At 45.3% G+C, this 144,179-nt stretch overlaps 1 long non-coding RNA gene across 1 annotated transcript; it reads left to right on the top strand.

Annotated features, from left to right (window-relative positions):
• Positions 1 to 32,064: 32,064 nt before the first annotated feature.
• On the top strand, positions 32,065 to 137,135 carry LOC134898743 (uncharacterized). Its single transcript, XR_010172484.1, has 3 exons — positions 32,065 to 32,128; positions 68,453 to 68,552; positions 136,924 to 137,135. It is a non-coding gene; the product is annotated as an uncharacterized LOC134898743 (long non-coding RNA).
• Positions 137,136 to 144,179: the final 7,044 nt, after the last annotated feature.

Here is a 144,179-nt window from a genome sequence, read left to right as displayed (position 1 = left end):
AGCATATAGAGGGTTGAATTCCACCTCGTTACCACTTCTTGCTTCAGATGATGGCAGGGCAGGTCAGCAGTTTTTGGTGGTGCTCCAGTCTTCTGTACGTGGTGCCTGTACGCCGAAAGTGTCCCGCAATTTTTCTGGCCACCGACAGCATCTCTTGCACGCCCCTGTCGTTTTTTAAAAAATTCTGCACCACCAAATTCAAGGTATGTGCAAAACATGGGACGTGCTGGAATTTGCCCATATTTAATGCACACACAATATTGCTGGCGTTGTCCGATGCCACAAATCCACAGGAGAGTCCAATTGGGGTAAGCCATTCCGCGATGATCTTCCTCAGTTGCCGTAAGAGGTTTTCAGCTGTGTGCGTATTCTGGAAAGCGGTGATACAAAGCGTAGCCTGCCTAGGAAAGAGTTGGCGTTTGCGAGATGCTGCTACTGGTGCCGCCGCTGCTGTTCTTGCGGCGGGAGTCCATACATCTACCCAGTGGGCTGTCACAGTCATATAGTCCTGACCCTGCCCTGCTCCACTTGTCCACATGTCCGTGGTTAAGTGGACATTGGGTACAACTGCATTTTTTAGGACACTGGTGAGTCTTTTTCTGACGTCCGTGTACATTCTCGGTATCGCCTGCCTAGAGAAGTGGAACCTAGATGGTATTTGGTAACGGGGGCACACTGCCTCAATAAATTGTCTAGTTCCCTGTGAACTAACGGCGGATACCGGACGCACGTCTAACACCAACATAGTTGTCAAGGACTCAGTTATCCGCTTTGCAGTAGGATGACTGCTGTGATATTTCATCTTCCTCGCAAAGGACTGTTGAACAGTCAATTGCTTACTGGAAGTAGTACAAGTGGGCTTACGACTTCCCCTCTGGGATGACCATCGACTCCCAGCGGCAACAACAGCAGCGCCAGCAGCAGTAGGCGTTACACGCAAGGATGCATCGGAGGAATCCCAGGCAGGAGAGGACTCGTCAGAATTGCCAGTGACATGGCCTGCAGGACTATTGGCATTCCTGGGGAAGGAGGAAATTGACACTGAGGGAGTTGGTGGGGTGGTTTGCGTGAGCTTGGTTACAAGAGGAAGGGATTTACTGGTCAGTGGACTGCTTCCGCTGTCACCCAAAGTTTTTGAACTTGTCACTGACTTATTATGAATGCGCTGCAGGTGACGTATAAGGGAGGATGTTCCGAGGTGGTTAACGTCCTTACCCCTACTTATTACAGCTTGACAAAGGGAACACACGGCTTGACACCTGTTGTCCGCATTTCTGGTGAAATACCTCCACACCGAAGAGCTGATTTTTTTGGTATTTTCACCTGGCATGTCAACGGCCATATTCCTCCCACGGACAACAGGTGTCTCCCCGGGTGCCTGACTTAAACAAACCACCTCACCATCAGAATCCTCCTGGTCAATTTCCTCCCCAGCGCCAGCAACACCCATATCCTCCTCATCCTGGTGTACTTCAACACTGACATCTTCAATCTGACTATCAGGAACTGGACTGCGGGTGCTCCTTCCAGCACTTGCAGGGGGCGTGCAAATGGTGGAAGGCGCATGCTCTTCACGTCCAGTGTTGGGAAGGTCAGGCATCGCAACCGACACAATTGGACTCTCCTTGTGGATTTGGGATTTGGAAGAATGCACAGTTCTTTGCTGTGCTGCTTTTGCCAGCTTGAGTCTTTTCATTTTTCTAGCGAGAGGCTGAGTGCTTCCATCCTCATGTGAAGCTGAACCACTAGCCATGAACATAGGCCAGGGCCTCAGCCGTTCCTTGCCACTCCGTGTGGTAAATGGCATATTGGCAAGTTTACGCTTCTCCTCCGACAATTTTATTTTAGGTTTTGGAGTCCTTTTTTTACTGATATTTGGTGTTTTGGATTTGACATGCTCTGTACTATGACATTGGGCATCGGCCTTGGCAGACGACGTTGCTGGCATTTCATCGTCTCGGCCATGACTAGTGGCAGCAGCTTCAGCACGAGGTGGAAGTGGATCTTGATCTTTCCCTAATTTTGGAACCTCAACATTTTTGTTCTCCATATTTTAATAGGCACAACTAAAAGGCACCTCAGGTAAACAATGGAGATGGATGGATTGGATACTAGTATACAATTATGGACGGGCTGCCGAGTGCCGACACAGAGGTAGCCACAGCCGTGAACTACCGCACTGTACTGTGTCTGCTGCTAATATATAGACTGGTTGATAAAGAGATAGTATACTCGTAACTAGTATGTATGTATAAAGAAAGAAAAAAAAACCACGGTTAGGTGGTATATACAATTATGGACGGGCTGCCGAGTGCCGACACAGAGGTAGCCACAGCCGTGAACTACCGCACTGTACTGTGTCTGCTGCTAATATATAGACTGGTTGATAAAGAGATAGTATACTCGTAACTAGTATGTATGTATAAAGAAAGAAAAAAAAACCACGGTTAGGTGGTATATACAATTATGGACGGGCTGCCGAGTGCCGACACAGAGGTAGCCACAGCCGTGAACTACCGCACTGTACTGTGTCTGCTGCTAATATATAGACTGGTTGATAAAGAGATAGTATACTCGTAACTAGTATGTATGTATAAAGAAAGAAAAAAAAACCACGGTTAGGTGGTATATACAATTATGGACGGGCTGCCGAGTGCCGACACAGAGGTAGCCACAGCCGTGAACTACCGCACTGTACTGTGTCTGCTGCTAATATATAGACTGGTTGATAAAGAGATAGTATACTCGTAACTAGTATGTATGTATAAAGAAAGAAAAAAAAACCACGGTTAGGTGGTATATACAATTATGGACGGGCTGCCGAGTGCCGACACAGAGGTAGCCACAGCCGTGAACTACCGCACTGTACTGTGTCTGCTGCTAATATATAGACTGGTTGATAAAGAGATAGTATACTCGTAACTAGTATGTATGTATAAAGAAAGAAAAAAAAACCACGGTTAGGTGGTATATACAATTATGGACGGGCTGCCGAGTGCCGACACAGAGGTAGCCACAGCCGTGAACTACCGCACTGTACTTTGTCTGCTGCTAATATATAGACTGGTTGATAAAGAGATAGTATACTCGTAACTAGTATGTATGTATAAAGAAAGAAAAAAAAACCACGGTTAGGTGGTATATACAATTATGGACGGGCTGCCGAGTGCCGACACAGAGGTAGCCACAGCCGTGAACTACCGCACTGTACTGTGTCTGCTGCTAATATAGACTGGTTGATAAAGAGATAGTATACTCGTAACTAGTATGTATGTATAAAGAAAGAAAAAAAAACCACGGTTAGGTGGTATATACAATTATGGACGGGCTGCCGAGTGCCGACACAGAGGTAGCCACAGCCGTGAACTACCGCACTGTACTGTGTCTGCTGCTAATATAGACTGGTTGATAAAGAGATAGTATACTCGTAACTAGTATGTATGTATAAAGAAAGAAAAAAAAACCACGGTTAGGTGGTATATACAATTATGGACGGGCTGCCGAGTGCCGACACAGAGGTAGCCGCAGCCGTGAACTACCGCACTGTACTGTGTCTGCTGCTAATATATAGACTGGTTGATAAAGAGATAGTATACTCGTAACTAGTATGTATGTATAAAGAAAGAAAAAAAAACCACGGTTAGGTGTTATATACAATTATGGACGGGCTGCCGAGTGCCGACACAGAGGTAGCCACAGCCGTGAACTACCGCACTGTACTGTGTCTGCTGCTAATATAGACTGGTTGATAAAGAGATAGTATACTCGTAACTAGTATGTATGTATAAAGAAAGAAAAAAAAACCACGGTTAGGTGGTATATACAATTATGGACGGGCTGCCGAGTGCCGACACAGAGGTAGCCACAGCCGTGAACTACCGCACTGTACTGTGTCTGCTGCTAATATATAGACTGGTTGATAAAGAGATAGTATACTACTAATATTATATATACTGGTGGTCAGGTCACTGGTCACTAGTCACACTGGCAGTGGCACTCCTGCAGCAAAAGTGTGCACTGTTTAATTTTAATATAATATTATGTACTCCTGGCTCCTGCTATAACCTATAACTGGCACTGCAGTAGTGCTCCCCAGTCTCCCCCACAATTATAAGCTGTGTGAGCTGAGCAGTCAGACAGATATATAATATATATAGATGATGCAGCACACTGGCCTGAGCCTGAGCAGTGCACACAGATATGGTATGTGACTGACTGAGTCACTGTGTGTATCGCTTTTTTCAGGCAGAGAACGGATATATTAAATAAACTGCACTGTGTGTCTGGTGGTCACTCACTATATAATATATTATGTACTCCTGGCTCCTGCTATAACCTATAACTGGCACTGCAGTAGTGCTCCCCAGTCTCCCCCACAATTATAAGCTGTGTGAGCTGAGCAGTCAGACAGATATATATAATATTATATATAGATAATAGATGATGCAGCACACTGGCCTGAGCCTGAGCAGTGCACACAGATATGGTATGTGACTGAGTCACTGTGTGCTGTGTATCGCTTTTTTCAGGCAGAGAACGGATTATAAATAAAACTGGTGGTCACTGGTCACTATCAGCAAAACTCTGCACTGTACTGAGTACTCCTAATGCTCCCCAAAATTAGTAAATCAAGTGTCTCTCTAATCTATTCTAAACGGAGAGGACGCCAGCCACGTCCTCTCCCTATCAATCTCAATGCACGTGTGAAAATGGCGGCGACGCGCGGCTCCTTATATAGAATCCGAGTCTCGCGATAGAATCCGAGCCTCGCGAGAATCCGACAGCGTCATGATGACGTTCGGGCGCGCTCGGGTTAACCGAGCAAGGCGGGAAGATCCGAGTCGCTCGGACCCGTGAAAAAAAACATGAAGTTCTGGCGGGTTCGGATTCAGAGAAACCGAACCCGCTCATCTCTATTACTCACCTGTTCTCCCAGCAAGGCAGCTGCACGACATTTATCAATTAGGCTCTGTACTGCCATTGGAGGGTTCCCTGTTATATGCCTCCTCAGTGTCTCACACAAACGCCGGTGATAGCTTCCTGTATGCTGTTCCTGCCTTGTAGAAGTTTGTTCCTGGTCAGCTGCATCTGGTCGATCCTGCTCCCTGCCCTCTTGTATTCTGGAGTTCTGAAGCCGGTCCTGGGAATCCTTCTGGTCCTTGTGAACCTGTTACTGTCATCTGGGGTTCTCGCCCGGTTTCGTGAGTAGCGGCTTCTGCCGCGTGTTGCAGCCTAGGCCGCTTGGTATTTGCGTTTCTTTGAGTTGGTGCTTTTGCGGAGGTTTCCGCTTTCACTGTCCTCCCCGGAACTCGGCGGTGCCGTGTGGGGGAGTGGACAGTGGTATCCTTTGTAGTTCTTTTCCTTTGGCGGCGTGCCGCACATACGTTTAGTTTTCAGGTAGTTAGTAGCCCCTAACTTGGTTGTTTCAGTTAGAGGTCCCCTTGTTATTACCCTGTCTCAGTTCACGCTTTGTCTCTCTTTAAGACCTGGGGGCATCGGAGTTGGGCAGACCTAATCCGCCCTTCAAACGCGGCTGCTGTGGGCCCAAGAAACCATAGTCGTTCAGGCGTGAATTGACAACACGGGTAAGACAACGGAGGTAGGGTGCTAGGGGCTATTTCCATTCCATTTCCCTATCCCAGCATCACGTCCTGGTGCTCTGGACTCACTGCATAAGATCTCCCCTGTCCTGAGCATCAGGATCGTAACATTATCACTAGCCCACAAAAAGGGCTATAATTCTTTTTCCTTTGTATTGTTGGGCCTAGAAATTCGGCCTCATGAATCCGGCAGTGTTAGGGCCAAATCCCAGTCAGCTTTTGGTCAACCAGATTCAGGAATTAACTCAGATGGTTCAGGACCTTACTCTTCGGGTGAGATCGCAGGAAGATCTTTTGCGAGCCTCCCCGAGTATGGTTCCAGAACCAAAATGCATTTACCTGACCGTTTTTCGGGTAACCGAAAAGATTTCTTTAATTTTAAGGAAGCTTGTAAGCTTTATTTTCGTTTAAGGCCCCGTTCCTCTGGTACTGAGTCTCAACGGGTCGGGATTGTGATGTCTTTACTCCAAGGTGATCCACAGACCTGGGCTTTTGGGCTAAGAGCGGATGATGCTGCCTTGTTTTCAGTAGACGCCTTTTTTAAGTCCTTAGGCCTTTTATATGATGACCCAGATAGAGATGCATCTGCTGAGAGTCACCTGCGTGCCCTTAAGCAAGGTAAAAATCCTGCAGAGGCGTATTGTACCGAGTGTCGCCGTTGGTCGAACGACTGTGGCTGGAATGACCCGGCCCTGCGCAGTCAGTTTCTCCTCGGTTTGTCTGAAGTTATTAAAGACAGTCTCCTTCAGTACCCCGCTCCTGAGACTCTAGACAAACTCATGGAGCTCGCTATTAAAATTGATCGTCGTCTCCGAGAGCGGAGGGTTGAAAGAGGAACAACTTTTAGGCCTAGTCCATGTGTGTATACTTTCCCTGAGGACGTCGAGGAGCCCATGCAAATGGGTCTCTCCCGGCTGTCCCCAGAGGAAAGAACCAGAAGGTTAAATTCTGGTCTTTGTTTGTATTGTGGTGGCAAGGGACATATCGCACGTAGTTGCCCGAATAAGCCGGGAAACGCTCTGACCAAGTGAATTGTGAGGGGGTTCACTTGGGTCTGCAGTTAATCTCCTCTAATGATTCTTTATTAGTTCCTGTAAAGATTTCCTTTGGTAGCCTCAGTTCGTTGGTGTCGGCCTTCGTCGACAGTGGAGCTGCAGGAAATTTCATGGATTTAGGTTGGGCTAAGGCTTTAGGCGTTCCGCAGATACCTTTGGATAAACGTATCACCATGCACGGCTTGGATGGTGGTCCGCTTTCCAAAGGGGTAATTACTCACCGCACACCTCCAGTACAACTGACAGTGGGGGCCCTACATTCAGAAAAAATAGAATTTTACCTTACACATTGTCCGGCAGTTCCAGTAGTTTTGGGTCATCCTTGCCTTTCATAATCCCACCATAGATTGGCGGTCTGGGGAGATTTCCCAATGGGGTCCCTTTTGTGTAAAGGAGTGTATTTCCCATCCAGTCCGGGTTGCGGCAGTTACCCCAGAACTTATTCCTTTGGAATATCAGGATTTTGCCGATGTTTTCTCCAAGGGTAATGCGGACATTCTGCCTCCCCATCGGTCCTATGATTGTGCTATTGATTTAATCCCAGGTGCCACTTTACCTAAGGGGAGATTATATGCCCTGTCTGGGCCGTAAACCACGGCTATGGATAATTATATTCAGGAGAGCCTGAAAAAAGGCTTCATTAGGCCCTCGAAATCTCCTTTGAGTGCAGGGTTCTTTTTTGTTGAGAAAAAAGATGGGTCGCTCAGACCGTGTATTGATTTTCGGGCTCTGAATAAAATTTCTGTTAAAAACACCTACCCCTTGCCATTGATTTCAGTACTGTTTGATCAGTTACGCTCTGCCGTTATCTTCTCTAAGATCGATCTTAGAGGAGCTTACAATCTCATCCGAATAAGATCTGGGGATGAGTGGAAGACGGCTTTCAGCACACAGTCGGGTCATTATGAATACTTGGTGATGCCGTTTGGGCTGTCAAATGCTCCTGCGGTATTTCAAGACCTCATTAATGATGTTCTTCGTGACTTTCTAGGGAAGTTCGTAGTCGTTTACTTAGACGACATTTTGATTTACTCTGAGTCTATGGAACAACATATTACCCATGTGCAACTGGTCCTTCAAAAACTACGGGAGAATCATTTATACGCTAAACTGGAGAAATGTGATTTCCACGTCACAGAAGTGTCCTTCTTGGGGTATATTATTTCTCCCCAGGGGTTTTTCATGGAACCGAAAAAACTCCAGGCTATCCTTAATTGGGCGCAACCCACGAATTTAAAAGCAATTCAGCGCTTTTTAGGGTTTGCAAATTATTATAGGCGGTTCATTCATACCTTTTCTGATTTGGTCGCTCCTATAGTAGCATTGACTAAAAAAGGAGCGGACCCTTCCAATTGGTCGCCTGAAGCTGAGTCTGCCTTTCTGGCCTTGAAGCAGGCCTTTGTCTCGGCTCCTGTTCTCAGGCACCCTAACCCGGAGCTCCCCTTTATAGTTGAGGAAGATGCCTCAGAGGTTGGAGTGGGGGCTATCCTTTCTCAGGAAGATCCGGAGTCTCAGGAATTACACCCTTGTGCCTTCATGTCCAGGAAATTCTCCTCCGCAGAATCCAACTATGATGTTGGTAATCGAGAATTGCTGGCAGTTAAATGGGCTTTCGAGGAGTGGAGGCATTGGCTGGAGGGAGCTTGGCATACCATTACAGTGTTTACTGACCATAAGAACCTGCAGTATATTGAGTCAGCTAAACGGCTTAATGCTCGGCAGGCACGTTGGGCATTGTTTTTTACTCGTTTCAGGTTTATTATCACCTTCAGGCCCGGTTCCAAGAATACGAAAGCTGATGCCCTGTCACGTTGTTTTCTTCTGGTTCACAATAACCATCCTGCTACTACCCCCATAGTTCCATCATCTGTCATCCGGGCAGGCCTCACACAGGATTTATTTACTCAGTTAGTCCAGCTTCAACGGCAGGCTCCCAAACTTACTCCTGCTGATCGTCTCTTCGTCCCTGAATTTCTGAGAGGCACTGTTTTAGCTGAGTTTCATGACAACAAAATCTCTGGTCATCCAGGTTTCACTAAGACCTTGGAGTTAGTCTCTCGCTCGGTGTGGTGGCCTAATCTTTCTAAAGATGTAAGGGAATTTGTCCATTCCTGTCAGGTTTGTGCACAGCATAAGGTTTCTCGTTCGTTGCCGATCGGGCAACTCATACCTTTAGCCGTTCCTCTCAGGCCATGGTCACATATATCCATGGATTTCGTGGTGGACCTTCCTCTTTCAGCCGGATTTCGAGTCATTTGGGTGGTAGTAGATCGTTTTAGTAAGATGGCTCACTTCATTGCTCTTCCCCGATTACCCTCTGCTCAAGGGTTGGCAGTCTTGTTTCTCCGCCATGTGTTCAGGCTCCATGGGTTGCCCAGGGATATTGTCTCTGATCGTGGTCCGCAATTCATCGCCCGTTTCTGGAAACGTTTTTGTGCCTCATTAAATATGAAACTCTCTTTAACATCTGGGTACCATCCACAATCTAACGGACAAACCGAACGAGTTAATCAGTCGTTAAAACAGTATTTACGGTTGTATTCGGCCAAACTTCAGAATGATTGGTCTGAATTTCTTCCTTTAGCTGAATTTGCCTATAATAACTCTTGTCATTCTTCCACCAAGGAGTCCCCATTCTTTTCGGTCTTTGGCTTTCATCCTAGAGCCAACTCTTTTTTCCCTCATTCTCCAGTCTCCTCGTTGACCTTAACCTCCCATCTCAGAACGATTTGGAGAAAGGTGCACCTTGCCCTGAAGAAAGCTGCCTTCCGAGAAAAGAAATTTTCTGATAGGCTCCGACGTCCTTGCACTTTTAAGGTGGGAGATAAGGTGTGGTTGTCAACTCGCAACATCAAGCTCCGACAACCCTCGGCTAGATTGGAACCCAAATTTATTGGACCATTCCTTATCATTAAGAAAGTCAACCCAGTTGCTTTGTGGCTACGTTTGCCGAGATCACTCAAAATTGGCAATACTTTTCATTGTTACCTTTTGAAACAGTATTTTTCTTCCAGGAGATTTCCTTGTAGGACTTCCCAGGGTAGATCTCCAGTGGATGTTCAGGGGCAACAAGAGTTCTTGGTGGAGAAGGTTTTAGATTCTAAGCTTTCTCGTGGCCGGCTTTATTTTTTAGTCCACTGGAAAGGTTATGGCCCTGAAGAAAGGTCTTGGGTGTTGGATAAGGATTTACATGCTCCTAAACTTAAGAAGATATTCTTTCAGAAGTTTCCTCAGAAACCCGGCTCTAGGGGTTCTTTAACCCCTCCTCAAGGCGTTAGGCGTGGCGGTGTTCGGCCGTGCCCTGACAGAGCAGCGGTCACGGCCGCCGCGCCTCTCTCTCTCCCTGCTTCCGCACGGCACCTAGCAACGCCGGGACGCCGTGCGCGCGATAGCCGCCGGGTCCCTGGCAACGCTAGGACACCGTGCGTGCAGGGCCGCCGGGTCCATGGCAACGGGCACGCCACAGGTGGACCGCGTTCCCCGTTGCCATAAGGTTACTCACCTGTTCTCCCCTGGTCGTGCAGCAAGGCAGCTGCACGACATTTATCAATTAGGCTCTGTACTGCCATTGGAGGGTTCCCTGTTATATGCCTCCTCAGTGTCTCACACAAACGCCGGTGATAGCTTCCTGTATGCTGTTCCTGCCTTGTAGAAGTTTGTTCCTGGTCAGCTGCATCTGGTCGATCCTGCTCCCTGCCCTCTTATATTCTGGAGTTCTGAAGCCGGTCCTGGGAATCCTTCTGGTCCTTCTGAACCTGTTACTGTCATCTGGGGTTCTCGCCCGGTTTCGTGAGTAGCGGCTTCTGCCGCGTGTTGCGGCCTAGGCCGCTTAGTATTTGCGTTTCTTTGAGTTGGTGCTTTTGCGGAGGTTTCCGCTTTCACTGTCCTCCCCGGACCTCGGCGGTGCCGTGTGGGGGAGTGGACAGTGGTATCCTTTGTAGTTCTTTTCCTTTGGCGGCGTGCCGCACATACGTTTAGTTTTCAGGTAGTTAGTAGCCCCTAACTTGGTTGTTTCAGTTAGAGGTCCCCTTGTTATTACCCTGTCTCAGTTCACGCTTTGTCTCTCTTTAAGACCTGGGGGCATCGGAGTTGGGCAGACCTAATCCGCCCTTCAAACGCGGCTGCCGTGGGCCCAAGAAACCATAGTCGTTCAGGCGTGAATTGACAACACGGTAAGACAACGGAGGTAGGGTGCTAGGGGCTATTTCCATTCCATTTCCCTATCCCAGCATCACGTCCTGGTGCTCTGGACTCACTGCATAAGATCTCCCCTGTCCTGAGCATCAGGATCGTAACACGTTTGTGAGCTCTGATTGGCTCACGAACCGGCACTTCACTTAACAGACCCGCCACCGGAGACGCAGGAGGGACACAGGAGAGGCGTACGCTGTGCCCTCTGTGTCCCTCCTTCACAAGACAGCGGGGGAGCGGGGAGGGTAAGTTGTACCTGGCACTGGGGGAGCATATTTGGCACTTGGGGGGGGGCATATCTGGCAGTATGAGGGCATATCTGGCACTGTGGGGGAATATCTGGCAGTATGAGGGCATATTTGGCACTCTGGGGGCATATCTGGCAGTGTGAGGGCATATCTGGCACTGTGGGGGAATATCTGGCAGTATGAGGGCATATCCGGCACTGTGGGGGCACATCTGGCACTATGAGGGCATATCTGGCACTGTGGGGGCATATCTGGCAGAATGAGGGCTGTGTACGGCTAGAGCTGCATTTCCCACCCTAAGCTTATACACGAGTCAATACGTTTTCCCAGGTTTTTGTGGTAAAATTAGATACCTCGGCTTATATTCGGGTCGACTTATACTCGAGTATATATACGGTAGTTATATGTACTGAACTGTGGGATAGTATATTTCTTAGTTTCACACAATAATCATTAGTCCTTTGTTGGGAAGCCTTTTGCTGCAGTTACATGCCTACCAACATTGGTTGCCAGTGGGTCAGGACCCTTAGTGTGCCGAAGGCGAGTTCTCATCAGAAAAGCGATGGAGCATAGAGAGAAGGGGTCGGAGCCTCATGGCATCCTCATTTCCATCACTGTGAGGGCGTGCTCAGCACTCTCCAAGATGTTGGACTGCCCCTAGGCTCTCTTTGTACTGTGAAAAGACGCTACCTGCATGTGTATATCGTCTATTCACCGCCTGCTTACTCATTGCTCTGCACATTTTGTGCTCCCCCCAACTGCCCCCACCCCTAACTGTGGGGCACTGATGTATTTGCTGCTATTTAAAGTGCCATTGATCACACAAATTTGTCCCACACCTTTTGCCGTACTACATCCCAACAGCATAACACTAACTGGATGCTTCACAGTAGTTATTAAATCAGGTAGCAAATCTTCTCCAATTCTTCTACGGACATATTTCATTCCATCACTACCAAATATGGATATTCTGATTTGTCACTGCAGATGACGCTTCCACTGTTCTTCTGACTAATTAATATGTTTTGTAGCCCATTATAATATTTTTTGTCTTAGTTTGAGAGATAAAAGTGACATTTTCCTTGGAATTCTGGCGTTTAATCCAAAATATTGAAGTCTGCGTAAAACAGTAATGGCACTGATGTTTATACCACATTCACGTAAATCATTTTGAATTGCCTGGAACAAATTTATTCTGTCACGGTTCTTATATTCTTCTATCCAGTGCCGTAACTAGACATTTTAGCGCTGTGTGCAAGAAACAGCCTTGGCGCCCCCTCCCCCCCTCTATGCAAAACAGGGGCAGTGCGCGCCACAGGCGCGCAAAAAATATTTAGGGGCGCGGCTTCATGGGGAAGGGGTGTGGCCACAAAATAATACCAATTCATATTACTGTGCACAGTAGTTTCTATTATTCAAATTACGCCACACAGTAGCACCACTACACCAGGTAGAGCCCCTTTTACATATTATGGCAGACAGATTCACCTTTTAACACATTACGGCAGACAGCGTCCCCTTTAAACACATTACGGCAGACAGCGTCCCCCTTTTTACACATTACGGCAGACCAGGATAGAGTATATAACCAAAAGTGCGCAATAAATGTCACAATAGGCAGCCGTTACACAATAGTGAGGGAACACCACATCCCAAAAATACTGAACAAGAAAGATTTAATGCGTACATAGGCGCCTTATGTGACAAAGATGACAAATGGCATAAGTGTTTATAGATAAAAACACAATTTATTTTAGAAATAACATAGAAACATGAATAATATAAAAACATGAGATATATTGCACTGATCCCAAAAAATAGTTCTCACCCTCTCTTAGATTTGCGGTGGGCAGATAGCTTTTATGGCAAAAAAGCAATCAAGTCCCGGTGGAATTTAGATGGCACCACCGCAAAATGGCTTTTTTCTTTAAGAGGCAGAGTAGGGAGTCCAGCGATACACTCACAAGAAGGTATCCATATCGCCCAAACGACGCGTTTCGGAGTACAATCTCCTTTTTCAAACTTGGATGACATGGATCTCATAAACCAGATATATATACCCTTACCAATTGATACAATTAGTTCAATTAGAGCCATTTCCGTTTCCGGATTCATCAACCGGAAGTGACGTGTGCGTTTCATTCAAAAACTTCCGGTTGCTCCATTTACTATCTCCTCCTAGGGTGCGTAATGCATGTTATCCCTTGCATTAGTTACTCAGATTGCAAAGGTCCATCTGTACTGGTGAACATTTTAAAACTCCTGAATCGTGAAAGAGCGCTTTACTTCCGTTTTCGCTGACCGGAAGTGACGTTTGCGTTCCATATCGCGGTTATTTTGAAAGGATCTTTTGGTTCGTTCAGGAAGTACAGCATGCGTTCCACTGTAAACATTCAAGTAATGGTAATCTTATTGAAAAAAAAATAACTTCCACTTCTTTAAGTTCGACTCTTGCCTTCATATATGGGTTTTGTTCAATATGGATAATTCTGATGCCATATCTCCTCAACCTTCCTTTGCCGTACTTTGTATTCCGGGCCAGTCCGTCCCTAAAACCGGGAGATAGGCATCTTTGCATCTCCATATTTATCCTCGTACCCATATTTGGCTCAAAGAAAGAGAGAGGGAAAGAAATAAACAATTAGAGAGAGTTCCACAAAAAGCTTATAGATGCTAAAACATAAAATTAAAAAGATGAAATACAGGGAAGAGAAAAAAAAAACAATCAATTACTCTAAAAACCATCTTAACTCAAAATCCGAGTTATGTCCTTCAGGTTGTAAAGTATTCAAATCAAAAATCCACCTCATTTCACTCTGTGCGAGTTTCTTTTCTACATTTTTATATTTCCAATTGCCCATAATCAATTGGATACCTAGGAATCTCTTGATTCCTTTTTCGCATTTATTATGAACCAGAGAAAAATGCTCTGATAGCGGGGTGGGTGTTAAGACCCTTTTTAATATTATACACATGTTCCGCAGTTCTCATTTTTAGGCTTCTCGTGGTCTTACCTACGGCAGACAGCGTCCACCTTTTTACACATTACGGCAGACAGCATCCCCTTATTACACATTACGGCAGACAGCATCCCCTTATTACACATTATGGCAGATTGCGTCCCCATATTACACATTACGGCAGACAGCGTCCCCTTATTACACATTACGGCAGATAGCGTCCACCTTTTTACACATTAAGGCAGACAGCGTCCACCTTTTTACACATTACGGCAGACAGCGTCCCCTTATTACACATTACGGCAGATTGCGTCCCCATATTACACATTACGGCAGATTGCGTCCCCTTATTACACATTACGGCAGACAGCGTCCCCTTATTACACATTACGGCAGACAGCGTCCGCTTATTACACATTACGGCAGACAGCGTACCCTTATTACACATTACAGCAGACTGCGTCCCCAAATTACACATTACGGCAGACTGCGTCCCCTTATTACACATTACGGCAGAGAGCGTCCCCCTTATTGCACATTACGGCAGACAGCGTCCCCTTATTACACATTACAGCAGACAGCGTCCCCTTATTACACATTATGGCAGACAGCGTCCCCATAACACACATTACAGCAGACAGCATCCCCTTATTACACATTATGGCAGATTGTGTCCCCATATTACACATTACAGCAGATTGCGTCCCCTTATTACACATTACGGCAGAGAGCGTCCCCCTTATTGCACATTACGGCAGACAGCGTCCACTTATTACACATTACGGCAGACAGCGTACCCTTATTACACATTACAGCAGACAGCATCCCCTTATTACACATTACGGCAGATTGCATCCCCATATTACACATTACGGCAGACTGCGTCCCCTTATTACACATTACGGCAGACAGCGTCCCCTTATTACACATTACGGCAGACAGCGTCCGCTTATTACACATTACGGCAGACAGCGTACCCTTATTACACATTACAGCAGACTGCGTCCCCATATTACACATTACGGCAGACTGCGTCCTCTTTTTACACATTACGGCAGACAGCGTCCCCATATTACACATTACGGCAGACTGCGTCCTCATTTTACACATTACGGCAGATAGCGTCCACCTTTTTCACATTACGGCAGACAGCGTACCCTTATTACACATTACAGCAGACAGCATCCCCTTATTACACATTACGGCAGATTGCGTCCCCATATTACACATTACGGCAGACAGCGTCCGCTTATTACACATTACGGCAGACAGCGTACCCTTATTACACATTACAGCAGACTGCATCCCCATATTACACATTACGGCAGACTGCGTCCTCTTTTTACACATTACACGCAGACAGCGTCCCCATATTACACATTACGGCAGACTGCGTCCTCTTTTTACACATTACGGCAGATAGCGTCCACCTTTTTACACATTACGGCAGACAGCATCCCCTTATTACACATTACGGCAGATTGCGTCCCCATATTACACATTACGGCATATTGCGTTCCCTTATTACACATTACGGCAGACAGCGTCCCCTTATTACACATTACGGCAGACAGCGTACCTTTATTACACATTATAGCAGACTGCGTCCCCAAATTACACATTACGGCAGACTGCGTCCCCTTATTACACATTACGGCAGAGAGCGTCCCCCTTATTGCACATTACGGCAGACAGCGTCCCCTTATTACACATTACGGCAGACAGCGTCCTCTTATTACACATTACGGCAGACAGCGTCCCCATAACACACATTACAGCAGACAGCATCCCCTTATTACACATTATGGCAGATTGTGTCCCCATATTACACATTACAGCAGATTGCGTCCCCTTATTACACATTACGGCAGAGAGCGTCCCCCTTATTGCACATTACGGCAGATAGCGTCCGCTTATTACACATTACGGCAGACAGCGTACCCTTATTACACATTACAGCAGACAGCATCCCCTTATTACACATTACGGCAGATTGGGTCCCCATATTACACATTACGGCAGACTGCATCCCCTTATTACACATTACGGCAGATAGCGTCCCCTTATTACACATTACGGCAGATAGCGTCCCCTTATTACACATTACGGCAGACAGCGTCCGCTTATTACACATTACGGCAGACAGCGTACCCTTATTACACATTACAGCAGACTGCGTCCCCATATTACACATTACGGCAGACTGCGTCCTCTTTTTACACATTACGGCAGACAGCGTACCCATATTACACATTACGGCAGACTGCGTCCTCTTTTTACACATTACGGCAGACAGCGTCCCCTTATTACACATTACGGCAGACAGCGTCCCCTGTTTTACACATTACGGCAGACAGCTTCCCCATATTACACATTATGGCAGACAGTCCCTACACACACACACACACACACACACACACACACACAGCCTGTCACCTACAGTCACACCACACACACACACACACACACACACACATCCCCCCTCCCCTCCCCTCTTGCCAACTTTACCTCAAGGAGAGCTGTAGCGGAGACGGATGCAGACAGACCAAACAGCAAAGTCGGGGGGCTTGGCCTAATCGCGGTCCCGTGGCCACGCCCCCTTTCAGCACAGACAGGCGGCCTGGGAGACAAGGAGGCACAGGACCGGACATACGACAATCACATCTAGTGTCCTGCTCCGCCGCTGCAGCTACAGTGCTTCTGCAGACTAGCACTGAGCAGCGGGAACCCACAGGTGTTGCCGGCTGCAGAGCCGGCCCTAACCAATATGATGCCCTAGGCAAGATTTTGGCTGGTGCCCCCTAGCACCACCGCTAGTTCTGCAGGAAATGCCTTGCATGAGTCAGCTGGCAGCTCTGCTAACGTTGGGCGCCATTTGTTTATGAAAATGCATCTTATTTGCATTACTATGTGGCTAGGATGCACAAGCAGCTTCTGCTGATTAAATAATATGCTGCATGCCTATATTCTGTGCGTAACTGTGTCTGTATCTGCATACGGAATGCTACATTACAGTGATTTCCAGGAATACACGCAACGTAGCATTTTGTATGCAGATACAGTCGCAGTCACACACAGAATATAGGCCATATATCATTTTAATCAGCAGAAGCTGCTGGTGCCCCTAAGCATACCAAATGCCCTAGGCATTTGCCTAGTTTGCCTATGCCTAATGCCGGCTCTGGCCGGCGGTCCTGCGCCTTCAGTGCACATGCGCTGTGTGCCAGGCACCGCCGGCACATACCTAGTTACGGCACTGCTTCTATCACAGCATGGTTTATGGATCTTTTGCTACCTTTACCAGTTTGGTTTTGAATGGATTAAGTCTGTTGATACATACAGTAGTCAACAGTTTCAAAATTAATCCTTTGGTTATGTTGCCTCCTATTTTTCTTATAATTTTGTTGCGTTACTTTCTTTACGTAAATTAATTATTTTGTATCTCTTTCTAGGTGACCAGACAACTCTTTCTACTTTGCTTGTTATACTAAATAAGTTACATAGCTTACTTCAGGAAATTAAAGTAAAAAAAAAAAAAGTATAAAAAACTGTGACCAATTTAGGGATAATCAAACAACTATATATCAATTCTAGTCGCAACAAATGTGAGCTTACTCATGCTAACACCTTATTGGATCCATATTCTGGCATCACAACACCTGATTGGCTCTCAGAACAATCACTCCTATTGGTCAGTTTTGAGTTGAAGAAATCCCCTATCCCCTCTCTTTACTTAACAATGTCTCCATATCGTTATTTAGTTATACATTATTATGTAATAAAGCTAATTCATTGCAGTGAACTGCATTATATCATGTATAAAATTATCTTTCCAGTGATATGTAGCTTTATAGGATTTTCTTTAAAAATAATGCAGTTATACACAATTAAACTCTAAAAACACACGTTTTCCAAAAGGTTTCCACAATTTTGGCAACTAGTTATATATACATATATATATATATATATATATATATCAGATAAACAGTCGCGGCACTCCCACTCCAAAAGCTAATGTGCTGCGGTGCCCTCCTTGAAAAACTATGCAAGTCCTCTATATAGTAGGTTAGAACAGGCGGCACTCAAGCAGACTCGTGTGAGATGAAAAAGAGCGGTCCGTTTATTGATCCGACATGTTTCGGGGGAATACCCCGTCCTCAGGGCCTAACCAGCCAAACTGAACCACTGAATGAGCTTTTATACACACAATACAAAAATGAGACATGATAACATAACCATACTCACCTGTTCCACGGCGCCAAACGCCCGCTCATGGGTCCGGTCCCGCTCCCGCATCGCCCGCGTGTGACGTCACCATGGGCCAAAGCGCCGGATCGTCACCATGGTAACAGGACGCTCCTTTGCTCGGCTCCACTATCCGCCCGCCCCGAAAGCGCGCGTCTGCGTCACCAGCCCATGCAGCACGTCGGTCCGTGTCCCAGGAAGGTTGCCGTGGCAACCTAAGAAAAACAAAACAAGACAAAATCAAGTATTAAACATTACAATTGACAAATATTACAATAACACAATACAATTAAAATGCTGTAGCCTTAGTCTAGTACCAATAAAGTATACCTGATGAGCTAACGATCCCCCCCGGGAGAGAACCCTATTACCTCCTATTAATGTAATTACATATTAAGCACCTTAATAAAGAACAAATCTATTGTAATAGTGTAGATATTTAAAGGAAACACTGTAACCCTAGGTTGTCGTTGAGACCCGCTGGTGACAGCGTTCCCAACTTGTAAATCCATCGCGATTCTTTCTGCAACAAAATCCTATTTCTATCCCCACCCCTAAGTGTACTTGGCACCTGATCAATTAATATGGCCCTTATGCTGGCCACCCCATGTTTAGCCGTCAGGCAATGACGGGTGAACGGTTGTTCGCTCGTTCCTTTTTCGTATACTTTTTTAATTGCACTTCTATGGAGTGCCATTCGTTCGCGAAACTGTCTTATGGTCTTGCCAACATAGGCAAGACCACAAGGACAAGTTAATAAGTAAACCACATGCGTAGACGTGCATGTTAGGCGGTGTTTTATAATAAGTTTATTGCCAGTCATTGGATGATTAAAAGAAGTACCTGTAATTAAAGTGTTGCAGGTAGCGAAGCCTAGACATCTATAGCATCCTTTCTTAGACCTTAGAAAATGCATTTCTTGATTTTTTTGTGAGATTTGACACATCAAATTTCATGACATAATCCCCGATATTCCTGCCACAAGTGTGGCTAGGTAATAACGAGGTGTGCGCTAAAGATGTCAAGGCAGGGTCGGTTTGGACCAATGGCCACAATCGTTTGGCTCTTTTAACCCTATCATCAGACCCAGTAGTGTATTTATTAACCCAAGGTAATCTAGGGCCTAATTGGGCCTGTGTCTTAATCCTAGGGCGCAACGCCTGTTTTCTAGGAATCTCCAATGCCCTGTTTCTTGCCTGTTCCAATACTTTCAAAGAGTATCCTCTTTCAGCAAACTTAAATAGCATGTTGTCCATGGCGTCCACTGTCTCAACAGGATCAGAGGTGATCCGGCAGACACGCATGAACTGAGAAAAGGGCAGGCCTCTACGTAACGCGGGTGGATGAAAACTCTGGAAACTCAATAATGTATTTCGATCCGTGCTTTTGACATAAAGTGATGTAGACAACTGTCTGTCTTTAATGGTTATAGTGACATCTAAGTAGTTAATCACTTTGTCATCAGTCACATAAGTAAATTGTACAGCATGTTGCGTACCATTGTGGTCCTCCCGGAACGAGCACAATTGGTCCTTGGACCCCCGCCATAGTACTAGCAAGTCGTCAATGTAACGCCTATACAAGACGACAGCCGGTACTACCGCGGCATCCAAAAAGATTTTTTTTTCTCCACCTGATACATTAACGCGTTCGCGTACGATGGGGCCACCGCCGACCCCATCGCACACCCCGCAATCTGCAACCAAAATTTACAATTAAAGATAAAGTAATTCCTCCTAAGGATACGATCTAACAATGACAGGAAGAAAGAAACATCAGGACCCGAATAAACCTCATTATCTTGGATCAAAAGTCTAACCGCCTCCACACCTGAATCATGTGGGATGCAGGTGTAGAGGCTGGTGACATCCGCGCTACAGAGCAATGTCCCCTCAGGCAAAGTGCCCAATTTCTGTAATTGCAATAATAAATCCGTTGTATCCTTTAAATACGAGGGCAATGCCTGTACGGGATGCAGTCAGGATGCCGCCGGACGGAATCCCGGCGGTCGAAATACCGACGCCGGAATCCCGACCGCCACAATCCCGACATATTCTCCCTCCGTGGGTGTCCACGACACCCATAGAGGGAGAATATAATAGTGTGCCCGCAGCGTTGCGAGCGAAGCGAGCCCGCAAGGGGCTTCGTTCCGCTCACCACCCCTGTCGGGATTGTGTGGTCGGGATTCCGGCGTCGGTATTTCGACCGCCGGGATTCCGACCGGCGGCATTTAGTACTGATCCCGCCTGTACACACGGGTTTAAATAGGAGTCCAAATAGACCGATATGGGATGGTATAAAGAACCCCTGGCCGACACTATAGGTCGACCAGGGGGGTCCAACAGCCTCTTGTGGACCTTAGGCACTGTGTAGTAGAAGGGAACCTTGGGAAAATCTACTTGTAAACTTTTACACATCTGAGAAGTAATCAAACCCTGACCAACTGCCGACTCCAAAAGTGTATCAAGTTCATTCTTATAGCCTCGGGTAGGGTCCATAGTGAGGTTCTCATAGGTATTAATGTCACCGAGCTGTCTCTCGCATTCCTTAACATAGTCTGCCAGGTCCTGTACCACTATGGACCCCCCCCTTGTCGGCCTTACGGATTACTATGTCCGATCTTTGGGACAACCCTTTAAGTGCATCCAATTCGGGCCTGGACAAGTTCGAATATATGTCCCTCGTTTGTCCATTATGGACCTCGGTTTCCAACATTCTTGCAAATGTCCGGATGGATGGATTCAGGCTAGGGGGGTCGAAATGTGAACGTGGGGCTATCTTCTGAAGTTGTGTGGGGATCATATGACTTGAAGTACTGGCAGATTCTTCCCCTCTGTTATTGAAGTATTCAGTGTTCTACCCAGCCGTTGTACTTCTACCTTCCATTCCAAAGCATCAGGAGGGACAGTAGGAACAAAAGACAGTCCCTTGGATAAAGTCCGATATTCAATGTCCGTCAGTGGTGTTAAAGATAGATTAAATACAAATTCCTTTAGTTTTGCGGAGGCTTGGGAGCGAATGTATCTTTGGTTCTGCCCCGCCCTCCGCGTCCTCGTCCGCGTCCTCTGCCGGGTGTACGGTTTGAGCGAGTTTGCACTCCCTGTGGATGTTGGCCTAAAGGGAACTGCACAGATATTTGCAGCACACTGAGCACAGATATGGAGCGTTTTTTAGGCAGAGAACGTATAATACTGGTGGTCACTGGTCACTGGTCAGCAAAACTCTGCACTGTACTCCTCCTATATAATATACTGGTGGTCCCCAGTCCCCACAATAAAGCAGTGTGAGCACAGATATATGCAGCACACTGAGCACAGATATAAAGCGTTTTTCAGGCAGAGAACGTATAATACTGGTGGTCACTGGTCAGCAAAACTCTGCACTGTACTCCTCCTATATAATACAGGTGGTCCCCAGTCCCCACAATAATGCAGTGTGAGCACAGATATATGCAGCACACTGAGCACAGATATGGAGCGTTTTTCAGGCAGAGAACGTATAATACTGGTGGTCACTGGTCAGCAAAACTCTGCACTGTACTCCTCCTATATAATATACTGGTGGTTTCCAGTCCCCACAATAAAGCAGTGTGAGCACAGATATATGCAGCACACTGAGCACAGATATGGAGCGTTTTTCAGGCAGAGAACGTATAATACTGGTGGTCACTGGTCAGCAAAACTCTGCACTGTACTCCTCCTATATAATATACTGGTGGTCCCCAGTCCCCACAATAAAGCAGTGTGAGCACAGATATATGCAGCACACTGAGCACAGATATGGAGCGTTTTTCAGGCAGAGAACGTATAATACTGGTGGTCACTGGTCAGCAAAACTCTGCACTGTACTCCTCCTATATAATACTGGTGGTCCTCAGTCCCCACAATAAAGCAGTGTGAGCACAGATATATGCAGCACACTGAGCACAGATATGGAGCGTTTTTCAGACAGAGAACGTATAATACTGGTGGTCACTGGTCAGCAAAACTCTGCACTGTACTCCTCCTATAATACTGCTGGTCCCCAGAATAAAGATATTTGCAGCCCCCTGAAACAAAGTGAGAGGACGCCAGCCACGTCCTCTCACTATCATTTCCAATGCACGAGTGAAAAATGGCGGCGACGCGCAGCTCCTTATATAGAATCCGAATCTCGTGAGAATCCGACAGCGGGATGATGACGTTCGGGCGCGCACGGGTTAACCGAGCAAGGCGGGAGGATCCGAGTTGCTCGGACCCGTGAAAAAAAAGATGAAGTTCGGGCGGGTTCGGATCCCGAAGATCCGAACCCGCTCATCACTAATATATATATATATATATATATATATATATATATATATGTGTGCGTGTGTGTGTGTATGTATATATGTATGTATGTATGTATATATATATATGTGCGTGTATATACTTATATATATATGTGTAGATGTAAAATAGCTAATTTATCCAAACTTCCCGATACTCCCCTAGTTCAAACGATACATTGTGTATTATATATATATATATATATATATATATATATATATATAATTTTAGACCTTAGGGCCCCCCCGTCTTAAGAACCCCGGGCCCCCCAATGCCTTAATCCAGCTCTGAGCAGGAGGCTACATCAAAGTCCATTTACACATAATCTGGTACTTTACTCAGACCGGCGATAGCGTCGGCTTGGGTTGGTAGCGCTATAGCAGAGTGGACGGATACCTTAATGACAGAATTGGATACCCTGGATAGGGATACCACTTTGTTAACCCTGGGTCATATTAAAGATGCTGTCTTATATATGAGGGATGCTCATGGCCTACTGGGTTCTAAAGTCAACGCTATGTCCATTTCTGCTAGACGAGTCCTATGGACCCGGCAATGGACAGGTGATGCCGACTCAAAAAGGGCATATGGAGGTTTTACCTTATAAGGGTGTGGAATAGTTTGGGAACGGTTCTCTATGACCTGCTCTCCACAGCTACGGCAGGTAAATAAAAATTTTTGCCTTATATTCCCTCACAGCCTAAGAAAGCGCTACATTATCAAATGCAGTCCTTTCGCTCAAATAAAAACAAGAGAGCACGAGGATCGTCCTTTCTTGCCAGAGGTAAGGGCAGAGGGAAAAAGCTGCCAACCACAGCTAGTTCCCAGGAGCAGAAGTCCTCCCCGGCCTCTACAAAATCCACTGCATGACGCTGGGGCTCCGTTCAGGGAGTCCGCCCCAGTGGAGGCACGTCTTCGACTTTTCAGCCACATCTGGTTCACTCACAGGTGGATCCCGGGACAATAGAAATTGTCTTCCAGGGTTACAAGCTGGAATTCGAAGAGGTGCCCCCTCGCCGGTTTTTCAAATCGGCCCTACCAGCTTCTCCCCCAGAGAGGGAGATGGTTTTTAATGCAATTCAAAAATTGTGTCTTCAACAGGTGGTGGTAAAAGTTCCCCTGCTACAACAAGGGAGGGGGTATTACTCAAGTCCCGAAACCGGACGGTTCGGTCAGATCCATTTTAAAATGTAAAATCCTTGAAAAGGTTCAAGTTCAAGATGGAATCGCTCAGAGCGGTCATCGCCAGCCTAGAAGGGGGGATTTTATGGTATCCCTGGACATAAAGGATGCATACCTTCATGTTCCCATATATCCACCTCATCAGGCGTACCTGAGATTTGCGGTACAGGATTGTCATTACCAATTTCAGACGTTGCCGTTTTGGTTTTCCACGGCCCCGAGGATTTTCACCAAGGTAATGGCGGAAATGATGGTGCTCCTGCGCAAGCAGGATGTCACAATTATCCCATACTTGGACAATCTCCTTATAAAGGCGAGATCATGAGAGCAGTTGTTGAGCAGAAAGTCACTTCCACTGAAGGTGCTACAGCAACACGGCTGGATTCTCAATATCCCGAAGTCACAGTTAGTGCCTACGACTCGTTTGACCTTCTTAGGCATGATTCTGGATATGGACCAGAAAAGGGTTTATCTTCCGATAGAAAAGGCCCAGGAACTCATGACTCTGGTCAGGGAGAGGGTTTTCCAATGGGACCTACTGGACAAGTGTTCCGGGTCACATCTACAGACTCATCGGTTGATCACCCTGTCCCCCAGGGCCAGGGTATCTCTCCTGTGGTGGCTGCAGAGTGCTCACCGTCTGGAGGGTCACAGAGTCGGCATTCAGGACTGGGTTCTGGTAACCACGGACGCGAGCCTCCGAGGTGGGGAAGCAGTCACACAAGGAAGAAGCTTCCAAGGTCTTTGGTCAAGTCAAGAAACTTGTCTTCACATCAACGTCCTGAAACTGAGGGCCATATACAACGCCTTTCGTCAAGCGGAGACTTTGCTTCGCTACCTACCGGTTCTGATCCAGTCAGACAACATCACCGCAGTAGCTCATGTAAACCGCCAAGGCGGCACAAGGAGCAGAATGGCAATGGCGGAAGCCACCAGGTTTCTTCGCTGGGTGGAAATTCATGTAGGCGCACTGTCAGCAGTGTTCATTCCAGGAGCGGACAACTGGGAAGCAGACTTCCTCAGCAAACACGATCTACATCCAGGAGAGTGGGGACTTCATCAGGAAGTCTTTGCACAGATTGCAAGTCAGTGGGGTCTGCCCCAGATAGTCATGAGGGCATCCCGCCTAAACAAAAAACTACAGATGTGTTACGCCAGGTCAAGAGCCCTCAGGCAGTGGCAGTGGACGCCCTAGTGACACCGTGGGTGTTCCAGTCGGTCTATGTGTTTCCTCCTCTTCCTCTCATCCCCAAGGTGTTGAGAATAATAAGGAAAAGAGGAGTACAGACAATTCTCATTGTTCCAGATTGGCCGCGAAGGGCCTGGTATCCGGATCTGCAGGAAATGCGCATAGAAGATCCGTGACCTCCTCCTCTAAGACAGGACATGTTACAACAGGGGCCCTGTCTGTTCCAAGACTTACCGCGGCTGCTTTTGACGGCATGGCGGTTGTACGCCGGACCCTAGCGGAAAAGGGCATTCCGGATGAGGTCATTCCTACTCTGATAAGGGCTATGAAGGACGTGACAGCTGAACATTATCACCGTGTATGGCGGAAGTATGTTTTCTTGGTGTGAGGCCAGGAATGCTCCTCCGGAAGAATTCCATCTGGGCCGTTTCCTTCACTTCCTACAGACTGGAGTGAATTTGGGCCTAAAATTAGGCTACATTGAGGTTCAGATTTCGGCCATATCCATTTTCTTTCAGAAGAAATTAGCTTCTCTTCCAAAAGTACAGACTTTTGTGAAAGGAGGGCTGCATATTCAGCCTCCTTTGTACCTTCGGTGGCGCCTTGGGACCTTGAGTGGTGTTGAATTTCCTTAAGTCGCATTGGTTTGAACCACTTGAAACAGTGGAATTAAAATATCTCACTTGGAAAGTGATCATGTTGTTAGCCTTGGCCTCGACTAGGCGAGTATCGGAATTGGCGGCTTTGTCTCATAAAAGCTTATATCTGGTTTTCCATTTGGATAGAGCAGAATTGCGGACCCGTCCTCAATTCTTGCTTAAGATGATTTCATCTTTTCATATGAACCAACCTATTGTGGTGCCTGTGGTCAGGGTGGTCAGGGTTTTGAAGATTTACGTAGCCAGAACGGCTAGAGTTAGAAAAACAGAAGCACTGTTTGTCTTGTATGCAGCCAACAAGGTTGGCGCTCCTGCTTCAAAGCAGACTATTGCTCGCTGAATCTGTGACGCGATTCAGCAGGCTCATTCAGCGGCTGGATTGCCGTTACCAAAATCAGTTAAGGCCCATTCCATTAGGAAGGTGGGCTCTTCTTGGGCGGCTGCCCGAGGGGTCTCGGCATTACAATTGTGCCGAGCTGCTACTTGGTCGGGTTCAAACACCTTTGCAAAGTTCTACAAGTTTGATACCCTGGCTGAGGAGGACCTCATGTTTGCTCAGTCGGTGCTGCAGAGTCATCCGCACTCTCCCGCCCGGTTGGCAGCTTTGGTATAATCCCCATGGTCCTTACGGAGTCCCCAGCATCCTCTAGGACGTAAGAGAAAATAAGATTTTAAACCTACCAGTAAATCTTTTTCTCCTAGTCCGTAGAGGATGCTGGGCGCCCGTCCCAAGTGCGGACTACATCTGCAAGACTTGTATATAGTTTTGCTTACATAAGGGTTATGTTACAGTTTTCATCAGTCTCGGACTGATGCTGTGTTGTTTCATACTGTTAACTGGTTCGTATATCCCAGGTTATACGGTCTGAATGGTGTGGGCTGGTATGAATCTTGCCCTTGGATTAACAAAAATCCTTTCCTCGCACTGTCCGTCTCCTCTGGGCACAGTTTCTCTAACTGAGGTCTGGAGGAGAGGCATAGAGGGAGGAGCCAGTGCACACCCATTCCTAAAGTCTTTCTTAAAGTGCCCATGTCTCCTGCGGAGCCCGTCTATCCCCATGGTCTTTACGGAGTCCCCAGCATCCTCTACGGACTAGGAGAAAAAGATTTACTGGTAGGTTTAAAATCTTATTTTTTGTGTTTTTCATCTGAGCATTTAACATTTTAATAGATGCTTTTGGTGTCTGCTGCTTCCAAGTGGTCAGATGGTGACATTGTGCCTGGAGGTTTTTGTATGGGAAGTTTCCTCCTTTTGTCACTGTGCTTGCCTAGCACAGTAATATGTGGCTGTATCATCCACACTCAGTCTGTCTATCTGTAGAAAGGCCGTAGTAATGGCATTATCTCTGGAGATTGTGAATCTTCCTTTGAATGACGATGAATATTCTGTGCCTCCATTGCTAGGGTAAATGTACCCAACCCATGTCAGTCCTTTTCCTGGAACTTGTTGAACCCAGTGCATATAGTAGTTGGTGAATGTGTATCCAGATGTTTTACAGGGTATCTTCACACTGTCACCCGGCTTTTTTATTTCAGAGGGTGGCTGAGTAAGCTGTATCTGTGACATGACCCCTGTAATTGAGAAATCATATATTAGAAACAAAATAAATCAGACAGACCCCCCTGATCTATTGTATCTTCATTGGTTTCTGACTTACCAAGCAGTGGGGAGAGATACAGGACACAGGAAAATAAAAACATGTTATATGATTTGCCCCAGACCTATGGTGAGAACACAACTCCAAGTCACTGTAATATCACAGCATGTCATGTGCTGCTTTTCTAGCTGCCAAATCTGAGGCAGAATTTGCATGAGGTTCTGAATACTATAAGAGGCTCCCAGTCCAGCTGTAGCCAGAGTAAGCATCAATGACTGTGTCATGGCCCTCATTCCGAGTTGATCGGTCGCAAGGCGAATTTAGCAGAGTTACACACGCTAAGCCTACGCCTACTGGGAGTGTATCTTAGCATCCTAAAATTGCGACCGATGTATTCGCATTATTGCGATCACAAACTACTTAGCAGTTTTAGAGTAGCTCCACACTTACTCTGCCTGTGCGATCAGTTCAGTGCTTGTCGTTCCTGGATTGACGTCAGAAACACACCCAGCGTTCGCTCAGACACTCCCCCGTTTCTCCGGCCACTCCTGCGTTTTTTCCGGAAACGGTAGCGTTTTCATCCACACGCCCCTAAAACGCCGTGCTTCCGCCCAGTAACACCCATTTCCTGTCAATCACACTACGATCGCCGGAGCGAAGAAAATGCCGTGAGTAAAAATCCTATCTTCATAGCAAAGTTACTTGGCGCAGTCGCAGTGCGACTATTGCGCATGCGCACTAAGCGAAATTTCACTGCGATGCGATGAAAAATAACGAGCGATCAACTCGGAATGAGGGCCCATGTCTGATGTTCTCTTAGGGTTTGCAAATAAACACAAATCTCCATATACAGAAAGAAACATTTTACTCATTTTGTAATCAGTCTGTTTACACTTTTTTTTAAAAGTAACCCTAAAATGACCCAAATATATACTTATACCTATTTTTATGTAACCCAAGTTTAATTTGCATATAATGCATAAAACTGCCATTTGACCTAATTGAAATACCAGAAATACTGTACTTTCATTATAACCAATAATAAACTTTTATACTGTTATCCAATTGTGCCTTGAGAAAGATCCAGCAGGATCAAAACAAGGGCCTAATTCAGATCTGATCACTGGACTGCGTTTTTTACTCTCCTGCAATCAGATAGTCGCCACCTACAGGGAGAGGGGAAAACGCTGTGTAAGTGTGCGTATGCTTTGGGAGCAGAGCTGCACAAAAATCTGTTTGTGCATTCTTTGCGCAGCCCAGGAATCCTGTTGATCGGGGCCAGAGCTGACACCCTCCAAGAAAACGCCTGGTCCCTCCTGCGTTTCTTCCGGACACTCCTGTAAAACGGTCAGTTGCCACCCACAAACGGCCTCTTCCTGTCAATCACCTTGCAAACGCCCGTGCATTCGGATTTTTCACCCCATCCCGTCGCTAGGCGTCGAAGCCTGTCATTGTTGTGCGACATGCCGGTGCATTTTGGCTCACACGCATGTGTAGTTCAGATCTGATCTCACGCTGTGCAAAAACACACAGCAGCGTTCAGGTCTGAATTACCCCCCATGTTGGTTACAGAGAGGAGCCTAAAACTTACAGCACAGAAAGGAGAACTTTTTTTGGGGTCAGAGGAGTATTCCAGAGGAGAAAGGAGTCCAGACCTTTTCACCAGGTTTTTTTCCCCATCTTCCTCCCTGTCCCCTATCTTTCGATGCTGTTATACTGTATATGAAGTGCTAACTATTTTTAAATGATTTTTATGTGATTTGATGTGATTTGTGACTGTTGTACCCCTGTTTTGGGTTTTTTATTCATTAAATCAATAACCTTTTTTTATCAAATTGTGGACCCCAAGTCACCTCACTTACATCTGAATTGAAGAAAATATACATTTATACTAGAGATGAGCGGTCCGGATTACCTTCAATCCGGACTGCTCCTAGCAGGGTGATCTGAGCAGTGCCAGATTAAGGTCCTGATGGGCCTGGAGCGGAAATTTATAAAAGGCCTATTGTGCATAGGCGGTGTGGCTACTTATACGGGGGTGTGGTGTGTGCCGTGGGGTGTGACTAGCACCATGTTTGGCATAGCTACCCACCTTCCTTCACCCATCTCAATCTCCCTATCCTTGCTTATATGAAACATACACCACCTGTCTAAAAAAAAAAAAAAACCCAACACAAAAAAACCTATGGTTTGCTCTAGGAACAAAAAAAGTCCCAAATTCAGTGGGTTCTTTCTGTCAATTTTTGAAAAAATACAAAACCACAACCAGTCACAGCATTTTCACAAAACCATAACCGGATGATGAATTAGAACCAAAACCAGTAAAAATGGTCCGACACACACCTCCAGGCTTGGACTGGCCCACAGGCAGGGCCGGATTAACACCGGTGGGCCCCACTGTCTGGGGCCCCTCCTCCTCCTCTAAGGATCAGGTTCCAGACTGTGCACTTGAATTATACATTATACATGTTACCTTATACCGGACTATGGTGTATTGTCTACAGTGCATTACTGTTATTATTTCAGTTACATTATCATGCATGCAGTAGCTGAATTGACTGTATATATTTATGAATCGGCCCAGACCTTGCACTCTCTAATGGTTAGTCAAACCAATGTGGTGGCAGGCCACACCCCCTGTGCAGACTGGCCACACCCCTAAACATGCATTCCTCCGGTGGGCCCTACATGTCCCAGTCCGACACTGCACACCTCTAATCCATGTATATATATATACACATATAGATAGATAGATAGATAGATAGATAGATAGATAGATAGATAGATAGATAGATAGATATTCATTGAATGGATTATTAAGCATTTTAAACTGGAGTGCCGTGCAGCTTGCTTTTCCTAAGCAGCAGGAACGGTGTGTGAATACAGCAAGGGCACCCATGCAAGTTGAATAGTATTACAGAGTGCCGGATTAACAGATACATGCATGTGTAAATATATATATATATATATATATACATACACACACGTATCTTTGAATTACAGTGCCGCAGTCTGCCCTGCTGCACAGCATACCTCATTACTGTATTACTTAGGTTCTAGAGCAGCAGCAGTCAGGCAACCAGCAGATGACAGGTCTAACACCTTAGAAACATAGAATTTGATGGCGGGTAAGAACCACTTGGCCCATCTAGTCTGCCCATGTACACGCTCACACACTCTAGGGTTAATGTTTGTGTTGTGAGCCAATTAACCTATCAGTATATTTTTGGATTGTGGCAGAAAGCATGGGGAGAATATACAAACTCCACACAGTTACGGTCATGGTGGGAATCAACCCATGACCTCAGTGCTGTGAGACAACCATTACACCATCCACACACCTGTTAGTGCGCAGAGCTAAGGCTGAGGGGCTGCCATGAACGCGGAAGATACCGTGTCTCAAAAAAAAACTCTGCCCATCAAGGAAATGCAGCAGTGATGAGGGAGCTCCTCCTGGGATGTGGCTCAGAACTCAGCATGAAAAGCCTCTGTGCAGAAATCCCCAGAATAGCACAGGGCGGCTCTGTGAGCAGAAAGCTGCGCTGGGCTGAGCGGTTGTTGTAGGCTCCATTTCCTACCAGATGTCAGACTGAATGCACCCTCTGCCTCCTCTCATTGGAGGAACGGTCCAGGCTGCTCGCTCACACGCAGAGTGACTCCAACCTACAATGGGATACACCAGTCGCAGCTGCAGTGGATGTGACAAGGGGGCGGGGTTGGCGGCTATTACTAACTGCGGCAGCAAGCTACAGAGGAAGACGGCCCAGTGTAGAGCGACTTACATTGCACTGTCCTTCTCAGAGGGGAGGGGAGACTTGGGCCCTGGTTGAGCTGAAGACATGGTTGGTTCTATATCGGTGGGGCTGAAGGGACCTTGTGACGTATTGAGGGGAGGAGCTACATCACCAGGGGGAGGAGCTACGGGCGAACAGGGTACCCGAAAAGTACGCTCGCCACGCTTCGGGCACGGTGGCTCGCTCCGCTCCGCTTCGCTCACCACCTAATTACTAAAGGTAATAGTTGGTGGCGTGGATAGTAGAGGAACTATCCCGCTGGCCTAGCTCCTCCCCCTTGCGTCGTAACTCCTCCCCCTTACGGAAAAGGTCCCTTAGCCCACTTGATTCTAGCATCTACCCTGAAGACATTCTTCATTTTTCCACCAGGCAGCCACAGCGGGCTGCCCCCTCAGATCCCAGGGCCCATAGGCAGCTACCTAAAGCTCCCTAATGGAAGTGCCAGCTCTGCATTCATAGGGGGAGATTCAAATGTTTGAAAAGTCAGTTGGGAGTCTGTTTTTTCCTATTAGATAGGAAAAAAACAGACTCCCAACTGACTTTTCAAACATTTGAATTTCCCCCAAAATGTTGACACAAATAAAAAATAACCCATTTTAGCACTGTTGTGGTAGCAGAATACAGCATGTCTATGGCAACGGTGTGGGTGCACACTCCTCCTACCTGGTCACTGAAGGCCTGTCAGACTGCCTGCGCTGCACTTACTGTGGAGGATGGAAGTACAGAGCCACAGTTACTTTGCAGTGGTGCTGGATGGATTTTCTGTCCTGCCATCAGAGACCAGGCTCTTGCAGGGAAGCCTGGTGATGAGCTCCTTCTCCCTAATCACCAACAGGGTACCTGCCACTGCACTCCCCTCCCGACAGGCTAACGACTCCAGAGAATAATGCTGCAAGGGGCGTGGCCTAATGCCGCGAGTGGGCGGGGCTACGATCACCTCATATTACAAAAACCATTGGTCCATCTGTTCCCGGACCCCTGCGTGAGCTGCTGCCCTAGGTGGGGGGGGGGGGACACAGGGAGTGTTGTTGATGCCGGAGGGAACTGAGCCTAGCACAATGCAAGCAGAAGTAGCAGGAAGAAAAGAAAAATCCTGTTTACAGGTACACAGACATCTAAAGATACAGTGGGCCTATTGTGGAGGGTGGGCTTGGAGCTGCAGCTCCATCAGCCCCATTGTTAATCCGGCCCTGGATCTGAGCTATGTCCGAGCCTGGCTCGAGGACTTCCCGCCAGGCTCAGAATGTCCGAGCGAGGCCGAACATCATCATCCCGCATCGGATTCTCACAGGACTTGGAGTTATGTCCGGGACTCAGGGCCATTTCAGTACATGCTACCGTGCTGCGCTATGCTCTGTGGAGTTAGGCTGTCAGTCAAAGAGTCCATCTAAGGGCCCGGGGCTTTCAGTCAGAGTGTCCATTAAAGGGGCTGTCACTTGTGTACATCTAAGGGACTGTCAGTCAGTGTGTAGTGTACATCAAAGGGGCTGTCAGTCAGTGTGTAGTGTAGTGTACATCTAAGGGACTGTCTGTCAGTGTGTAGTATACATCTAAGGGGCTGTCTGAGTGTCCCTCTAAGGCATAGGTCTTCAACCTGTGGCCCTCCAGCTGCTGTGGAACTAGATATCCCAGCGTGCCTTGCCACAGTTTTGCTATTAAGGCATGCTAAAACTGAGGCAGGGCATGCTTGGATGTGTAGTTCCACAGCAGCTGGAGGGCCACAGGTTTGAAGACCCATGATCTAAGGGTTCTGTCAGTCAGTCAGTGTGTAGTGTACATCTAAGGTGCTGTCAGTCAGTGTGTCTATTTAAGGGGCTGTTAGTCAGTGTGTAGTGTACAACTAAGGGGCAGTTAGAGTGTCCATCTAAGGGGCTGTCAGTCAGTAAGTGTGTAGTGTACATCTAAGGTGCTGTCAGTCAGTGTGTCTATCTAAGGGGCTGTTAGTCAGTGTGTAGTGTACATCTAAGGGGCAGTTAGAGTGTCCATCTAAGGGGCTGTCTGTCAGTCAGCGTGTAGTGTACATCTAAGGTGCTGTCAGTCATTGTGTCTATCTAAGGGGCTGTCCATCATTGTGTCCAGCTAGGGGCTTGTGGTGCTGTCACTGTCCATCTAAGGGGCTGTGGTACTGTCACTGTGTCCAGTCCACCAAGTGTATCACAGTGGTACTGCACTACACAGGCCCCACCCTCTGCGTTCACATTGTAACTTCATATTATTGTAAAATAAAAAATAGTTTGGAATTATTTGTTTATACTGCACAGTGCACCCCGTTACATCGTAGTACCCCAGTGCATGTGTGTAAAAGCGGTCTGACCCCACACAGTGTGGGACAAGCTGCTAGTTTAAAAAAATAAAAATTGTTGTATTTAAATTGTTTGTACTGCATACTGCACCCCAGTACATCGTAGTATCCCAGTGCGTGTATGTAACAGTGGTTTGACTCCATGCAGTGTGGGCCAAGCTGCTAGTTTAAAAAAATAAAAAGTGTTGTACTTAAATTGTTTGTACTGCGAACTGCACCCCAGTACATTGTAGTACCCCAGTGAGTGTGTGTAAAAGTGGTATGACTCCATTCAGTGATCTGTGAATTGAAAAATTGATAACAATCAGTTTAGAGAACCAAATACTAGAAGGAGGCGATTAAACAAAGCGAATCTTGTAGATCAAGTCCTTGATTCACTTTGCCAGGATCCAAGGGTTGCCTATATCTTGAAATCAGATCACTAAATTTTGGCAACCGTACTTGATCCTAGGTCTAAGTCATATGATCTTAAGAGATGCAAAGAGATTCTGGTGAGCAAGTTGGCAGCTCAAGTGAGGTACATTAAGGTGGGAATTACCTCACCGGTAGGTCATCCTTTGACTTGAGGTGCACCATTAGGAGGGAGTTGCTCGATTTGATTGAGAGGTGGCCTTTTTGTATGGTATTTTGGTCGGACATCATCCAAAGGAGAGTTTGGAGGGGTGCCGGTAGGCTGGGTGCCATTGAGTCTTCTAGGCGTCGAGTAAATTTAGCAATTGGTAAAGCCGTGTTGGCTCATGGTGGTAGAGTCATTGGTCATGAGGCTATTTCTTTTAGGTATAGTACCTTGTTGCGTGAGGATGGAGTTCATCTGCCTGATGCGGGTGTTGAGATCTTTTTGGGAGATTTGTTGGTGCTTTGAGGGTGGTTTGAGTTTTTGTTGTGTATGGTGGCTGTGGCAGTCATAATGAACCTCTGGTTTGACTGGTCTCAGAACGGCCGGTGTGTTTGTGCGGTTCATTTATTGTTATTGCCCTGGGGGTCCATTTCATCTACTGTGCGGGACTTAGGCGTGGCTTTCAGTTTCAAGCTAGGGCCACAAACATACCAGGTGGGGCCCTGTTCCTTAGCTGTGGATGGACGGTTGCCTCAAGTTGATGGTGATGTGGGCACGTGTCCTCATCGCTTTGTTTGGTTGCCCCGTAAGGGTTGGGTAGTAGGTCCTTTCGTTACGAGTCGTTTGGCAATGATGATGGCAGATGGCCTTGTCCTTGCTGAGGTGGGCCGTTGGCCCAGTCTGTTTCTTTAATAGTTGAGGCATTTGCTCACTGCTAGGCCTGCCATTCTTCCTCCTGCCACCATACTTGAATTTATCTGAAATTAAAACTAAAATTAAAATCTTCCTAATTAAAAAGCGGACACAGTTTACCGCCAATACAGTCGTCCGTCTCTGTATTTTAATGTTAAGAGCATATGAATGAGTGCGAATTTATCGTCCGATAGAGTTTAAGATACCTTTATATGCACGTTATTGCTGAATAATCAGTGAGTACGATGATTTCTAGATGTATATTCATGAATTATATGTCACGAACCGATCACTCACCTCTGCAGGTTCTGGGGTCCGTCTGTTGCTGGTGCGGTTGCTTGCGGTGCTGTGCGGTCATGTGGGGATGCAGCGTGGTCAGTGGCAGAGGTGATGCAGGCTCTGGGAGCCGGGACTGCGGGGACCAAATGGCCAAAGGCACCGCTGTGTGTCTGCAGTATAGGAGACGGCCATGTTGGAGACCAAATGAGCACCTGAGAGCTCTTGTGAAACACCTGTGGGTAAGTGTTAGCTAATCCCATGCTTGTGCTGCCTTTAAGTAGGCTGGGATTATGTTACTCTGGGCCAGTGCTTTGTTGTAGTTACTCGGTACCCTAGCGCTGTGCTCTCTCTGTGGTTTTCTTTGTGATTCCAGTGGTCAAGATATCGCCTCCGCTCCTAGAGGTCTGCTTGCAGCCTACACTGCAAAAATCCACCAGCTCCCTGCTGTGCTGTCAGTCAATCGCTCTCCTAGTGGCAACAGGTGAATTTTAGTGATAAGCGGGTTCGGTTTCTCGGAAACCGAACCCCCCCGAACTTCACCCTTTTTACACGGGTCCGAGGCATACTCGGATTCTCCCGTATGGCTCGGTTAACCCGAGCGCACCCGAACATCATCATCCCGCTGTCGGATTCTCGCGAGATTCGGATTCTATATAAGCAGCCGCGCGTCGCCACCATTTTCACTTGTGCATTGGAAATGTTAGGGAGAGGACGTGGCTGGCGTCCTCTCCGTGTATTGTTGATGCAAATATTTGTGCTTGCTTTACTAATTGCTTAATTGTGGGGACTGGGGAGCAGCTGTATATTAATACAGGAGGAGTACAGTGCAGAGTTTTGCTGATCAGTGACCACCAGTTTTATCCGTTCTCTGCATGAAAAAAACGCTCCTTATCTGTGCTCAGTGAGCTGCATATATCTGTGCTCACACTGCTTAATTGTGGGGACTGGGGAGCAGCTGTATTATATAGCAGGAGTACAGTGCAGAGTTTTGCTGACAGTAACCACCAGTATACGTTGTCTGCCTGAAAAACACTCCATATCTGTGCTCAGTGTGCTGCTTTATAGTGGGGACTGGGGACCACCAGTATAATATTATATAGGAGGAGTACAGTGCAGAGTTTTGCTGACCAGTGACCACCAGTATACGTTGTCTGCCTGAAAAACACTCCAAATCTGTGCTGCATTGTAGACAGTATATAGTAGGAGTACAGTGCATAATTTTGCTGACCACCAGTATATAATATATAGGAGTACGGTACAGAAGGCCACTGCTGTACCTACCTCTGTGTCGTCAAGTATACTATCCATCCATACCTGTGGTGCATTTCAGTTTTGCACAGTTTGCTGTCACCAGTATATAATATATAGCATGACGGTACAGTAGGCCACTGCTGTACCTACCTCTTGTCGTCAAGTATACTATCCATCCATACCTGTGGTGCATTTCAGTTTTGCACAGTTTGCTGACAACCAGTATATAATATATAGCATTATGGTACAGTAGGCCACTACTGTACCTACCTCTGTGTTGTCAAGTATACTATCCATCTACATTCTATACCTGTGGTGCATTTTAGTTTTGCAGTTTGCTGACACAGTGACCACCAGTATATATAGCAGTACGGTACGGAAGGCCACTGCTGTACCTACCTCTGTGTCGTCAAGTATACTATCCATCTAGATTCTATACCTGTGGTGCATTTCAGTTGTGCAGTTTGCTGACACAGTGACCACCAGTATATATAGCAGTACGGTACGGAAGGCCACTGCTGTACCTACCTCTGTGTCGTCAAGTATACTATCCATCTACATTCTATACCTGTGGTGCATTTTAGTTTTGCAGTTTGCTGACAGTGACCACCAGTATATATAGCAGTACAGTACGGAAGGCCACTGCTGTACCTACCTCTGTGTCATCAAGTATACTATCCATCTACATTCTATACCTGTGGTGCATTTTAGTTTTGCAGTTTGCTGACACAGTGACCACCAGTATATATAGCAGTACGGTACAGAAGGCCACTGCTGTACCTACCTCTGTGTCGTCAAGTATACTATCCATCTACATTCTATACCTGTGGTGCATTTTAGTTTTGCAGTTTGCTGACAGTGACCACCAGTATATATAGCAGTACGGTACGGAAGGCCACTGCTGTACCTACCTCTGTGTCGTCAAGTATACTATCCATCTTCATTCTATACCTGTGGTGCATTTTAGTTTTGCAGTTTGCTGACAGTGACCACCAGTATATATAGCAGTACAGTACGGAAGGCCACTGCTGTACCTACCTCTGTGTCGTCAAGTATACTATCCATCTACATTCTATACCTGTGGTGCATTTTAGTTTTGCAGTTTGCTGACACAGTGACCACCAGTATATATAGCAGTACGGTACGGAAGGCCACTGCTGTACCTACCTCTGTGTCGTCAAGTATACTATCCATCTACATTCTATACCTGTGGTGCATTTTAGTTTTGCAGTTTGCTGACAGTGACCACCAGTATATATAGCAGTACGGTACGGTAGGCCACTGCTGTACCTACCTCTGTGTCGTCAAGTATACTATCCATCTACATTCTATACCTGTGGTGCATTTAAGTTTTGCAGTTTGCTGACACTGTGACCACCAGTATATATACTAGTACGGTACGGTAGACCACTGCTGTACCTACCTCTGTGTCGTCAAGTATACTATCCATCTACATTCTATACCTGTGGTGAATTTTAGTTTTGCAGTTTGCTGACAGTGACCACCAGTATATATAGCAGTACGGTATGGAAGGCCACTGCTGTACCTACCTCTGTATCATCAAGTATACTATCCATCTACATTCTATACCTGTGGTGCATTTCAATTGTGCAGTTTGCTGACACAGTGACCACCAGTATATATAGCAGTACGGTACGGAAGGCCACTGCTGTACCTACCTCTGTGTCGTCAAGTATACTATCCATCTACATTCTATACCTGTGGTGCATTTTAGTTTTGCAGTTTGCAGACAGTGACCACCAGTATATATAGCAGTACGGTACGGAAGACCACTGCTGTACCTACCTCTGTGTCGTCAAGTATACTATCCATCCATACCTGTGGTGCATTTCAGTTTTGCACAGTTTGCTGACCACCAGTATATAATATATAGCATAACGGTACAGTAGGCCACTGCTGTACCTACCTCTGTGTCGTCAAGTATACTATCCATCCATACCTGTGGTGCATTTCAGTTTTGCACAGTTTGCTGACCACCAGTATATAATATATAGCATTATGGTACAGTAGGCCACTGCTGTACCTACCTCTGTGTCGTCAAGTATACTATCCATCTACATTCTATACCTGTGGTGCATTTTAGTTTTGCAGTTTGCTGACACAGTGACCACCAGTATATATAGCAGTACGGTACGGAAGGCCACTGCTGTACCTACCTCTGTGTCGTCAAGTATACTATCCATCTACATTCTATACCTGTGGTGCATTTTAGTTTTGCAGTTTGCAGACACAGTGACCACCAGTATATATAGCAGTACGGTACGGAAGGCCACTGCTGTACCTACCTCTGTGTCGTCAAGTATACTATCCATCTACATTCTATACCTGTGGTGCATTTTAGTTTTGCAGTTTGCTGACACAGTGGCCACCAGTATAAATAGCAGTACGGTACAGAAGGCCACTGCTGTACCTACCTCTGTGTCATCAAGTATACTATCCATCTACATTCTATACCTGTGGTGCATTTTAGTTTTGCAGTTTGCTGACACAGTGACCACCAGTATATATAGCAGTACGGTACGGAAGGCCACTACTGTACCTACCTCTGTGTCGTCAAGTATACTATCCATCTACATTCTATACCTGTGGTGCAATTTAGTTTTGCAGTTTGCTGACACAGTGACCACCAGTATATATAGCAGTACGGTACGGAAGGCCACTGCTGTACCTACCTCTGTGTCATCAAGTATACTATCCATCTACATTCTATACCTGTGGTGCATTTTAGTTTTGCAGTTTGCTGACACAGTGACCACCAGTATATATAGCAGTACGGTGCAGAAGGCCACTGCTGTACCTACCTCTGTGTCGTCAAGTATACTATCCATCTACATTCTATACCTGTGGTGCATTTTAGTTTTGCAGTTTGCTGACAGTGACCACCAGTATATATAGCAGTACGGTACGGAAGGCCACTGCTGTACCTACCTCTGTGTCGTCAAGTATACTATCCATCTACATTCTATACCTGTGGTGCATTTTAGTTTTGCAGTTTGCTGACAGTGACCACCAGTATATATAGCAGTACGGTACGGAAGGCCACTGCTGTACCTACCTCTGTGTCGTCAAGTATACTATCCATCTACATTCTATACCTGTGGTGCATTTTAGTTTTGCAGTTTGCTGACACAGTGACCACCAGTATATATAGCAGTACGGTACGGAAGGCCACTGCTGTACTTACCTCTGTGTCGTCAAGTATACTATCCATCTACATTCTATACCTGTGGTGCATTTTAGTTTTGCAGTTTGCTGACAGTGACCACCAGTATATATAGCAGTACGGTACGGTAGGCCACTGCTGTACCTACCTCTGTGTCGTCAAGTATACTATCCATCTACATTCTATACCTGTGGTGCATTTTAGTTTTGCAGTTTGCTGACACTGTGACCACCAGTATATATAGCAGTACGGTATGGAAGGCCACTGCTGTACCTACCTCTGTGTCGTCAAGTATACTATCCATCTACATTCTATACCTGTGGTGCATTTTAGTTTTGCAGTTTGCTGACAGTGACCACCAGTATATATAGCAGTACGGTACGGAAGGCCACTGCTGTACCTACCTCTGTGTCGTCAAGTATACTATCCATCCATACCTGTGGTGCATTTCAGTTTTGCACAGTTTGCTGACCACCAGTATATAATATATAGCATAACGGTACAGTAGGCCACTGCTGTACCTACCTCTGTGTCGTCAAGTATACTATCCATCCATACCTGTGGTGCATTTCAGTTTTGCACAGTTTGCTGACCACCAGTATATAATATATAGCATTACGGTACAGTAGGCCACTGCTGTACCTACCTCTGTGTCGTCAAGTATACTATCCATCTACATTCTATACCTGTGGTGCATTTTAGTTTTGCAGTTTGCTGACACAGTGACCACCAGTATATATAGCAGTACGGTACGGAAGGCCACTGCTGTACCTACCTCTGTGTCGTCAAGTATACTATCCATCTACATTCTATACCTGTGGTGCATTTTAGTTTTGCAGTTTGCTGACACAGTGACCACCAGTATATATAGCAGTACGGTACAGAAGGCCACTGCTGTACCTACCTCTGTGTCGTCAAGTATACTATCCATCTACATTCTATACCTGTGGTGCATTTTAGTTTTGCAGTTTGCTGACAGTGACCACCAGTATATATAGCAGTACGGTGCGGAAGGCCACTGCTGTACCTACCTCTGTGTCGTCAAGTATACTATCCATCCATACCTGTGGTGCATTTCAGTTTTGCACAGTTTGCTGACCACCAGTATATAATATATAGCATAACGGTACAGTAGGCCACTGCTGTACCTACCTCTGTGTCGTCAAGTATACTATCCATCCATACCTGTGGTGCATTTCAGTTTTGCACAGTTTGCTGACCACCAGTATATAATATATAGCATTACGGTACAGTAGGCCACTGCTGTACCTACCTCTGTGTCGTCAAGTATACTATCCATCTACAATCTATACCTGTGGTGCATTTTAGTTTTGCAGTTTGCTGACAGTGACCACCAGTATATATAGCAGTACGGTACGGAAGGCCACTGCTGTACCTACCTCTCTGTCGTCAAGTATACTATCCATCTACATTCTATACCTGTGGTGCATTTTAGTTTTGCAGTTTGCTGACAGTGACCACCAGTATATATAGCAGTACGGTACGGAAGGCCACTGCTGTACCTACCTCTGTGTCGTCAAGTATACTATCCATCTACATTATATACCTGTGGTGCATTTCAGTTGTGCGCAGTATATATAGTAGTAGGCCATTGCATTGATACTGGCATATAATTCCACACATTAAAAAATGGAGAACAAAAATGTGGAGGTTAAAATAGGGAAAGATCAAGATCCACTTCCACCTCGTGCTGAAGCTGCTGCCACTAGTCATGGCCGAGATGATGAAATGCCATCAACGTCGTCTGCCAAGGCCGATGCCCAATGTCATAGTAGAGAGCATGTAAAATCCAAAAGACAAAAGTTCAGTAAAATGACCCAAAAATCAAAATTGAAAGCGTCTGATGAGAAGCGTAAACTTGCCAATATGCCATTTACGACACGGAGTGGCAAGGAATGGCTGAGGGCCTGGCCTATGTTCATGGCTAGTGGTTCAGCTTCACATGAGGATGGAAGCACTCATCATCCTGCTAGAAAACTGAAAAGAGTTAAGATGGCAAAAGCACAGCAAAGAACTGTGCATTCTTCTAAATCACAAATCCCCACGGAGAGTCCAATTGTGTCGGTTGCGATGCCTGACCTTCACAACACTGGACGGGAAGAGGTGGCGCCTTCCACCATTTGCACGCCCCCTGCAAGTGCTGGAAGAAGCACCCGCAGTCCAGTTCCTGATAGTCAAATTGAAGATGTCACTGTTGAAGTACACCAGGATGAGGATATGGGTGTTGCTGGCGCTGAGGAGGAAATTGACAAGGAGGATTCTGATAGTGAGGTGGTTTGTTTAAGTCAGGCACCCGGGGAGACACCTGTTGTCCGTGGGACGAATATGGCCATTGACATGCCTGGTCAAAATACAAAAAAAATCAGCTCTTCGGTGTGGAATTATTTCAACACAAATGCGGACAACAGGTGTCAAGCCGTGTGTTGCCTTTGTCAAGCTGTAATAAGTAGGGGTAAGGACGTTAACCACCTCGGAATATCCTCCCTTATACGTCACCTGCAGCGCATTCATCATAAGTCAGTGACAAGTTCAAAAACTTTGGATGACAGCGGAAGCAGTCCACTGACCACTAAATAACTTCCTCTTGTAACCAAGCTCCTGCAAACCACACCACCAACTCCCTCAGTGTCAATTTCCTCCTTACCCAGGAAAGCCAATAGTCCTGCAGGCCATGCCACTGGCAAGTCTGACGAGTCCTCTCCTGCCTGGGATTCCTCCGATGCATCCTTGAGTGTAACGCCAACTGCTGCTGGCGCTGCTGTTGTTGCTCCTGGGAGTCGATCGTCATCCCAGAGGGGAAGTCGGAAGACCACTTGTACTACTTCCAGTAAGCAATTGACTGTCCAACAGTCCTTTGCGAGGAAGATGAAATATCACAGCAGTCATCCTGCTGCAAAGCAGATAACTCAGGCCTTGGCAGCCTGGGTGGTGAGAAACGTGGTTCCGGTATCCACCGTTAATTCAGAGGCAACTAGAGACTTGATTGACGTACTGTGTCCCCGGTACCAAATACCATCTAGGTTCCATTTCTCTAGGCAGGCGATACCGAAAATGTACACAGACCTCAGAAAAAGAGTCACCAGTGTCCTAAAAAATGCAGTTGGACCCAATGTCCACTTAACCACGGACATGTGGACAAGTGGAGCAGGGCATACTCAGGACTATATGACTGTGACAGCCCACTGGGTAGATGTATTGCCTCCCGCAGCAAGAACAGCAGCGGCGGCACCAGTAGCAGCATCTCGCAAACGCCAACTCGTTCCTAGGCAGGCTACGCTTTGTATCACCGCTTTCCAGTAGAGGCACACAGCTGACAACCTCTTACGGAAACTGAGGAAGATAATCGCAGAATGGCTTACCCCAATTGGACTCTCCTGGGGATTTGTGACATCGGACAACGCCAGCAATATTGTGCGTGCATTTTATCTGGGCAAATTCCAGCACGTCCCATGTTTTGCACATACATTGAATTTGGTGGTGCAGAATTATTTAAAAAACGACAGGGGCGTGCAAGAGATGCTGTCGGTGGCCCAAAGAATTGCGGGCCACTTTCGGCATTCAGCCACCGTGTGCCGAAGACTGGAGCACCACCAAACATTCCTGAACCAGCCCTGCCATCATCTGAAGCAAGAGGTGGTAACGAGGTGGAATTCAACCCTCTATATGCTTCAGAGGATGGAGAAGCAGCAAGAGGCCATTCAAGCATATACATCTGCCCATGATATAGGCAAAGGAGGGAGAATGCACCTGACTCAAGCGCAGTGGAGAATGATTTCAATGTTGTGCAAGGTTCTGCAACCCTTTGAACTTGCCACACGTGAAGTCAGTTCAGACACTGCCAGCCTGAGTCAGGTCATTCCCCTCATCAGGCTTTTGCAGAAGAAGCTGGAGACATTGAAGGAGGAGCTAAAACAGAGCGATTCCGCTAGGCATGTGGGACTTGTGGATGGAGCCCTTAATTCGCTTAACCAGGATTCACGGGTGGTCAATCTGTTGAAATCAGAGCACTACATTTTGGCCACCGTGCTCGATCCTAGATTTAAAACTTACGTTGTATCTCTCTTTCTGGCAGACACAAGTCTGCAGAGGTTCAAAGACCTGTTGGTGAGAAAATTGTCAAGTCAAGCGGAACGTGACCCGTCAAGAGCTCCTCCTTCACATTCTCCCGCAACTGGGGATGCGAGGAAAAGGCTAAGAATTTCGAGCCCACCCGCTGGCGGTGATGCAAGGCAGTCTGGAGCGAGTGCTGACATCTGGTTCGGACTGAAGGACCTGCCAACGATTACTGACATGTCGTCTACTGTCACTGCACATGATTCTCACCATTGAAAGAATGGTGGAGGATTATATGAGTGACCTCATCCAAGTAGGCACGTCAGACAGTCCGTACGTATACTGGCAGGAAAAAGAGGCAATTTGGAGGCCCTTGCACAAACTGGCTTTATTCTACCTAAGTTGCCCTCCCTCCAGTGTGTACTCCGAAAGAGTGATTAGTGCAGCCGCTCACCTTGTCAGCAATCGGCGTACGAGGTTACTTACAGAAAATGTGGAGAAGATGATGTTCATCAAAATGAATTATAATCAAATCCTCCGTGGAGACATTCACCAGCAGCAATTACCTCCAGAAAGTACACAGGAACCTGAGATGGTGGATTCTAGTGGGGACAAATTAATAATCTGTGAGGAGGGGGATGTACACAGTGAAAGGGGTGAGGAATAGGAGGATGATGATGAGGTGGACATCTTGCCTCTGTAGAGCCAGTTTGTGCAAGGAGAGATTGATTGCTTCTTTTTTTGGTGGGGGCCCAAACCAACCAGTCATTTCAGTCACAGTCGTGTGGCAGACCCTGTCGCTGAAATGATGGGTTCGTTAAAGTGTGCATGTCCTGTTTATACAACATAAGGGTGGGTGGGAGGGCCCAAGGACAATTCCATCTTGCACCTCTTTTTTCTTTCATTTTTCTTTGCATCATGTGCTGTTTGGGGACAATTTTTTGAAGTGCCATCCTACCTGACACTGCAGTGCCACTCCTAGATGGGCCAGGTGTTTGTGTCGGCCACTTGTGTCGCTTAGCTAAGTCACACAGCGACCTTGGTGCACGTCTTTTTTTCTTTGCATCATGTGCTGTTTGGGGACAATTTTTTTGAAGTGCCATCCTCCCTGACACTGCAGTGCCACTCCTAGATGGGCCAGGTGTTTGTGTCGGCCACTTGGGTCGCTTAGCTTAGTCACACAGCTACCTCATTGCGCCTCTTTTTTTCTTTGCATCATGTGCTGTTTGGGGACTAGTTTTTTAATCTGCCATCATGTCTGACACTGCAGTGCCACTCCTAGATGGGCCAGATGTTTGTGTCGGCCACTTGGGTCGCTTAGCTTAGTCACACAGCTACCTCATTGTGCCTTTTTTTTTCTTTGCATCATGTGCTATTTGGGGACAATTTTTTTAATCTGCCATCCTGTCTGACACTGCAGTGCCACTCCTAGATGGGCCAGGTGTTTGTGTCGGCCACTTGGGTCGCTTAGCTTAGTCACACAGCGACCTTGGTGCGCCTCTTTTTTTCTTTGCATCATGTGCTGTTTGGGGACAATTTTTTTGAAGTGCCATCCTGCCTGACACTGCAGTGCCACTCCTAGATGGGCCAGGTGTTTGTGTCGGCCACTTGTGTCGCTTAGCTTAGCCATACAGCGACCTCAGTATAAATTTTAGGACTAAAAATAATATTGTGAGGTGTTCAGAATAGACTGAAAATGAGTGTAAATTATGGTTATTGAGGTTAATAATACTATGGGATCAAAATTACCCCCAAATTCTATGATTTAAGCTGTTTTTTAGGGTTTTTTGTAAAAAAAAAAACGAATCCAAAACACACCCGAATCCGACAAAACATTTTCAGGGAGGTTTTGCCAAAACGCGTCCGAATCCAAAACACGGCCGCGGAACCGAATCCAAAACCAAAACACAAAACCCGAAAAATGTCCAGTGCACATCACTAGTGAATTTCCAGAGTCTTGTGAGAGGTTACCCTGTCTGCCTGCTTCAATCACACAGCCTTTGGAGGATTCTACTGTACTCAGGTGCTCGTTTAATCAACTCTCAGTTTAACTCATTCTTCACCATTGTCGTCTGCTGCAGTTTCACAATTTGCAAGTATTCTATTCAGTATTGTATTTTCATTGTTGCTGCAATCAATAACAATTCTTCACAGCCTTCCAGTTTAACCTTTAAGCTTCAGTACAAGTCTCTACAGTTATTCATTTATGTCTACAAAGTCCAGTTAACACTCCTTACAGTTTGGCACCAGTCATTGCTTAATTTGGACAATTCTTCACAAGCCGTTTTAAACTCAGTTCTATGAACATTTCTTCAATGCATCTTTAAGTCTGTTCCTGCTTATCATTATACCATTCATTGCAATATGTCAGTATATTTATGGTGACTAATAATTGTCATTTAACTCCTTACTGGAATTGTTGCCTTTAATAAAATATGAAACAGAACTTTATTCGTCATCCCTGCTTTCACTATCCTCTGGCACATACACCTTTGGTTGCTCCAGAGTTAATGGATTCATAAAAACACTTGGCCCTGACAGTAAGCACTGGCCGCATGGATCCATCAGGTGACCAACTCGCAGGAGATGGAGCTACGGCAAACATCCTTTCCCGACTGGAAAATCAGGAGTCCATACAGACACAAATAGTTCAGTTTATGCAAACTATGGCAGATTGTTTGGAGGCTCTTCATACGGCTATAAAGACACCACAAGTCCAAGTTCCAGCTCCGGTGGTCTCGGCTTCCACAACGGATTCTCTAGTGATGGTGCCTATGTCCTGTTTGCAGTTACCCTTGCCAAGTAAGTTTGACGGGACCCCAAAGCTTTGCAGAGGATTCTTGAACCAATGCGAGATCCAGTTCGAACTTTTGTCTGCTAGTTTTCCATCAGCCCGTTTTAAGATTGGATATATTATTGCCCTCCTGTCTGGTCAGGCCTTTTTCAATGTCTACATTTTGTCTGTGTCTACTGTACATTTTAACCAGTGGCGGCTCAAGAGGTGGCGCAGCAGTGCAGTCCAAAGTTCAAATAAGGGAGCCACACCAACTGCCACCAACTGTCATCCCAAACTGAGTCACTGGCAGTTGGTGTGGCTTCCCTATTTGAACTTTGGACTGCAATGCAGCCCCACCTCTGGAACCGCCAATGTTTTTAACTGTCGATCTAATTGCCATGTCGACCTCCTATTCTTTTAACATTTTGATTGTCGATATTGTAACCATGTCAACTTTATGACAAATAACACTTTGGTGTCCGCCTTGTGATAGTCTAGATTTCCATTTTGACATTTGGACTACATCCCTGTAAATACATGTTGAAGATGATGATAATTACAATTCTACTAATTGGATGAATTTGAGTTCACCGCTGAAGCTTTTAAGTGATATCTTCATAGAATGTGCCCAGATTATAGAATTTAGTCTGTGTATTTTAAAAATAATTTTTGCTGCTTAATTTGCACACCAGATTATGTGTCCTGTGTTGTATGAAGCCTAATAGTTTGGGGGGTAATTCTGAGTTGATCGCAGCAGCAAGTTTGTTAGCAATTGGGCAAAACCATGTGCAATTGGGCAAAACCATGGCCCTCATTCCGAGTTGTTCGCTCGGTAAAAATCTTCGCATCGCAGCGATTTTCCGCTTAATGCGCATGCGCAATGTCCGCACTGCGACTGCGCCAAGTAAATTTGCTATGCACTTAGTAATTTTACTCACGGCTTTTTCATCGTTCTGGCGATCGTAATGTGATTGACAGGAAATGGGTGTTACTGGGCGGAAACAGGCCGTTTTATGGGCGTGTGGGAAAAAACGCTACAGTTTCCGGAAAAAACGCAGGAGTGGCCGGAGAAACGGAGGAGTGTCTGGGCGAACGCTGGGAGTGTTTGTGACGTCAAACCAGGAACGACAAGCACTGAACTGATCGCAGATGCCGAGTAAGTCTGAAGCTACTCAGAAACTGCTACGAGGTGTGTAATCGCTATATTGCGAATACTTCGTTCGCAATTTTAAGATGCTAAGATTCACTCCCAGTAGGCGGCGGCTTAGCGTGAGCAACTCTGCTAAAATCGCCTTGCGAGCGAACAACTCGGAATGACCTCCCATGTGCGGTGCTTTACATGTAATGCGGTGCTATTCATGTAATGCAGTGCTATTCGTGTAATGTGGTGCTATTCGTGTAATGTGGTGCTATTCGTGTTATGTGGTGCTATTCATGCAATAATGTGGTAGATATGTATGTAATCAGGGGCAGATTGTCAACTGGGACAGATTCCGCTGCACAGATCCCCTGTGTCTGTGTTTCCCACTGTGCTGTATGTAGTGTGTGCTCCCCCTCCCTGTACTTTGAAACATATAAGGTTATACACAAGGGGTTTGTAGAATGAAAAAGTAATAAAATCAGAAGTAGATTAAAGGCATGAATGCAGTGTCAGTAGACACTGAAAGTGGGCATATCAGAACTTGTATTTTCAGTAGTGATGTGCACCGGAAATTTTTCGGGTTTTGTGTTTTGGTTTTGGATTCGGTTCCGCGGCCGTGTTTTGGATTCGGACGCGTTTTGGCAAAACCTCCCTGAAATTTTTTTGTCGGATTCGGGTGTGTTTTGGATTTGGGTGTTTTTTTACAAAAAACACTCAAAAACAGCTTAAATCATAGAATTTGGGGGTCATTTTGATCCCATAGTATTATTAACCTCAATAAACATAATTTTCACTCATTTCCAGTCTATTCTGAACACCTCACAATATTATTTTTAGTCCTAAAATTTGCACCAAGGTCGCTGGATGGCTAAGCTAAGCGACCCAAGTGGCCGACACAAACACCTGGCCCATCTAGGAGTGGCACTGCAGTGTCAGACAGGATGGCACTTCAAAAAAATAGTCCCCAAACAGCACATGATGCAAAGAAAAAAAGAGGCGCAATGAGGTAGCTGTGTGACAAAGCTAAGAAAAAAAGAGGCGCAATGAGGTAGCTGTGTGACTAAGCTAAGCGACCCAAGTGACCGACACAAACACCTGGCCCATCTAGGAGTGGCACTGCAGTGTCAGACAGGATGGCACTTCAAAAAAATAGTCCCCAAACAGCACATGATGCAAAGAAAAAAAGAGGCGCAATGAGGTAGCTGTGTGACTAAGCTAAGCGACCCAAGTGGCCGACACAAAGACCCAAGTGGCCGACACAAACACCTGGCCCATCTAGGAGTGGCACTGCAGTGTCAGACAGGATGGTAGATTTAAAAAATAGTCCCCAAACGGCACATGATGCAAAGAAAAAAAGAGGTGCAATGAGGTAGCTGTGTGACTAAGCTAAGCGACCCAAGTGGCCGACACAAACACATGGCCCATCTAGGAGTGGCAATGCACTGTCCTACTACTATATATATACTGCGCACAACTTAAATGCACCACAGGTATGGATGGATAGTATACTTGACGACACAGAGGTAGGTAGAGCAGTGGCCTACTGTACCGTACTGCTATATATTATATACTGGTGGTCAGCAAACTGTGCAAAACTGAAATGCACCACAGGTATGGATGGATAGTATACTTGACGACACAGAGGTAGGTAGAGCAGTGACCCTCTGTACCGTACTGCTATATATTATATACTGGTTGTCAGCAAACTGTGCAAAACTGAAATGCACCACAGGTATGGATGGATAGTATACTTGACGACACAGAGGTAGGTAGAGCAGTGGCCTACTGTACCGTACTGCTATATATTATATACTGGTGGTCAGCAAACTGTGCAAAACTGAAATGCACCACGGGTATGGATGGATAATAGTATACTTGCCGACACAGAGGTAGGTAGAGCAGTGACCCTCTGTACCGTACTGCTATATATTATATACTGGTTGTCAGCAAACTGTGCAAAACTGAAATGCACCACAGGTATGGATGGATAGTATACTTGACGACACAGAGGTAGGTAGAGCAGTGGCCTACTGTACCGTACTGCTATATATTATATACTGGTGGTCAGCAAACTGTGCAAAACTGAAATGCACCACGGGTATGGATGGATAATAGTATACTTGCCGACACAGAGGTAGGTAGAGCAGTGGCCTTCTGTACCGTACTGCTACATATTATATACTGGTGGTCAGCAAACTGTGCAAAACTGAAATGCACCACAGGTATGGATGGATAGTATACTTGACGACACAGAGGTAGGTAGAGCAGTGGCCTTCTGTACCGTAATGCTATATATTATATACTGGTGGTCAGCAAACTGTACAAAACTGAAATGCACCACAGGTATGGATGGATAGTATACTTGACGACACAGATGTAGGTAGAGCAGTGGCCTTCTGTACCGTAATGCTATATATTATATACTGGTGGTCAGCAAACTGTGCACAACTGAAATGCACCACAGGTATGGATGGATAGTATAATTCACGACACAGAGGTAGGTAGAGCAGTGGCCTACTGTACCGTAATGCTATATATTATATACTGGTGGTCAGCAAACTGTGCAAAACTGAAATGCACCATAGGTATGGATGGATAGTATAATTGACGACACAGAGGTAGGTAGAGCAGTGGCCTTCTGTACCGTACTGCTATATATTATATACTGGTGGTCAGCAAAATTATGCACTGTACTCCTACTATATACTACAATGCAGCACAGATATGGAGCGTTTTTCAGGCAGAGAACGTATAATACTGGTGGTCACTGGTCACTGGTCAGCAAAACTCTGCACTATACTCCTCCTATATAATACTGGTGGTCCCCAGTCCCCACAATAAAGCAGTGGGAGCACAGATATATGCAGCACACTGAGCACAGATATGGAGCGTTTTTCAGGCAGAGAACGTATAATACTGGTGGTCACTGGTCAGCAAAACTCTGCACTGTACTCCTCCTATCTAATACTGGTGGTCCCCAGTCCCCACAATAAAGCAGTGTGAGCACAGATATATGCAGCACACTGAGCACAGATATCGAGCTTTTTTCAGGCAGAGAACGTATAATACTGGTGGTCACTGGTCAGCAAAACTCTGCACTGTACTCCTCCTATATAATACTGGTGGTCCCCCGTCCCCACAATAAAGCAGTGAGCACAGATATTTGCAGCCCCCTGAACAAAACTGACAGGACGCCAGCCACATCCTCTCACTATCATTTCCGTTGCACGAGTGAAAAATGGTGGCGACGCGCGGCTCCTTATTTAGAATCCGAATCTCGCGAGAATCCGACAGCGGGATGATGACGTTCGGGCGCGCTCGGGTTAACCGAGCAAGGCGGGAGGATCCGAGTCTGCCTCGGAACCGTGTAAAATGGGTGAAGTTCGGGGGAGTTCGGATTCCGAGGAACCGAACCCGCTCATCACTACTTTTCTGACGTACAGATGTACATCAGGGAAGGGCAGTGTAGCAGCATATGTAACGTAAAGCAAAGGAGACCTCAACTGTGTCTATCTCAGAATCACGACCTCTGAGGAGTGACCCCGCCCTCTTGACAACCCCCTTCCCCTCAATAGACTCCACTCCCATTAGAGCTGCTTCCATAAATTTGCCAAGCTGGTATTCGACCTCAATCCACCCCTGTAAATCAGTATAGAGGAATAAATACGCTATTTGTAAGTGTAGGTTTTTTGGTTAATCAGTGCTCAAAGTGGGCCGGTATACACCGGTATGGCATACCGGCACTTTGAGCACTGAAGACCCCCGCCGCCTTTCAAATTCCGCGCTGTTAAGCTCTTGAACCGGCACCCAATCAGGAGCGGCCACACAGCCGCTCCTTATTGGCTGCTGGTCTGTGGCAGATTTCAAATGGTGGCAGTCATAGGGACCGAATGCCATTTCCACACCGCCGCTGCTCAGGGCCTTCTCCTCCTCACCGCTGCTGCTCACGTCCTCCTCATTGTCACCGCCCACGTCCTCCTCCACACCACCGCTGTCAAGGGCCTTCTCCTCCTCACTGCCGCCACCACCCATGGACTCCTCTGCACCGCCGCTTTCCAGGGCCTTTGTCACAACTGAGGGTTTTGGCTGACAGGAGAAAACCTCAGTTGTAGGGGCTGAGAGGAACTTAAACCGGGGAGGTTTAATCAGACCCTGGACATGTAAGTGTTAAAAGGAAACCCGAAGGTGTGACCATGACAACCAGGTAAAAGTCAAAATAAAAGTTTATTAACAGACTCCGTGTAAACAAACAGCATTCAAGGTAAATAATGGCAATGATAAATAATATGATTCCTGGAGCACTCTGACCATGAAATGGTTACACAGGACACTGGTAGGTAAGAACAGGTGTTACAGTCCTTAGATGGAATAACCTTACCAGGCCTGGCTGTAGTAGTGAAGATATCCAAGGAACATGCCAGTAGATGGAACAGATGAAGTTGGTAACTTGAATCAGCTGTTGTAATTGCTGGATGGAACCAGCAAGGTGGTAAGACACGGAGTGGATGCAGAATGGAATCAGCCAGATGATAAAGTCACTGAATGAATGCTGGGTGGAACCAGCCAGGTGAATAGTAAGATGCTAGGGAGCGTGGAAACAGAGGAATTGAAGGATGATTACCGGTGGTAGTGGATACTGCTGGAAGCAGATGAAATAGCTGGAAACTGGATCAGCCACGGAGGACTGCAGAGTCAGGCTGCACCGCAGGATGGTAGGCAGGTGCGGGTCTCTTTAGTGGATGCTGGAGACAGGAGCTGGAACCTGGAAACAACCACAGGAGAGAGACTGGAACAAGGTATGACAAACAAAGCACTGACCATTTGCTGGCCCAGGCACAGGATACTTATACCTGCAGCAATGTAGGTATTGGCTGGGCAATTATGCAGATTTCCAGGCAGTTGATTGGAGGAACTGAAACATGTGATTGAATCCAACATGGCTGCGCCCATGTTAGAACTTGGAGGGGAAACTGGTTTAGGAAACCACGTGGAAACATAACTGCAATGGCGGCGCAGGCCGCAGAGGACAGGAGACGCCAGACTGAGAAATGTATGCAGACACTCGTGGATGACAACGGAGGCCGCTGCAGGCATGGAACACCACACTGACAACCTGCACCTATAACACAGGAGCGGCGGCGGAGGCCGTGGAGGACGGAAGACGCCATGCAGGATTCAAACATGGCGCCGCTGTGACAGCATCTCAGCGTGACAGGAGGGATGTGCAGTATGTGGACACAGATGAGATCCGGCCTTGGAACGCTGAGCGAGCCTCAGGAGACATCTGAAAGGCAGGTAATGGCGTCCAGATACCCGGATCATGACAGCACACCCCCCCCCCTTTAGGAGTGGCCCCAGGATGCTTCTTAGGCTTTCGAGGAAACTTCGAGTGGAAATTCCGGACCAAGGCAGGAGCATGGACATCAGGTGCATTGGTCCAAGAGCGTTCTTCAGGACCTTCCAGTCAATAAGATACTGCAACTGACCGTAACGGAAACGTGAGTCCAGAATCTTGGCCACCTCATACTCGATTCCCCGTTGAGTCTGAAGTTTAGGAGTTGGAGGAAGTGCAGAATGAAACTGATTCAAGATCAGCGGTTTCAACAGGGAAACATGGAATGTCCTGGGTATTTTCAAGAAGGGAGGTAACTGGAGTCTGTAAGCAACAGGATTGATGACTTGTTCAATTTTAAAAGGACCGATGTAACGAGGAGCAAATTTCATGCTGGGAACTCTCAACCTCAAATTCTTCGTGGACAACCATACTCGATCACCCACCTTGAGAGCAGGAACCGCTCTACGCTTCCTATCGGCAAACTTCTTGTACCTAAATGAGGCTTTAAGCAGGGCAGCGCGGACATTCTTCCAGTTGTTTGAAAACTGACGCAAGGTGACATCCACTGCTGGAACAGAAGTTGCTGGAAGCGGTTGGAATTCTGGAACCTTAGGGTGAAATCCATAGTTGATGAAGAATGGTGTTGAGGAGGATGAGGAATGGTATTGATTGTTGTGGCTAAACTCGGCCCAAGGAAGGAGTTGAACCCAGTCATCTTGGGAGGAAGACACGTAAATGCGGAGGAAGGCCTCCAAGTCCTGATTCACCCTCTCGGTTTGACCATTGGTCTGAGGATGGTAAGCCGTGGAAAACTTTAACTTGACTTGGAGGGCTTGACACAAACTTCGCCAAAATTTGGCTACAAATTGTACTCCACGGTCGGAGATGATCTCTTCAGGAAGACCGTGAAGTCAGAAGATCTCTTGGATAAACACTTGAGCCAACTTGGAAGCTGACGGAAGACCGGTGAGGGGTATGAAATGTGCCATCTTGGTGAACCGGTCAACTACAACCCAGATGGTATTAAACTTGTTGCATATAGGCAGATCTGTAACAAAGTCCATCGACAAATGGGTCCACGGTCGACTGGGAACAGATAATGGAACCAGTTGCCCCGCAGGAGACTGGCGGGGAACTTTGTGTTGGGCACACTTTGGGCAAGAGGCAATAAACTCCTTGACGTCCTTCTTCAGAGTTGGCCACCAGTAGGACCTAGAGATAAACTCGAGGGTTTTCTGAATGCCTGTATGTCCGGCAAAACGGGAAGCATGGGCCCAATGCATGAGCTTCTTCCTTAACACCGGCTTCACAAAACTTTTCCCTGGTGGGGGTGTAGAGTCCATCCCTACCGTGGAGAATGCCAACGGATTAATAATAGGATGCTTGTCTGAAGACTCTGACTCGTTTTCTTGCTCCCAAGAGCGGGAAAGGGCATCGGCCTTGCGATTCTGAGAGCCCGGACAGAACTGGAGTTTAAAGTCGAACCTGGAAAAGAAAAGTGCCCATCTGGCCTGATGAAGGTTAAGACATTGTGCACCTTTCAGGTATAAAAGATTCTTGTGGTCGGTAAGTATCGTGATTGAATGAGAAGCTCCCTCCAACAGATATCTCCACTCCTCTAGAGCGAGCTTGATGGCTAGCAACTCCTGGTCGCCAATGGCATAGTTGCGCTCAGCTGGGGAGAACTTCCGGGAGAAGTAACTGCAAGGATGTAGATGGCCATCTTTAGCCCTCTGGGATAACACCGCTCCTACTCCAACGGAGGAGGCATCCACCTCTAAGATGAAAGGAGAGTCGGCGTCGGGCTGTTTCAGAACTGGTGTAGAGATGAAACGTTGTTTTACAAGATGAAAAGCTTGCGTAGCTTCTTCAGACCACTTGGACGGGTTAGCACCCTTCTTGGTTAATGCAGTGATAGGCGCCACAATGGTGGAAAAGTCTCGTATGAACTTTCTGTAATAATTGGCGAACCCTAAGAACCTCTGGACCCCTTTGAGGGTTAAGGGTATCGGCCAATTCTGGATTGCTTGTAGTTTCTCAGGATCCATCTCTAGTCCGGAACCGGACACAATGTAACCTAGAAACGGAATGGATTTAACTTCAAAGACACATTTCTCCAATTTGCAATAGAGATGATTGACACGGAGACGGGACAGAACCTCCTTTACCCAGAAACGATGTTCCTCTAGATTATTGGCAAAGATGAGGATATCATCTAAATAAACCACGACATGGCGGTATAAGATGTCTCTGAAGATCTTATTCACGAAATGCTGGAAGACAGCTGGAGCATTGCTCAATCCGAAGGGCATGACGAGGTACTCATAATGTCCATCACGGGTGTTAAAGGCGGTCTTCCACTCATCACCCTCACGGATCCGGATGAGATTGTAGGCACCCCTCAAATCCAACTTTGTAAAGATGGTGGCTCCGCTGACTCTATCGAAGAGCTCTGTAATCAAAGGTAAAGGATACCGGTTCTTGACGGTAATGTCGTTCAGACCTCTGTAATCGATGCACGGTCGCAGACCACCGTCTTTCTTCTTAACGAAGAAGAAGCCTGCGCCAGCTGGAGAAGAAGAAGGTCGGATAAAACCTTTTGCCAGGTTCTCTTTGATGTACTCCTCCATGGAATGCGTCTCAGGAAGAGACAACGGGTAAGTTCGGCCTCGAGGTGGAACCTTCCCTGGAATGAGATCAATTGGGTAGTCCCATTCTCTATGAGGAGGAAGGATATCAGCAGAAGCTTTACTGAACACGTCCGTGTAGTCTTGATATGGAGGAGGTGGAACATCAGACGACCTGGGGAAAGAAGAACAAACAGGAAGCACTTTGGACAAACAAGTCTTTGCACAGGAGGGACCCCATGCTAGTATTTGCGTAGTCGTCCAGTCAATCGACGGATTGTGGAGACGGAGCCATGGAAGGCCCAAAACCACTGGATGTGTGGCTCTTGGAATCACTAGGAAGGAAATAAATTCTGCATGAAGAACTCCCACTCTCAGACGAACTGGTAGAGTCTTTAGAGAAATAACTGCGTCAAAAATCTTGCTGCCATCTACTGCAGTTAAGGAGATGGATGAAGGAAGTCTCTCGGTGGGTAGGGACCACTGTTTAACATAAGCTTCGGTTATGAAATTCCCAGCTGCTCCGGAATCAAGGAGGGCAATGACGTTCCTGTAACGTTGAGCAATTTGGAGCGAGACTGGGAGATTACAATCATGAGGAGATGGAGAGGAGATCATTACTCTTAGCCGGCCCTCTCCTTGGCGAGCTAGGATTTGGAGTTTCCCGGATGTTTGGGACAGGCATTGATAATGTGAGACGGAGCTGCACAATAGAGACAGAGAGACTCAGAGAGACGTCTTCGGCGCTCAGCGGGAGATAGACGGGAACGGCCAATTTGCATGGGCTCATCCTTGGATGGAGACGGTTGACGAAGAGGAGGAGCAGAAGATTTTGGAGCAGACGGTCTTCCTAGCTCGGTTGCTCTCTCTCTGAAACGTAGATCAACCTTCGTGCAAAGAGAAATTAGCTCATCCAACTTAGAGGGCAAGTCTCTGGTAGCTAACTCATCCTTGATGCGTTCTGATAAGCCATGCCAGAATGCAGCATTTGGGGCCTCGTCGTTCCATGCCAGTTCGGATGCCAGGATTTTGAACTGTATGAGATACTGTCCCACAGTACGTGTTCCTTGGCGTAAATGGAGAATCTCAGATGAAGCAGAGGTTACCCGGCCTGGCTCGTCGAAGATGCGCCTGAATGTTGCGACAAAGTCCGTATAGGAGGACAGCAGGGGATCAGACTTCTCCCATAAAGGTGATGCCCAGTCAAGGGCTGAGCCGCTAAGAAGGGAAATGATATAGGCAATTTTAGTACGGTCACTGTGGAAATTGCCAGGCTGAAGCTCAAAGTGGATTTCGCATTGGTTAAGAAATCCCCTGCAGAACCTTGGAGATCCGTCAAATTTTGCTGGCGTTGGGAGATGAAGACGTGGAATGGAAATGGGAAAGGTGGGTGGGGTTACAGCTGGTGTCACTGTTGTGGACGCACCGGACGTGCCAGGTCCACGGAGGGTCGTTTGAATCCCATCTAGCCGCGTAGAGAGATCTTGGAGACAGCGGATGATGTGGCCTTGTGCAGCCTCCTGATGTTCGAGTCTGGCTGCCAGTTCTTGCATCGGCCTAGCCGCTTGATCCTGGTCTCCGGCTGGATTCATATGGTCAGTGCTTACTGTCACAACTGAGGGTTTTGGCTGACAGGAGAAAGCCTCAGTTGTAGGGGCTGAGAGGAACTTAAACCGGGGAGGTTTAATCAGACCCCTGGACATGTAAGTGTTAAAAGGAAACCCGAAGGTGTGACCATGACAACCAGGTAAAAGTCAAAATAGAAGTTTATTAACAGACTCCGTGTAAACAAACAGCATTCAAGGTAAATAATGGCAATGATAAATAATATGATTCCTGGAGCACTCTGACCATGAAATGGTTACACAGGACACTGGTAGGTAAGAACAGGTGTTACAGTTCTTAGATGGAATAACCTTACCAGGCCTGGCTGTAGTAGTGAAGATATCCAAGGAACATGCCAGTAGATGGAACAGATGAAGTTGGTAACTTGAATCAGCTGTTGTAATTGCTGGATGGAACCAGCCAGGTGGTAAGACACGGAGTGGATGCAGAATGGAATCAGCCAGATGATAAAGTCACTGAATGAATGCTGGGTGGAACCAGCCAGGTGATGAAACACGGAGTGAATATAGTAAGATGCTAGGGAGCGTGGAAACAGAGGAATTGAAGGATGATTACCGGTGGTAGTGGATACTGCTGGAAGCAGATGAAATAGCTGGAAGCTGGATCAGCCACAGAGGACTGCACCGCAGGGATGGTAGGCAGGTGCGGGTCTCTTTAGTGGATGCTGGAGACAGGAGCTGGAACCTGGAAACACAACCACAGGAGAGAGACTGGAACAAGGTATGACAAACAAAGCACTGACCATTTGCTGGCCCAGGCACAGGATACTTATACCTGCAGCAATGTAGGTATTGGCTGGGCAATTATGCAGATTTCCAGGCAGTTGATTGGAGGAACTGAAACATGTGATTGAATCCAACATGGGTGCGCCCATGTTAGAACTTGGAGGGAAAACTGGTTTAGGAAACCATGTGGAAACATAACTGCAATGGCGGCGCCGGCCGCAGAGGACAGGAGACGCCAGACTGAGAAATGTATGCTGATACTCGTGGATGACAACGGAGGCCGCTGCAGGCATGGAACACCACACTGACAACCTGCACCAATAACACAGGAGCGGCGGCGGAGGCCGCGGAGGACGGAAGACGCCATGCAGGATTCAAACATGGCGCCGCTGTGACAGCATCTCAGCGTGACAGGAGGGATGTGCAGTATGTGGACACAGATGAGATCCGGCCTTGGAACGCTGAGCGAGCCTCAGGAGACATCTGAAAGGCAGGTAATGGCGTCCAGATACCCGGAACGTGACAGCCTTCTCCTCTGCACCACCGCTGCCCAGGGCCTTCTCCTCCTCCCCGCCACTGACTAAAGCCTCTGCACCACCGCGAACCGCATCCCCCATCCTCTGCTCATTAGGTACTGTTTCCCTGCTTCCCTATGTTCCTCTGTCACTCTTTCTGTCCCTCTGTCACTCTCCCTGATACTCTCTCTGTCACTCTCCCTGTCCCTGCTGTCACTCTCTTTGTCCCTGCTGTCGCTTTCTCTGTCCCTGCGTTTGCTCTCTCTGTCACTCTCCCTGTCCCTGCTGTCACTCTCCCTGTCCCTGGTGTCACTCTCTCTGTCACTCTCCCTGTCCCTGCTGTCACTCTCCATGTCCTGCTGTCACTCTCTCTGTCCCTGTTGTCACTCTCGCTGTCACTCTCTCTGTCACTGTCTATGCTGTCACTCTCCCTGTCACTCTCTCAATCCCTGCTGTCACTCTATCTGTCACTGTTATCCCTGCTGTTACTCTCCATGTCACTCTCCCTGTCCCTATGTCCCTGCTTTCACTCTCCCTGTCCCTGAATTTTGGATCATACTGTGTGGCATAATATGAATTTTGGATCATAGTGTGTTGCATAATGTGAATTGTGGATCATACTGTGTGTCATAATGTGAATTTTGGATCATACTGTGTAGCATAATGTGAATTTTGTCTCATAATGTGTTGTATAATGTGAATTTTGGATCATACTGTGTTGCATAATGTGAATTGTGGATCATACTGTGTGTCATAATGTGAATTTTGGATCACACTGTGTGGCATAATTTGAATTTTGGATCATATTGTGTGGCGTAATGTTAATTTTGGCTCATTCCATGGGAACTTTGGCTCATTCAGTGTGGGATAATGTGTAAGGGCAAAAGTACTAGATAATATAAGGGGTCCTACTATTGTGGTGCATAATGTGTATAAGGGGTATATGGTGTGGTACACTAAAGTTAAGGACATGCCCCCTTTTGAGTGGCCACACACCCTTTTTCTGAAACGCGGTGCGTGCATAATTACAACCTTCACTTTTCCATACCCCACTTCAAAATTTTCACTTCGACCACTGGGTTAAACTAACATCTGTCTAACTCTCTATCAGGCCATAGAGATGACAAACAGGCTGTCTTATCTTAATGCTGTCCCACATTATAGTCCATGACTTTGCCTTATTTATTCAATTAGCCCAAGAAAGGCAAATTATATTTGTACTGTATACTTTGCTGACGTATTGTAACCTCCTGCACATTCTGCTAATTTTTACAAGGCTCAGATAGAACTTTCTCACTGTGTTCCGAGCACAGTAATATGTTCCTGTATCAGACTGCACCAGCCTGTCCATCTTTAGCAGAGCAGTGGAACCACTTGTGGATGGAGTGACTCTCTCCTTGAAACTATCCGCTATATGGGGGTCATTCCGAGTTGTTCGCTCGTTATTTTTTTCTCGCAATGGAGCGATTGGTCGCTAATGCGCATGGGCAATGTCCGCAGTGCGACTGCGCCAAGTAAATTTGCTATGCAGTTAGGAATTTTACTCACGGCATTACGAGGTTTTTTCTTCGTTCTGGTGATCGTAATGTGATTGACAGGAAGTGGGTGTTTCTCGGCGGAAACTGGCCGTTTTATGGCTGTGTGTGAAAAAACACTACCGTTTCTGGGAAAAACGCGGGAGTGGCTGGAGAAACGGAGGAGTGTCTGGGCGAACGCTGGGTGTGTTTGTGACGTCAAACCTGGAACGAAACTGACTGAACTGATCGCAGATGCAGAGTAAGTCTGGAGCTACTCAGAAACTGCTAAGAAGTGTCTATTCGCAATTCTGCTAATCTTTCGTTCGCAATTTTGATAAGCTAAGATTCACTCCCAGTAGGCGGCGGCTTAGCGTGTGCAAAGCTGCTAAAAGCATCTTGCGAGCGAACAACTCGGAATGACCCCCCATAAGTAGTTTGTCCAGTTCAAAATGCTGCGATCCATACAAGACTTCCCCCAGGGACTTGTCTGATCCAATGCATGTGGTGATCATTTATATTATAACCACTGACTTCACATTCTATCTGGATGGACAGTCCAACTCTTTTTATTTCTGCACTTTTCTGATTTAAGACAATTGCAGCTGCAGCTCCTTTGGGAAAAAAACAAGTATAAATATTAGTGATGAGCGGGTTCGGTTCCTCGGAATCCGAACCCGCCCGAACTTCACCCTTTTTTGCACGGGTCCGAGCAGACTCGGATCCTCCCGCCTTGCTCGGTTAACCCGAGCGCACCCGAACGTCATCATCCCGCTGTCGGATTCTCGCGAGACTCGGATTCTATATAAGGAGCCGCGCGTCGCCGCCATTTTCACACGTGCATTGAGATTGATAGGGAGAGGACGTGGCTGGCGTCCTCTCCGTTATAGTAGAACTTAGTTAGTTATAAATTGTGGGGAGGATTGGGGACGGGGAGCAGCTGTTAGGGAGTACAGTGAACAGGTTTTGAGTTTAATCCGTTGTTTCTCTGCCTGAAAAAAACCGCTCCACCAATCCATATCTGTGCTCACTCAGTGTGCTGCACTGCTGCATGATATATCTGTGCTGAGTGCACTGCTCACACTGCCTAATTGTGGGGACTGGGGAGCAGTTATAGCAGGAGTACAGTCAGTGCACACTGCACAGTTTTGCTGACAGTGACCACCAGTCCAGTATACGTTTGTCTGCCTGAAAAACACTGTGGTGTTTTTTTTTTTTCTTTCTTCATACTAGTTTACCAGTCTGCTGACACTGTCCACCAGGTCCGTTATACAGTATATTATATTTATATATAAGCACTAAGCAGCAGTACGGTAGGCCATGGCTGTACCTACCTCTGTGTCGACTCGTCACTCGTCGTCCATAAGTATAAGTAATACTATCCATCCATCTACATTGTATACCTGTGGTGTTTTTTTTTTCTTTCTTCATACTAGTTTAGCAGTCTGCTGCTGACACTGTCCACCAGGTCCGTTATACAGTATATTATATTTATATATAAGCACTTAAGCAGCAGTACGGTAGGCCACGGCTGTACCTACCTCTGTGTCGACTCGTCACTCATCGTCCATAAGTATAAGCAATACTATCCATCCATCTACATTGTATACCTGTGGTGTTTTTTTTTTTTTTCTTCATACTAGTTTAGCAGTCTGCTGCTGACACTGTCCACCAGGTCCGTTATACAGTATATTATATTTATATATAAGCATTAAGCAGCAGTACGGTAGGCCACGGCTGTACCTACCTCTGTGTCGACTCGTCACTCGTCGTCCATAAGTATAAGTAATACTATCCATCCATCTACATTGTATACCTGTGGTGTTTTTTTTTTCTTTCTTCATACTAGTTTAGCAGTCTGCTGCTGACACTGTCCACCAGGTCCGTTATACAGTATATTATATTTATATATAAGCACTAAGCAGCAGTACGGTAGGCCACGGCTGTACCTACCTCTGTGTCGACTCGTCACTCGTCGTCCATAAGTATAAGTAATACTATCCATCCATCTACATTGTATACCTGTGGTGTTTTTTTTTTTCTTTCTTCATACTAGTTTAGCAGTCTGCTGCTGACACTGTCCACCAGGTCCGTTATACAGTATATTATATTTATATATAAGCACTAAGCAGCAGTACGGTAGGCCACGGCTGTACCTACCTCTGTGTCGACTCGTCACTCGTCGTCCATAAGTATAAGTAATACTATCCATCCATCTACATTGTATACCTGTGGTGTTTTTTTTTTCTTTCTTCATACTAGTTTAGCAGTCTGCTGCTGACACTGTCCACCAGGTCCGTTATACAGTATATTATATTTATATATAAGCACTTAAGCAGCAGTACGGTAGGCCACGGCTGTACCTACCTCTGTGTCGACTCGTCACTCGTCGTCCATAAGTATAAGTAATACTATCCATCCATCTACATTGTATACCTGTGGTGTTATTTTTTTCTTTCTTCATACTAGTTTAGCAGTCTGCTGCTGAGACTGTCCACCAGATCCGTTATACAGTATATTATATTTATATATAAGCACTAAGCAGCAGTACGGTAGGCCACGGCTGTACCTACCTCTGTGTCGTCACTCGTCGTCCATAAGTATAAGTAATACTATACTATCCATCCATCTACATTGTATACCTGTGGTGGCTTTTAGTTGTGCGCAAAATATGGAGAACAAAAATGTGGAGGTTAAAAAAATAGGGAAAGATCAAGATCCACTTCCACCTCGTGCTGAAGCTGCTGCCACTAGTCATGGCCGAGACGATGAAATGCCATCAACGTCGTCTGCCAAGGCCGATGCCCAATGTCATAGTAGAGAGCATGTAAAATCCAAAACACAAAAGATCAGTAAAAAAATGACCCAAAAATCAAAATTAAAAGCGTCTGAGGAGAAGCGTAAACTTGCCAATATGCCATTTACGACACGGAGTGGCAAGGAACGGCTGAGGCCCTGGCCTATGTTCATGGCTAGTGGTTCAGCTTCACATGAGAATGGAAGCACTCATCCTCTCGCTAGAAAAAAGAAAAGACTTGCGGCAAAAGCACAGCAAAGAACTGTGCGTTCTTCGAAATCACAAATCCCAAAGGAGAGTCCAATTGTGTCGGTTGCGATGCCTGACCTTCCCAACACTGGACGGGAAGAGCTTGCACCTTCCACCATTTGCACGCCCCCTGCAAGTGTTGAAAGGAGCACCCGCAGTCCAGTTCCTGATAGTGAAATTGAAGATGTCAGTGTTGAAGTACACCAGGATGAGGATATGGGTGTTGCTTGGGCTGGGGAGGAAATTGACAAGGAGGATTCTGATGGTGAGGTGGTTTGTTTAAGTCAGGCACCCGGGGAGACACCTGTTGTCCGTGGGAGGAATATGGCCATTGACATGCCTGGTGAAAATACCAAAAAAATCAGCTCTTCAGTGTGGAAGTATTTCAACAGAAATGCGGACAACAGGTGTCAAGCCATGTGTTGCCTTTGTCAAGCTGTAATAAGTAGGAGTAAGGACGTTAACCACCTCGGAACATCCTCCCTTATACGTCACCTGCAGCGCATTCATAATAAGTCAGTGACAAGTTCAAAAACTTTGGGCGACAGCGGAAGCAGTCCACTGACCAGTAAATCCCTTCCTCTTGTAACCAAGCTCGCGCAAACCACACCACCAACTCCCTCAGTGTCAATTTCCTCCTTACCCAGGTAAGCCAATAGTCCTGCAGGCCATGTCACTGGCAAGTCTGACGAGTCCTCTCCTGCCTGGGATTCCTCCGATGCATCCTTGAGTGTAACGCCTATGTTAGGTTCCTGGTGCTCAGAACAAGGGAGATGTTCCTGAAGTGAGACCAGAGCACCAGGACGTAACGCTGGGAAAGGGGAATGGAAAGGGAATAGCCCCTGGCGCCCTAACTCTGTTGTCTCACCCGTGCTATCGGAAATCCCTTGCGAGACTATGGTTTCTTGAGCCCTTGGCAGCCACGTTTGAAGGGCGGATTATGTCTGCCCAACTCCGGTGCCCCCCGGTCTTAATGAGAGACAAAGGGAAATCCGAGGCAGAATGATGACAAGAGGACCTCTAACTAAGCAAACAGGCCAGGGACTACAAGCTAACTAAAAACCTAAAGTATGTGCGGAGAAACTGCCAAAGGAAAAGAACAACAAAGGAAATGCTGATCACACGCCGACATAATACCTTTGTGTACCGGCGGTGACAGCACAAGCAGAACCCTCTGCAAAACACCAGGGACAGAAACAATAATGGAATACAGCGGCCTAGGCCAACGGACGCGGGAGAGCCGCTACTCACGGAACCGGTACGAATGCTGGCAAATGGACAGGAACTTCTAATGCTGCCGACACTGACTCTCAGACTGGAGGACAGGCAGAATCCCAAACGACAGACCGGTGGACACCAGGAAGCCAGAAGACTTGACCAGGGACAGGCAAAGCCACTGGAACTCAGGGCAGGAACGTCTCACAGCAGGACACGGGATCAGACACAGTAATCGACACAGGGACTGACACAGGAATCAACACAGGGACTGACACAGGAATCAACACAGGGACTGACAGGAACCAGCTCAAACTTCAAGCAGACTGCAAACCAAGGAATATCACCAGCATCTGTGAATTGCAAACAGCCAGCATATAACAGAGAGGCCTAATTAATAATCCCATGCAGCTGCCCTGTTGCATGATTCCAAACTGACCAGATGCAATTAGCAGCCAGGTGAGGCTGAACACATGGGAACAAGCTGCAATTACACAGACTCACCAGCGGCAGCAGACAAGAGTATTCTAAAACAGAGCAACAGGAAATCCTGACATGCAAGACAACTTTATGAACATAAAATAGGAATGAACCACTACCTGTGGTTCATAACAGTATCCCCTCCTTAAGGGTGAGCTCCGAGCACCCCATGACACCCACGGGGAACATAAACAGAAGTATAACATGAAATACAGAACAAAACTGCAAAACAGGAATGAGCCACAGCCGTGGCTCATAACAGCCTACTGCTGCTGGCGCTGCTGTTGTTGCTGCTGGGAGTCGATCGTAATCCCAGAGGGGAAGTCGGAAGACCACTTGTACTACTTCCAGTAAGCAATTGACTGTCCAACAGTCCTTTGCGAGGAAGATGAAATATCACAGCAGTCATCCTGCTGCACAGCGGATAACTGAGGCCTTGACAACTATGTTGGTGTTAGACGTGCGTCCGGTATCCGCCGTTAGTTCACAGGGAACTAGACAATTTATTGAGGTAGTGTGCCCCCGTTACCAAATACCATCTAGGTTCCACTTCTCTAGGCAGGCGATACCGAGAATGTACACGGACGTCAGAAAAAGACACACCAGTGTCCTAAAAAATGCAGTTGTACCCAATGTCCACTTAACCACGGACATGTGGACAAGTGGAGCAGGGCAGACTCAGGACTACATGACTGTGACAGCCCACTGGGTAGATGTATTGCCTCCCGCTGCAAGAACAGCAGCGGCGGCACCAGTAGCAGGATCTCGCAAACGCCAACTCGTTCCTAGGCAGGCTACGCTTTGTATCACCGCTTTCCAGAATACGCACACAGCTGAAAACCTCTTACGGCAACTGAGGAAGATCATCGCAGAATGGCTTACCCCAATTGGACTCTCCTGGGGATTTGTGGCATCGGACAACGCCAGCAATATTGTGCGCGCATTAAATCTGGGCAAATTCCAGCACGTCCCATGTTTTGCACATACCTTGAATTTGGTGGTGCAGAATTATTTAAAAAATGACAGGGGCGTGCAAGAGATGCTGTCGGTGGCCAGAAGAATTGCGGGCCACTTTCGGCGTGCAGGCACCGCGTACAGAAGACTGGAGCACCACCAAAAAAACCTGAACCTGCCCTGCCATCATCTGAAGCAAGAGGTGGTAACGAGGTGGAATTCAACCCTCTATATGCTTCAGAGGATGGAGGAGCAGCAAAAGGCCATTCAAGCCTATACATCTGCCCACGATATAGGCAAAGGAGGGGGATTGCACCTGACTCAAGCGCAGTGGAGAATGATTTCAACGTTGTGCAAGGTTCTGCTGCCCTTTGAACTTGCCACACGTGAAGTCAGTTCAGACACTGCCAGCCTGAGTCAGGTCATTCCCCTCATCAGGCTTTTGCAGAAGAAGCTGGAGGCATTGAAGGAGGAGCTAAAACAGAGCGATTACGCTAGGCATGTGGGACTTGTGGATGGAGCCCTTCATTCGCTTAACCAGGATTCACATGTGGTCAATCTGTTGAAATCAGAGCACTACATTTTGGCCACCGTGCTCGATCCTAGATTTAAAACCTACGTTGGATCTCTCTTTCCGGCAGACACAAGTCTGCAGGGGTTCAAAGAACTGCTGGTGAGAAAATTGTCAAGTCAAGCGGAACGCGACCTGTCAACATCTCCTCCTTCACATTCTCCCGCAACTGGGGGTGCGAGGAAAAGGCTACGAATTCCGAGCCCACCCGCTGGCGGTGATGCAGGGCAGTCTGGAGCGACTGCTGATGCTGACATCTGGTCCGGACTGAAGGACCTGCCAACGATTACTGACATGTCATCTACTGTCACTGCATATGATTCTCTCACCATTGAAAGAATGGTGGAGGATTATATGAGTGACCGCATCCAAGTAGGCACGTCAGACAGTCCGTACGTATACTGGCAGGGAAAAGAGGCAATTTGGAGGCTCTTGCACAAACTGGCTTTATTCTACCTAAGTTGCCCTCCCTCCAGTGTATACTCCGAAAGAGTGTTTAGTGCCGCCGCTCACCTTGTCAGCAATCGGCGTACGAGGTTACTTCCAGAAAATGTGGAGAAGATGATGTTCATTAAAATTAATTATAATCAATTACTCCATGGAGACATTCACCAGCAGCAATTGCCTCCAGAAAGTACACGGGGATCTGAGATGGTGGATTCCAGTGGGGACGAATTAATAATCTGTGAGGAGGGGGATGTACACAGTGAAAGGGGTGATGAATCGGACGATGATGATGAGGTGGACATCTTGCCTCTGTAGAGCCAGTTTGTGCAAGGAGAGATTGCTTCTTTTTTGGTGGGGGCCCAAACCAACCAGTCATTTCAGTCACAGTCGTGTGGCAGACCCTGTCGCTGAAATGATGGGTTGGTTAAAGTGTGCATGTCCTGTTTATACAACATAAGGGTGGGTGGGAGGGCCCAAGGACAATTCCATCTTGCACCTCTTTTTTCTTTTTTTCTTCTTTGCGTCATGTGCTGTTTGGGGAGTATTTTTTGGAAGGGCCATCCTGCCTGACACTGCAGTGCCACTCCTAGATGGGCCAGGTGTTTGTGTCGGCCACTAGGGTCGCTTAGCTTACTCACACAGCTACCTCATTGCGCCTCTTTTTTTCTTTGCGTCATGTGCTGTTTTGGGAGTATTTTTTGGAAGGGCCATCCTGCCTGACACTGCAGTGCCACTCCTAGATGGGCCAGGTGTTTGTGTCGGCCACTAGGGTCGCTTAGCTTACTCACACAGCTACCTCATTGCGCCTCTTTTTTTCTTTGCGTCATGTGCTGTTTGGGAGCATTTTTTGGAAGGGCCATCCTGCCTGACACTGCAGTGCCACTCCTAGATGGGCCAGGTGTTTGTGTCGGCCACTAGGGTCGCTTAGCTTACTCACACAGCTACCTCATTGCGCCTCTTTTTTTCTTTGCGTCATGTGCTATTTGGGGAGTATTTTTTGGAAGGGCCATCCTGCCTGACACTGCAGTGCCACTCCTAGATGGGCCAGGTGTTTGTGTCGGCCACTTGGGTCGCTTAGCTTAGCCATACAGCGACCTCGGTGCAAATTTTAGGACTAAAAATAATATTGTGAGGTGTGAGGTGTTCAGAATAGACTGGAAATGAGTGGAAATTATGGTTATTGAGGTTAATAATACTATGGGATCAAAATGACCCCCAAATTCTATGATTTAAGCTGTTTTTTAGGGTTTTTTGAAAAAAACACCCGAATCCAAAACACACCCGAATCCGACAAAAAAAATTCGGTGAGGTTTTGCCAAAACGCGTTCGAACCCAAAACACGGCCACGGAACCGAACCCAAAACCAAAACACAAAACCCGAAAAATTTCAAGTGCACATCCCTAATATATATATGTATACAGGTTGAGTATCCCATATCCAAATATTCCGAAATACGGAATATTCCGAAATACGGACTTTTTTGAGTGAGACTGAGATAGTGAAACTTTTGTTTTTTGATGGCTCAATGTACACAAACTTTGTTTAATACTCAAAGTTATTAAAATATTGTATTAAATGACCTTCAGGCTGTGTGCATAAGGTGTATATGAAACATAAATTAATTGTGTGAATGTACAAACACTTTGTTTAATGCACAAAGTTATAAAAAATATTGGCTAAAATTACCTTCAGGCTGTGTGTATAAGGTGTATATGTAACATAAATGCATTCTGTGCTTAGATTTAGGTCCCATCACCATAATATCTCATTATGGTATGCAATTACGGAAAAATCCCATATCCAAAATTCCTCTGGTCCCAAGCATTTTGGATAAGGGATACTCAACCTGTATTAGTAACAAGTATCTTACTTGGTTATTTACTGTAACTGTTCCATTATACCAACTTACCTGATATACTAGTCATAATAACATAAAATGTGTACAGTGCCATCACAATCATCTTACAACTTCCTAATAACCTCGTAACTTCTGGATTAAAGAAACGTATTACCCTCTGTATTCAGCTTATTTAAACTGGAAACAATTTTCATTTGCATGTTAGAATTATGTAGTTTCCATATCACTGAAAATACCTTCAAATCTCTCTTCCTTAGATACTGTAGTATCCTCTATGCAGGAAAACAGAACGGTGGCACCAAGCGGATAACAGGAAATTGGTTATTTTACAAAACATCACTGATACAGTATTTTATGGTAAGACAAAAAGAAGTTTGCTAAACAGATTTGTAATAGTATACATAATAAAAAAAATGCAAATAAATATAGCTAACGATCAGCAGCGCAAATCCCCCTCACCAATCCACCCCCACCCCCACCTCCACCCTCACCTACTGGTAGCTGTGCCATCTGTCCAGTAGTTCTGCAATCACAAAGCCAATGCTCACAATATCCATATTCATAATGTCAACGTTAGAATGTCTATAGATTTGGTGTTGACATGGATAACATGTCGACATAAAATGTCGACACCTGGAAAAAGTTATCATTGAGAAATGTCTACTTTAGCATTAGGGTTAGGATAAGGTTTTAGGGTTAAGTTTAGGGGTTAGGTTTGCATTAGGATTAAGATTAGGGTACGTGGTATGGTTAGAGGTAATTTTAGGGTGAGGGTAAGGCTTACCTGGCTTAAACACACATTGTTGACATTCTGACCATGTTGACATTTTATCAGTGTTGACATACTGAATGTATGCTAAAGGAAAATGTATTGCATGCCCAGCTTATATGGTGTGACCCAGATGTGGTATATGTATACAACTTAATTAGGTATATAAACGAAATTATTGCACACACTTTGTAATTATAAAAACAATAACGTTTATTTAAAATTGATAGTACATTTAATAAAATCTGTGCAACTATGTGTTTGCAATGTATCTTGTCTAATACTGGTATACTAGTTACAAATACCATAACATAAAACTTTAAATGTACAGTTATGTAGGTAATTAGTCCAAAGAGATGTTACAGATGTGTCCTGCTACGTCTTTGCCTCATACGCTATGTAGCGTGCCTTGCTTTTAGCGCATTGCAGTGCCACAACCTGTAACAGAACGTTGTAAAGTAATGTACTAAGGGGGTCATTCTGTTTATCGCAGCGGCGCGATTGGGTCAGAACTGCACATGCACCGGCGCCACAGTGCGCCGACGCATGCCCTACGGCCAAAGGCTGTTGCTGCGCTACAATCGCCTCTGCCTAATTGACAAGCAGAGGCGGTCTCTGGGCATGGGGGCAGAACAACGGTATTTGGCTGCCGTTTCGTGGATGCGGTCTAGCCAACGCAGGCGTGGCCAGACCGTGTAGGAGGCGGGTCACAGTGGCTGCGTGACATCACACGCAGCCGCTGTGTGATGGAGACCGATGAGTAGCTCCCGACCAGCACGCTAAATCTGCGCTGGCCAGGAGCTACTCCTCAAGTGCAAAAGCATCACCGCTGTGCAATGCTTTTGCACTTCTGCGGGGTGGGCGGCACTGACATGCGGTGCGGGATAGCCCTGTGCTGGGCGTCCCCCCGCATGTCTATGGACATGATTGTAGCCCTGCAAAATTTTGCAGGGCTACGATCAACTCGGAATGACCCCCAAAGGTGCTGGAAAAGACAAAGACTATAATACACATTTGTGTCCACCAGATGTCACTTTCCTAAACTACTCAGCGCATTCACCAAATAACCAATGAAGCCTCTGTAGTGCCACTTGCCAATTGGCTGATGGAACCTGTCATTCATTACACTATACACTAATACTGAACAGTGTTTTGTCATGAATGCAGAGCTGCAGTTGACTGTGTAATAAAGAATTCCGTCATTTGGTGCATGCATCCATTGTTTACTAACAATACGTTAAACTGCTCTGGATGTTTTATTCAGGTCTTTACCGGGACCGTCGATAAACTGTCATTACCGGATGTAAAGAATCCTGGTCTAAAAAAATGCACAGGAAGTTTTTCAGAAAGACACTTTATTTCAGGTTCACTCTTCAGAAAATACCCACTCTCCTCTTCCTACCCAGCAGCATTACACTCTAAGCCGCTATTCATGACTTCAGTACTTTACTACAGTCTCTACATACAGATTGATTCACCTCATATTCCCGATAGGTGTCAAGGCTGCTACCGCTTGTTAGTGTGGCTCAGCGGTTAAAGCCAGCGCACTACTGTACAGTATGAAGCCGGTGTCTTGGCTTCGAGGCCTGGGCGGAAACGAAGTCACTGTGTAAATCTAAATAATTTTTACATATGGACCGGACTGTCCATAAAGTAAATGTAAAGAATCCTAGTGTAAAAAAACGAACAAAAAGTTTTTCAAAAAGACACTTCAATTCAGGTTCACTATTCTGAAAATACCTGCTGGTAGCATCCATGAAATCACCCGAGAACACACCAAAACAATAAATGGAGTCTCTGTGTCTTGTTTTCTGGATAACAGGATATACCTAAAGTTAACTGGTTAGTTTATCACAGAAGATCAGCAATTAGACTTGTAACAGGACTTGCTCCGCCCGCAACTGCCAATCTTTGTAAGGCCACACCTCCAGGCGGGCCTTCCCCAGATTGATGGTGTCAAAAGGCTGGCGCTGAGGAGAATAATCCACCTCCTTCTCTGCCACGTCCTGCCTCTGATGCTGCCCTGCTCAGTGCTGTAAATGCTGGGCGACAGGCCAAGCTCCGCCCGCTCTAGGTAAAATATGTAAGGTTTGAAGGGATAGGCTGACTCTATTCCAAAGGGCCCTAGGTCTCCTTGCTTAGCTTCTCACTCTCCTTAGGGCTCCTCCTTTGGGGTAAATAAAAACTCCTGGATAGTCTGTGATGCGTTGGTGGATGGAGCGAGACATAATGTCCCAGATGTGCTCAATTGGATTCAGGTCTGGGGAACGGGCGGGCCAGTCCATAGCATCAATGCCTTCGTCTTGCAAAAACTGCTGACACACTCCAGCCACATGAGGTCTAGCATTGTCTTGCATTAGGAGGAACCCAGGGCCAACCGCACCAGCATATGGTCTCACAAGGGGTCTGAGGATCTCATCTCGGTACCTAATGGCAGTCAGGCTACCTCTGGCGAGCACATGGAGGGCTGTGCAGCCCCTCAAAGAAATGCCACCCCACACCATTACTGACCCACTGCCAAGCCGGTCATGCTGGAGGATGTTGCAGGCAGCAGAATATTCTCCTTGGCATCTCCAGACTCTGTCACGTCTGTCACATGTGCTCAGTGAGAACCTGCTTTCATCTGTGAAGAGCACAGGGCGCCAGTGGCGAATTTGCCAATCTTGGTGTTCTCTGGCAAATGCCAAACCTCCTGCACGGTGTTGGGCTGTAAGCACAACCCCCGCCTGTGGACGTCAGGCCCTCATACCACCCTCATGGAGTCTGTTTCTGATCATTTTAGTAGACACATGCACATTTGTGGCTTGCTGGAGGTCATTTTGCAGGGCTCTGGCAGTGCTCCTCCTGTTCCTCCTTGCACAAAGGCAGAGGTAGAGGTCCTGCTGCTGGGTTGTTGCCCTCCTATGGCCTCTACCACATCTCCTGATGTACTGGCCTGTCTCCTGGTAGAGCCTCCATGCTCTGGACACTACGCTGAGAGACATAGCAAACCTTCTTGCCACAGCTCGCATTGATGTGCCATCCTGGATGAGCTGCACTTCCTGAGCCACTTGTGTGGGTTGTAGGGTGGTCATACAGGCACGTGGAGGCCACACACACTACTGAGCCTCATTTTGACTTGTTTTAAGGACATTACATCAAAGTTGGATCAGCATGTAGTGTGTTTTACCACTTTAATTTTGAGAGTGACTCCAAATCCAGACCTCCATGGGTTAATAAATTTGATTTTAATTGATACTTTTTGTGTGATTTTGTTGTCGGCACATTCAACTATGCAAAGAACAAAGTATTTAATAAGAATATTTCATTCACTCAGATCTAGGATGTGTTATTTTAGTGTTCCCTTTATTCTTTTGAGCAGTGTATATGGCAAATACCACTGACTCATGACAAAATCTCCTTAACCATAAGGCTGGCAGTTGCCGAGCAGTCCATTATTCAAATAGGGGGACCATATCAACTGCCTAACCCTAAACACTGTCAAACATCACTGGGCATGGCACCTCTATTTAAACAGAGTATTGTGTGTGTGTCCCCTTGGCGACTTGGTATTGCCAGCACCATGTATTCATTATAGCCCTGGCTGAGTGGGCAGTCTTAACTCTCCTCTGTGAGAGGGGAATTCCCAGTAATCATTTCACCCCTTTTAACCCCTTTGTGGGTGGAATTTGGAAAAATCCCTTCTTATTGGGTGCCTACCTCACAAAAGCAAGCTACTGTCCAAATTTCAAGTTCCTAGTCCATATGGTTCAGGAGATTTAGTGATGAATCAGTGGTATGTGCCTTTTATATAAATAGAAATGTTATCCTTTTCCTCGCAGCCCCAGTTGTGAGAGAAAATGAAGGAGAAGCTGTTGACAGGTCACTTTCCGCTTGAGTTGACAATTGTCTCACCAGCAGGTCTTTGAACCTCTGCAGACTTGTGTCTGCCAGAAAGAGAGAAACAACATAGGCTTTAAACCTAGGAATGAGCACGGTGGCCAAAATGTAGTGCTCTGATTTCAACAGATTGACCACCCTTTAATCCTGGCAAAGCGAATGAAAGGCTCCTTCCACAAGTCCTACATACTTAGCGGAATCGCTTCATCTTAGCTCCTCCTTCAATTTCTCCAGCTGCTTCTGCAAAAGCCTGATGATGGGAATGACCTGACTCAAGCTGGCAGTGTCTGAACTGACTTAACGTGTGGCAAGTTCAAAGGGTTGGAGAACCTTGCACAAGATGGAAATCATTCTCCACTGTGCTTGAGTCAGGTGCATTCCCCCTCCTTTGCCTATATTGTAGGCAGATGTATAGGCTTGAATGGCCTTTTGCTGCTCCTCCATCCTCTGAAGCACATAGAGTGTTGAATTCCACCTCATTGCCATCTCTTGTTTCAGGTGATGGCAGGGCAGGGTCAGGAGTGTTTGCTGGCAGTCCAGTCTACAGCACGCAGTGGCTGAATGTCGAAAGTGGCCCGCAATTTTTCATGCCACCAACAGCATCTACTGCACGGCCCAGTCATTTTTCAAAAAATTCTGCACCACCAAATTAATTGTATGTGGAAAACATGGAACATGCTGGAATTTGCCCACATGTAATGCACGCACAATATTAGGGGCATTGTCCGATATCACAAATCCCCAGGAGAGTCTAAGTGAGGTAAACCATTGTGTGATGATGTACCTCAGTTTCCATAAGAGGTTGTCAGCGGTGTGCCTCTTACGGAAACTGGTGATACACAGCGTAGCCTGCATAGGAACAAGCTGGCATTTGTGAGATGCTCCTACTGGTGCCGCCGCTGCTGTTGCTGCGGTAGGCCATACATCTACCCAGTGGGCTGTCACAGTCATATAGTCCTTAGTTTGCCCTGCTCCACTTTTCCACATGTCCGTGTTTTAGTGGACACTGGGTACAACCACATTTTTCTGGACACTGAGGACACTTTTCTTATTGTCCCTCTACAGTCCGTGAATTGCCCCCTTTTTAAGTGGCCACACCCCCTTTTCCAAAAAGCGGTGCGTGCATAATTACAACCTTCACTTTTCCATACTCCCACTTCAAAATTTCCACTTTGACCGGAACAGGATAACAGGAAATAGGTTATTTTTAACAAAACATCACTGATACAGTATTTTATGGTAAGACAAAAAGAAGTTTGCTAAACAGATGTGTATTAGTATACATATTTTTTTTTTAAATGCAAAAATGCCATCTGTCCAGTAGTTCTGCAATCACAAAGCCAATGCTCACAATATCAATATTCATAATGTCAACATTAGAATGTCTATAGATTTGATATTGACATGGATAACATGTCGACATAAAATGTTGACACCTGGAAAAAGTTATAATTGAGAAATGTCTACTTTAGCACTAGAGTTAGGATAAGGTCTTAGGGTTAAGTTTAGGGGTTAGTTTTGCGTAGGGTGGTAGGGTTAGAAGTTAATTTAGGGTGAGGGTAAGGCTTACCTTAAACAGACATTGTTGACATTCTGACCATGTTGACATTTTATCAGTGTTGACATACTGAATATATACTAAAGCAAAGTTTATTGCATGCCCAGCTTATATGGTGTTACCCAGATGTGGTATATGTATACACCTTAAATAGGTATATAAACGAAATAATTGCACACACTTTGTAAATATAAAAACAATAATGTTTATTTAAAATTGATAGTACAATTAATAAAATCTGTGCAACTATGTGTTTGCAATGTATCTTGTCTAATACCGGTATACTAGTGACAAATACCATAACATAAAACTTTAAACGTACAGTTATGTAGGTAACAGAGATGTTACAGATGTGTCCTGCTACGTCTTTGCCTCATACGCCATGTAGCGTGCCTTGCTTTTAGCGCATTGCAGTGCCACAACCTGTAACAGAACGTTGTAAAGTAACGTACTAGGGGGTTCATTCCGAGTTGATCGCTAGCTGCCGTTGTTCGCAGCGCAGCGATCAGGCTAAAAATCTGCATTTTTGCGCATGCTTATGGTCCACAATGCACACGCACATCGTACGGGTACAAAGCCCGTTGTGGTTGTGCACAGGTTGTAGCGAAGTGACAGGAAGGGGGCGTTTCTGGGTGTCAACTGACCATTTTCAGGGAGTGTTTGCAAAAACCCTGGCGTGCCTGAAAAAATGCAGGCGTGGCTGGGCATTCGCTGGGCGGGTGTAGGACGTCAAATCCGGACATGAATAAGCTGAGTAGGTTCAGAGCTACTCTGAAACTGCACAAACTTTTTTTGCAGAGCTCGGCCCCAGTGGGCGGCGGCATAGCGTTTGGCCCCCTAAGGTGCTGGAAAAGACGGAGACTGTAATACACATTTCTGTCCACCAGATGTCATTTTCCTAAACTGCACAGCGCATGCATCAAAATACCAATGAAGCCTCTGTAGTGCCACTTGCCAATTGGCTGATGGAACCTGTCATTCATTACACTATACACTAATACTGAACAGTGTTTTGTCATGAATGCAGAGCTGCAGTTGACTGTGTAATAAAGAATTCCGTCATTTGGTGCATGCATCCTTTGTTTACTAACAATACGTCAAACTGCTCTGGATGTTTTATTTAGGCCTTTACCGGGGCCGTCGGTAAACTGTCATTACCGGATGTAAAGAATCCTGGTGTAAAAAAAATGCACAGGAAGTTTTTCAGAAAGACACTTTATTTCAGGTTCACTATTCTGAAAATACCCACTCTCCTCTTCCCACCCAGCAGCATTACACTTTAAGCCGCTATTCATGACTTCAGTACTACAGTCTCTACATACAGATTGATTTTGTATTGTGTACATCCACACCTCACCTCATATTCTCGATAGGTGTCAAGGCTGCTACCGGTTGTTAGTGTGGCTGAGCGGTTAAAGGCAAGCCAGCGCACTACTGTACAGTATGTAGCCGGTGTCTTAGGTTCGAGGCCTGGGCGGAAACTGTGAGTCACTGTGTAAATCTGAATAATTTTTATATATGGACCGGACAGTCCATAAAGTAAATGTAATGAATCCTAGTGTAAAAAACCGCACAAGAAGTTCTTTCAAAAAGACACTTCATTTCAGGTTCACTATTCTGAAAATACCTGCTGGTAGCATCCATGAAACCACGCGAGAACACACCAAAACAATAAACGGAGTCTCTGGGGGAGATTCAATTGTTTGAAAAGTCACTTGGGTGTCTGTTTTTTCCTATCTAATAGACAGGAAAAAACAGACACCCAACCGACTTTTCAAACATTTGAATTCCCCCCTTCTGTGTCTTATTTTCTGGATAAAGGGATATGCCTAAAGTTAACTGGTTAGTTTATCACAGAAGATCAGCAATTAGACTCGTAACAGGACATGCTCTGCCCGCCACTGCCAACCTTTGTAAGGCCACACCTCCAGGTGGGCCTTCACCAGATTGATGCGGTCCAAAGGCTGGCGCTGAGGAGAATAATCCACCTTCTTCTCTGCCACGTCCCGCCTCTGATGCTGCCCTGCTCAGTGCTGTAAATGCTGGGACGACAGGCCAAGCTCCGCCCGCTCTAGGTAAAATATGTAAGGTTTGCAGGGATAGGCAGACTCTATTCCAAAGGGCCCTAGGTCTCCTTGCTTAGCTTCTCACTCTCCTTAGGGCTCCTCCTTTGAGATAAAAAGGTAAATATTTTCGCACAACACTTAAGGTCACTGGGAGAGCTGTTGGTACCCTTTACACAGCAGATAAGAAGTTGCTGACTATCAAACTTTCCTTTAATGCATTTAAGAGTCAAAATGGTTATTTCTCCTTTCCTCTAATTGCTCTCTGAGGTTCGGCAATATTTAGTTCAAGTGACTGGATAACCTCTGATAATTGATACACTATCCTCCTGACTGGAAATAAGTTGTATAAGTACTTATATCTGATATATATTAGAGATGTGCGGCGGGCACTTTTCATGTTTTGTGTTTTAGTTTTGGCTCTGGATGATTTTTGGAAAAAAAACATAAAAAAACAGCTAAAATCACAGAAATTGAGGGTAATTTAGCTCCTACAGTATTATTAACCTCAATAACAATCATTTCCACTCATTTCCAGTCTATTCTGAACACCTCACACCCAGTGCCAGATTAAGGTACACATGGGCCTGGAGCTGAAATTCATGAAGGGCCTAATGTGCCACTGCAGGGGGTGTGGCCAATGTTGCAGGTGATTATTTTTTTTGAGGGGTCATGTCCAATGGTGTGTGGGCCCTACTGTGGCGGTGGTCTGCACATGGGGTGCAGACAGCACTATGAAGAGGATGCTGGATTGGTGATGGTCTATGGTGGGGTCATCTCATAATATTACTGATATTATATATATATATATATATATATATATATAGATAACTATATATATATATATATATATATATATCTAGCAAGGGAGATGGGACAGACCTAGGAGAGGAGCCTGGCCTTAAAAGATAGTGTGAGGGGAGGGAAAAAGGGATGGCACACCAGTCGGGGGTAGGGAAAGGAGGGGAGGGCAGACTGGGGTGATAGTGTATGGTGGGAACATCTCGTGTCATTACTCTGAGATGGTACAGAAGAAAAAAAAACAAATTTTATATATATATATATATATATATATATATGGGTTGGGTATGCATGACCCGCATCCCGGCAGCGGTATGCCAGCAGGCGCAAGTCGCCCCTTGCAGGCTTGCTGTGGTCACCACAGGATCTATTCTCACTCTATGGGTGTCATGGACACCCACAAATGGGAATAGTCCCTGTTGGCTGGCATGCCAACCGTCAGGATTTTCAGGGGGCGGAATGAAGAGGGAGGTGCTGTGACCGGCGGTCACATAACTTCATCCCATATATAAATATATATATATATATATATATATATATATATATATATATATATATAAAATAGTAATTTCGGAGAGCCTGTCCTCCTGAATGCATGCAAAATGGGAGGGAGGGCATGTGCCAAAATGGCTCTTACAGACAGAACAAAGAGAGGAGTCAAGAACTTGCAGGATTGGCCGGGGAGGGGGGGTCGATTTGTGAAAAAGAGCGTGGTGGTGGTGATGGGGACTGAACAGGTAAAGAAAAGAGGATGAGCATCAATCACAGTGGTGGGCAGGGCAAACTAAAATGTCCTGGCAGGTGGTTCCTTTGCCATTGTAGTTTAAGCACTGCCCACTGGTTCCTTGGCAGAACTCTTGCCAGCTGCTCTGCTTTGCCTGCTGGAACTTCTCCTTGCTGCTAAGTCCCGGGGCTGCCTTTTCTGAGCTCAAAGGATTAGTGTGCGGGGACAGGTCTGGTGGGTGACAGAGCGAGTGTGGAGGGACAGGTCTGGTGTGTGACAGGGTGAGGGTGTGGGGATAGGTCTGGTAGGGGACAGGGTGAGGGTGCGGGGATAGGTCTGGTAGGGGACATGGTGAGGGGGCGGGGATAGGTCTGGTAGGGGACAGGGTGAGGGTGCAGGATCATGTCTGGTAAGGGACAGGGTGAGGGTGCAGGATCATGTCTGGTAGGGAACAGGGTGAGGGTGCTGGGATAGGTCTGGTAGGGGACGGTGAGGGTGTGGGGATAGGTCTAGTAGGGGACAGGGTGAAGGTGTGGGGATAGGTCTGGTAGGGGACAGGGTGAGGGGACAGGTCAGGTAGGGGACAGGTCTGGTAGGGGATAGGGTGAGGGGACAGGTCTGGTAGGGGACAAGGTGAGGGTGCGGGGATAGGTCTGGTAGGGGACAGGATGAGGGTGCGGGGACATGTCTGGTAGGGGACAGGGTGAGGGTGCGGGGATAGGTCTGGTAGGGGACAGGGTGAGAGTGCGGGGATAGGTCTGGTAGGGGACAGGGTGAGGGTGTGGGGATAGGTCTAGTAGGGGACAGGGTGAGGGTGTGGGGATAGGTCTGGTAGGGGACAGGGTGAGAGTGCGGGGATAGGTCTAGTAGGGGATAGGGTGAGGGTGCGGGGATAGGACTGGTAGGGGACAGGGTGAGGGTGCAGGGACAGGTCTGGTAGGGGACAGGGTGAGGGGACAGGTCTGGTAGGGGACAGGGTGAGAGTGCGGGGACAGGTCTGGTAGGGGACAGGGTGAGGGTGCGGGGACAGGTCTGGTAGGGGACAGGGTGAGGGTGCGGGGACAGGTCTGGTAGGGGACAGGGTGAGGGTGCGGGGATAGGTCTGGTAGGGGACAGGGTGAGGGTGCAGGGACAGGTCTGGTAGGGGACAGGGTGAAGGGACAGGTCTGGTAGGGGACAGGGTGAGAGTGCGGGGACAGGTCTGGTAGGGGACAGGGTTCAGGGACAGGTCTGGTAGGGGACAGGGTGAGAGTGCGGGGACAGGTCTGGTAGGGGACAGGATGAGGGTGCGGGGACAGGTCTGGTAGGGGACAGGGTGAGGGTGCGGGGACAGGTCTGGTAGGGGACAGGGTGAGGGTGCGGGTATAGGTCTGGTAGGGGACAGGGTGAGGGTGCAGGGACAGGTCTGGTAGGGGACAGGGTGAGGGTGCAGGGACAGGTCTGGTAGGGGACAGGGTGAGGGGACAGGTCTGGTAGGGGACAGGGTGAGGGTGCGGGGATAGGTCTGGTAGGGGACAGGGTGAGGGTGCAGGGACAGGTCTGGTAGGGGACAGGGTGAGGGGACAGGTCTGGTAGGGGACAGAGTGAGAGTGCGGGGACAGGTCTGGTAGGGGACAGGGTGCAGGGACAGGTCTGGTAGGGGACAGGGTGAGAGTGCGGGGACAGGTCTGGTAGGGGACAGGGTGAGGGTGCAGGGACAGGTCTGGTAGGGGACAGGGTGAGGGTGCGGGGACAGGTCTGGTAGGGGACAGGGTGAGGGTGCGGGGATAGGTCTGGTAGGGGACAGGGTGAGGGTGCGGGGATAGGTCTGGTAGGGGACAGGGTGAGGGTGCAGGGACAGGTCTGGTAGGGGACAGGGTGAGGGTGCAGGGACAGGTCTGGTAGGGGACAGGGTGAGGGGACAGGTCTGGTAGGGGACATAGTGAGAGAGTCTGTGCAGGCAGGTATGGGCACAGGTACAGCTCCCCCCCCCCCCCATTTTGTCCTTTCACAGCAACCCCCACCCCACAATATTAACCTTACATTGGTAACCTCCCTTCAATATTTTCTACCACATCACAGTACTTATCCACAGTGTCCTCATCACAGGCAACGCCAGCAAACAATAAAATTACCTTGTAACAAACGCCCCTGCGCCTTCACCAGCTCCCCTGGCAGCCTGGACTGACGTGACACTGAGAACACTGGAAGAGTGGAGATAAGGGAGGCGGAGCTGCTCGGCCACAACACAAACACAACGGCCGGGTATGAGTGCCTCCCGTCCGCAGCCAGCCATGCGCATGTGGCTGCGGATGGCCATCAATATGTGACATATAGCAGTCTGAGGGGGGGATTGTCAGATGGCTACCCGACGTGCCCCCAGCCCAACCAGCCCCTGTGATTCCTAGCCCGGCTCCAGCCTGGAGCTGAAAGCTGGAGGCTGAGCTTGGCTAGAATAAAACCTAGATGCACGGGGGAGGAGCCTCATGCTGGTGCGGGCCGTGCATCTGGCTGCAAAAAAAACCTCCTAAATGACACGGAGGGGACACGTGCCTGGGTGCCCGCCCCGACCCCCCCCCCCCCCCCCCGCAACCCTGAGTCCGCCACTACGGCAGAGGGGAGTATGACGGCCGCTGACAGCTTGTGAGTTGTGACAGGAAAAAGTTTTTTCCTGTCACCACTGTCAGTCTCCTTGGGCCTATTTTCATGGGGAGGCCTGGAGCTGCAGCTCCATCCGCCCCATTGTTAATCCGGCCCTGCTCACACCTCACAATATTGTTTTTATACCTAAAAGTTGCACCGAGGTGGCTGTATGACTAAGCTAAGCGACACAAGTGTGCGGCACAAACACCTGGCCCATCTAGGAGTGGCACTGCAGTGGCAGACAGGATGGCAGATTTAAAAAATAGGCCCCAAACAGCACATGATGCAAAGAAGAAAAAGAGGTGCAATGAGATAGCTGGATGGCCAAGCTAAGCGACACAAGTGTGCGGCACAAACACCTGGCCCATCTAGGAGTGGCACTGCAGTGTCAGACAGGATGGCACTTAAAAAAACTAGCCCCCAAACAGCACATGATGCAAAGAAAAAAAGAGGTACAGGATGGAATTGTCCTTGGGCCCTCCCAACCACTCTTATGTTGTATAAACAGGACATGCACACTTTAACAAACCAATCATTTCAGCGACAGGGTCTGCCACATGACTGTGGCTGAAATGACTGGTTTGTTTGGGCCCCCACCAAAAAAGAAGCAATCAATCTCTCCTTGCACAAACTGGCTCTATAGAGGCAAGATGTCCACCTTATCATCATCCTCCGATTCTTCTCCCCTTTCACCGTGTACATCCTCCTCAATGAGTATTAATTTGTCCCCACAGGACTCCACCATCACAGGTCCCTGTGTACTTTCTGGAGGCAATTGCTGGTAAAGGTCTTCCCGGAGGACTTTATAATTCATTTTGATGAACATCATCTTCTCCACATTTAGTGGAAGTAACCTCCTACGCCGATCGCTGACAAGGTTACCGGCTGCACTAAACACTCTTTTGGAGTACACACTGGAGGGGGGGCAACTTAGGTAAAATAAAGCCAGATTGTGCAAGGGCCTCCAAATTGCCTCTTTTTCCTGCCAGTATACGTACAGACTGTCTGACATGCCTACTTGGATGCTGTCACTCGTATAATCCTCCACCATTCTTTCAATGGTGACAGAATCATATGCAGTGACAGTAGACATGTCAGTAATCGTTGGCAGGTCCTTCAGTCCGGACCAGATGTCAGCTTTCACTCCTGACTTCCCTGCATCACCGCCAGCGGGTGGGCTAGGAAATGTTATCCTTTTCCTTGCAGCCCCAGTGGTGGGAGAAATTGAAGGAGGAGCTGTTGACGGGTCATGTTCCACTTGAGATGACAATTTACTAACCAGCAGGTCTTTGCACCTCTGCACACTTGTGTCTGCTGGAAAGAGAGATACAACGTAGGCTTTAAACCTAGGATTGAGCACGGTGGTCAAAATGTAGTGCTCTGATTTCAATAGATTGGCCACCCTTGAATCCTGGCAAAGCGAATAAAGGGCTCCAGTCACAATTCCCACATACTTTGCGGAATCGCTCCATCATAGCTCCTCCTTCAATTTATCCAGCTGCTTCTGCAAAAGCCTGATGAGGGAAATGACCTGACTCAAGCTGGCAGTGTCTGAACTGACTTCACGTGGGCAAGTTCGAAGGGTAGGAGAACCTTGTAAACGACCGAAATCATTCTCCACTGCGCTTGAGTCAGGTGCATTACCCCTCCTTTGCCTATATCGTAGGTGGATGTATAGGCTTGAATGGCCTTTTGCTGCTCCTCCATGCTCTGAAGCATATAGTGTTGAATTCCACCTCGTTACCACCTCTTGCTTCAGTTGATGGCGGGGCAGGTTCAGGAGTGTTTGCTGGCGCTCCAGCCTTCGGCACGCAGTGGCAGAATGACGAAAGTGGCCCGCAATTTTTCGGGCCACTGACAGCATCTACTGCACACCCCTATCATTTTTCAAAAAATTCTGCACCACCAAATTAATTGTATGTGCAAAACATGGGATATGCTGGAATTTGCCCAGATGTAATGCACGCACAATATTGGTGGCATTGTACGATATCACAAATCCCCAGGAGAGTCCAATTGGGGTAAGCCATTCTGCGATGATGTTCCCCAGTTTCCGTAAGAGGTTGTCAGCTGTGTGCCTCTTATGGAAAGCGGTGATACATAGCGTAGCCTGCCTAGGAATGAGTTGGCATTTGCAAGATGCTGCTACTGGTGCCGCTGCGGGAAGCCATACATCTACCCAGTGGGCTGTTACAGTCATATAGTCCTTAGTCTGCCCTGTCCCACTTGTCCACATGTCCATGGTTAAGTGAACACTGGATACAACTGCATTTTTTAGGACACAGGTGACTCTTTTTCTGACGTCTGTGTACATTCTCGGTATCGCCTGCCTAGAGAAGTGGAACCTAGATGGGATTTGATACCGGGGACACACTATCTCCATCAAATGTTTAAGTGACTCTGAACTAATGGTGGATACAAGACGCACCTCTAACACCAAAATAGCTTTCAAGGCCTCAGTTATCCGCTTTGCAAAAAGATGACTGCTGTCATATTTCATATTCCTCACAAAGGACTGTTGGACAGTCAATTGCTTACTGGAAGTAGTACAAGTGGTCTTCCGACTTCCCCTCTGGGATGAAGATTGACTCCCAGCAGCAACAACAGCAGCAGCAGCAGCAATAGCAGGCGTAACACTCAAGGATCCTATGGAGGAATTCCGGTTAGGAGAGGACTTCTCAGTATTGACAGTGACCTGGCCTGCAGGACTACAGACGTTCCTGACTGAGGAGGAAGTTGACGTTGAGGGAGTTGGTGGTGTGGTTGCAAGAGCTTGGGTACAGGAGGAAGAAGGGAGTTAGGTGTCAGTGGACTGTCTACGCTCTTACCCAAAGTTTGTGAACTTGACAGTGACTTCTGATGAATGCACAGCAGGTGACGTATAAGGGAGGATGTTCCTAGGTGGTTAACATCCTTACCCCTACTTATTACAGATTGACAGAGGCAACAGATGGCTTGACACCTGTTGTCCGGATTTGAGGAGAAATAATAACACACCGAAGAGGTGGCTTTTTAGGTAGTTTGCCCAGGCATCACAATGGGCTTCTTCATCCCAAGGACAACAGGTGTCTGCCCCGGTGCCTGACTTAAACAAACCACATCACCATCAGAATCATCAGCGTCAACTTCCTCCTCAGCGCCAGCAACACCCATATCCTCATCCTGGTGTACTTCAACAGTGACATCTTCAATTTGAATATCAGGAACTGGACTGTGGGTGCTCCTTCCAGCACTTGCAGGGGGCGTGCAAATGGCGGAAGGAGCCACCTCTTCCCGTCCAGTGTTGGGAAGGTCACTCATCGCAACCGCCGACACACTTGGACTCTCCTTGGTGATTTGTGAAACCATCTCAGAGCACACAGTTCTTTTCTGTGCTCTTTCCAGCTTAACTCTTTTAATTTTTCTAGCAGGAGGATGAGGGCTTCCATCGTCATATGAAGCTGAACCACTAGCCATGTACATAGGCCAGGGCCTCAGCCGTTCCTTGCCACTCCGTGTCGTAAATGGCATATACTGTAGGCAAGTTTACGTTTCTCCTCAGACGATTTAAATTTCTTTTTTTGGTTCTTTTTACTGAACTTTGGCTTTTTGGATTTTACACGCCCTCTACTATCATATTGGGCATCGGCCTTGGCAGACGACGTTGATGGCATTTCATCATCTATGTCATGGCTAGTGGCAGCACTTGATCTTTCCCTATTTTATCCTCAAAATTTTTGTTCTCCATTATTTTTTCTTGATCTTTCCCTATTTTATCCTCAAAATTTTTGTTCTCCATTATTTTTTGGGAGTTATATGAGACAATATGCGTCACAGGAATGACTGGAATTACTGATGACGCAGGACACTACCACTGGTCTCATGCAGCCCAACAGGTTGTTATAATTGTTATACTGCAGCAGTGGATATATATAGCAGCAGCGTACATCGTTACTGGAATTAATGATGACACAGGACACTACCACTGGTCTGATGCAGCCCAACAGGTTGTTATAATTGTTATACTGCAGCAGTGGATAGATAGATATATAACAGCAGCATATATTGTCACTGGATTTACTGATGACACAGGACACTACCACTGGTCTGATGCAGCCTAACAGGTTGTTATAATTGTTATACTGCAGCAGTGGATATATAGGAGCAGCGTATATCATCACTGGAATTACTGATGACACAGGACACTACCACTGGTCTGCACAACACAGCACCACTTTATACAGCTCTACTGGATATATGGCAGCAGAGAACACCAACACTGTGAATGGCTGGACTGATACAGCACAATACACTGACTACACCGGACTGGTCTGCACAACAGAGCACCACTTTACAGCTACACTGGATATATCTGCCTGGACTGATACAGCACAATATACTGACTACACTGGACTGGTCTGCACAACACAGCACCACTTTACAGTAGTGATGAGCGGGTTCGGATCCTCGGAATCCGACCCGCCCGAACTTCACCTTTTTTTTACACGGGTCCGAGCGACTCGGATCCTCCCGCCTTGTTCGGTTAACCCGAGCGCGCCCGAACGTCATCATCCCGCTGTCGGATTCTCGCGAGACTCGGATTCTATATAAGGAGCCGCGCGTCGCCGCCATTTTCACACGTGCATTGAGATTGATAGGGAGAGGACGTGGCTGGCGTCCTCTCCGTTATAGTAGAACAGAGTGACTTAGTTAGTTATAATTGTGGGGAGGATTGGGGACGGGGAGCAGCTGTTAGGGAGTACAGTGCAGGGTTTTGATTATACTACCAGTGAGTTTAATCATTTGTTTCTCTGCCTGAAAAAAACGCTCCGACCACCATATCTGTGCTCACTCAGTGTGCTGCACTGCTGCATGATATATCTGTGCTGAGTGCACTGCTCTGCTCACACTGCCTAATTGTGGGGACTGGGGAGCAGTTATAGCAGGAGTACAGTGCACAGTTTTGCTGACAGTGACCACCAGTCCAGTATACGTTTGTCTGCCTGAAAAACACTCCTGTGTTTATGTTTTTTTCTTCATACAATTTAGCAGTCTGCTGACAGTGTCCACCAGGTCCGTTATACAGTATATTATATATATAAGCAGCAGTACAGTAGGCCACGGCTGTACCTACCTCTGTGTCGTCAGTGCACTCGTCGTCCATAAGTAATATAATACTATACTATCCATCCATCTACATTGTATACCTGTGGTGTTTTTTTTTTCTTCATACTAGTTTAGCAGTCTGCTGACAGTGTCCACCAGGTCCGTTATACAGTATATTATATATATAAGCAGCAGTACGGTAGGCCACGGCTGTGCCTACCTCTGTGTCGTCAGTGCACTCGTCGTCCATAAGTAATATAATAATATACTATCCATCCATCTACATTGTATACCTGTGTTGTTGTTTTTTTCTTCATACTAGTTTAGCAGTCTGCTGACAGTGTCCACCAGGTCCGTTATACAGTATATTATATATATAAGCAGCAGTACGGTAGGCCATGGCTGTACCTACCTCTGTGTCGTCACTCGTCGTCCATAAGTAATATAATACTATACTATCCATCCATCTACATTGTATACCTGTGTTGTTGTTTTTTTCTTCATACTAGTTTAGCAGTCTGCTGACAGTGTCCACCAGGTCCGTTATACAGTATATTATATATATAAGCAGCAGTACGGTAGGCCACGGCTGTACCTACCTCTGTGTCGTCAGTGCACTCGTCGTCCATAAGTAATATAATACTATACTATCCATCCATCTACATTGTATACCTGTGTTGTTGTTTTTTTCTTCATACTAGTTTAGCAGTCTGCTGACAGTGTCCACCAGGTCCGTTATACAGTATATTATATATATAAGCAGCAGTACGGTAGGCCACGGCTGTACCTACCTCTGTGTCGTCACTCGTCGTCCATAAGTAATATAATACTATACTATCCATCCATCTACATTGTATACCTGTGGTGTTTTTTTTTTCTTCATACTAGTTTAGCAGTCTGCTGACAGTGTCCACCAGGTCCGTTATACAGTATATTATATATATAAGCAGCAGTACGGTAGGCCACGGCTGTACCTACCTCTGTGTCGTCAGTGCACTCGTCGTCCATAAGTAATATAATACTATACTATCCATCCATCTACATTGTATACCTGTGTTGTTGTTTTTTTCTTCATACTAGTTTAGCAGTCTGCTGACAGTGTCCACCAGGTCCGTTATACAGTATATTATATATATAAGCAGCAGTACGGTAGGCCACGGCTGTACCTACCTCTGTGTCGTCAGTGCACTCGTCGTCCATAAGTAATATAATACTATACTATCCATCCATCTACATTGTATACCTGTGGTGTTTTTTTTTTCTTCATCCTAGTTTAGCAGTCTGCTGACAGTGTCCACCAGGTCCGTTATACAGTATATTATATATATAAGCAGCAGTACGGTAGGCCACGGCTGTACCTACCTCTGTGTCGTCAGTGCACTCGTCGTCCATAAGTAATATAATACTATACTATCCATCCATCTACATTGTATACCTGTGGTGTTTTTTTTTCCCTTCATCCTAGTTTAGCAGTCTGCTGACAGTGTCCACTAGGTCCGTTATACAGTATATTATATATATAAGCAGCAGTACGGTAGGCCACGGCTGTACCTACCTCTGTGTCGTCAGTGCACTCGTCGTCCATAAGTAATATAATACTATACTATCCATCCATCTACATTGTATACCTGTGTTGTTGTTTTATTCTTCATACTAGTTTAGCAGTCTGCTGACAGTGTCCACCTGGTCCGTTATACAGTATATTATATATATAAGCAGCAGTATGGTAGGCCACGGCTGTACCTACCTCTGTGTCGTCACTCGTCGTCCATAAGTAATATAATACTATACTATCCATCCATCTACATTGTATACCTGTGGTGTTTTTTTTTTTTTCATCCTAGTTTAGCAGTCTGCTGACAGTGTCCACCAGGTCCGTTATACAGTATATTATATATGTAAGCAGCAGTACGGTAGGCCACGGCTGTACCTACCTCTGTGTCGTCAGTGCACTCGTCGTCCATAAGTAATATAATACTATCCATCCATCTACATTGTATACCTGTGTTGTTGTTTTTTTCTTCATACTAGTTTAGCAGTCTGCTGACAGTGTCCACCAGGTCCGTTATACAGTATATTATATATATAAGCAGCAGTACGGTAGGCCACGGCTGTACCTACCTCTGTGTCGTCACTCGTCGTCCATAAGTAATAAAATACTATACTATCCATCCATCTACATTGTATACCTGTGGTGTTTTTTTTTTTCTTCATACTAGTTTAGCAGTCTGCTGACAGTGTCCACCAGGTCCGTTATACAGTATATTATATATATAAGCAGTAGTACGGTAGGCCACGGCTGTACCTACCTCTGTGTCGTCAGTGCACTTGTCGTCCATAAGTAATATAATACTATACTATCCATCCATCTACATTGTATACCTGTGTTGTTGTTTTTTTCTTCATACTAGTTTAGCAGTCCGCTGACAGTGTCCACCAGGTCCGTTATACAGTATATTATATATATAAGCAGCAGTACGGTAGGCCACGGCTGTACCTACCTCTGTGTCGTCAGTGCACTCGTCGTCCATAAGTAATATAATACTATACTATCCATCCATCTACATTGTATACCTGTGGTGTTTTTTTTTTCTTCATCCTAGTTTAGCAGTCTGCTGACAGTGTCCACCAGGTCCGTTATACAGTATATTATATATATAAGCAGCAGTACGGTAGGCCACGGCTGTACCTACCTCTGTGTCGTCAGTGCACTCGTCGTCCATAAGTAATATAATACTATACTATCCATCCATCTACATTGTATACCTGTGGTGTTTTTTTTTCCCTTCATCCTAGTTTAGCAGTCTGCTGACAGTGTCCACTAGGTCCGTTATACAGTATATTATATATATAAGCAGCAGTACGGTAGGCCACGGCTGTACCTACTTCTGTGTCTTCAGTGCACTCGTCGTCCATAAGTAATATAATACTATACTATCCATCCATCTACATTGTATACCTGTGTTGTTGTTTTTTTCTTCATACTAGTTTAGCAGTCTGCTGACAGTGTCCACCAGGTCCGTTATACAGTATATTATATATATAAGCAGCAGTATGGTAGGCTACGGCTGTACCTACCTCTGTGTCGTCAGTGCACTTGTCGTCCATAAGTAATATAATACTATACTATCCATCCATCTACATTGTATACCTGTGGTGGTTTTTTTTTCTTCATACTAGTTTAGCAGTCTGCTGACAGTGTCCACCAGGTCCGTTATACAGTATATTATATATATAAGCAGCAGTACGGTAGGCCACGGCTGTACCTACCTCTGTGTCGTCACTCGTCGTCCATAAGTAATATAATACTATACTATCCATCCATCTACATTGTATACCGGTGGTGTTTTTTTTATCTTCAAACTAGTTTAGCAGTCTGCTGACAGTGTCCACCAGGTCCGTTATACAGTATATTATATATATAAGCAGCAGTACGGTAGGCCACGGCTGTACCTACCTCTGTGTCGTCACTCGTCGTCCATAAGTAATATAATACTATACTATCCATCCATCTACATTGTATACCTGTGGTGTTTTTTTTTTTCTTCATACTAGTTTAGCAGTCTGCTGACAGTGTCCACCAGGTCCGTTATACAGTATATTATATATATAAGCAGCAGTACGGTAGGCCACGGCTGTACCTACCTCTGTGTCGTCAGTGCACTCGTCGTCCATAAGTAATATAATACTATACTATCCATCCATCTACATTGTATACCTGTGTTGTTGTTTTTTTCTTCATACTAGTTTAGCAGTCCGCTGACAGTGTCCACCAGGTCCGTTATACAGTATATTATATATATAAGCAGCAGTACGGTAGGCCACGGCTGTACCTACCTCTGTGTCGTCAGTGCACTCGTCGTCCATAAGTAATATAATACTATACTATCCATCCATCTACATTGTATACCTGTGGTGTTTTTTTTTTCTTCATCCTAGTTTAGCAGTCTGCTGACAGTGTCCACCAGGTCCGTTATACAGTATATTATATATATAAGCAGCAGTACGGTAGGCCACGGCTGTACCTACCTCTTTGTCGTCAGTGCACTCGTCGTCCATAAGTAATATAATACTATACTATCCATCCATCTACATTGTATACCTGTGGTGTTTTTTTTTCCCTTCATCCTAGTTTAGCAGTCTGCTGACAGTGTCCACTAGGCCGTTATACAGTATATTATATATATAAGCAGCAGTACGGTAGGCCACGGCTGTACCTACCTCTGTGTCTTCAGTGCACTCGTCGTCCATAAGTAATATAATACTATACTATCCATCCATCTACATTGTATACCTGTGTTGTTGTTTTTTTCTTCATACTAGTTTAGCAGTCTGCTGACAGTGTCCACCAGGTCCGTTATACAGTATATTATATATATAAGCAGCAGTATGGTAGGCTACGGCTGTACCTACCTCTGTGTCGTCAGTGCACTTGTCGTCCATAAGTAATATAATACTATACTATCCATCCATCTACATTGTATACCTGTGTTGTTGTTTTATTCTTCATACTAGTTTAGCAGTCTGCTGACAGTGTCCACCAGGTCCGTTATACAGTATATTATATATATAAGCAGCAGTATGGTAGGCCACGGCTGTACCTACCTCTGTGTCGTCACTCGTCGTCCATAAGTAATATAATACTATACTATCCATCCATCTACATTGTATACCTGTGGTGTTTTTTTTTTCTTCATCCTAGTTTAGCAGTCTGCTGACAGTGTCCACCAGGTCCGTTATACAGTATATTATATATGTAAGCAGCAGTACGGTAGGCCACGGCTGTACCTACCTCTGTGTCGTCAGTGCACTCGTCGTCCATAAGTAATATAATACTATACTATCCATCCATCTACATTGTATACCTGTGTTGTTGTTTTTTTCTTCATACTAGTTTAGCAGTCTGCTGACAGTGTCCACCAGGTCCGTTATACAGTATATTATATATATAAGCAGCAGTACGGTAGGCCATGGCTGTACCTACCTCTGTGTCGTCAGTGCACTCGTCGTCCATAAGTAATATAATACTATACTATCCATCCATCTACATTGTATACCTGTGGTGTTTTTTTTTCCTTCATCCTAGTTTAGCAGTCTGCTGACAGTGTCCACTAGGTCCGTTATACAGTATATTATATATATAAGCAGCAGTACGGTAGGCCACGGCTGTAACTACCTCTGTGTCGTCAGTGCACTCGTCGTCCATAAGTAATATAATACTATACTATCCATCCATCTACATTGTATACCTGTGGTGGTTTTTTTTTCTTCATCCTAGTTTAGCAGTCTGCTGACAGTGTCCACCAGGTCCGTTATACAGTATATTATATATATAAGCAGCAGTACGGTAGGCCACGGCTGTACCTACCTCTGTGTCGTCAGTGCACTCGTCGTCCATAAGTAATATAATACTATACTATCCATCCATCTACATTGTATACCTGTGTTGTTGTTTTTTTCTTCATACTAGTTTAGCAGTCTGCTGACAGTGTCCACCAGGTCCGTTATACAGTATATTATATATATAAGCAGCAGTACGGTAGGCCACGGCTGTACCTACCTCTGTGTCGTCAGTGCACTCGTCGTCCATAAGTAATATAATACTATACTATCCATCCATCTACATTGTATACCTGTGTTGTTTTTTTTTCCTTCATACTAGTTTAGCAGTCTGCTGACAGTGTCCACCAGGTCCGTTATACAGTATATTATATATATAAGCAGCAGTACGGTAGGCCACGGCTGTACCTACCTCTGTGTCGCCACTCGTCGTCCATAAGTAATATAATACTATACTATCCATCCATCTACATTGTATACCTGTGGTGTTTTTTTTTCCTTCATACTAGTTTAGCAGTCTGCTGACAGTGTCCACCAGGTCCGTTATACAGTATATTATATATATAAGCAGCAGTATGGTAGGCCACGGCTGTACCTACCTCTGTGTCGTCACTCGTCGTCCATAAGTAATATAATACTATACTATCCATCCATCTACATTGTATACCTGTGGTGTTTTTTTTTCTTCATACTAATTTAGCAGTGTGCTGACAGTGTCCACCAGGTCCGTTATACAGTATATTATATATATAAGCAGCAGTATGGTAGGCCACGGCTGTACCTACCTCTGTGTCGTCAGTGCACTCGTCGTCCATAAGTAATATAATACTATACTATCCATCCATCTACATTGTATACCTGTGTTGTTGTTTTTTTCTTCATACTAGTTTAGCAGTCTGCTGACAGTGTCCACCAGGTCTGTTATACAGTATATTATATATATAAGCAGCAGTACGGTAGGCCACGGCTGTACCTACCTCTGTGTCGTCACTCGTCGTCCATAAGTAATATAATACTATTCTATCCATCCATCTACATTGTATATCTGTGGTGTTTTTTTTTTCTTCATCCTAGTTTAGCAGTCTGCTGACAGTGTCCTCTAGGTCCGTTATACAGTATATTATATACATAAGCAGCAGTACGGTAGGCCACGGCTGTACCTACCTCTGTGTCGTCAGTGCACTCGTCGTCCATAAGTAATATAATACTATACTATCCATCCATCTACATTGTATACCTGTGTTGTTGTTTTTTTCTTCATACTAGTTTAGCAGTCTGCTGACAGTGTCCACCTGGTCTGTTATACAGTATATTATATATATAAGCAGCAGTACGGTAGGCCACGGCTGTACCTACCTCTGTGTCGTCACTCGTCGTCCATAAGTAATATAATACTATACTATCCACCCATCTACATTGTATACCTGTGGTGGCTTTTAGTTGTGCGCAAAATATGGAGAACAAAAATGTGGAGGTTAAAAAAATAGGGAAAGATCAAGATCCACTTCCACCTCGTGCTGAAGCTGCTGCCACTAGTCATGGCCGAGACGATGAAATGCCATCAACGTCGTCTGCCAAGGCCGATGCCCAATGTCATAGTACAGAGCATGTAAAATCTAAAACACAGTAAAAAAATGACCCAAAAATCAAAATTAAAAGCGTCTGAGGAGAAGCGTAAACTTGCCAATAAGCCATTTATGACACAGAGTGGCAAGGAACGGCTGAGGCCCTGGCCTATGTTCATGGCTAGTGGTTCAGCTTCACATGAGGATGGAAGCACTCATCCTCTCGCTAGAAAAAAGAAAAGACTTGCGGCAAAAGCACAGCAAAGAACTGTGCGTTCTTCGAAATCCCAAATCCCAAAGGAGAGTCCAATTGTGTCGGTTGCGATGCCTGACCTTCCCAACACTGGACGGGAAGAGCTTGCGCCTTCCACCATTTGCACGCCCCCTGCAAGTGTTGAAAGGAGCACCCGCAGTCCAGTTCCTGATAGTGAAATTGAAGATGTCAGTGTTGAAGTACACCAGGATGTGGATATGGGTGTTGCTGGCGCTGGGGAGGAAATTGACAAGGAGGATTCTGATGGTGAGGTGGTTTGTTTAAGTCAGGCACCCGGGGAGACACCTGTTGTCCGTGGGAGGAATATGGCCATTGACATGCCTGGTGAAAATACCAAAAAAATCAGCTCTTCAGTGTGGAAGTATTTCAACAGAAATGCGGACAACAGGTGTCAAGCCGTGTGTTGCCTTTGTCAAGCTGTAATAAGTAGGGGTAAGGACGATAACAACCTCGGAACAACCTCCCTTATACGTCACCTGCAGCGCATTCATAATAAGTCAGTGACAAGTTCAAAAACTTTGGGCGACAGCGGAAGCAGTCCACTGACCAGTAAATCCCTTCCTCTTGTAACCAAGCTCGCGCAAACCACACCACCAACTCCCTCAGTGTCAATTTCCTCCTTACCCAGGAAAGCCAATAGTCCTGCAGGCCATGTCACTGGCAAGTCTGACGAGTCCTCTCCTGCCTGGGATTCCTCCGATGCATACTTGAGTGTAATGCCTACTGCTGCTGGCGCTGCTGTTGTTGCTGCTTGGAGTCGATCGTCATCCCAGAGGGGAAGTCGGAAGACCACTTGTACTACTTCCAGTAAGCAATTGACTGTCCAACACTCCTTTGCGAGGAAGATGAAATATCACAGCAGTCATCCTGTTGCAAAGTGGATAACTGAGGCCTTGACAACTATGTTGGTGTTAGACGTGCGTCCGGTATCCGCCGTTAGTTCACAGGGAACTAGACAATTTCTTGAGGTAGTGTGCCCCCGTTACCAAATACCGTCTAGGTTCCACTTCTCTAGGCAGGCGCTACCGAGAATGTACACGGACGTCAGAAAAAGACTCACCAGTGTCCTAAAAAATGCAGTTGTACCCAATGTCCACTTAACCACGGACATGTGGACAAGTGGAGCAGGGCAGACTCAGGACTACATGACTGTGACAGCCCACTGGGTAGATGTATTGCCTCCCACTGCAAGAACAGCAGCGGCGGCACCAGTAGCAGCATCTCGCAAACACCAACTCGTTCTTAGGCAGGCTACGCTTTGTATCACCGCTTTCCAGAATACGCACACAGCTGAAAACCTCTTACGGCAACTGAGGAAGATCATCGCAGAATGGCTTACCCCAATTGGACTCTCCTGGGGATTTGTGACATCGGACAACGCCAGCAATATTGTGCGTGCATTACATCTGGGCAAATTCCAGCACGTCCCATGTTTTGCACATACCTTGAATTTGGTGGTGCAGAATTATTTAAAAAAATGACAGGGGCGTGCAAGAGATGCTGTCGGTGGCCAGAAGAATTGCGGGCCACTTTCGGCGTACAGGCACCGCGTACAGAAGACTGGAGCACCACCAAAAACACCTGAACCTGCCCTGCCATCATCTGAAGCAAGAGGTGGTAACGAGGTGGAATTCAACCCTCTATATGCTTCAGAGGATGGAGGAGCAGCAAAAGGCCATTCAAGCCTATACATCTGGCCACGATATAGGCAAAGGAGGTGGAATGCACCTGTCTCTAGCGCAGTGGAGAATGATTTCAACGTTGCGCAAGGTTCTGCAACCCTTTGAACTTGCCACACGTGAAGTCAGTTCAGACACTGCCAGCCTAAGTTAGGTCATTCCCCTCATCAGGCTTTTGCAGAAGAAGCTGGAGGCATTGAAGGAGGAGCTAAAACAGAGCGATTCCGCTAGGCATGTGGGACTTGTGGATGGAGCCCTTCATTCGCTTAACCAGGATTCACGTGTGGTCAATATGTTGAAATCAGAGCACTACATTTTGGCCACCGTGCTCGATCCTAGATTTAAAACCTACGTTGGATCTCTCTTTCCTGCAGACACAAGTCTGCAGAGGTTCAAAGAACTGCTGGTGAGAAAATTGTCAAGTCAAACGGAATGCGACCCGTCAACATCTCCTCCTTCACATTCTCCCGCAACTGGGGGTGCGAGGAAAAGGCTACGAATTCTGAGCCCACCTGCTGGCGGTGATGCAGGGCAGTCTGGAGCGACTGCTGATGCTGACATCTGGTCCGGACTGAAGGACCTGCCAACGATTACTGACATGTCGTCTACTGTCACTGCATATGATTCTCTCACCATTGAAAGAATAGTGGAGGATTATATGAGTGACCGCATCCAAGTAGGCACGTCAGACAGTCCGTACGTATACTGGCAGAAAAAAGAGGCAATTTGGAGGCCCTTGCAGAAACTGGCTTTATTCTACCTAAGTTGCCCTCCCTCCAGTGTGTACTCCGAAAGAGTGTTTAGTGCCGCCGCTCACCTTGTCAGCAATCGGCGTACGAGGTTACTTCCAGAAAATGTGGAGAAGATGATGTTCATTAAAATGAATTATAATCAATTCCTCCATGGAGACATTCACCAGCAGCAATTGCCTCCAGAAAGTACACGGGGATCTGAGATGGTGGATTCCAGTGGGGACGAATTAATAATCTGTGAGGAGGGGGATGTACACAGTGAAAGGGGTGATGAATCGGACGATGATGATGAGGTGGACATCTTGCCTCTGTAGAGCCAGTTTGTGCAAGGAGAGATTGCTTCTTTTTTGGTGGGGGCCCAAACCAACCAGTCATTTCAGTCACAGTCATGTGGCAGACCCTGTCGCTGAAATGATGGGTTGGTTAAAGTGTGCATGTCCTGTTTATACAACATAAGGGTGGGTGGGAGGGCCCAAGGACAATTCCATCTTGCACCTCTTTTTTTCTTTCATTTTTCTTTGCGTCATGTGCTGTTTGGGGAGTATTTTTTGGAAGGGCCATCCTGCCTGACACTGCAGTGCCACTCCTAGATGGGCCAGGTGTTTGTGTCGGCCACTAGGGTCGCTAAGCTTAGTCGTCGCACAGCTACCTCATTGCGCCTCTTTTTTTCTTTGCGTCATGTGCTGTTTTTGGAGTATTTTTTGGAAGGGCCATCCTGCGTGACACTGCAGTGCCACTCCTAGATGGGCCAGGTGTTTGTGTCGGCCACTAGGGTCGCTTAGCTTACTCACACAGCTACCTCATTGCGCCTCTTTTTTTCTTTGCGTCATGTGCTGTTTGGGGAGTATTTTTTGGAAGGACCATCCTGCGTGACACTGCAGTGCCACTCCTAGATGGGCCAGGTGTTTGTGTCGGCCACTAGGGTCGCTTAGCTTACTCACACAGCTACCTCATTGCGCCTCTTTTTTTCTTTGCGTCATGTGCTGTTTGGGGAGTATTTTTTGGAAGGGCCATCCTGCCTGACACTGCAGTGCCACTCCTAGATGAGCCAGGTGTTTGTGTCGGCCACTAGGGTCGCTTAGCTTACTCACACAGCTACCTCATTGCGCCTCTTTTTTTCTTTGCGTCATGTGCTGTTTGGGGAGTATTTTTTGGAAGGTCCATCCTGCCTGAGACTGCAGTGCCACTCCTAGATGGGCCAGGTGTTTGTGTCGGCCACTTGTGTCGCTTAGCTTAGCCATCCAGCGACCTCGGTGCAAATTTTAGGACTATAAATAATATTGTCAGGTGTGAGGTGTTCAGAATAGACTGGAAATGAGTGGAAATTATGGTTATTGAGGTTAATAATACTATTGGATCAAAATGACCCCCAAATTCAATGATTTAAGCTGTTTTTTAGGGTTTTTTGAAAAAAACACCCGAATCCGACAAAAAAAATTCGGTGAGGTTTTGCCAAAACGCGTTCGAACCCAAAACACGGCCGCGGAATCGAACCCAAAACCAAAACACAAAACCCGAAAAATTTCCGGTGCACATCACTACTTTACAGCTACACTGGATATATGGCAGCAGAGAACACCAACACTGTGTCTTCCTGGACTGATGCAGCACAACAATACATTGAGTGACTACACTGGACTGGACTGAGCAGCACAACACTTGCCACCCCACTTTCCCGCCCCAACACACAGACACTGAGGACACGTCCTCTCTATACACTTTCCGAGACTGGAGTGAAAATGGCGGTGATGCGCGGCTCCTTATATGGAATTCAAATTCCGCGAGAATCCGACAGCGGTATGATGACGTTTTGCCGCGTTCGGGTTTCCGAGTCAAGAGGAAAAATCTGAGCCTGGCTTGGATCCGGACTCAGAAGGCAAATTTCGGGGGGAAGGGGGGGGGGTTCGGTTCTCTGAGAAACGAACCCGCTCATCTCTAATTTTTTCATTGTCTATATTTTGTCTATGGCTAAATTTTAACTATCGATCCAATTACCATATCGACCTCATGTCCTTGTTGACATTTTGACCATGTTGACTTTATGGCATTTGACACTTTGGTGTCCACCTTGTGATTGTCTAGATTTTCATTTTGGCATTTGGACTACATCCCTGTAAATACGTGTTGATGATGATGATAATTACAATGCTACCGATTGGATGAATTTCAATTCACCGCTGAAGGTTTTAAGTGCTGCCTTCATGTGATGTGCACTGATTATAGAAATTAGGGGGTCATTCAGACCCGATCGCAGCGTGCTTTTGTTCGCACAGCTGCGACCGTGTCACTACTGTGCACGCACGGAGGCCGCAATGCGCATGCGCATCGTTGGCCGTTGCGGGCAACAACACTGACTATGAAGAAAGCGGTCACAGCGGCGACTGCAAGAAGATTGACTACAGGAAGGCGTTCCGGGGCGGCAACTCACCGTTTGGCGCTGTTTTCAGGGAGTGGTAAGGAAAATGCAGGAGTGTCCAGGCGAACAGAGGGCTGATGTCTGACGTCAAAGCCTTGGCCATCATCGCTGGATCCGTCGCATAGGGTAAGTATGTCCAGGGCTGGTCTTGTTTTGCAGGAAACTTTTTTAGCATAGCAGGGCTTCACAAGCGTTCGCAGCCCTGCTATGCTAAAATACACTCCCCCATAGGCGGAGATTAGTTGATCGCACCAGCAGCAAAAAGTTGCTACGTGCGATCAACTCGGTATGAGGGCCTTAGTCTGTGCATTTTAAAAATATTTTTTGTGTTTTATTCGCACACCAAACAGAACATTGTGTCTTCTGTGTTGTATGAAACCTAACAGTAAGTGTGTTTTTTGCTATCAAAACAAATTTCAATAAACTTGTCATTTGCTTATGACCTGGTTGTGTGTATTTGCATGGGGGTTTCTGTATCCCTAATGTCAAGTTGAAGCTGGATACACCTTGCAGTGCATATGAATCAGTACAGAGGAGTAAGGGCCTAATTCATGTTTATACACAATGGACGGATTATTGGATGACTTGCGCATGTGCTGCAATTGCAATGCGCAAATGTGCCGCTGAGATCTTGCTCGCAATGAGGTTTACATTGCAAAGTGATTGACAGGAAGTGACCATATAGAGGGAACTGGGAGTTTACAGGGGTTGGTTGGCAAAACGCAATGTGTCATGGCCATTTTCAGGGCAGGTACAGTATCTGCCATCAGTTGCAAGCTCGTACATGCAAATACATGGCTCCTGCATTGCTACTGCTGTGTTTAATCAGCATTGCCATAGGTCTATGCTTAGCCTCGATGTTCCTCGTCCTTGCTTATAGGCTGTGAATGTGTACACAAATGCGATTGAGTTTGTAATGGCTCTAGCGCGTTTCTCGGTTCATTACTGGGTGGCAGCTTCACTTGCTCACATTAGCAGTTCCGTAGCTGAGAAAATCGCAATTGCATTTTGTACAAAGATACATTAGGCCAGGGGTGTGGAACCTCAGGCCCGCGGGCCGTATAAGGCCCGCAGGGCCACTTGATCCGGCCCGGCTAGGCTCATCTAACCGTGGAGATGCCAGGCGCCCATTGAGATTTTGTTACTAGCGGGCGCCTAGCTTCTTCCCGTCAGCAGAAGCCGGAGGCAGGAGCTCACTCCTGAGCTCTGGCTTCCGGTTCTGGCAGTGTGCGTGTGCGGCTGTGCGGTGCTATGGGACAGATGTCATGACGTCTCTCCCATAGTTCTGAGGAGCGGGAGGCCAAGCGGAGGGCAACGGTGTGGAAGCAGGAGCGGGGCTGGTGAGTATTGTGGGGTTTACTAGAGGGCATATCTAATGGGGCATATTTAATGGGGCATAACAACTGACTTTGGGCATATCTAATGGGGCATAACTACTGACTGGGGGCATATCTAATGGGGCATAACAAGTGACTGGGGGCATATGTACTGGGGGCATATCTACTGGGGCAAAACAACTGTCTGGGGGTATATCTACTGGGGCATAACTACTGATTGGGGGCATAGCTACTGACTTTGGGCATATACTGGGGCATAACTACTGGGGACAGGCTCATTTTTAAGTTGATAATTTTTGTATGGCCCCCGAAGGATTTTATAAATATCCAAATGGCCCTTGGTATAAAAAAGGTTCCGAACCCCTGCATTAGGCCCTAAATAGGCTATTTGTATGGGCAGATTTTTTTTTAAGTTAAATTACGTCCAATCTGACTCTCTATCAGACCCACAGACATGACAAACAGACTTTCTTATAGTAGCTTGGTGCTATCCTGTCCTATAGTCCATGACTTTACCATATTTATTTAATTAGCTAAAGAAAGGCAAATAACATTTGTACTGTATATGTTGCCGACAGGTTCAGTATGATATCCCAGTTGTCGGAATCCCAGTGGTCAGGAGACAGATGCCAGGATCCAGACAGCCAGAATACCATTGGCGAGCGCAGCATGTCCCCTTGTGGGATCGCTGTGCTTGCCTTGCTGCGGGCCTAATGGCGACCTTTGTTCGCCTCACTAATTTATTCCCCCTCGAGTGGTGGCGTGTACCAGCACCCAAGTGGGGAATGTGGCCGGTGGTTGGGATATCAACTGCCGGTATAGTACCGGGTATCGGGATTCTGGCGTCAGTATCTTGGCCACCGGGATCCTGACAGCCGGTAAACTGACTGCCTCCCATTGCTGATGTACTGTAACCTCCTGCACATTCTGCTTATTTTTACAAGGCTCAGATTGAACTTCCTCACTGTGGCCCTCATTCCGATTTGATCGCAGCGGATCATCGCATCGCAAATGGCCATAAAACGAGTAAATGCGCATGCGCAAAAGCGGAAATACGCATGCGCGAGTATAGCGAAACGACACTTGTGCAGAAATACTACAAAGAAAACTGCTCGTTACACAGAAACGAAAACGGGGAGTGCCGAAGGCGTGGCAGAGGCGCGGCTTCGCAATCTGACGACATGGGCGTGAAAGTGGGCGTCTAGTGTGGGAGTATGCAACTAGCAGTAGGCGTGTTTTTAGCAGAAATGCGTTTTCGATGTTAAACTTAACATAGCAAATCTTCACAATCTTGACGCAGCATCCGAGTAGGTCTGCAGTTACTCAGCATTTGCGAAGTAGTGTTACAAGTGTGTGTGCAATAATTAGCAGTTAATTGGAGAGCCCATTCATCTGTTGCTCAATTACTTCCTAAACACTGCTCTGCTGAAGTACTGCAAACAGCAATTGTGTGGACACATTACATGTTTATTGTAAGCACCTATAAATCTTTCACGCTGCCAAATAAGGTTTTTATTTTGGGCCTAGTTTTAAACTAAACATTAATGTAAAGTGCATGTTTTAATGTTTTAAATACTACCAAATGCAAACAAGTTGAATTAACCAGACTTAAAAACTACATCAGCAACATCTAAACTACATAAAATGTTCCCTTTGTATATCACAAATATCAGGACCAACATAATGCAGCATACACTTAATTTTTCCCATAATTAAATCATTTCACTTTTGTTTGAATATCTGACAATGTTTAATATTATGTCATGTTGCCAATAGTAACCCAAAAACCTAGTTGTGAATACTATTTTAATATGGCCATTAAAGTGTTGTGCAAGGCATACCTGTTGCATTTTGAAAGATGCAATGCTTGTATGATTATTCGGGTTGTTCCCTTGTTCCCAAAGTGTCTATATGCCTTGCTAAACTTTACTAGGCTAAGATTAACATAATGCATTAACTTTAATAAAGTACAGAAACAATATTTTTTTTTATTACTGAAAACAACATGGCTACAGGTGAGTATCACAGGCAAAGATGGACCAAGCAGCAAGCAGATGCCACTGACACAAATCACATAGCAGAACTCAGTACTTGGGAAACTCCATCTTCTGACAAAATAATAATTGTAATGTAAATAAATAATATGGTGTAAACACCCAGCCAGACATATATATTTGGGGAACTGAGTTAGATTCAGGAGCCAGCACACAAAAACAACAATACACAGCACGCTAGGAAGAGGAAGATGGCTCTGGTGTACAGGAAAAAAAGCTCACAGGCTACAATATATGAAAACTGAAATGTATATTTTCACTAAGAGGGAGTTAGCCATTCTGGACACACAAGGCAACACAAAAAATACATAGAGCCAACATGAAAAACATGGGTGCTGCCCATCTGGAGAGACATCACTTTCTCTTTTTTTCCCCCGCCTGATGATGTTCTTCTTGGCTTGGTCTGCGGCGCAACCATCGTGGGCCCTGCCCAGTGGGATGTTCTTCCTGGGCAGGGGGAGGGGAGGGAGCCGATGTGGCTGGCTCTCTGCCACTGTGGGCAAGGGAGACAGCGATGGCCTGGAGCCCTTGCAAGATCGAATTTGCAAGGTCTTTGAAGGAGGAGGCAAGTTGATCTTGTCCCTGCCTGATCTCTGCCAGACCTTGGCAGAGTTGAGCTACACCTTGCTCCACACTGGTTCTGTGCTCAGTGAGCCGGACAGCTATCTGGCTTAACTCCCGGAGCATCCTGTCCTGAAAAGCATTTAGGCTCTCACCATACCTAGCTATTTCAGTCAGGATTTCCGGGATAGCAGAGGGTTGGGTGGGGGGGCCAGTTGGAATCTGGATAGGTGGGATTTATGGTCCCACACTACCAGACACACTAGGTCCCTCCACCTCAGCCTCAGCCACATAACCCTCCTGTGACTCTACCTGATCACCCCCCTGTGCTGTGTTATGTGCAAAGCAAATAGAAGAAGGTGTGGAAAAAGAGTAGAAAATAAAAATTTAGTGACTTTTGTAACAAAAACAATTGAACAATACAAATAAGGGTGTAAACTTACCTGGCAAGTCATGTGCCGTCAGTATTTCAGGCAGGTCCGTGTCCATATAAGACACCCCTCCCCCCTCCTCATAACTGACACAGTCCATCACCATCTCCTCCAGATCTGTGTACTCCACAGTGGCAGCTGGTCCTCCCCCTGTAGCCCTTGAGGCATTCCACTCCGCAGACCTCTTGCCCTTCAGGCATGATTTGAAGTCAGCCCAACTACATATGTTTGGAAAAATAAGGGCAAGGTATAGAAAATAAATAAATACCTGCTTTAATATCTAGGACACATGTTATGCATTTGGTTGCTATAGGCAACATCACATCTAATATCTAGGACACATGTTATGCATTTGATTTTTTAAGAATACTTTGCACAGATAATGGACTGCCAATATACACTTACCGTCTTCTAACTTCCTGTGATGTTCGGACTATAGAGCCAACTTCATTCACAAAGTGAGTGATGTCCCTCCAGATTCTATCTTTGGTAGCAGCACCCATGTTTTTTGGTCCTCTATGTATTTTTGACATGGCCTGTGTGACCAAAACACGCAACACCCTCTTAGTGAATGCGGGCTGCCTTTTTCTTCTCCTTGAAGTAGCCTGTGAGCTTTGGTCCTGTTCCTCACCATCTTCCTCTTCACTAGCTGTTTGTGTATTTTGAGTTTGTGCGGCTAATGCTGAATCTCCCTCAGTTACCCCAGTATGTCTTTCTGGCAGGGTATCCTCTCTTAACTGCTGGGTATCAGAAGCTGGAATGTCTCTAGTACTGAGTCCTGCTTCTTCAGAATCCGCGGAGGCGGATTGCAGCATCTGCCGACGCAACGCCATGCGTCTTTGTGTCAATGCGGACACCTGCTGCTGCACGCGGTCCAGCTCTGCTGCCAACTCCTCACGAGTAGCCATGTTGCTAATGGCATGTCTGTACGCACAGGTGTGTAGCTATTTATAGCTGCGTGCGTAGCGGAAATTTACACAGGTGTAAATTATGCTAATTATGTGACTGATTGTACTGCTTATTTAAGAGCCTGGATTGCAGCCTGTGTGAGTGGGTGTATGATGCATGAAGCTGCTGTGTGGTCTCATAGAAGGTGGTCGTCTTTGGAACAAATTTGCAGAGTGAGTTATTTTTGCATTGTCTTGCAGACAGATAGCCGTTTATTTGCTTTTAACATTTTGTGTTGCGTATTGCGTTTTTTTGGCTGTTTCTTTTGTGAGTATTACTACATTAGTCAATTATCAAGCCAAGTATATATGGTTGTGCAATGGAACTGGGTTTATGTATTTTGGAGGATATCTGTTTGATATTTAAATGGTTTATTATGGCATATGTGTTTTTTTCTTACCTGTACTTTACAGTGTGTATGTTATATTGTTCACACAGTTTGTTTGATTTATTAGACTCCTTCTCTGTCTCTTGTAGGTGTCTCTTTATCATTTATTTTTTGAAGCCAGGTGTGTTTTTTTTTTTACTTTTCCAGTATCCAATTGGCTTAATCTATGTGCTATGTAACACCAAGATGGCTGCATCACCTTTTGCATGCTCCTGATCATCTCCATAAAACAGCTGAAATTCACCACAACTGACCCATAAATCATCGTAAATATCCAAGGACTTACCTTTAACTTGTTCTACTCTACGCGGACATCTGATCAAAACCAACGGATTGCATTCCTGCGCTGAGATACACACTAGATTGAAACCTCTGCAACTCTCCACTTAGAAGTCCTTCAGTTTGGAATCTACTGTGCTCTGCATTGGACATCCCAGACAAGGTACTGTGAACTACAACCTATATTTGGCTCCATCCAGCCCCTCACTTAGACATCATTCACCTCTGTTCTCTGAGCAAAAAATAACTGACTTCTTGCATTAATCAACTAATATACAGCATATTCAGGCTCTGAATCACTGAAGGGTCACTGCTCACTTCAATTTGCAAGAGCCATTCCAAAGGACACATGTTATCACTACCCCCCACAAGAAATTTACTTCAAAGGCCTCTCACACTGAGATCTTTCACACCTACACAACAGGAATTGGATTCTAACACCTCTCCACAAGCCTGCTTTTGACTAAATCAGCAACAGAAAAAGCAGTTATTTTATTTACAGTATCACTTGTTTCAAATATACCCATTGTATTAAGGAGCAGCAATAGGTTACAGCAACAATGATTATAGCGATTACAATCTAAGATGGCGCCGCAGATGGCTGCCTCGGAGCTACGCAGCTCAGCCAAAATACCTGTTTCCCCTTGTTTTCCCTTGCCCTTGTCTACCCCACCGGTGACCAAATACAGCAGGGAAGCCCTCCTTAGTTGGAGCGCTCCCGAGGTGCTTACCACACGTTCGGGCCCGTCGGCGGGCAGATCAGCGGCCCTTGCAGCCCTTGCTGCCCTGTGTGGCAAGGATGCAGACGTTGTGGACACCGAAGTGGATGACCGAGCAGCCGCGCCCCCCCGCAGCCCAGGTGGCGACTGGCGGATGGATCACCGGCCCTGGAAAGAGAATGACGGAGGCCCTCATGTCGGCCCTAGTAGAAGGACCTGGACTCAGAGGAGAGGCTGTCGCGCAGGCGCCCTAGTGAGGTGGCGGCGGCGAGGGCACCGGTCTGCACTACCCGCGATCCTGCTTTTGAATGTGCGCTCACTGGCAAACAAGTTCGACGAATTGTCCCTCCTTCTGGGCAGGCATTACAGGGTCATCTATCCTCTGCTTTACGGAGACGTGGCTGGACGACCATATTGCGGACAACCCGATGTCTCTGCCGGGCTTCAGTCTCTTCAGGGCCGATCGCTCCAAGGTTCTCTCAGGAAAAACGAAGGGTGGTGGCATCTGCTTCTACATCAACGACGGATGGTGCACCAATGTCACGATCATAGGCAAATCATGCAGCCCTCACCTGGAGATGCTGAGTATCAACTGCAACCCCTTCTATTCCCCCCGGGAATTTGCCTCAATTGTCCTTGTGGGAGTGTACATCCCCCCCTCGCCTGCGCGAACGAAGCCCTGCACCACCTGGCCATATGTATATCCGACATAGAACAAAAACACCCAGACTCTCTGCTTATAGTACTGGGTGACTTCAACAGAACTAACCTGAGCAAGGAGCTACCTAAGTACAAACAACAAGTCACGTGTCCCACTAGGGAAGGGCGCACCCTTGATCACTGCTACACTACCCTCAAGTCTGCCTTCCGGTCTATCCCGCGTGCTGCACTCGGCCTATCTGACCACTGCCTCGTCCACCTACTCCCTACCTATACACAGAAGCTGAGAGCAGTTAAGCCTGTCGTTAAGACTGTCAAGAAATGGACCAATGAGGCCAAGATGAAGCTCCAGGCCTGCTTTGACTGCACGGAATGGGGGGTCTTTGAAGCCTCGGCAACCGACCTGAACGACTTGACAGACACTGTCACATCCTACATCAGCTACTGTGAGGACATGTGTGTACCTACCAAGACTTACCGCATTTACAACAACAACAAGCCCTGGTTCAATGCCCAGCTCAGGCAACTTCGTCGAGCCAAAGAGGAGGCCTATAGCAGCGGTGACAGAGCACTATACAACCGTACTAGGAACTCTCTGACTAAAGGAATTAGGCTAGCAAAAAAGCGGTTCTCGGACAAGCTGACAAACGATCTCTCCACCAATGACCCCGTATCTGTATGGAAAGGAATGCAATCCATAACCAACTATAGGAAAACATCAAAGTCCACCGCCATGCACCAAGACCTTGCAGATGAACTGAACCACTTTTATTGCAGGTTCGCAAAAGAAGTCCCTTGCAACCCAAACAATCACCTCTACGATGCCCCGAACACCGACGGCCAACCCCAGGCACTGCAAGTCACCCAAGAAGAGGTGGAGGCATTGTTCAAAAGGACCAAAACCAGGAAAGCTCCGGGTCCTGACGGAGTGTCACCATCTGCCCTAAGAGCATGTGCGGGTCAGCTCGCCCCCATATTCACCAAGATCTTCAATAAATCGCTGGAGCTACAGAAAGTCCCTTCCTGCCTCAAAAGGTCTACTATAGTCCCGGTCCCCAAGAAACCCACTATCATGAACCTGAACGACTACAGGCCGATAGCACTGACGTCTGTGGTCATGAAAACGTTCGAGCGTCTGGTTTTGAATCACCTGAAAACTGTGACTGGCCCCCAACTGGACCCCCTGCAGTTCGCCTATCGCTCGAATCGGTGTGTCGAGGATGCAGTCAACCTGGGCCTGCAATACATTCTTCAGCACCTAGACATTCCCGGTACCTACGCGAGGGTCCTGTTTGTCGATTTCAGCTCGGCCTTCAATACAATCGTCCCCAGCATCCTCCACCCCAAATTACTTCGCCTAGGGGTCCCAGAAGCTACCTGTTCCTGGATAATAGACTTCCTGACAGATAGGACACAGGTGGTGAAAGCGGGGGAATTCACCTCTCAAGCGCGGTCCATCAGTACAGGGGCCCCTCAGGGCTGTGTCCTCTCACCCCTGCTCTTCTCCCTGTACACAAATGACTGTACCTCAGAGGCGCAATCAGTAAGGATCATCAAATTCGCCGATGACACCACCGTCATCGGCCTCATCAAAGATGGGGACGAATCGGCCTATAGACGGGAAGTAGACCGGCTGGCCCAGTGGTGCATCCACAACAACCTTGACCTCAACCCCCTCAAAACTGTCGAGATGATAGTGGACTTCAGGAAGAAGTCATCTAGTGCACCTCCGCTAACGATTGCTGACAGTGTGGTATCGCTAGTGGACTCCTTCAAGTTTCTAGGGACCACAATCTCCAGGGACCTTAAATGGGGGTCCAACACTGACGCCACTGTTGGGAAAGCGCAGCAGAGGTTGTTCTTCCTCAGGCAACTAAGGAAGTTCAACATCCCACAGAAGCTCCTGCTCCTCTTCTACTCCGCGATTGTGGAGTCGGTACTGTGCTCCTCGATACTCGTATGGTACAGCTCCGCCAGCGCGAGGGACATATGCAGGCTCCAAAAGGTGGTCAGAACCGCAGAGAAGATCATCGGGGCCGACCTTCCCTCAGTCCAGGACCTGTACTTGTCCAGAGCTAAAAAGCGGGCAATGAAGATAGTAAAAGACCAGCTACACCCCGGCCACAGCATGTTTAACTTGCTTCCTTCAGGCAGGCGTTACAGGGCTGTCCCCGCCAGATCCACCAGAAGCCTCAAAAGTTTCTTTCCCCAAGCTGTCCGCCTGCTGAACTCCTGAACATTGACTGACTAGACGTACATGTAACTTACTTGTGTCCCTACGGTATACCTATCTGTGTAACTTTACTTGCCCCCACACACACACACACACACACACACACACACACACACACCTGCTTACCTGTTACCTACTTGGCTGTTGTATAGCAAACCGAAGACAAATTCCTAGTATACGTAAGTATACCTGGCCAATAAAGCTGATTCTGATTCTGATTCTACATATTGAGCAGGTAAGTTTGTTGTAAGTGTCTATATGATCTCTTAGACTCCTTCTCTGTCTCTTGTAGGTGTCTCATTAGTGGTTTGTTGAACCCAATTTCTTTTGTGCCCAAGTAGGCCGCATTTTTGTTGCTTTATCTTCCAAATTTGATTCTTCCTTTATTGAGCAGGTAAGTAGCCTATCCCTGTGTGTCCTGCTGTTTGTTGTAAGTGTCTATATGATCTCTTAGACTCCTTCTCTGTCTCTTGTAGGTGTCTCATTAGTGGTTTGTTGAACCCAATTTCTTTTGTGCCCAAGTAGGCCGCATTTTTGTTGCTTTATCTTCCAAATTTGATTCTTCCTTTATTGAGCAGGTAAGTTGCCTATACCTGTGTGTCCTGGAGTGTGTTTGTAGCAAGTGTGTATCTTATTTCTTATAGGCCATTTCTCCCTCTTGTAGGTGTCTCATTTCTTTGTTTACAAAACATTTACTTTTGACAAAGTAGGGCTGATTTTTGCTGTATTAGCTACTAAAGGACCCCCGTTTATTTTTGGATCTGTGTTTTTTTTATTTATTTTTTTTAAACTAATTAAAATTATACATACTTAGTTGTTTAAAAATATATTGTGGCAGTAATTATATGTGTATGTTTGAAATCTCAAATACTTTTTGATTTGTGATGTTAACCTATACAGTGGGGGGATAAGGGTACCGGCGACTACTGTTGTGTAGACGTGCAAAAGGTTACTATTAAAAACGTATGATTCATGAGCCAAAAAATATAAAATTAAACAAACAGTTTTAATAACACATATGGATAAGATGCATAAAAGGTCATAAAACATCCAAAAACAAGTAAAAAGGTAAAAAGATAGAAAGGTAAGGACTTAGCTTTTAAAATAGGCAAGGGGGTCACTGCAGGGAACCCAACGCGTTTCGTCACATCAGACTTCTTCTTTGAAGAAGTCTGATGTGACGAAACGCGTTGGGTTCCCTGCAGTGACCCCCTTGCCTATTTTAAAAGCTAAGTCCTTACCTTTCTATCTTTTTACCTTTTTACTTGTTTTTGGATGTTTTATGACCTTTTATGCATCTTATCCATATGTGTTATTAAAACTGTTTGTTTAATTTTATATTTTTTGGCTCATGAATCATACGTTTTTAATAGTAACCTTTTGCATGTCTACACAACAGTAGTCGCCGGTACCCTTATCCCCCCACTGTATATCTTTTAGGCAGCATTGTACTAGTGTTGCAACCTTAAGGGGTGGCAGACACCTCTAACAAGGCGGTTGTGTCTTTAATACCTTTTTTTTTTTTTTAATATACAACTTTTACCACTGAGATCTTAATCCACAAGTGGCGCTGTATCATCCTTCGCATTGATGTTAACCTATGTTTGAAATAATTAGCTAAAGGTTTTTTTTTTGTTTTGTTCCCAATTATGTGTTTTGGACCCGTATTTTAATCTTGAAGAAATGGAGTACGCTCCTGCAGTAAGTTAACACCCATACACTTTGACTTTGATTATGGATGACAATGTGTGTTGTTATTTTTTATTTGTTTTTAATGATTCTTACCTTCATTTTAAGTTGGTGATGTCCATTCATGTGGCAGCTGAAGTCCTCCCACCACAACCCACGGAACCACTCCCACCCCAACCGCTGCAAGCCCTCCAACCCCAACCGGCTCCTCATCATCCAAGGCACCGGAGGCGTGCTAGGCCACCAATTTTCCGTACCCGTGTCCTCCTTTTTGGGATGCCTGATGATGTTGTTTGGCGCAGATACAGGCTGCCACCTCATCTAATCCTAGACACTCTCTCCATAATAGAGAGTGATCTAGAACAATCCATTAGGTATCCTACAGCAATACCAGCATTGACACAATTCCTTGCTGTGTTACATTTTGTTGCCACTGGTTCATACCAGCATGTTGTGGGCGATCTGGTTGGCATGTCGCAGGGCCAGTTCAAAAAGGTCCTGCGGCGTGTCAGCCAGGCTTTCATTAAACGAGTTAAGCAATTTATTGCTATGCCTTTGGATGTTGGTGCCCTAGATGTGGTGAAGCGGCAATTTGAGGAAGGTGGTAGTCGCTTCCCACATGTTATTGGGGTTGTGGATGGCACACATGTAGCTATTGTACCACCAAGACATAATGAAGAAATTTATAGAAACAGGAAACTGTTTCATTCTCTGAATGTAATGGTTGTTTGTGGGCCATCCCTCCAGATCCTGTCCCTGAATGCTAAGTTCCCGGGGAACTCCCATGATGCCCATGTCATTAGACAATCAGGGATATGGCAGAGATTAAGATCGATGGAAGGACAAGACATGTGGTTATTGGGTGAGTGTTTTTGTTTTTTTACTTATAATAATATTTTAAAATTTAATATTCTAATTATTTTCTTTTCTTCTCATCAAACAGGAGACCGTGGATATCCTTGCACCCCCTGGCTCATGACTCCTTACAGTAAACCCAGGCCAGGACCACAGACGGCATTTAACTCCGCGCTTACTGCCACTAGACAGCTGGTGGAGCGCACGATTGGTGTCCTTAAAGGGCGCTTTCGTGTGCTCCACCGCACTGGTGGTGACATCATGTATTCGCCGGAGATGGTAAGTAAAATTGTGGTCCTGTGCGCTATCCTACATAACATCGCTGTAAGGAGTCGCGTTGAGCTTCCTCAAACAGAGGAATTGCCAGATGAGGAGCCAGGGGTTGGGCGGACAGTCGGTGGGGGGAGTGTTTCCAGGAGGGGAAACAAAATAAGGGCACGCATTGTGCGGGAATATTTCAGGTATAGTGAATTGTTACAAATTTAAAAAATATTAAACAAAGTCACTGTATGTTTATGTTCATTTTGCTCTGATGTCATTTAGGTAGCTATTGAAAGTTTATAATGTAATTGTTTTGGTGTGTGTGAATATATTATTAGTTGTTTCTGTAAATATTCTAACATGTTAACCTTACAATGTATTTTAAAACATTTTTGTAATTTATATAAATATATTGACGTTGGTAAATTGGTGTAATTACTGTTTTTTTTTCCCTGTTTACAATTCAAAATACACAATATATGATATTAAATGTTGTAAATTTTGTGACTGTGCAGCTGATTGTTCATGCCAAATGTGGTGAGTACACAGATTGTATCAAATATTTTAATAAAAATGTGAGTGTGTGTGTGTGTGTGTGTGTGTGTGTGTGTGTGTGTGTGTGTGTGTGTGTGTGTGTGTGTGTGTGTTGAATTGTGAGGGTAGGAATTTTCTATTTCATGTTCTTCCGCGACTGCGAATTTCCGCTTTAGCGAAACAACCCCTCTGCCCTTCACAGCACTGCCGAAAGCAATAAAGTTTTTACAATGCACACATCAATAAAGTTTATTTAGATGACAGCATAGATTTTAAACCAATCACATGCTAACACACACTATAAATATAAGGCCATATATGGAAAACGTCATTGCCATGATGCGCGCAGCAGCATTCACGCGCCGCGAGCTGCGCATCTTAGTGGCAGTTATGGACCGCCGCGTGGGCCGCGCAGGCCGCGCAGGGCCCTTTGTCCCAAACAGGGTAAAGCGCGAGGCCTACGCGGAGGTCCGCCGCTTATTAAGGACCCGCGTCCGCAGCCGGAGGTCCGTGATCCAGCTGGAAAGACGCTGGAGCAATCTGCGCAGGCGTACGCCGGACTTGTTGGCGGAGCTGCGACAACAAATCCGGACCCTACGTGGGCGCAGTAAGTAACATTTCATTACATGATGGATTTTAAGCGTAACCTTTGCATACTTTCACTAAGTGAGAGTGTGAAAATTAGCACACTTACAATAAACATGAGTGTGTGTGGGTAGGGCAAGCACTACTGCATACCTCCCAACATGACCCTCTCCAGGAGGAAAAGAATACTCTGCTTCTGGACACTGCTGGTGCTGGGAACCAACAACAGGCCCCTTCTCAAGACCCATCCCCTTCTGTCTCCCCCTCCCCCTCTCAAGCCCACTCCCCCTCTCCAGCCCAATCCCCCTCTCAAGCCCAATCCCCCTCTCAAGCCCAATCCCCCTCTCCTGCCCAATCCCCCTCTCAAGCCCAATCCCCCTCTCCAGCCCAATCCCCCTCTCAAGCCCAATCCCCCTCTCAAGCCCAATCCCCCTCTCCAGCCACCTCACCCTCTTTTGCCCACACCCCCTCTCCAGCCCAAACCCCCTCTCCAGCCACCTCACACTCTTTTTCCCACTCCCCCTCTCCAGCCCAATCCCACTCTATTTCCCACACCCCCTCTCCAGCCCAATCCCACTCTTTTTCACAATCCCCCTCTCCAGCCCAATTCCACTCTCTTTCCCAATCCCCCTCTCCAGCCCACTCCCCCTCTCCAGCCCACTCCCCCTCTCCAGCCCACACCCCCTCTCCAGCCCAATCCCACTCTCTTTCCCAATTCCCCTCTCTGCCCCCTCCCCCTCTGTGTCCCAAAAAAACACTCCACCACCCTCACCCTATCATTCCCAAACCCCCTCTGTAAGGACCTCCCCCTTCCATCCTCTCACAGATTTAGACCCTCCTTCCCCCATCCTGCCTCCTTCCCCCATCCAGCACCCATCCCCCACCCAGCCAACCTCGCCCATCCAGCCTCCATCCCCCAGCCAGACACCTTCGCCACCAACAGAATGGGCAGCAGAGGCACTACAGCAAGTTGAGGGAGGTGGCCAAGTGGCAGACGAGAGTAAGTTCACACACATTCATTATTATTAAAAGTTAACAAACAAAAAAAAAACAGTCAAAGAAATGCAGTGTTGTACTGTGAACAATCTTTTGTCAAGGTTAAATGCTTGTCTTCTTCATCATGGTATGGATGATGCCTTCACATTTGTGTGCGGAACATTATATGTACAGTGTCTACATCTGGTTGATAATCACTATGTCGACTGGTTTTGCTGCACAACAGGGTTTGTATGTGATCCATTATATGCAAAACATTTAGACCTGAGTGGTCATTTTTGTGTGGTTTTACTTTTACAATTGTGCTTGGGTATTGCAATTTTTTTTTTTAAAAGTCGCAGGAGTCACTTTGTTAGGCAGCCTAACGACACAATGATTTGTGTTGTGAAAGTTACACTCACAAAATGCTTATTTGCTTTTTCCAAACCTGTTTGACCTTATTTAGTAAGGCAGGCTTTCAGGGAGTGTGGGCATGCTAGGATATGTTGTCCTTCTGAAGATGTTGCTATGCAGTGTGATGATGCAGGGCCAAACAGCACAAAAGACAAGACTGCTTCACTCCAGATGTGAATGAAGGCCAGTATGGGGTTACATGTACTAATTTGGGTGTGTGATTCAAGGTTGGATGTTGCCCATAGCAACCAAACACTAACAACTTTTCAGTTATTTACCACCTTCTAGAAGATAAGTTGAATGTGATTGGTTGCTATGGGCAACATCCCATCTTAAATATAACTCCTATCTTAGGAAATGTACATCATGGTGTGGTTGACTTTTACACATTGTAATTTAGCAATGACAAACATTGCTGAGTATGCTTGTGTGTTGGTATGCTACTGTTTTGACATTTATACATCCATGATGTCTATAATTTTATATGAAAGTGTGCTTTGTGAAATTATGATGTAATAGGTAATGTGAGTTATGTTTTAAAATTCTTTTTTACTCTGCATTTCAGATGGTGCCGTTGGAGATCCCACAAGCCTGGCAGGCATCGTTGTCCGAATGAAGGGGCATTTGGAGGCCATGTTGGCCGAAATTAACAATTTAAATAATTTACTTTAAACAAAAAAAAACAGTTTATAAAAAACTTTAACACAAAAAAAAAATGTTTTGAAAACAAAAAAATATTTTGAACCGTTATGCGCTTGTGATGTTTTTACTGCTAAAAAATTAAAGCATATTGCAAAGCATAAATTGGTTACCTAACAAAAAAAACACAAACAAATTACGAGTATTAGTCTTATTTATTACATACAAATTAGGTTAGTTAGTAGCTTATTTATAAAATAAACATGTAAACACATACATTCACACACTAAACATCCACTCAAAATTATGCAAATTACATTTATGTCAGGCACAGTTTACACATCTCTTGCACTTCTTTAAAAACAAACAAGGTAATGTCCAATTATGCCTACAAAGTGTTCTTGAGGTATTCTTTGCAGACTTAATTGGTCATGCACACAATCAATCATTACACTAATTGGAATTTTAATTGAGGGACGCTTGCTGAGTTTGATTTGCAAGGTGTCATCTATGTGTAAAAAACCATTGCTGTGCGTTTGTTTAAAAAAAACTTTGCATATTTATGAGAAATGCGTAAATCTACGATGAGATCGTTTTTTTACGATGAGGTGTGTGCGTATGCGATGGATTTGCATTAATGCGTTGTGATTTGGCATACGCCTACTTTGTGTAGTACTGCGTACGAAATAGCACATTTACGTTGGGGGCGGATGTTCGCAATTTTACAACATAATCGCAACTTTGCGAATATGTTGTGCGAACGAAAAACATAGCGAACAACTCGGAATGACCCCCTGTGTCCCTAAGCACAGTAATATGTTCCTGTATCAGACTGCACCAGCCTGTCCATCTTTAGCAGAGCAGTGGAACCACTTGTGGATGGAGTGACTCTCTCCTTGAAACTATCCGCTATATAAGTAGTATCTCCAATTTTAAATGCTGCGATCCATGCAAGGCTTTCCCCAGCGACTTGTCTGATCCAATGCATGTGGTGATCATTTATATTATAACCACTGACTTCACATTCTATCTGGATGGACTGTCCAACTCTTTTGATTTCTGCACTTTTCTGATTTAAGGCAATTGTAGCTGCAGTTCCTTTGTGAAAAAAAACAAATAGAAATATATATGTATATTAGTAACATGTATCTTACTTGGTTATTTACTGTAACTGTTCCATTATACCAACTTACCTGATATACTAGTCATAATAACATAAAATGTGTACAGTGCCATCACAATCATCTTACAACTTCCTAATATCATCGCGACTTCTGGATTAAAGAAACGTATTACCCTCTGTATTCAGCATATTAAACTGGAAAAATAGTTATTTGCATGTTAGAATTATGTACAGTAGTTTCCATTTTATTGGATACACTTTCAGACCTCTTCCATAGATACTGTAGTATCACCTGTGCAGGAAAACAGAACGGTGTCACCAAGCGGATAACAGGAAATCCAGTAGATGATGTTTAACAAAACAACACTATTATTTTAAGGCCAGGCAAAAATAAGTTTGCTAAAAGACATGTATCAGCCTACATAATGTAACAAAATGCTAATAGCTAATGATTAGCAGCACCAGTGCCCCCCCCCCCTCCAGGACTCCCACCTACACCACCTGCTAGTTGCAGCACCTGTACAGTTATTGAGCTGATGATCACAATGAAGTCTTCCTTTATGTCAACACAAGTATGTTAACAGTTATGATGTCAACATGGTTGAAATGTCATCATAAATGTTGACACCTGGAAAATGTTGATATATTAAATATTCACATTGTGAAAATGTCTATATTAGCGTTAGGGTTAGCTATAGTGCTGCTCCATCATGGTGCGATGGGAGATTATCGTTTCTACTGGCTGCTTCCACACTGAATTGGACAGCACTATCGCTTGCATCCAGCAGCAGTCATATAGGAGGAACTAACTGCTGCTACTGTACATGCAACAGGCAGCAGTACTCACTTACCCGTTCCATTATCTGTACAGCAGCAGAAAGGGGAGTCTTCGAGGCCATGTGTGAGGTAACAGACACAACAGGTTCATTTGTTTTTACTTCTGTAGTATTGGGGGCAAATAGTGACACCCCTAGTACAGGTAACATTGTGTGATGTACTGCTGCAGCCTTGTCCTAGGTAAACATTGTGAGATTAACATAGTGGCACCACACAAGTCCAGGCATGCTGGAGCTTGTTGTGCCTACACTTTTCAGCCACAAATTCCCCCATGGCTGATTGGTTGCATGTGGTCTGGGGTATAATGAGATGTTGGTGGTGGGGTGTTACATGATGGGTGCAGTGATGCCCAACAGAGTTGGTACATTACTATAATACCTGCTTTGGAACTACACTGTGGCAATAATTTATCAATGCTTATGATGGGCAGTACTAGTGGCAGCTGGAATGTAGAGTATAGAGAGGTCAGTAGGGTATAGAGGGGTCAGTAGTTTAGGGTATAGAGGGGTCAGTAGGGTATAGAGGGGTCATTAGTGTAGAGTATAGAGGGGTCAGTGGAGGTTAGGGTTAGGCTGCAGGAGGGTAGGGTTAGAAGTAGTATAAGGGTTACAGTACTTACTGTACCAGAATGTGTCGGGATTATGACAGTCGGGGTGCCGCTGTCAGTATTTTGATCCCGTACCCAACCCATCCTATCTAGTATTTTCCATATTTTCCCATAAACTTCTCCACCCAGCAAACCAAAAAAATTAGCAATTGGGCAAACCCATGTGCAGTGCAGGTAGGGCAGATGTAACATGTGCAGAGAGAGTTAGATTTGGGTGGGGTGTGTTCAAACTGAAATCTAAATAGCAGTAAAAAATAAAGCAGCCAGTATTTACCTTGCACAGAAACAATATAACCCACCCAAATCTAAATCTCTCTGCACATGGGCCCTCATTCCGAGTTGATCGCTCGCAAGGCGATTTTAGCAGAGTTACACACGCTAAGCCGCCGCCTACTGGGAGTGAATCTTAGCTTCTTAAAATTGCGACCGATGTATTCGCAATATTGCGATTACTAACTACTTAGCAGTTTCAGAGTAGCTTCAGACTTACTCTGCCTGTGCGATCAGTTCAGTGCTTGTCGTTCCTGTTTTGACGTCACAAACACACCCAGCGTTCGCCCAGACACTCCCCCGTTTCCCCGGCCACTCCTGCGTTTTTTCCGGAAACGGTAGCGTTTTTTCCCGCACGCCCATAAAACGGCCTGTTTCCGCCCAGTAACACCCATTTCCTGTCAATCACATTACGATCGCCGGAGCGATGAAAAAGCCGTGAGTAAAAATACTATCTCCATTGTAAAATTACTTGGCGCAGTCGCAGTGCGAATATTGCGCATGCGTACTAAGCGGAATTTCACTGCGATGCGATGTAAAATACCGAGCGATCAACTCGGAATGAGGGCCATGGTACATCTGCCCCACCAGCAGTGCAACAAGGGTTTTGCCCAATTGCTAACTTTTTTGGTTTGCTAACAAACCTGAATAACCCCTGAATTATCACTGCACTGCAATATTTTATTTTCCTACATTTTTTTTATACAAATATGCAGTACTACGGGTTATGGCTAACTTTTTTTCAATTCTAAAAAATCTAAATAATTTTTGGCAACAATAATAGTTACTAGAGATGTGCACGGAGTCCAATGTTTTGGTTGTTGTTGTAATTTCATTGTCGTGTTTCAGTTTTAGTTTTGCAATAACACCCTCAAGTGTGTTGGTTCAGAATTCATCTTAAGAATCAGAATCTTGGGTTTTGGTGTTCTTGAAAATGGATAACAGCAGATATAATAATATAATTTTTGCAATCCGAAACTCAAAATTCTAATTTAAAATCCAAATTCTGAACTGCAAGAAGATCTGAACCAGGACTCTGTTTGGTTTGGATCTCTTCAGGAGATCAAAACTGGGATTTGGTCCGGATTCGCAAAATTCAGGTGTATTCAGGTTACTGAAGTACATCTCTAGCAATAGCATGATACTTAACTGCACAAAAAAAGATCAAAGTAATGTTTGGTGCAGTACAACTGTGTAGATCTCTATCCCATCCACGTACTTCACATGTCTCACACATGCCATAAGTTAAAGTGTCATCTGAATACAATGAACTTTGTTTTGATTTACACATGCACATCTGGGTTTAAGCTAATAATATCATATGAATCTGCATAATATTATTGCGATACTACTCTTAACATATAAAGAGATGATTTGAATCACCCCCTTAAATGTCATGCTGGTCTTATAAAATAAAAAAACACTCACCAGACTAACAGAGCAGCCGGTTTATTCTGCAGATGTTATACTGCAGTCAAAAATAAACATTTTGGTTCTTCCATGGACCCTTGTCAAGATGTGCTCACCAAACAAAATGCTTGTTGAGTGAACTTGTTTTGTAAATTTTTGTATCAGTCAGAGTCACTGAGAGTCCCCTTGACACTGAGGGGAACCTACACATATGACCCTGAGGTGATGACCGAAGATTTCCATTTGTTTTATAGCTCCCTCTGTTATAGAGGTTGTCTGATTCGTCCACCCTCTGTCTCCTGACGGAGCTGGAGGAGTGCACTCATACTTATCTGACACCCCCCTTCCAGCCCTATCTGACACTCAGTTAGACACCCTTAATAGTCGGATCTCGGATGAGGAGACAATAGCTGCTATACGCTCTATGCGTTCGTCAGCCGCTCTGGGACCGGATGGTTTCACGGCCCAATATTACAAACTGTTTGCGAAAGAGTTGGCCCCGCATCTCTCCTCTTTATTCAATTATATTCTTGAGGGAGCCTCCTTTCTGTCGGAGACGACCCGGGCCGACATAGTGGTAATCCCAAAGCCTGAAAAAGACCCAACTAGTTGCTCAAATTATTGACCAATCTCGCTACTGAATGTTGATCTGAAGATATATGCGACAATATTAGCCAACCAAGATAAGAAAGAAGGGTGAACTCTGGCGCAATGGGGTTGGTCAGCCCAATCAAATCCCTATACCTGCCCACAACACAGGTAACAAATACAATGAGAAAAAAGGAGTAAGGGAATGTGATCAAGGGCGCCCAAAATTTAGGAGGAAAGTTTGGAAATAATGAACATCATAAAAAATAAATAAATGATAAAAACATGAAATAAATGTAATAATAATGGTTGCAACAATACTTATGGATTCTTCTAGATATTCTTAATCAGTTGTCCATCTATGGTTTAAATCCTCAGAAAGTCCTCAGTTGATATGTGAAAACAAGAATTTAAGAAAAAAACCAATGTGTAGTACAATTAATGAGGAAATGTCTTAATAAATGGTGTCCGGAAAATGAGGCCCTGGTGAATAAGGGGCTTGATAGTAGGAAGGATAGATTCTCGCCACCAATATTCTCAGAATTCAAGACGTACCAAAACTCACATAGAGTGAAGTAGGAACAAACATATAGCGGTATCTTTATTTGATCGGATAATTTTAGGTACAGCGTACCTCACTCACATGTCCAGTAGATGTTCTCCACATATAAAGGTATCTTTAAAAATCTTTAAGAACGGTCCAATGAAGTGAGTTTAAAAGAAAAAGGTTTTATTTGACATAAGTCAAAAAATAATAAAATTACAGGTAATTACAATTTGACCTTGTTCTTCGGGCAAAGAGTGGGGGTGTCGGGAGATATGGTTGGAAAATCTCCAAATACAAGAAGGTAGTCCGGAATCCCCTCTGTAAACAGGTACCCCCAAAAAATACCTTAAGATGGTCAAAAAACCTGTTTGAAAGTGTGAATCCACGCTCAGCATGCACCAACGCCGTTTCAACCGTGTCGGTCTTTTTCAAGGTGTATGTGCTGAGTGTTGATGGAGGCTATTTAACCTATCAAACAGGAAATGATCATTTTGCAATGCATGATGGTAAGAAACGTATTTCATCATTCTATTGTTTATAACAGTGAATATAAAATGAGGACAGTACTTATAAACTAACAGCTTATGTGTGTGTTAAAAATGTGGAGTTTTATAAAGCTGCACCTAATTAAACAGAAACAACGTAAGAAGGAGAAAGAACCGCTGGACCGGAAGTTGCCTTGGTCCGCGTTGCGTTCCAAATGAACCGGAAGTGGGAACATGCGTTCCACACAACCGGAAGTGCGTTTCACCGAATGTATGCGCTAAACCGGAAATGACCGCGGTTTCACGTGACACATGCAGGAAGCGAGGCCATGCGTTCCACCCGGCGGGGATTGCGTTCCACAAGGCAGTGTTAGGTGGATACGTGGCAATGGAATGTGTCAATGGTACATTCCACCCAGACTTTTGCAATAAAGCCATGTATTTGATATGGTTAATCGGTGAATAAAGTTAAAACATACAATACCGTTGGGATAATGTAACGGTCTCAAAATACAGCATAATTATAAATACATGTAATGGCAGATAAATGAGGATAAACATATAACGATAATTTATGCATAAATAAGAAAAAGGAGAAAGAGAGAAAAAAAATGAAAAGGAGGTGTTTTACAAGAACCATTTTAACTCAAAGTCAGAATTGAGACCGGCGGGCATAATTGCATCAAGTTTGAAAATCCATTGCATTTCTGCCCTAGCGAGATTCCCGTCCGTGTCTCTGTCTTTCCAAGTGGCTTTAACATGTTGTATGCCAATGAAAGACATAATATGTTTCGTGGATGAATTATGTTTTTTTTAAAAATGATCTGAAAGTGTGTGTGTGGTAACGCCTTTTTTGATGTTTCTCAAATGCTCGGCAAGGCGTGTCATGAGGGATCTCCCCGTTCTTCCTATATAGACTAAGCCGCAGCTGCACTTTATGTAATATACCACATTGGTTGTGTGGCAAGTAATAAAATCTTTTATTATATATTTGTTATTGTTATGAGTAAATTCAGTATATTTTGAAATTGTTGATGGTACGGACCGGCAAACCAGGCAAGTCCCACATCGATGAAATCCCTTCGTTCTAATTGGATTGAGGGAGTCAAAAGGCAGAGAACTTTTTACTAATGTATTTTTTAAGTTATTGCTTCTTCTGTATATGAATTTCGGTTTGTCGGGTATAATGTTCTTCAAAACCGGGTCTCTTAATAACAGATGCCAGTGTTTTCTTATGATCTGTTCTTGTTTTCTGGAATCAGAACTGAACCCAGATATAAAGGCCAGATCGCTTGCATTGGTCTTGATTTTACGCTGTGGTTCTAAAATGTCCTTTCTTTGTATATTTTCAACTTCACATTCTGCTTTTTCTAATAGTTCTTTATTATAACCTTTATCCAGGAATTTCTTTTTCATTGTGTTTTTTTGAATTTGATAATCATGGTTATCACTACAGTTCCTTTTTAAACGAAGGAACTGTCCTTTAGGAATACCTTTCAACCAGTTGGGGTGGTGTTGACTGTTATAGGGGATAAGGCTATTGCAGTCAGTTGGTTTGGAATACCCTTTAGTGAGTATCTTATTGTCTTTAATGAAGATGGTGAGGTCAAGGAAGTTTATGTTTTCTTGACTGATGGTAAAAGTCAATTGAATGTTTAAAGAATTCGAGTTTAGAGAGGAACAGAAGGTGTCTAACTCCAAACGGTCTCCGTGCCAAATAAAGAGGATATCATCGATGTATCGGCACCATGACACCAGGTTCGCACCGGCTAGAGGGCTATTCCAGACCGCATCTTCCTCCCACCTTGCCATGAATAAATTAGCATAGCTTGGTGCGAACCTGGTGCCCATAGCGGTGCCGACCTTCTGAAGAAAATAATCCCCTTGAAAGAAGAAAAAATTGTTTTCCAAAATAAATGAAATACTTTCAATAATAAATTCAATTCTTTCAGTGGTCATTGCGGTTTTCTCTAAATGCCATTTGGTGGCTTCAATGCCAGCCGTATGGTCGATGATGGTGTATAACGAAGTAACATCGGCTGTTACTAGATAATAATTTTCTTCCCATCGTATTTTACTTAGTTTGTTGATTATATCGGTGGTGTCTTTTAAATATGATTTCCCTTGAACTACTATTGTTTGTAAAAAAAAGTCGACCATCTCTGATAGATTGGTAGTGAGACTTCCAGTGCCCGAAATGATAGGTCGTCCTGGGGGTTTCTCAGCATTCTTATGTACTTTGGGTAAAGTGTAGATCGTGGGGGTTTTGGGGTGTTGTATGTTTAGAAATTCAAACTCCCTTTTACTTAGTACCCCTTTTTCCAGATATTTGCTGATGAGTTTACCGTAGTTAGTTTTAATTTTAGCAGTCGGGTCAGTTCGTAATTTTTGATATGTTCCATTTGAATTAAGTTGCGATACTATTTCATCCTTGTAGTCAGTTTTGTTTTGGATGGTAATGCCACCTCCCTTATCGCAAGGTTTAATTATGATTTCCTTATCTTCTTTAAGAGATTTAAGGGCCTGTTTCTCCTTGATTGAGATATTGGTTCGTAAACGCTTTTTTGAGGGTGTTTTAGACAATTTCATGTGATGGACGTCTTCTAAGACAGACTTGGTAAAACTGTCTATCATACACCCTTTCAGATGTACTGGATGGAAGGTGGATTTCTTCCTAAATGGCGTCATACCTTCATCGTCCTTTTGTGTCTCTGCGGTGTTAGTGGCGAAAAACTTTTTTAATAGAAGTTTTCTTGAAAATTTATGAATATCAATATGTGCCTCAAAAGGGTTCGTCTTTGCTGTAGGGGCAAATTTTAAACCCTTTTGGAGGATACGTGGTGAGGGTCCTTGAGCTCAAATTGAAAATTTTAACTTGATCCAAGTTGACTGGATTAGTAACTGTAGATTTTGCAGATTTTTTGCGTCTGTTGTTTCTCCCCCCTCGTTTGCCCCTCTTTTTCCTTATTGGAACCTGGTATTCCTGTACCTCTCTTTCTGTCCTAAAAAAGGTCCCTGATCTTGTCTGAAATTCAGTGGTTCAAATCTGTTGTACATGTTGACTGGGGGTCTGGTATCCCATCTATTATTACGATAGTTTGGTCGATATGTTCTTTTAGGATATATCCAATTGTTGCGAGGTGGAAAGTCCCTGCCTCTGTTGTAATAATCGTAATTATCCCTTGGAGGATGTTGGTAATTTTCGTAGACTGGAATTCTCTCCTTATTTTCTTCTTCCTCATATTCTTTTTGATCTTCAAAGTGTGTTTTCTTCTTATTCTTGTTTTTCTTCTTCGTTAATTGGAAAGAGGGAATATCAGTAGAATTGGGTTGATCTTTTCTGTCTCTGATTTTCTTCTTTTTGAGGGTTTTTCCACCATTTCTATAGAACTCATGGTCCCTTTTTAATTTCCTTTGTTTTTTCTCTATTAATATTTTGGTGTGTTTGTCAATCCTAATTTCCAGTTCCTTGTCGAGAATAGTGTATTCGGGAAGTTCCTGAAAAGGCTTGACAAGGGTTTGAAGGTTTTTTATTTGATCATTGAGATTTAAAAGCTTATCCCTTCTTTCCTTTATAATTAGATGCATTAAAGAGAATGAGCATGTGTGCACACATGCTCATTCTCTTTAATGCATCTAATTATAAAGGAAAGAAGGGATAAGCTTTTAAATCTCAATGATCAAATAAAAAACCTTCAAACCCTTGTCAAGCCTTTTCAGGAACTTCCCGAATACACTATTCTCGACAAGGAACTGGAAATTAGGATTGACAAACACACCAAAATATTAATAGAGAAAAAACAAAGGAAATTAAAAAGGGACCATGAGTTCTATAGAAATGGTGGAAAAACCCTCAAAAAGAAGAAAATCAGAGACAGAAAAGATCAACCCAATTCTACTGATATTCCCTCTTTCCAATTAACGAAGAAGAAAAACAAGAATAAGAAGAAAACACACTTTGAAGATCAAAAAGAATATGAGGAAGAAGAAAATAAGGAGAGAATTCCAGTCTACGAAAATTACCAACATCCTCCAAGGGATAATTACGATTATTACAACAGAGGCAGGGACTTTCCACCTCGCAACAATTGGATATATCCTAAAAGAACATATCGACCAAACTATCGTAATAATAGATGGGATACCAGACCCCCAGTCAACATGTACAACAGATTTGAACCACTGAATTTCAGACAAGATCAGGGACCTTTTTTAGGACAGAAAGAGAGGTACAGGAATACCAGGTTCCAATAAGGAAAAAGAGGGGCAAACGAGGGGGGAGAAACAACAGACGCAAAAAATCTGCAAAATCTACAGTTACTAATCCAGTCAACTTGGATCAAGTTAAAATTTTCAATTTGAGCTCAAGGACCCTCACCACAGAGGAAACACGTATCCTCCAAAAGGGTTTAAAATTTGCCCCTACAGCAAAGACGAACCCTTTTGAGGTACATATTGATATTCATAAATTTTCAAGAAAACTTCTATTAAAAAAGTTTTTCGCCACTAACACCGCAGAGACACAAAAGGACGATGAAGGTATGACGCCATTTAGGAAGAAATCCACCTTCCATCCAGTACATCTGAAAGGGTGTATGATAGACAGTTTTACCAAGTCTGTCTTAGAAGACGTCCATCACATGAAATTGTCTAAAACACCCTCAAAAAAGCGTTTACGAACCAATATCTCAATCAAGGAGAAACAGGCCCTTAAATCTCTTAAAGAAGATAAGGAAATCATAATTAAACCTTGCGATAAGGGAGGTGGCATTACCATCCAAAACAAAACTGACTACAAGGATGAAATAGTATCGCAACTTAATTCAAATGGAACATATCAAAAATTACGAACTGACCCGACTGCTAAAATTAAAACTAACTACGGTAAACTCATCAGCAAATATCTGGAAAAAGGGGTACTAAGTAAAAGGGAGTTTGAATTTCTAAACATACAACACCCCAAAACCCCCACGATCTACACTTTACCCAAAGTACATAAGAATGCTGAGAAACCCCCAGGACGACCTATCATTTCGGGCACTGGAAGTCTCACTACCAATCTATCAGAGATGGTCGACTTTTTTTTACAAACAATAGTAGTTCAAGGGAAATCATATTTAAAAGACACCACCGATATAATCAACAAACTAAGTAAAATACGATGGGAAGAAAATTATTATCTAGTAACAGCCGATGTTACTTCGTTATACACCATCATCGACCATACGGCTGGCATTGAAGCCACCAAATGGCATTTAGAGAAAACCGCAATGACCACTGAAAGAATTGAATTTATTATTGAAAGTATTTCATTTATTTTGGAAAACAATTTTTTCTTCTTTCAAGGGGATTATTTTCTTCAGAAGGTCGGCACCGCTATGGGCACCAGGTTCGCACCAAGCCAAGCTATGCTAATTTATTCATGGCAAGGTGGGAGGAAGATGCGGTCTGGAATAGCCCTCTAGCCGGTGCGAACCTGGTGTCATGGTGCCGATACATCGATGATATCCTCTTTATTTGGCACGGAGACCGTTTGGAGTTAGACACCTTCTGTTCCTCTCTAAACTCGAATTCTTTAAACATTCAATTGACTTTTACCATCAGTCAAGAAAACATAAACTTCCTTGACCTCACCATCTTCATTAAAGACAATAAGATACTCACTAAAGGGTATTCCAAACCAACTGACTGCAATAGCCTTATCCCCTATAACAGTCAACACCACCCCAACTGGTTGAAAGGTATTCCTAAAGGACAGTTCCTTCGTTTAAAAAGGAACTGTAGTGATAACCATGATTATCAAATTCAAAAAAACACAATGAAAAAGAAATTCCTGGATAAAGGTTATAATAAAGAACTATTAGAAAAAGCAGAATGTGAAGTTGAAAATATACAAAGAAAGGACATTTTAGAACCACAGCGTAAAATCAAGACCAATGCAAGCGATCTGGCCTTTATATCTGGGTTCAGTTCTGATTCCAGAAAACAAGAACAGATCATAAGAAAACACTGGCATCTGTTATTAAGAGACCCGGTTTTGAAGAACATTATACCCGACAAACCGAAATTCATATACAGAAGAAGCAATAACTTAAAAAATACATTAGTAAAAAGTTCTCTGCCTTTTGACTCCCTCAATCCAATTAGAACGAAGGGATTTCATCGATGTGGGACTTGCCTGGTTTGCCGGTCCGTACCATCAACAATTTCAAAATATACTGAATTTACTCATAACAATAACAAATATATAATAAAAGATTTTATTACTTGCCACACAACCAATGTGGTATATTACATAAAGTGCAGCTGCGGCTTAGTCTATATAGGAAGAACGGGGAGATCCCTCATGACACGCCTTGCCGAGCATTTGAGAAACATCAAAAAAGGCGTTACCACACACACACTTTCAGATCATTTTTAAAAAAAACATAATTCATCCACGAAACATATTATGTCTTTCATTGGCATACAACATGTTAAAGCCACTTGGAAAGACAGAGACACGGACGGGAATCTCGCTAGGGCAGAAATGCAATGGATTTTCAAACTTGATACAATTATGCCCGCCGGTCTCAATTCTGACTTTGAGTTAAAATGGTTCTTGTAAAACACCTCCTTTTCATTTTTTTTCTCTCTTTCTCCTTTTTCTTATTTATGCATAAATTATCGTTATATGTTTATCCTCATTTATCTGCCATTACATGTATTTATAATTATGCTGTATTTTGAGACCGTTACATTATCCCAACGGTATTGTATGTTTTAACTTTATTCACCGATTAACCATATCAAATACATGGCTTTATTGCAAAAGTCTGGGTGGAATGTACCATTGACACATTCCATTGCCACGTATCCACCTAACACTGCCTTGTGGAACGCAATCTCCGCCGGGTGGAACGCATGGCCTCGCTTCCTGCATGTGTCACGTGAAACTGCGGTCATTTCCGGTTTAGCGCATACATTCGGTGAAACGCACTTCCGGTTGTGTGGAACGCATGTTCCCACTTCCGGTTCATTTGGAACGCAACGCGGACCAAGGCAACTTCCGGTCCAGCGGTTCTTTCTCCTTCTTACGTTGTTTCTGTTTAATTAGGTGCAGCTTTATAAAACTCCACATTTTTAACACACACATAAGCTGTTAGTTTATAAGTACTGTCCTCATTTTATATTCACTGTTATAAACAATAGAATGATGAAATACGTTTCTTACCATCATGCATTGCAAAATGATCATTTCCTGTTTGATAGGTTAAATAGCCTCCATCCACACTCAGCACATACACCTTGAAAAAGACCGACACGGTTGAAACGGCGTTGGTGCATGCTGAGCGTGGATTCACACTTTCAAACAGGTTTTTTGACCATCTTAAGGTATTTTTTGGGGGTACCTGTTTACAGAGGGGATTCCGGACTACCTTCTTGTATTTGGAGATTTTCCAACCATATCTCCCGACACCCCCACTCTTTGCCCGAAGAACAAGGTCAAATTGTAATTACCTGTAATTTTATTATTTTTTGACTTATGTCAAATAAAAACTTTTTCTTTTAAACTCACTTCATTGGACCGTTCTTAAAGATTTTTAAAGATACCTTTATATGTGGAGAACATCTACTGGACATGTGAGTGAGGTACGCTGTACCTAAAATTATCCGATCAAATAAAGATACCGCTATATGTTTGTTCCTACTTCACACTATGTGAGTTTTGGTACGTCTTGAATTCTGAGAATATTGGTGGCGAGAATCTATCCTTCCTACTATCAAGCCCCTTATTCACCAGGGCCTCATTTTCCGGACACCATTTATTAAGACATTTCCTCATTAATTGTACTACACATTGGTTTTTTTCTTAAATTCTTGTTTTCACATATCAACTGAGGACTTTCTGAGGATTTAAACCATAGATGGACAACTGATTAAGAATATCTAGAAGAATCCATAAGTATTGTTGCAACCATTATTATTACATTTATTTCATGTTTTTATCATTTATTTATTTTTTATGATGTTCATTATTTCCAAACTTTCCTCCTAAATTTTGGGCGCCCTTGATCACAATATTAGCCAACCGTCTGGCTCCCTTGTTGCCCGGTTTGGTCCACCCGGACCAGGTCAGCTTCATTCCTGGACGCCAGGCGTCTGACAACACTAGAAGGGCCATAGACCTAATCTACTCCATTGAAAAGCGGAAGTCTCCCTCCCTCATTCTGGCTCTCGACGCGGAGAAGGATTTCGACCGCATTTCGTGGTCTTTTGCCTTCGCAGTCCTTGGCAAAATGGGATTCTCTGGTAAATTTTTAGAGGGGATTAAAGCACTCTACCGCTCCCCATTGGCCCAGGTTTTGGTTAACGGTGTTTCATCCGCCAGTTTTGGGATTGCCAATGGCACCAGGCAGGGATGCCCACTTTCTCCTTTAATTTTCACACTAGTCATGGAGCCTCTGGCAGCAAAGATTCGTAATAACACACTATCCACGGAGTGTCTACGGGCCTATCCGAGCACAAGATTACGTTATATGCTGATGATGTCCTGATTTCTCTCACAGATCCAGCCCAATCCCTTCCCTCTCTTTTAACTGAGATCCGTTCGTATTCTCAGTTTTCCGGTTATAAAAGTAACGTTGACAAAACAGAGGTCCTTGACTTTCATATCCCGGCAGCTCTCAAACAAGAACTACAAACTATCCTACCCTGTAACTGGTATACAAAGAAAATCAAGTACCTCGGTATGTACTTGACCCATCATCACCACCAACTTTTCCAAGCAAATTACCACCGCTTATTGCAGAAAATCAAAGATGATTTGTTGGAGTGGTCCAATTACTTCATCTCATGGATAGGCAGGAAAAACTCGGTCAGGATGAGTGTGCTCCCCCAACTTCTGTATTTGTTTCAGATTCTCCCGATTTATGTCCCTACCTATGTTTTTAAGACCTTGCAACGCCAAACGTCCTTTTTTATCTGGAACCGTAAACGCCCTCGCATCAGATTTAAACTGCTTCAACGCCCTTCCAGAGGCGGAGGGCTGGGTATCCAGGACTTTAGAAAATACTTCTATGTTGCGCAGCTCTCTCAATGTGCACAATGGTGCAACGAGGGCAGGACGGGGAAAGTTTGGGTGAGCATTGAGGCAGAGGAGATGGGTTTGGCCACACTATCCTCCCTACTATGGCTTTGCTGGAACCAGCGCCCCCGCACGATCCTTTCACATCCCGTGGTAAGTCGTTCATTAGCGACATGGGACTTGGCAAATAGACGGTTCACTTTGGCCCCACATCCGTCCCCGCTAATTCCATTATTTCATAATCCAGCCTTCCCCCCGGGTACGTGTAGATCCTCATATACATCCTGGCGCTCGAGCGGTATGTTGTATATTAATGATATCACTTCTAATGCTGCCTTCCCTCAATTTGCAGATATCTGAGATGGAACAGTAATCCCTTCTTCGGACTTCTTTCGATATATGCAAATTAGACATTTCCACTCCACCATTACCACTATCCTTCTCAATATACAACTATCCCCCTTCGAATACATTAGCTGGAAATGCACCAACACTAAGGGCCTCATTTCCGATATATACGCTTTACTTAACGACTACCCTACTTCATCCCGAGCCCCTCACGAGTTGGCATGGGAAAAAGAGCTGGAATTTACTAATGACAACGAAGATTGGGTGGATATCTGGGATAATGCAGCTTCCAGTTCCATATGTGTAAAAATTAAAGAAAATATCTACAAATTGCTCTACCGCTGGTATTATGTCCCGTCCCGTCTACATGCTATGTTCCCCGACACCACGGATAGATGCTGGAGGGGTTGTGCAGACGTTGGCTCGTTTATACACATATGGTGGACCTGCCCAAAAAAATTTTAAATTTGGAGTGAGCTTATTACTTTGCTCTCGCACTTATTTGAAACCTCCATTTCTCCTGACCCCCAATACTTTCTGCTCCCCATGACCCTCCCTACTCTTAACCGACACCAAAACAGGCTATTTCGACATGTAGTTTCGGCAATGACATGCCAAATAGCCACGGACTGGAAAAGCCCGACTCCCTCCCCAATGCCGGTGATAATCTCACGAATTTGGTATGTACATAAAATGGAATACATGACCGCTGTTATTCGTAACACCTCTAAACAATTTGATAAAATATGGTCCCCCTGGCTAGCCTTACAACAGGCTTCCTCCCCATTTGTAACTTGATACCGTGCATTGCTGCTCTACCAACCTCGTGTCTTTGGAGGCCACCCCTCCACCCCTCTCTACTCCCTTTCTCTCTTTCTGACTGGACTTGCTCTATCTCCCTGTGCCCTTGACCTCTTCTATTTTCTCTTCGAGTATTATTTTCTTCTAACTACTACTATCAACTCTATTTGATGGACGGCCACTCCATTGCCGAGAGTTACCCTTTTAAATTGCCTTAAATTAAAAAAAAAAAAAAAAGGATTCAACCTGTTGATGTTACAACCCATTGCAGTTACATTTGTACTTTGTTTACCTACTTTGCCTTGTATGCACCCAATAAAATGTGTTAAAAAAAAAAAGAGAGTGGCCATGGGCCAGGGTGCTGAGGGAGGGTGGTCAAATCCAGGGATGCATGGCCACGCCCCTTCCAAAAAATGTAAAGAGTTTTGCGGCAACTAGCTGATGCACAATGAATGCCAATGATTGCACAGGTGATGCTGGGGGTTGCACACGGGGGTGGATACAGATACATAGGGGGACATTTGCCCCTTTCAGCAGTGCTGCAAAGAGGAACAATGTCCACTTTAGCAGCTGATCTGGGCTTGCGTGAGGCGCCTCTAACAAGCCTGGGTAGTTAGTACCCATTCCAACCTCTCCGTGGAGAACCAGTAATGGATTTATTTGGGTTGCTACTCCAGCACAATACTGCCACACACACACACACACACACACACACACACACACACACACACACATATATATATATATATATATATATATATGTGCTTAGCCATGGATGCACTTAAAACCTGGATCATTGGGGTGCCTTGAGGACCGCATTTGAGAACCTCCGCTGTAGAGCATTTGTGAGTTCAAGTACTAATGTTCATTGAAGATAAGGGGCCTAGTCCAAACCCTGAAATACAGCCCCATATCATTATGCCTCCTCCACCAAACTTCACAGTTGGCACAATTCAGGCAGTCAGGTAACTTTCTCCCAGCATCCACCAAATCCAGACTCGCCCATCTGACTGGTAAACAGAAAAGCGTGATTCATCACTCCACAGAACACGTTTCCACTGCTCCACAGTCCAGTGCCGGTGTGCTTTACACCACTCCATCCAATGCTTGGCATTGAACTTAGTGATGAGAGGCTTGCATGCAGTTGCTTGTCATGGAAACCCATCCTACTAAGCTCCCGCTATACAGTTCTTGTGCTTACATTAATGGAAGTTCGTAACTCTTCAGATATGGAATCAGCAGAGTGAAAGCAACTTTTACGCACAATGCGCCTTTGCAGTCATTCGGTGGTATTCAAATGATATATCACACCCAATCTCCTTTCTAAAGTGATCCCCGTTATCATGCATATTGCGCCCATAGTAATCAGGTTTATCTGCATAAAGGGTTAGGGCACCTCGCAACCCCTGGTGGCAGCAAGCTAAATTGATTTTACCACTCTCGTCAGCAGAAATAGAACGGGTTTTGGAAGGGGGTGAAAAGAATTGAATACCGCCCATTGAGCGTACTTTGTGATTTTATGTGGTCTTTCTGCTTCGTGTCTGAGTTTTTGCTGTTCCTAAGTGATTCCATTTTTTAATAATATCACTTACAGTTGGCCATGTAATATCCAGAAGGGATGAAATTTAATGAACCATCTTATTACAAAGGTGGCATCTTACCATGCTTGAAGTCACTGAGCTCTTTAGAACGACCCATGTTGTATCACAAAAGTTTGCAAATTGAGACTGCATGGCTAGGTGCTTGATTTTATACACATTTGGCAATGAGTCTGATTGAAACACCTTCATTCAATAATTAACAGGTGAGGCCAAATACTTTTGTCAATATAGTGTATGTGTGTATAAATATACAGGTGAACGCCCTCACTCAATCACTCACTGACTGACTGACTGACTGCCTCATTACTAATTATGTTAGGAAGCTGAAATTTAACATTGGAATTCTTCAGGTGGGAAATAGGAGAACTAAATAATTAAAATTTTAATAAACCTACCTTAAGGGGAAGAATAGGGGTTTGACATAATTATGTCATTACCGATGCGTGGCTTGCGTTGTGTGAACGATAACGCCCAAACGGACAATCCAATCAAAATTTGGATTGCACCTCCAGTGTGTAATATTTAGTAAAGTACAAAATGGTCACTTTTTACCTTATCTGTTACGTGTGCTCCTCGGGTAACGCCAAGAACCATGGATTAATAAATTACTAATACAGGTATTAAGATATCTCAAATTTACATCTCTATAGATTTACCACATATTTGACACTCATTTATATTTAAAACCATGTAAATCAGAAACTCCTGTGCAAAGAATGGGTAGAACAGCTAATGTATATATATATGAAAAAAAAAGAAGAGTGCAGCGCCACTTGTGAGTTTTATCTCTTAGCTACCTTAATGCTTATTATTAGTCTGTTTTGTAGACACTCCCAAATTATACGGGCGTTAGCTGTCCCCTAAATAGACAGTAATAGTAAGTTGCTGTGGGAGAGAGTATGGAGTATAGGGGGATAGGGGTTTAAGCGACCAATTGTGTCATAGTTAAATAAAACAGAGTATAGAAATACCCACTGATTCTATAAAAGGAACATGGGTAGCCAATGTAAAATTTAACAGGAGATTTTTATTTTAAACAGAGTGTAAGATATATATACTGTACGTGTGTGTGTGTGTGTGTATGTATGTATGTATATATATATATATATATATATATATATATACACTGCTCAAAAAAATAAAGGGAACACTAAAATAACACATCCTAGATCTGAATGAATGAAATATTCTTATTAAATACTTTGTTCTTTACATAGTTGAATGTGCTGACAACAAAATCACACAAAAATGATCAATGGAAATCAAATTTATTAACCCACGGAGGTCTGGATTTGGAGTCACCCTCAAAATTAAAGTGGAAAAACACACTACAGGCTGATCCAACTTTGATGTAATGTCCTTAAAACAAGTCAAAATGAGGCTCAGTAGTGTGTGTGGCCTCCACGTGCCTGTATGACCTCCCTACAATGCCTGGGCATGCTCCTGATGAGGTGGCGGATGGTCTCCTGAGGGATCTCCTCCCAGACCTGGACTAAGGCATCCGCCAACTCCTGGACAGTCTGTGGTGCAACGTGGCATTGGTGGATGGAGCGAGACATGATGTCCCAGATGTGCTCAATTGGATTCAGGTCTGGGGAATGGGCGGGCCAGTCCATAGCATCAATGCCTTCATCTTGCAGGAATTGCTGACACACTCCAGCCACATGAGGTCTAGCATTGTCTTGCATTAGGAGGAACCCAGGGCCAACCGCACCAGCATATGGTCTCACAAGGGGTCTGAGGATCTCACCTCGGTACCTAATGGCAGTCAGGCTACCTCTGGCGAGCACATGGAGGGCTGTGCGGCCCCCCCAAAGAAATGCCACCCCACACCATTACTGACCCACTGTTAAACCGGTCATGCTGGAGGATGTTGCAGGCAGCAGAACGTTCTCCTTGGCGTCTCCAGACTCTGTCACGTCTGTCACATGTGCTCAGTGAGAACCTGCTTTCATCTGTGAAGAGCACAGGGCGCCAGTGGCGAATTTGCCAATCTTGGTGTTCTCTGGCAAATGCCAAACGTCCTGCACAGTGTTGGGCTGTAAGCACAACCCCCACCTGTGGACGTCGGGCCCTCATACCACCCTCATGGAGTCTGTTTCTGATCATTTGAGTAGACACATGCACATTTGTGGCTTGCTGGAGGTCATTTTGCAGGGCTCTGGCAGTGCTCCTCCTGTTCCTCTTTGCACAAAGGCGGAGGTAGCGGTCCTGCTGCTGGGTTGTTGCCCTCCTACGGCCTCCTCCTTGTCTCCTGATGTACTGGCCTGTCTCCTGGTAGCGCCTCCATGCTCTGGACACTACGCTGACAGACACAGCAAACCTTCTTGCCACAGCTCGCATTGATGTGCCATCCTGGATGAGCTGCACTACCTGAGCCACTTGTGTGGGTTGTAGGGAGGTCATACAGGCACGTGGAGGCCACACACACTACTGAGCCTCATTTTGACTTGTTTTAAGGACATTACATCAAAGTTGGATCAGCCTGTAGTGTGTTTTTCCACTTTAATTTTGAGGGTGACTCCAAATCCAGACCTCCATGGGTTAATAAATTTGATTTCCATTGATAATTTTTGTGTGATTTTGTTGTCAGCACACTCAACTATGTAAAGAACAAAGTATTTAATAAGAATATTTCATTCATTCAGATCTAGGATGTGTTATTTTAGTGTTCCCTTTATTTTTTTGAGCAGTGTATATATAAATATATATATATATACTTATTTGTTTATTATAATTTTTTTTCATCAAAAATTACAGTGCGCCCAACGCCCACCACAGGAGGCTCGGAAAGCAATGACCAGCTGTTTCAAAACTTGCTAAGACTACACAAAAAACAAACAGATTTCTTTTTACATGGTGTGACCTTGTCGGACTATCACCGTAATAGACAAATACCCAGGGGATTCCGAATTCGGAACATGCCTACCATAGGCAAATATAACGTTGATTTTTGCCGTAAATGGATAGGCATACTGAATAAGTGTAGTCTAGACCTTATTCTGTTAGTCATTGAGGAGTCCGCGAGAGAAATGAATTTAATTAAAGAAATTATTAACAGCTTTGAATTATTACATCTACCCACTCTGCAAGCCGACAATGAGAACAAGTGGCTTGAGAAATGATCATCTCAAATAGAGACTTATAAACAAGATCTCGTCAAATTTAAAAGACAGAAGCTATCCACTGTCCAGAAGGATTACCAGGAGGGTCGGGTATATGCCTGGGTGAACAACCCGGATGGAAAACGTGTATTTAAACATCAGTTCAGACAGAGACAATGTCCGAACTCTCGATTTGACTCCTCCAGTGGAGACTATACTTCTCAGAGTGAGACTGAAACTGCAAGCAGCTCCAATACCAGCAAACCCCCTTTAGGGGTGAACACCCGAGCGATGCAAGGGCTAAAAAAAGACAAAGTACCAGGCGGGGCAAACAGCACGAAAGGATCAACAAAGAAAAGCACCAAGGCAAAGAAAACAGCATAGTTTTTAATCTGTCCAAGAAATGCCTGACCCCTGAGGAAGTACAGGCACTGAATAAAGGACTTTCCTATATCCCTGTAAGCCAATTTAAAGAATTCCAGTGGAAGGTCGACTCCTTTAACGTAAGTAGAAGATTGAGACGAAAATAATTATTTGCCAACCAACCACAGGCGACTGGGGATGGAGGTATATCAGACATACCCATTAAATTGAAAAAACCATCAACATTTGATCCAAACACTACCAATTCCTCCTTGAAATGTTTTGCACGAGTCGTGGATTCCAAAGTTACTCAGATGGCCAAAAATCCTCCACGTCATAGGGATAATATGTCCAAGGGGGAGCGGGAAGTATTAATCTCTTTGAGCAGTGACCCGAATATCGTAATACGCCCAGCGGACAAGGGGGGAGGCATTATTGTTCAAGATCTAACGGACTATAAGGATGAAGCTTACAGACAGTTGTTGGATCCTTTAGTATACGAGCGATTACCGACAGATCCGACGATGAAATATAACAAGGAGTTGAAAGTGATCCTGGCTGAAACGGTTAGGGACAACTTGATTTCAGTTAATGTACAAAATGCATTGATACAAGATTTTCCGGTAGCCCGGGTTTTTTACACTATACCGAAAATTCATAAAGACACAATTAGGCCACCCGGACGTCCGATAATATCGGCCAGAGATTCGGTATACTACAAAGTATCACAATATCTAGATTATTTCTTTCAACCTGTAATCCAGATTCAAAGTACCTATTTGAAAGACACTACTAATCTCATCAATAAATTACGTATATTGCCTGTATTACCAGAAGGTTGTGTGTTATGCACTTTAGACGTGGTGAGCCTCTACACCAACATTCCACATGGAAGGGGTGTAGAGGCAGCCAGACGTCTTTTGTCAGTTAGTCCGGAATACCAAGGTCCGGATTTATCATTGTTTCTTCATCTATTGTATCTCACATTGACTAGGAATTATTTTGTATTTGATAACCAGTGGTTTCAACAGAGACAGGGGTGTGCAATGGGCAGTTGCGTTTCGCCTGCCTTTGCAAATTGTTTTATGTTTGAAGTTGAACAGGCTTTATTTTTCACAGATCCAGTTATAGCGGACAAGATAAAATTCTTCGTGAGATACATAGATGATTTGTTGTTAATATGGCAGGTTTCTGTACTTGAACTGGAAGCATTTATAACACAGATTAATGATATGGACAGCAACATTAAGTTTACTGCTATGATTAGTCAGGAAAAAGTAAATTACCTAGATGTGGAAATTTCATTACATGAGGGTCAGATCCATACGAATCTGTTTAAGAAAGCAACAGATAAAAACACAGTACTACATGCGTCTAGCTTTCACCCACCATCAACTAAATTCAGCTTACCTTACTCACAATTTTTGAGGGCTCACAGAATATCTGATGACATTATTAACACAGAACAAGAGATACAAAAAATGGCCCTAGACTTTAAGGCCCGTGGGTATAAATGGTCAAGTTTGATGGAAACTAAGGAAAGGGTACTTAAAATGGATCGGAAGGAACTGCTTGGGCAGAAATGCAAAGTACCAGAGAATCCTGAAAATAGAGTTCCGTTTGTGCAACAATACAGTCCCATTAGTAGAGAGATTGCTAAAGTAACTCGGGATGTATGGCCCATAATCACATCCGATAAGGACTTAGGTATGTTTAGGGATTGTTCTCTTTTTCCAAGTTATACTCGGAACAAGAACCTGAAAGACTGGCTGGTACATAATGACATTTCGAGTCAGAAACCTGCCCCTAAAACAACATTTTTAACTAAAAAACCAGGCTGTTACAGATGCATGGGCTGTACGACATGCAGCTTCATGGAAACTGGAACAGGTTTTGCTCACCCTCACTCAGGAAAATGGATCAAAATCGATAAGGTTTTGACGTGTACAAGTACACATGTCGTATACTTCATCAGATGTCTGTGTGGTATGTTTTACGTGGGTAAAACCACAAGACAATTTAGGGAGAGAATGGCAATGCACCGTTAAAGTATACGGGCAGCCTTATCAGGTGAAGGGCAATCGCAGCCGGTCCCTAGACACTTCCAGAAATTTAAACATAGTTTGGCCTCATTAAGGTACAAGATCATAGATCAACAGCCGGAAAACATCAGGGGAGGTGATAGGAACAGGGCTTTATTGCAACGGGAGGCCCGCTGGATCCATCGGCTGGGCACGGTGTTTCCAGGGGGACTTAACGAGCAATTGAGCATACAATGCTTTTCCTGAGTCTATAATAGAACATGATGTGTATTCAGCATTTTACGCATAAGATAGAAACATAATGTGTATTAGCAAGAATTATTAGCATTGAAGTATAAATTGTGTTAGTTACAAGGAAATATTAAGGATGAGCGCTTTTGTACATTGATTTGTATTGTGGTGACGGGTTATAGCATTCACACAATTGTTTATTCTTTGGTTGCCAGGTTACTGACGTAGCGGCGGGAGGAGGAGCAGAGGACCCAGCGTGGTGCGGTGTACGTCATCGGTCCCCGACGGCCGCAGAGGAGAGAGGTAGCAGCAGGTGGGAGAAGCTGTGGGCGGCGGTCGGGGAACGATATGAACGGCCCGCACCGCAAGTGGATGATGTCATCCTGGCCCACTACAACGCCACACCTGAATGTAATTCAGCACGTAGAGGGGTGTAAGTATAAATGTTTCTTTCATTGTATTGTCTGTTGGTTCTGTCGAAAGTTGTGAAAAATACAACTGAAACGTTAACTTGCTGTCAGGAGTTTGGTCTCCTTTTTTATGCTATTCTAAGTCCCCTTGAGTGCCGCCATTGGTAATATATACATCACACAAGTTTTGGAGGGCACCGGGGCATCGTAGAAGGAGGGATTGAGTGCCGGACACAAAGATTCTATATATATATATATATATATATATACACACAATTATACCCTTATCTTGCGCTACAACAAATGCAGCACCTCTAGAATAACCCTTCTGCTAGAACAGGGTTCAAAAAATAGAGACAAATACAAATTCAGAGGGCGCATATAATTGGTCTAATTAAATTTTAAATTCAACCAGCAACCTAGTATAATAAAAATTTATTGTGCAATTTAACATTCAATAAACTTGTTAAAAGTAAAACAGATAAAAATACATCAATTGTGCCCCTTTTTTGTTGTTGTATGGGACTGCCTAGAAGAGATAATATCTTGATACCCAACGCATGTCGTCCTTATGTGGACTTCATCAGGGGAAATCTGTTTGAGAGGTAAACTAGTTAATCCTCAAAAATAAGGGACACCTCATTAATATTGGATACAGAAGTATCGCTAATAGTTAAAATTAAGCTCCAATCAGAGTGAGGAGAGGGATCGGTACTCGAAATTCTCTCTGCCCATATAAAGAATATCTATAGACCCAGTATAGTTTAATATTGGGCAATGCTGTCTATCGGCAACCACAATCTCAATTTGTGATTCAGTTCCAAACCAAGGGGAGCTAGGAGAGGAATCAGTATTAGAAGTTCTCTCTGTCCATATAGAGAATATCTATAAACCCAATATAGTTTTAGTGGATCTCCAACAGGATGTGAATGTGTCTCCTCCCAAAGAGCAAGTATATATATATATATATATATATATATATATATATATATATAAAGCACAATTTCCATACAAAATATAAATATGTATCAAATATAATTATAAAAATAAAGATAAAAACGGAGCATAGGTGAGTCCAATCTTATTTAGCAGGAGGTCAGAGAGAGAGAATAGTCCTTTAGACTTCTTCAAGGGGTAATGAGGTGCTTGTTCAGGGCTCTTATTTATACCCGCCACAATCAAGTAACTAATCGTGACATCACTTCCTGTTGTGGGCATGTGATTTTTTTTGTATACTCAAAATTGCTCAATAAAGTGAGTTAATATCTATGGGGGATGACTACTGACCATCCACGGTATAAAAACAAGTGTTTTGTTTTTTTCAATAATAAATATAATTACACAAGCATTTCTGCCACACTTCCGGTATCCTTTGCTCAATTCTGCGCATGTGCGATTACACCAGCGGTGGCTAACCAGTGGCTCTTGAGCCACATGTGGCTCTTTCTTTATTAAAATGTGGCTCCTGGCAGGAATGACACCTAGAGGAGCTGACTGGAGTGACACAGGAGGGTGCTGGCAGGAGTGACTCATGGGGACCTGTCTGGAGTGACATAGGAGGGTTCTAGCAGGATTGACATACGGGGGAGCTGGCTGGAGTGACACAGCTTTAAAAATTTATTTTATACCAGGGGCATGGCCTAGCAGGCACAAGGCCACACCCCATTTTTGCATGTATGCCTTCGGCTTGATGTCGTCTCTTTGACGTTCCTAACTAAATTTTTTGGCTCTTTGTCTCTTGGTTGGCTGGTTGGCCACCTCTGGATTACACAGTCCCTCTTCCCAGAGTTCTAGATGCTTTTCAGCGCTTGAATGATGTCCGCAGGTGGAATGTATATATATATTAGAGAAGTGCGGCGGGCACTTTTCGTGTTTTGGTTTTGGATCTGGATCCCCAATCATGTTTTGTATCTGGATAGGTTTTGCCAAAATCACCCTTTTGGGTTTTGGTTTTGGTTTTGGATTTGGATGAGTTTTCTTTTTAAAAAAACATAAAAATAGCTAAAATCACAGAATTGGGGATAATTTTGATTCTACGGTATTATTAACCTCAATAACATTAATTTCCACTCATTTCCAGTCTATTCTGAACACCTCACAACTCACAATATTGTTTTTAGGCCTAAAAGTTGCACCAAGGTCGCTGGATGACTAAGCTAAGCGACACAAGTCTGCGGCACAAACACCTGGCCCTTCTAGGAGTAGCACTGCAGTGGCAGACAGGATGGCACTTAAAAAAATTAGGCCCCAAACAGCACATCATGCAAAGAAGTAAAAGATGTGCAATGATGTAGCTGTATGACTAAGCTAAGCAACACAAGTCTGCGGCACAAACACCTGGCCCATCTAGGAGTGGCACTGCAGTGGCAGAAAGGATGGCACTTAAAAGAACTAGTCCCCAAACAGCACATGATGGAAAGAAAAACAGAGGTGCACCAAGGATGCTGGATGGCTAAGCTAAGCGACACAAGTGTGCGGCACAAACACCTGGCCCATCTAGGAATGGCACTACAGTGTCAGACAGGATGGCACTTTTCAAAAACTAGGCCCCAAACAGCACATCATGCAAAGAAGTAAAAGAGATGCAATGAGGTAGCTGTATGACTAAGCTAAGCGACATAAGTGTGCGGCACAAACACCTGGCCCATCTAGGAGTGGCACTGCCGTGGCAGAAAGGATGGCACTTTTCAAAAACTAGGCCCCAAACAGCACATCATGCAAAGAAGTAAAAGAGGTGCAATGAGGTAGCTGTATAACTGAGCTAAGCGACACTAGTGGGCGGCACAAACACCTGGTCCATCTAGGAGTGGCACTGAATTGGCAGACAGGATGGCACTTAAAAAACTACTGGTAATCCCCAAACAGCACATTAGGCAAAGAAAAAAAGAGGTGCACCAAGGTTGCTGGATGGCTAAGCTAAGCGACACAAGTGTGCGGCACAAACACCTGGCCCATCTAGGAGTGGCATGCAGTGACTGAATGTCGAAAGTGGCCCGCAATTTTTCGGGCCACCGACAGCAACTCCTGCACGCCCGTCATTTATCAAAAAATTCTGCACCTCCAAATTAATTGTATGTGCAAAACATGGGACATGCTGGAATTTGCCAAGATGTAATACACACACAATATTGGTGGCACAGGAGAGTGTACCCCTAAACCACACACACGCGGCAAAGCCTGTAAAAAATTATTTAGATAATAATAACCCTTTTATTTGGACGGAGTTATATAACAATATGCGGCACAGAAGAGCGTACCCCTAAAACACACAGGGCAAACCCTGTAAAAATTATTTGGATTACATATTAATAACTTTATTTGGAATAAATAATATACAGCACAGGACAGCACCACGGGACTTATACGGCAGTACCCCTGAACTTATACGGCTGCACCACTGGACTGGACATATACGACTGTACCACTGGACTTATACAGCAGTATCACTGGACTTATATGACAGTACCACTGGACATATACGGCAGTTTCACTGGACTTATAAAGCAGTATCACTGGACTTATACGGCAGTATAACTGGACTTATATGGCAGTATCACTGGACTTATACGGCAGTATCACTGACAATATACAGCAGTACCACTGGACATATACGACAGTACCACTGGATATATACGGCAGTATCACTGGACTTATACGGCAGTACTATTGGACATATACAGCAGCACTGGACATATACGGCAGTACCACTGGACATATACAGCAGCTCTGGACATATACGGTAGTACCACTGGACATATACGGCAGCACAGGGACACCCCCGCTGTACTGATGCAGGACAACACAGCACCCCTGCAATGGACTGGACTTATACAGCAGCACTGGAGATATGGCAGCAGAGGACACCACCACTGTGACTGGACTGATGCAGCACAAGACACTACCACTGAACTGATGCAGGACAACACAGCACCACTGCAATGGACTTACAGTATATAGCTACACTGGACATATGGCAGCAGAGGGCACCACCACTGTGACTGGACTAATGCAGCATAAGACACTGACTACATTGGACTGAGCAGCACAAGACAGCACTGGAATCGCCACACCACTTTCCCGCACAGACACGTCCTCTCGTTACACTCTCCGTGACTGGAGTGAGAATGGTGGCGATGCGCGGCTCCTTATATGGAATCCAAAACCCGCAAGAATCCAACAGCGAGATGATGACGTTTTGCCTCATTCTCTTTTCCGAGTCTGGTGGGAAGTCCAGAGCCGGGCCCGGATCCGGGCTCTGGACGTAAAGTTTGGTAGGGTTCAGTTCTCCGAGAACTGAACCCGCTCATCTCTAATATATATATGTATATACATATATACAATCAACAACTGGACCCCGGCACTCTGGACTGACGCAAATACTGCTCCGGTGCCTTCCCTTCAGGGCTTACCACCTCTGTTAGCATATATTACCTTGGAGAGGGCGGCACGCAAAGACTCATGTTGCCCCGTTTTCTGTTTCAGTGTGTTTCTATGGTAACCGGGCCGGACGTGTGACGTCACTTCCGGCGCGACGGGGGTCCCGCGGCCGGAGGTGCCGCTGCAGGACGGCGGCCGGGCACGCCTGGGAACACACTGGAGAGGAGGGTAAGATGTCTTAATTGTTTTGTCTATTTAAACACTGTTCACATGTGTTGTCTGAGGAAGGGGTTAGTCCCCGAAACGTCACAATAAAGGTTGCCCTGGGGTTTTTTTTCTTCACCTACATCATTTTGCCAAGTCTTTGAGTGCCGCCCTCTCCAAGGTAATATATATACATATATATCTATATATATATCTATATATATATATATATATATATATATCTATATATATATATATATACATATACAGTATACTGTAAATAACAGAAGGTATATAAGGTGATCTAGATATCATCAGTACCATCGTAAAATGTTATATTTAGTCCACCAGTCCAAATTCAATTAGGGAAATGGAAAAATACTGTAGCTCCCGATCCTTTTAGATGTGTACCGCTGCTCTCTACTATATATGACTCCCATGATCTCAGGGTTAAGTGAATCTAGCAGAAAAACCAGAGGGGATGCTCCATAGTGTATATCTATTTTATTTACAATAAAATGGTTTCTCATTAAAACAGAGCCACTTAGATAGTGCTCGTACAAGTAAATAAGGCTGTGGGATTAAATATATACTCCACCAGGACAATCTCTGGTCGTTTCCTCAGTCACAGCATGCCAGGACCACCTCACCGTGAGCACAGGGGAGAAAGTCCAGGACAGTGTCAGAGCACCAACAGGCCACACCCCGTCGCATTTCATCCAGGACTTCGTCAAGTGAAATTTGGTGAGAGGGTATTTTTTAGGAACATCCCGGCAATATCAGTGTCTACAATTGTGCACCTTGGGGGATCCTAGTGGAAAGGATTTGTAGACACAGTAAAGGCGACCCACTGATATTATCATAGGATTATCATAGCAAAAAAAACCCGTGCACACTCACACTCACACATACCTACAATCCCTGTAGCCATTCAGTCCTATTCTCTAGTAGCATCCACGAAACCTAAAAAATCTATATTCACCTATTCCTAGTGTAGATCAGGCCCTCTTCATTCCAAGTTGGCATCCAGGAGGTTTAAAAAATAAAATAAAATGGAACACATGGACTAAAGATCCCAGGACTGGAAATGTTTGGGGGGGTGGGGGGGGGGGGGGGCACACACTTATTATTCTATTTTTTAACACTTTTTAGACACATTTTCACAGAGAAACACTGCACAGATCTCATTGATCTGTGCCGGCTTCATGTACGGGAGTGTTTGTCTGTCAGCAAACACGGCCGCCAAACGCATTCATCATCGAAAAACACAATTAACTAAAACACAGGAACATAGTAAATTCCTGTGTTTTTGTTAAGAAAAAGCACCTGTGTCTGATTGATCTCACCAGTGCTTAAAGTGGTCCTGGAGAGGTGGTGGAACTCATTTCCCCCGCCACCTACTCCCATCCCCCATGAGGTGTTCGGGGTGCCCCTGCAAACGATAACTATGTGCCCTAGCTTTCATATTGTCCACAGCAACAGTGCGTGCAGAAGGCGGTCTCACAAAGAAGGGTTGTGTCTACATTTTAGTACCAGTATAGGGAATATAATATAATATATTTCAGGTTGAACTTGATGGACTACTGGTCTTTTTCAACCTCACCAACTTTGTTATTATGTTACTATTTTTACCCATAATCAAAATTTTGCCACATAGCAGCTCAATCTAATTCACATTACACAGCACAAAGTGCCACTGATTCATATTACAGTACATAGTATTTCCCCATATTCAGGTTACCCTACACATTAATACCCATTAGACACGTACGCCACACAGTAGCGTCCGAGTCCCAGTGAACCAACAGTGGGCAGTGCATTTCTGGCTGCACATCAGAAAACTGCTGGCAGCACAGGAGTTGGGACCCACTGATTGATGCTGCTGTGGCAGGGCAAGGTGTGCAAACATAGGTGGTCCAGTGATGGAACGCACCTCCACCCTGTTCCAACACCTGGATGAGGGATACAGTAGTTACTGGGTGTTCACATATAAGGGACAGAGGGAGCAGGGAAATCACATACAGAGGGGGAGGGGGTACAGCGGAAGCGGGGTATCAGCAGCACCTAGGTGTGTAGTGAGGTCAAGTCACAGTATGTCAAGCATGCTTAACCAAAAAACTCTAGCCTGAAATGTAACTCCATAAGCCAGCCATACCAGCATGAGCACACTCGCAGTATCCAGCTCAGAACTTAAGCTCTGGTGATGATCTCTCCTGTCCCTTCCCATAGCGTCCGAGTTGGTACTCTCTCAGGATGGCTCCTCTTCTCACATCACATAGACACAGGCACGCGATGACATCATCACCTTTCCCTCCCGGGCTGCCAGAAGAGAGGGACTGCTGGAGGAGGTGTGGCCAGCTGGCCAGGTTAATCGTTCTCTCTATATCGCCACCCACCCACCACAACCCCTTTTACATGGGCACCAGCGGCGCTGGTGGGCAGCCGCAGAGCAGCCATAGGGAAGCCTGGAAGCCAGCCTG

Source organism: Pseudophryne corroboree, chromosome 1 (genome assembly GCF_028390025.1).
Source record: "Pseudophryne corroboree isolate aPseCor3 chromosome 1, aPseCor3.hap2, whole genome shotgun sequence".
Classification (NCBI taxonomy): Eukaryota; Metazoa; Chordata; class Amphibia; order Anura; family Myobatrachidae; genus Pseudophryne; species Pseudophryne corroboree.
Note: the sequence above shows the minus strand (reverse complement) of the source record. Positions and strands in the feature narration are given on the sequence as shown.